This window comes from Stomoxys calcitrans, chromosome 5, assembly GCF_963082655.1.
Source record: "Stomoxys calcitrans chromosome 5, idStoCalc2.1, whole genome shotgun sequence".
Classification (NCBI taxonomy): domain Eukaryota; kingdom Metazoa; phylum Arthropoda; class Insecta; order Diptera; family Muscidae; genus Stomoxys; species Stomoxys calcitrans.
The window spans coordinates 113,592,583-113,736,761 of NC_081556.1; the positions used below are offsets into that span (position 1 = coordinate 113,592,583).

At 41.1% G+C, this 144,179-nt stretch overlaps 1 protein-coding gene across 4 annotated transcripts; it reads left to right on the forward strand.

Moving 5' to 3' along the window:
• Positions 1–21,049: 21,049 nt before the first annotated feature.
• Positions 21,050–114,141, forward strand: LOC106092980 (5-hydroxytryptamine receptor 2B). Of its 4 annotated transcripts, none has more exons than XM_013259940.2 (9): positions 21,052–21,864; positions 50,926–51,041; positions 58,048–58,157; positions 69,539–69,728; positions 69,936–70,079; positions 88,446–88,673; positions 88,946–89,514; positions 103,185–103,917; positions 113,936–114,141. In XM_013259940.2, exons 1-7 carry the CDS (start codon positions 21,384–21,386, stop codon positions 89,435–89,437), a joined length of 1,761 nt encoding a protein of 586 aa, XP_013115394.2. In that variant the 5' UTR covers positions 21,052–21,383; the 3' UTR covers positions 89,438–89,514; positions 103,185–103,917; positions 113,936–114,141. The 4 variants fall into 4 exon arrangements, with proteins under 4 accessions (XP_013115395.2, XP_013115394.2, XP_059225273.1 ...); XM_059369290.1 differs by having other exon boundaries at positions 21,054–21,864; positions 50,908–51,041; XM_013259938.2 differs by having other exon boundaries at positions 21,054–21,864; positions 50,908–51,041; positions 103,185–103,231.
• The last annotated feature ends 30,038 nt before the right edge of the window (positions 114,142–144,179 follow it).

Here is a 144,179-nt window from a genome sequence, read left to right on the forward strand (position 1 = left end):
ACAGTTGTCAAAGACTTGTCAGGAGAATTTCGTTAACACTCTCTCTGATTCTTTTTGAAGGGGCGTTTTGGCTTGTCTTCAAAATGTCCTCTGGTCTGTCACAGTGTCGGGGAATGTAATTTATTTCACATTCAAGGGCTGAGGCACAGGCCAAAGACATAAAAGTGAACAGCGAAAAAACAAAAGACAAACCCAAAGTTTTGATAAGGTTTCGGCATGGCATTGTCTGTGTGGTAATGTAGAAGGGATATGTAAGAAAACCAATCATGTGGTTCGTCATAAAGGATTACAACTGGGCCATGAACAAATTGAGGACAGTTGTAAAGAGATGTCAGCATTACTCTCGGTACGCTACACTTGATGGCATGGTCTTTTGGTAACGCATCATTTGAACTTGAAAATATATTTACGACGCCACATTAATGTATGTGTGTGTGTGTTTGGGCGTCAAAAACAAACAAAAGGATGTTACTAACACAAATAAATGGCCTTGCATACACACACACACACACACATGCATAGCCTTACGCACATTCAACGAAAATTTTGGGTATACACTTTACCATTGGAAGGTGGCATATTCGCTTTATCAAACGGAATTTTTTAAAGATTTTTTACAGACTGCCAGTATAACCTAACCTGAGGTACGACTATTTAGCCATGTAAAATTTAACTAAGTGGCTAACACTTTCAACGGACTGCATTCATTGATATGAGAGAAGTATCCCCTGTTCTTCAATGGAATATTCGTAAGATAGTTTTTTTAAAATTAGTTGCATTTTGTTGTGTGCTGACCAACTCTCCGCCCATCTTTCTTACATCCCAGTTTTTAGCCATACATTATGATTGACTTCATTCTATATACATAACTCTCAAAAAGCGTCTTTGACATAAACTAAGTGCATAGCTCTACATTTCATTTCTGGCAATACTAAAAGGACCTTTGTTTAACAACTTGGAGTAGCGTAGCTTAAGTTTCAACTTGACTCGGCCAATATTCTGTTTTATTTGTTTTTCTATTGCGGAAACATCCACACTTGACTGGAATGTTTTGCAAACACATGTGTCTTCGTTTTGCTGTTACAGCATAGAGGGGTGTTGCTTTGCAGGATATAATGTTTGGACCACATCGAAATTAAGAAAATTGCCGGCAAAAGAGAAACGCCAAAGCAACAAATTAATGATATTATTTGGACCAACCACATAATAGGACCAGCGAAGACATTGCAGCAGCAAATCCAATGTCTCATGCTTAGAAAATTAATGTACACTGAGGAAAAATTAAATAAGTAAAAACTGGTTAAGTTTGGACCGGTTGTTGAAAGTCGCCCTAAAAGTCATTGTGCAAAATGTCAGCCAAATAATAAGGCGATTTAAGGATTCAAGAAGCCAAATGGAGGGATCGGGATTATTGGGGATCGATTTGGCCCTTCAAAAATCTCAAACTACCGACATCAGTATTTGTGCAAAATTTTAACAAAAAGATGGACAGACAGACGGACGGACATAAAGCGAAAGGATGGAAAACCCGATAGAGAGACGGACGGACGGGTTGATGGACCGACAGACAGGCAAAAAACAGACAGATAAGCCGAGAGAAACCCCGACAACCAAACGGACGACCGATTTAAAATGGCGTGGCGATCAAGAATTTCTATACTATACTAGAATGAACAGACGGACGGACATAAAGCGGAATGATGGAAATCCCGATAGAGAGACGGACGGACGGGTTGATGGACCGACAGACAGGCAAAAAACAGACAGATTAGCTGAGAGAAACCCCGACAGACAAACGGACGACCGATTTAAAATGGCGTGGCGATCAAGAATTTCTATACTTCCGGACAGACGAATGGACAAACGGACGGACATAAAGCGGAATGATGGAAAACCCGAAAGAGAGACGGACGGTCGGGTTGATGGACCGACAGACAGATAAGCTGAGAGAAAAACCGACAGATAAGAATTTCCATACTTTACCCACATAAGAATTTGGGGAAAATTTTAAGGAACGGATAGATGCATGGACATACGGACAGACGGACATAAAGCGAAATGATGGAAAACCCGATAGAGAGACGGACGGACGGGTTGATGGAACGACAGCCAGGCAAAAAACAGACAGATAAGCCGAGAGAAACCCCGTCAGACAAACGGACGACCGATTTAAAATGGCGTGGCGATGAAGAATTTCTATACTTCCGGACAGACGAATGGACAAACGGACGGACATAAAGCGGAATGATAGAAAACCCGAAAGAGAGACGGACGGACGGGTTGATGGGCTGACAGACAGACAGATAAGCCGAGAGAAAGCCCGACTGACAAACGGACGACCGATTTAAAATGGCGTGGCGATCAAGAATTTCTATACTTCCGGACAGACGGACAGACGAATGGACAGACGGACGGACATAAAGCGGAATGATGGAAAACCCTACAGAGAGACGGACGGACGGGTTGATGGACCGACAGACAGACATAAAAACAGACAGATAAGCTGAGAGAAGAACCGATAGATAAGCTCAGAGAAAAATGGTGTGGCGATCCAAAATTTCCATACTTTACCCACATAAGAATTTGTGCAAAATTCTAAGGAACAGATAGACAGATGGACATACGGACGGACGGATATATGGCGGAAGGATGGAAACCACGATAGAGAGACAGACGGGCGGGTTGATGGGCTGACAGACAGATAAGCTGAGAGAAAAACCGACAGCCAAATAGACAGACGGACGACTTAAAATGGCGTTTCGATCAAGAATTTCTATACTTTACCCTCATAAAAATTTGGGGAAAATTTTAAGGAATGGATAGACGGATATATGGCGGACGGATATATGGCGGAAGGATGGAAACCACGATAGAGAGACAGACGGACGGATTCATGGACCGTCAGGCAAGCATAAAAACAGACAGATGAGCTGAGAGAAAAACCGACAGACAAACAGACAGACGGACGACCGACTTAAAATGGCGTGGCGATCAAGAATTTCTATGCTTTACCCACATAAAAATTTGTGCAAAAAGTTTAGGGAACGGATAGACGGATGGACATACGGACGGACGGTTATATGGCTGAAGGATGGAAAAATAGATAGAGAGACGGATGCGTTGATGGATCGACATGCAGACAAACAAACATACAAACATATTTAAAATCAGACAGATGAGCAGAAAGAATAAGTAAAAGCGTGCTAAGTTCCGCTGGACCGAATCTTGGGCACCCACAATAAATTTAGTTGAAGGGCATAAATTTATTCCACTTTCCAAACTTCTGTCAAACCAGCAAAAATTAAAGCTTCTAGGAACCAAACAAACATGATGGAGAGACCGGTTTATATGGGAGCTATGTTTGCTTATAGACCGGTTTGCTTATAGACACGGTTATTGGAAGTCCTAACAGAACACTATATGCAAAATGTCAGCCAAATTGGATGAAAATCGCGGCTTATAAGAGCTCAAGAAGTCAAATCGGGAGATCGGTTTATATGGGAGCTATATCATGTTCTTGACCGACGAGGACCGTACTTCAAAAAATTGTTGCAAGTCATGACGGAAAACTGTGTGCAAAATTGCAGCCAAATCGGTTAAAATGTGCTGCTTCCAGAGGCTCAAGAAGTTAACTCGGGAGATCGGTTTATATGGGAGCTATATCAGGTTATGGACCGATTAAGACCGTATTTCGCACAGTTATTGGACGTCATGACGGAATACTATGTGCAAAATTTCAGGCAAATCCGACAAAAATTGCGACTACCATGGGCACAAGAAGTCAAATCGGGAGATTGGTTTATATAGGAGCTATACCAGGTTTTGAACCGATTCTGGTCTTTATTGGCACAATTTTTGAAAGTCATAACAAAACACTATGTGCAAAATTTCAGGCAAATCCGACAAAAATTGCGACTACCAAGGGCTCAAGAAGTCAAATCGGGAGATCGGTTTATATGGGAGCTATATACAAATCTGAACCGACGTGGCCCATTTGCAATCCCCAACGACCTACATCGATATAAAATATATGTGCAAAATTTCAAGCGGTTTGCTTTACGCGTTCGACCGCTATCTGGATTTCGACAGACGAACGGACGGACATGGCGGTATTGACTCAGGATGTCGAGACGATCAAGAATATATATACTTTATGGGGTTCTAGATCAATATTTCGAGGTGTTACAAACTGAATGACTAGATTAGTAAACCCCTATCCTACGGTGGGGTGGGTATTAAAAGAGACAGACAAACAGGTTGATGGTTTTTAGTCAAAACTGCAGATGGTTTTTAGTCAAAACTGCGAGATAAATCAAACTGGTTAACGAGAACGACCATAGGTTGGGAGGCATACCCCAACCTATGGTCGTGGGTATAGAGGAACTCATATTGGGTTGGGGCGAAACTTCAACAGCTACCTTTTAGATGATCAAATTGGCTTTTGAAAACCATTGGGACGGTTTTTATAATCACTACAGAAGGAAGGGGGTATATTCATTTTGTCATTCCGTTTGCAACTCATCGAAATATCCATTTCCGACCCTATAAATTATATATATTCTTTATCGCCGTAAAAATCATAGACGATCCAGCCATGTCCGTCCGTCTGTCCGCCAGCCTGTCTGTCTATTGAAATCACATTACAGTCTTTAAAAATAGGGATATTGAGCTGAACCTTTGCACAGATTCTTTTTTTGTCTATAAGCAGGTTAAGTTCGAAAATGGAATAGATCGGAGTATATCTTGATCTGGGAGACCACCGTGGCGCAGGGATAAGCCCTTCTGCCTATGACGCTGAACGACTAGGTTCGAATCCTGGCAAGACCATCAGAAAAACTTTTCAGCGGTGGTTTTCCCCTTTTAATGCTGGCAACATTTATGAGGTACTAGGCCGTGTAAAACTTCCCTCCATAGCGGTGTCGCACTGCGGCACGCCGTTCAGACTCGGCTAAAAAGAGGAGGCTCCTTATCATTTAACTTAAACTTGAATCGGACAGAACTCATTTATATAAAAGAAGTTTGCCCCTGTTCCTTAGTGGAATGCTCATGGGCAAAATTTGCATATTTTGATATAGCCCCCATATAGACCGATCCGCCGATTAAAGGTCATTGGCCCATAAAAGCCACATTTATTATCCGATTTTTTTTTTTAAATTTGAGACAGTGAGTTGTGATAGGCCACTCGACATCCTTCCTTAATTTGGCTCAGATCGGTCCAGATTTTGATATAGCTGTCATTTCGCATTTCTTGTCCGATGTCGCCGAAATTTGGGTCAAAGAGTAATGTTGGGCTAGTCCCTGAAACATTTCCTCTTACCTGCTAAAAATGAACATCCCAAAATGTCCTTATCACAATGGGCCATAGTGTAGCTTCATTCAGACGTGAACTTAAACGTAAACAATAGACGTAATTTCTGTTTTATTATTATTATTACATTTTCTGTTTGTTGGCATTTTTCAAATCGTTTCTTTATGTCCAGCATGCATTAGTACAACAATAGGATGTGTGTCTACTTGTGTGTGGCTGGCTCTGTGTGTGTGTGTGTGAGAAAACTTGGGTGAGGAGTTTGTGTACATTACCGGCAGTTTCCTTGTATTAAAGAGAATATGTTATGGTTTGAGTTGAATGAGGCTGAAGCCTGGTATGGCCTGGCCTGTATTGGCTTGAGTTTGTGGTAAAAAATGCGATTTTTCTCTAAAACATTCCCTTTGTATGTTATAATCCAAAGAGATTTATTGAATGGATGTTCTCGCTTGTATGAGTATGAATGGTTATGTGTATACATGTCATATTTCTAAGGGATGGGGGGGTCGGAAACGTGAGAGAGTGTTTTCATGTGTGTTACATAGAAAGCATGCTCTCAATGTCACAACCAGCAGGAAAATTTACGCTAACCGTTCGCGTTATGTGACTGTGCGTGTGTGTGGCTGTGTGGGTAAGATTGTGCGTTGCAAGCGAATGTCATTGAGTGAATGCCATGACATTGAGGCCATCAACGCATATTTCTTAATGCTTGGCCATCCCTACACAGTGGATGTGCTATAAAGTTACCAGCTGCCCCACCACATACATGTGTACACATAGTGTATACCATTTTTAGCACTAATTCTTATTACACTACCGGGTAAAATTGAGCGCAAGCAATCAGGTAAAGAATTTTTATGTGTTTTTTCAGGACAGGTAGATTTTGGAGAATTGTGGCAAAATGTCTTTTTTCGCCTTTTGGCGAATTACTCCGAAAATCTTAATGGGCCATAACGAATGAAGAAAACAACTAAAAGGCGTTGTAAGACTATTATAGTGAATGCCAATATTTGTTCAGAATTGTGTTTTTGTAGTTTCATGAAAATTTATGAATGAGTTGCATACCATAGAAAATGATTAAGGCGAATTGTTGGTAATTGACTAGGACAACGAATTTTTTTTAATAATGATATTGACATTGTTGTTATTCGTTAGTTTCGAAGATATGAAAATATTGGCTTGGTCGTCGCTTATAAAACCTGAAAGTATCGTTCTGGTGGATGGGAAATTCTGAGCTAGGGTGATAGTATTACGGCAGTAGAGCAAACTAAAGAAGAAAGGCATAGTTGTACTTTAGGTATAAAATTTTTACCAGGCAAAAACTAAAGCTTCTAAAAATAAAAATTCATGCCCACGAAACCTAGTCGGAAGGCCATTTTTTATGGGAGCTAATGTACGCGACACTCCTGCCAGCGGCCTCGAGTTTCCTCAAGGTTCATCTCGGGTATCCGTTTGGAAACCTCTTCCCTTCCTTTCAAGTCTCCTATTGTAGCCTTATTTGTACCGCGATGGTATGAGCTGCTTCCATTCTCATACCATTCTCCCATCGTCGTGGTCCTCATCGCTCCGCCTATGCCGGACCACGCCCACTAGCGCACTGGTATCTGACCCATTGACATACAGATGAAGTGTGAGGCAGCCACTGCGGCTATGAGACTTAAGGCGATGGGAGAATGGATTGAGGATGGGAACAGATCATACCACCGCGGTATAATCGAAGCGACGATCGGAAACCTGGAAGGAAGGGAAGAGGTCTCCGATTGGATACCTGAAATGAACTTTGAGGTCGAGTGAGAGGCACTGTTGCCAGCGGCCAGTCTTGGATTGATGGAATCCTATTATTGCCATCTGGAAGAACATGTAACACGGATGGATCAAAGCTAGAGGACAGAGTGGGCCTGGCGATTTACATTGAGAACCCAGAGACTGAGATCTATTTGAGACTGCCTGACCATAATACGGTCTGGTAGGCGGAGACCTTGGCGATCACGGAATGCGTGAGGTAGTGTGGTGCTAACGCGAGGACGTCGAGTGTGAACATCTTTACGGACAGACAAATTGCCATAAGGGCAATAACAACTAGGAAGGTAAGATCACGAACAGTATTGCAGTGTAACAGAGAGATCTGGAGGATCATCTTACACGGATGTATCAAAGTGGGCCTGGGGTTCTGCATTGAGAACCCAGGGACTGAGAGCTATTTTAGACTGTCTGACCATAATACGGTCCTGCAGGCAGAGATCCGGGCGTGAGGTGGGGTGGTACCAACGCGAGGACGTCGAGTGTGAACATCTTTACGGACAGTATACGGGCCATAAATGCAACAACAACCATAAGGGTATGGTCACGAACAGCTTTGCAGTGTAAGAAGGAGATTAACGCCTTCTCTGAGATGGAGAAAATCCGCAACGTTTGGGTACCGGGCCATAACGGAGCAAGGGGGAATGAAAGGGCGGATGATTTGGCGGTGAAGGCCAGAGGACTGCCGTCAATGAACTTGGTTAACCTGAAGCCTTCCGGGTCGACCCAGCCCGAGTTAAGGGTGTGGGCGACGAATGCGCATGCAATCCTGTGAAACAGCGAAACGGTCGGTAGGACGGCGAAAAGCCTATAGGGGAATCCAGATCGTGAGAAGACTAGGCTATTACTGAAAGGCAACAAGAAGGAGGTCAGTATAGCTGTTGGTATTATAACGGGAAACATAGGACTACGAGCTCAATTATGCTAAAACGGTGCGGCAGATGATAACATATGTAGGGCATGCGGGGAAGATGATGAGACGTTGGAGCATTTCCTTTGTCATTGCCTTTAGTCTATTTTTTATAGGGCTATGTTCAAGCTCATGTCTATATAGACAAGCCCGCTTCAATTGACGCATTTGAAGACAATATTGAAGAATTTATTTGTGAGATACCGGCTGAAATTATGGAAATAGTAGGCCAAAACTGGACTAAGCGGATGGACCATTTGAGGCGCAGTCACGGTCAACATTTGCATGAAATAATCTTCAAACATTAAATTATATGGACCGTACTATCGAATTTCATATATTGTCTTTTTTTTTTGAAAAACTTTCCTATAGCTCTTAAAAAAACACAATTTTTAAGGTTTTTAGGCACCTGAACCTAATATGGTTAACATCGGCTAGTATTTACATATAAATAAGCCGAACCGGGCCCGCTCCATTGCGCCTTCTTTACCTATCTAATATTTTTTAGGGTGGGGACACTTTGCACTGAATGTGGATATCGAATTCGTTCCATTGTAGCCTATGACGCTGAACGGCGTTCGAATCCTGGCGAGAACATCGGACAAAACGGTGGTTAACCCCTCTTAATGCTGGCGACATTTTCGTGGTACAATGCCATGCATGGTCATATAAAACATTTTGCCCAGAGAGGTGACTCACTGCGGGACGCCGTTCGGACTCGGCTATAAAAAATAGTCCCTTGTCATTGAGTTTAAACTTGAATCGGAAAGCACTCATTGGTGTATGAGAAGTTTGCCCCTGCTCCGTTGCTGGTGTTTTTAAATATTACGGTAATGAGAAGTGCTTTTTAGGGGAGGGATGTCACCTCAGACATTTCGACTCAAATATGGATATCAAATTCGTGCTGCACTTTTCAATCACTGAAAATTGATATCAAATTTGTTCTTTATTCCCAAATACCGGAAAGATCTCCATATTGCTATAGTTGGAAATTAATCTCAGTTTAGGGGGTCCTTTAGGGCGTACCCCAAAACATTTGGCTCCAAAATTGGATATTAAATTCATTTTTCACTCTCAAATACCTTTAATTTGAGTCCCATATTGTCATGGTCGGCTAATATGCACATTTGGTGTATTTGGAGGTGAGCGACCTCCAATTACTTGAACCCAATTTTGTATGCCATATTTGTAATCTACTGCCTAATACTTTTCATTTGAGTCCCATATTGACATGAACTTCGATTATATCTGTTTAGGGGAGTTTTGAGGTTGGAAGGGCCTGCTGGGTACTTGGACCCAAATTGTAATACCATATTCGATTTCTGGTCTCCAAAACCTTTCATTTGATACCCTTATTGTGCTCATCGGACCACTTTCGGATATGGGTGCCGTTTTTGGGTTAAGGGGGAGGGTCCGCCTCCATCCGATTTCTAAAAATTATTTAGCCTTTGTTTCCTTCCAGACAAACGTACACAATCTATGAAAATTTTAAGAAAATCGGTTCATCCAAGTCTCATATTGTCATAATGGGTCTAATAGCGTTTTCAAGGGGTGGCGTAACCCCCTATACTTCGATATGATTTTGTATGCCAGATTCGAAATCTATTCCCGAATACCTTTCATTTGAGCCCCATATTGAAATGAACGTCCAATATGTTTGTTTGGGAGAGTTTTGGGTTTGGGGCGGCCCGTTGGGTACCTAGACTCAAATTTTAATACCATATTCGTATTCTACTCTCCAATACCTTTAATTTGATACCTATATTGTCTCGATCGGTCCACTTTTGATTTTGGGTTATGTTTATGGCATAAGGGGGAGGGTCCGTCCCCCTTCCGATATCGAATAATTATATAGCCTATGTTTCCTTCAAGACCAACCTACACAATATGCGAACATTTGGAGAAAATCGGTCCTTCCCTTTTTGGAGTCTATACGGAAACCAACAAACCGAGTCCCATATGTCCGTGGTTGGCTAATGTGCAAATTTTGAGCGTTTTTATGGGGGTGGGGTGACCCCCTATACTTCGACATAAATTTGTATGCCAGATTCGTTATCTACTCCTGCATACTTTTTATTTGATACCCATATTGTCCTTATCGTTCCACTTTTGACTTAGGGTGGGTTTTTGGGGTAACGGCGGAGGGTCCGCCCCTTTTCGTTATCAATAAATTATAAAGCCTATTCTTACTTTCTGATCATATTCGTAATCTACTCCCGAATACCTTTCATTTGAGTCCGATATTGTCATGATCGTTACAAAAACCAATTTTAAGGGGTTTTGGGGCTGGGGTGGCCCCCCAGGTACTTAGACCCAACCTTTATTACGAAATTCGTACTCTACTCTTGAATTCCTTTCATTTGAATCCCATATTATCCCGATTTGATTCACTTTTATTTTTGGGTAGTACTTTTGTGGTTAGGGGGAGGGTCCGCCCCCCCTCCCGATATCAAAAAATTATATAGCCTATGTTTTCTTCCAAACAAACGATGTTTGTTTGTGTATTCCTTATTGACTCAGAAACGGCTGAACCGATTTTCTTGAAATTTTCACAGATGGTGCATAATGATCCCTTGGTGAAACTAGGGTACTACATTTTTTGATATCTGAAGGGATGCGGACCCTCCCCTTTACCACAATTTTCAGAAACGCCAGATCTCGGAGATGGGTGGTGCGATTTAAGCAAAATTTTGTGTGCACTCTTATAGTAACCTACAAACAAAAATTTTATATCTAATTTTCGGATGGGGTACCCTGGGGGGCGCCCCTCCCTCAAAACCTACCAAATATACATATACACCAATCTCGACAATATGGGACTCAAATGAAAGGTATGTAGGATAAGAAAACGTATCTGATATCCAATTGTCGGACCAAGTGCTAGGGGGACCACCCCAAACCCCAAAACACCCCTAAATTGGACATATTTACCGACCATGGCAATATGGGACTCAAATGAAAGGTATTTGCGAGTAGAATACGAATCTGATATCCAAATGTGGGACCACGTTTCTGGGGGTCCACCCTTTCCCAAAACACCCCCCAAACAGGACTAATTTACTTACCATGGGAATATGGGGCTTAAATAAAAGGTATTTGGGTGTAGAACATGAATCTGATATCCAGATGTGGGACCAAGTCTTTGGGGTGCCACCTCTCACCAAAAACATCCCCCAAAGGGGACAAATTTACGTCCAAAGGAATATGGGGCTCAAATGAATGGTCTTTGGGAGTAAAGCACGAATTTGATATTAATATTCGGGAAAAGTGTCTATGGGGCCACGCCACACCCAAAACACCACCCAAATAGTAAGTATTTTCTGACTATTACAATATGAGGCTCATATGAGAGAGTTTTTAGAGTAGATCACGAATCCGATATATATTTTCAAGGCCAAATCACTGAGTGGCCGCCCATCTCCCAAAACACCCCCCAAACCGGTCATGTTTGCCGACTATGGAAATATGGGGCTCAAATTAAAGATATTTTGGAGTAGACAACGTATCTGATATCAACATTAGGGACCAACTGTCAAGGGACGTCCCACCACCATAACAACCTCACCACGACAATTTGGGTCTTAAAGAGAGTGGAACTAAATATTCATAGTTTTTAGGGCCAATACCACAAATTGGACATATTTGCCGACTTTGATATTGAATTTGATATCCAATTTTGAAGACAATGGCAATATGGGGTTCAAATAAATCACATATAGATATATGAGAATAGAGCACGTTCCTGATATATTTTTAGGTCTTAGTGTTTGGGGGACCACCCCACTCTCCAAAACACCCCTAAATCGGGCATATTTACCGACTATGACAATGTGTGGCTTAAATGAAAAGTATTGGGGGGTAGACCTAGAATTGATACCCATTTTCGGGACCAATTTTCTGGGGGTCTACCCCTTTCCCAAAATACCCCGCAAACAGCAATTTTTTAGTGACCATCGCAATATGGGACTCAAACAAAGGTATTTGGGATAGAATACAAATTTGATATCCAAATGTAGGACCATGTATTTAGGGCATCATCCCTTCCCCAAAACACTGCCCAAAGGGAAAATATTTTTCGACCATGCCAATATGTGGCTCAAATGAAAGGTATTTGAGATTAGAAAACGAACTTGATAACCTATTTTGGGGCCGCCTCATCCTGTAAACTCCTCTTAAGCCAATTGCATTATGGGGTTTAAATAAATGGTATTTGAGAGAAGAGCACAATGCTGAAATTTTTTCAGGGCCAAGTATCTGGGGGACCACCTCTCCCCCGAAAACACCACTTAATCAACCAGCATGAGAATATCAGGCTGAAATGAGGTATTGGGTTGCCCAAAAAGTAATTGCGGATTTTTCATATAGTCGGCGTTGACAAATTTTTTCACAGCTTGCGACTCTGTAATTGCATTCTTTATTCTGTCAGTTATCAGCTGTTACTTTTACCTTGCTTTAGAAAAAATGATTAAAATTCATTCTAAGTTTTATTAAATATGCATTTACTTTCTTTTAAAAAATCCGCAATTACTTTTTGGGCAACCCAATATTTTAAGAATGGAGTACACCTTATATCCAAACTTAAATTCGTTGACCAATTAAGATCATATGGGATTCAGGCTTAAGGCACTTATATTGTTAAACTGTCAGTCAAGTGAAATATTATTTTCGTAACATGGCATTTCACTAAAAGATCTTTAATTGTCGAAAATAAATATTCCAAGGAAACTTTTGTTCCATATAAAGTTAAAGAAGGCACAGCGGAGCGGGCCCGGGTCAGCTAGTTTGTGTATAAAGTACAAGTCGCAATTTACACTCGATCGATTTCAAAGCCACCCTTTCTTGTTTTGTTTTGTATTAGACCCATCCTAAACTTCAATATACTTTTAAATTGATTCTATTGTAGTTTAAGCTTGAAATCATTTTGTATAGCTCAGTAGAAATGTTTAATCCTCTCTCACAAATATGGCGTCCATTTGAAATTGTGAACGATATAAATCACATTTGTTGTTAGCTCATACAAATGCTGGCATGCTTTCAAGTGAATAGTCAGTTACTACTCAATGCACATTCCCTTGCATCCTGTTGCAATATTTCGAAATCCACATACGCAATTGAAATTCCCTTAAACCAAGCGTCAGAGTAGTAGCTGCGCACATACACACACACACACATTCTCGTCAAAAACTATTTCATTGCTATTTGCGACATATGGCCTTGGCCATGCTCGCGCGTGTGTGTTTGTGTGTATGTGTAATTTGGCGTTCGTCTGCAATTGTGGGTGTGGCACAGGCGTGTTTGTTTGCGTGCTGGAGTGTTTGTGATAAATGTCAATTATATGTGACTGTGTTCCATTCCATTTCTATTTATTAGACCATGAAATGGTCTTCAGCAGCAGCAACTTAAATGACAATAACAGCAACAACTACAACAACATCGGTAGTTCTCTGCTAATCACAGTCATAACAACAAAAACAATATGTATTTAGATAGCATTTTTGTGTGGTGGAAACGTGTTCGCCATGCATCACAACTAAGGAAGGTCATTTCTCCCATGGTTTTAGTCAACAATATTATTTCACAGATTGCATACACGTTATTCGCTCAATTAAGTGTGTGCGTGCGTGTGCGTGTTTTTGGGAAGAGGATGTGTCTGCACGAGTGTCCTTTGTTCAGTTTGACTTATTTCGGTATTTATGAGACAAACGAATAACGCGATTTATTATTTTCCACGTGCATAGAATTTCCTGCAGTGTCTGAGAGCCAAGCAGTAGGGATAGCCAAATTTATGTGCCTACGTCAGTTATTGATTAGCCATTATCAAATTAAGACATACGTTCTCTTGTATTGAGTAGCACAAACAGCTTGTGTCATAAAATATTTACTACCTTTTTATACAGACAAATTATATGTTTACAATAATCATTGAGATAAAATAAACCAGCTTCAATGGCTGTTAACGTACACCTGCTTCCTTACGTTCAATAAATTTTATTTATTGGGGTCAATGATTCATTTGTTTTGGCGTTTTACTTTCTGCGTTGTTTGCAATTTGGACTTGTACCAGAACTTTTATAAATGTCTAAGCAGCCAGCAGTGGGGCAGAAAAAAAAGTTGATTTGCACTCGCAATTTAGCAGAAAAAGGATTTTTTGTAGAAAAATGTATCTAAAAACGTTATGCTTGCCTAACTTTTGAAGTGTTTTCATTGCAATGCTAGTCTTATAATGAAAGCAATGGGCTTAATGGTCTACACCTGGGCAATATCTTGTCGAAATCCCAAAAAGATGTTAATCTTCTTATATATAACATGTAAAAATGTGCCAAGTTCGGCCGGGCCGACTCTTATGAGGGTATATAAGATGAATTGCATTTCTCATTGCCACGGTATCTCTTCTTGGGCAAACAAAGGATAAACGAAAAGAATTGCTATGTTATTGGAACAATCGCAAGTTATGGTTCATTTCGAGCCATAATTGAACTGAATATTGGAGACCATAGTAGAAGTCATTGTGTAAAATTTTAGTCAAATCTAGTAAGAATGGCGCGCTATAGGGGCTGAAGAAGTTAAATACGGAGATCGGTTTATAGGAGAGCTGCATTAGGCTATTAACCGGCTCATGCCATATTCGACTGGTATGTTAAAGGTCATAAGAGAAGCCGTTGTACAAAATTTCAGCCAAATCGGATAATAATTGCGCCCTCCAGAGGCTCAAGAAGTCAAGACCCCAGATCGGTTTATATGGCAGCTATATCAGGTTATGGACCGATTTGAACTATTCTTAGCACAGTTGTTTAAAGTAATAACAAGACCCTTCATGCAAAATTTCAGCCAAATCGTATAGGAATTGCGTCCTCTAGTGGCTCAAGAAGTCAAGACCCCAGATCGGTTTATAAGGCAGCTATATCAGGTTATAGACCGATTTGAACTATTCTTAGCACAGTTGTTTAAAGTAATAATAAACCCCTTCATGCAAAATTTCAGCCAGATCGGATAATAATTGCGCCCTCTAGTGGCTCAAGAAGTCAAGACCCCAGATCGGTTTATATGGCAGCTATATCAGGTTGTGAACCGATTTGAACTATTCTTAGCACAGTTGTTGAAAGTCATACCAAAACACCTCACATAAAATTTCAGCCAGATCGGATAGTAATTGCTTCCTGTATTGGCTCAAGAAGTCAAGACCCCAGATCGGTTTACATGGCAGATATATCAGGTTATAGACCGATTTGAACTATTCTTAGCTCAGTTGCTTAAAGTAATAACAAACCCCTTCATGCAAAATTTCAGCTAAATCGGATAATAATTGCGGCCTCTAGTGGCTCAAAAAGTCAAGACCCCAGATCGGTTTACATGGCAGGTATATCAGGTTATAGACCGATTTGAACTATTCTTAGCACAGTTGTTTAAAGTAATAACAAGACCCTTCATGCAAAATTTCAGCCAGATCGGATAGTAATTGCGTCCTCTAGTGGCTCAAGAAGTCAAGACCCGAGATCGGTTTATATAGCAGCTATATCAGGTTATGGACCGAGTTGAACTATTCTTAGCACATTTGTTGAAAGTCATAACAAAACACCTCATGATAAATGTCAGCCAAATCGGATAATAATTGTGTCCTCTAGCGGCTCAAGAAGTCAAGATCCCAGATCGGTTTATATGGCAGCTATTTCAAAACGTGGACCGATATAGCCAATTTACAATACCATCCGACCTACACTAATAAGAAGTATATGTGCAAAATTTCTAGCAGCTAGCTTTACTTCTTCGAAAGTTAGCGTGATTTCGACAGACAGGCGGACGGACGGTCGAACGAACGGACAGACGGACGGACATGGCTAGTTCGACTTAAAATGTCATGACGATCAAGAATATATATACTTTAGGGGGTCTTAGACGAATATTTCGAGGTGTTACAAACAGAATGACGAAATTAGAATACCCCCATCCTATGGTGGAGAGTATAAAAATCAATTTGTGTTTGTTTGTTTGTGCGTTCCTTATAGACTCAAAAACGGCTAAACCGATTTTCTTGAAATTTTCACAGATGGTGCAAAAAGTGGTGAAAATAGGGTACTACCTTTTTTGACATCTGAAGGAGGGTGGGGGACCCTCCCTTACCCTAATTTTCTGAAATACCAGATCTCGGAGGTGGGTGGTTCGATTTTTGTGTGCTCTCTCTTGGTAACCTAAAAACAAAAATTCGGTATCCAAATTTCGGATAGGGTACCTAGGGGGACCGCCCCACCCCCCAAACATTCTAAATGTATATATAAACCAATCACAACAATATGGGACTCAAATGAAAGGTATTTAAGATAAGAAAATATATCTCATATCCAAGTGTCGGACCGGGTGTTTGGGGGACCACCCCAACACCCACAACATCCCTAAATCGGGCATATTTACCGACCACGGCAATATGGGACTCAAATGAAAGGTATTTGCGAGTATAATACGAATCAGATATCCAAATGTGAGACCAAGTTTCTGGGGGTCCACCCCTTCCCCAAAACACCCCCCAAACTTGACATATTTACTGACCATGACAATATGGGGCTTAATTAAAAGCTATTTGAGTGTAGAATACGAATCTGATATCCAAATGTGCGACCAAGTGTTTTGGGGGCCGTCCCTCCTCAGATATATGCCCCAAAGAGGACAAATTTACGACCCTATCAATATGGGGCTCAAATGAAAGGTCTTTGGGAGTTTATGACGAATCTTATATCAATATTCGGGGGAAGGTGTCTATGGGGCCACCCCACTCGCATAACACCACTTAAATAGGAAGTATTTACTGACCATTGCAATATGGGGCTCAAATAAGAAGTATTTTAGAGTAGGACACGAATCTGATATATATTTTCAAGGCCGAGTCAATGAGTGGCCGACCCATTCCACAAAACACCCTCCAAAACGGACACGTTTGCCGACTATGGAAATACGGGACTCAAATGAAAAGTATTTGGGAGTAGACCATGAATGTGATTTCAACATTCGGGACCAACTGTCTTAAGGACCTCCCTCAAAGGATAATTTTGTTCCATATAAAGTAAAAGAAGGCGCAGAGAAGCGGGCCTGTTCAGCTAGTATCATACAAAAAGAATTTGTCTCTAGAAAAAAAATTCACTAAAATATTGTCTTTAGCGTTTTTTTTTATTGTCTTTAGCGTTTTTTTCGGTTCTGTGTTGTCAAAGTGGCGCTGAGGCTAAAGCAGCTAGGCATGCTGAAGGAAGACGGGTAGGACCATAGATCTACTCATGATACGGTACAAGGCGAGGATTGATTGAAGAAGTTCCCAGACTGAAGAAGTTCCTAGCGTCTTTTTGGTTTGAAATCGCATGCAGTCCATTGAAGTCTTTTTTCGGCTCTGTGTTGTCAAAGTGGCACTCTGGCTGAAGGAGCTCGGCATGATGAAGGAGCACGGGTAGGGCCATAAATCAATTCATGGTACTATACAAAGCGGAGGATTGATTGAAGAACTTCCTGTAGACTGTAGAACTTCCCAGACTATGTGGCACCGAGACCGCTTCGTGATAACACTTTTAGGATCACCTTTCCAAAAAGTGGTGATTGAAGGCGAATGCTATGTTTGAGGACGATGCGACTTCTTTCTTTGTTGATGGCTCTTTGCTACAGTCAGGGATGGGATTAGGGGCTTAAAAGCGAATATAGTCCATTGAGGACTTTTTTGGTTTTGTGTTCAAATTGACATTCACGCTGAAGGAGGCATTCTGAAGGAGGACGGGTAGGGCCACAGATCCATTCAAGATACCATACAAGCTTAGGATCAACTGAATAAGTTACCAGACTACGTGGCATCAAGACCGCTTCACGACAACTTCTTCAGACCATCCCCTTTCCTGAAAGAGGGGATTGGAAGACGGATGCTATGTTTGAAGCATCGTCTTCGTCTTTCCACTTCATTGATAACTCCTTGACAGAATCAGGGAAGGGATTGGGGGTCTCCTCCAAACCACTCAATATATGATGCTATGTCGCAGCGTCTACCAGACGAGTGTTGGGACTTTCGATTTTTAGGCAAAAATTTGTCCAATTGTGACAGCGGTTTGGTTTTTGTGTTGTTAAATTGACATTCAGGCTGAAGGAGGCATTCTGAAGGAGGACGACAACTCTTTCAGACCAGCCCCTTTCCTGAAAGAGGGGATTGGAAGACGGATGCTATGTTTAAAGCATCGTTTTCGAAATCCTGCTTTATTGATGACTCCTTGACAGAGTGAAGGACGGGATTGGGGGTTTCCTCTAAACCACTCTATATATGTCGCTATGTCGCTGCGACTATCGGACGAATGTTGAGACTTTCGACTTTCACGCAGAAATCTGTGCCATTGTGGCAGCGGTTTCGGTTTTGTGTTGTCAAATTGACATTCAGGCTGAAGGAGATCGGCATGCTTAAGAAGGACGGGTAGGGCCATAGATCCATTCAATATACTATACAAGCTGAGGAGTAAGTGAAAATTAAGTGTGTAGGGTATCAAAAGACCAGCTTTGTCCGACTTTAGTCCGGCCTTACCTATTATGTACCACAGTGGTGGTTTAGGGCATAAAAACAAGGAGTTTACCACCCTGTGAACTTTTTATACCCTCCACCATAGAATGGGGGGTATACTAATTTCGTCATTCTGTTTGTAACTACTCGAAATATTCGTCTGAGACCCCATAAGGTCTGAGACCCCAAATGTCGATCTAGCCATGTCCATCCGTCCGTCTGTCTGTCAAAAGCACGCTAACTTTCGAAGGAGTAAAGCTAGCCGCTTGAAATATTGCACAAATACTTTTTATTAGTGCAGGTCGGTTGGTTTTGTAAATGGGCCATATCGGTACATGTTTTGATATAGCTGCCATATAAACCGATCTTGGGTCTTGACTTCTTGAGCCTCTAGAGGGCGCGATTCTTATCCGATTTGAATGAAATTTTGCACGAAGTATTTCATTATGATATCCAGCAAGTGTGCCAAGTATGGTTCAAATCGGTCTATGTTCTCATATAGCTGCCATATAAACCGATCTTGGGTCTTGACTTCTTGAGCCTCTAGAGTGCGCAGTTCTTATCCGATTGTAATGAAATTTTGCACGTCGAGTTTTGTTATGATACCAAATAACTGTGCCAAATATGGTTCAAATTGGTCCATAACCTGATATAGCTGCCATATAAACCGATCTTGGGTCTTGACTTCTTGAGCCTATAGGGGGCGCAATTCTTATCCGATTTGAATGAATTTTTGCACGACGTGTTTTGTTATGATATCCAACAAATGTGCCAAGTATAGTTAAAATCGGTCCATAACCTGATATAGCTGTCATGTAAACCGATCTTGGGTCTTGACTTCTTGAGACTCTAGAGGGCGCAATTCCTATTCGATTTGGCTGAAATTTTGTATGACGTATTTTATTTCTACTTTCAAAAACTGTGTTAAATAAGGTTCAAATCGGTCCATAACCTGATATACTGCCATATAAACCGATCTTGGGTCTAGACTTCTTGAGCTTCTAGAGGGCGCAATTCCTATCCGATTTGAATGAATTTTTGCACGAAGTATTCTGTTATGATATCAAACAATTGTGCCAAGTATGGTTCAAATCGGTCCATAACCTGATATAGCTGTCATATAAACCGATCTTGGGTCTTGACTTCTTGAGCCGCTAGAGGGCGCAATTCTGATCCGATTTGACTGAAATTTTGCACGACGTGTTTTGTTATGATATCCAACAACAGTATGGTTCAAATCGGTCTATAACCTGATATAGCTGTCACATAAACCGATCCTGGGTCTTGACTTCTTGAGCCTCTATAGGGCGCAATTCTTATCCGATTGGAATGAAATTTTGCACGTCGTGTTCTGTTATGATATCTAACAACTGTGCCAAGTATGGTTCAAATCGGTCCATAACCTGAAATAGCTGCCATATAAACCGATCTTGGGTCTTGACTTCTTGAGCTTTTAGAGGGCGCAATTCACATCCGATTGGAATGAAATTTTGCACGACGTGTTTTGTTATGACTTCCAACAACTGTACTGAGTATGGTTTAAATCGGTTCATTACCCGATATAGCTGTCATATAAACCGATCATGGGTCTTGACTTCTTGAGCCACCAGAGGGCGCAATTCCTATCCGATTTGCCTGAAATTTTGTACGAGGTATTCCATTATGATATCCAACAACTGTGCCAAGTACGGTTCAAATGGGTTTATAACTCGATATAGCTGTCATATAAACCGATCTTGGGTCTTGACTTCTTGAGCCACTAGAGGGCGCAATTCCTATTCGATTATAATGAATTTTTGCACGAAGTATTCTCTTATGATATCAAACATCTGTGCCAAGTATGGTTCAAATCGGTTCATAACCCAATGTAGCTGCCATATAAACCGATCTGGGATCTTGACATCTTGAGCCTTTAGAGGTCGCAATTATTATCCGATTTGCCTGAAATTTTGTACGACGGTTCCTCTCATGACCATCAACATACGTGTTTATTATGGTCTGAATCGGTCTATAGCCCGATACAGCTCCCATATAAATCGATCTCTCTATTTTACTTCTTGAGCCTCTAGAGGGCGCAATTCTTATCCGATTTGGCTGAAATTTTACACACGTCTCCAACATATATTTAATTGTGGTCCAAACCGGACCATATCTTGTTTGTTTTATTTCCCTTGCCTTACATTATGCCTAATGGTCAGATTGAGGCTGATTAGGTACAATTTTATGACTTCAAAATGGCAATTTCTAAAAAAAGAAATTCATTTAACAAAACCGCACAGACATTTTATTTATTAATGACCATTTCCCTTATACACACACAAAAACTTTTTTTCTACCAAAATTTAAAATACTAATCTGGAAAATTTATTTGTCTTTTTCTCTTTGCAGGATATTTAATGACAACGATAATTACAAAACGCTTAATGTAGACTGTTATTTCGATATACCTACAACATACCTAATAACAAACATATTAAACATCTATACATATATATACATATATATGAATATATGTATTGTAACTAAAAATTATATACTTTTGTACATACATTTGTATCAAAACAACAACAAAGAAGACAAAAACGACACAAAACTTCCTTTTAATAATTCCTAAAACTTTATATACCTCAAAAATCCCTCAAAACACCACAACAATAACAAAAACAAACGTTAGCCCAAATTTAAGCCAAGGCTGAGAACAATTGAGAATTTCTTGAAGAAAAAAAAAATCAAAAAATATAACAAGTTCTACAACAGCAATCTAAATACCCCCCAGTCCAGCAGGTACTGGTCATCTGGGGGCCGCCATCACCGAGTGTTGTGGCCCAGTCCACCCCCCGTCATTTAAATTAAAAATTATGCTGGGCAACGACATTGACGACGTTAACATTAAACCCACCGCGGGCATTTTGGGTACGGCAGCATTTCTGGATGTCAGACAATATTTCAACACTGAACGTGACCTTGTCGGCCTGCGCACTTATGGCTTTGTCATCAATGACACATTTCTTTTGGCTGATTATGAGGAGACCACCATCAATGCGAAGGATGCCGCCGCTGCAGCAGCAGCTGCTGCCACCTCCAATGGTGGCCTAAGCGGATTTGATTTGAATAACAATAATTTGATAATCTTCAATCGAAGTGGTCTGCTCATGAACGAGAGCAACAATGACAGCAACACATTCCTAATTAGCACCTATAATGGAGTACCGGGAATTCTTGGCGGTTTGGATGCCAATGCCAGTCTTGGCCTGCCACTGCCCGAGGATGTGGTGGTGCTATTGAAAATGATCACCATGTCTGTTGTATTGGGTCTTATGATACTTATCACCATCATCGGTAAGTAGTGTAGCATTTTAAGTGATTGTAGGTGCATAACGAAGAGAAGTGGAATGAAAGTGGTATTAGTTATTGCTATGAATATTAATGTCAGGCTTAACCCTAAATACCTATCATAGTTTCTAATTGTAAGCTATTACAGAAGTCAGCAGTTTCAAATTTTAAAGAAAACAAGTAAGCGAACTAACAAACCTTTTAAAGAACTTTTTAGATGAAACCAACAGATCGTTTACTATCAAACTAGACCTATTTCGGGACCTATAGAAGCTAAGCTTGTGGGTATTGGGGGGCACGACTCTTCATCGCATATTAAAATTGAAGTCTATCAGTCTAATATTCATAATTCCAAGGAGTAAGTAGTCAAATCGGATGATTGGTTTATATAGGGTCCTTATGGTCCCGCTAGATCCATTGGAAGATCTCTTTGGACCATATTTTGTCAGAGTTTTCAAAGGCATAACTGTGCCTTAGTATACCCCTCCACCATAGGAGGGAGGTATACTAATTTTGTCATTCTCTTTGTAACTCCTCGAAATATTTGTCTAAGACCAAAAAGTTTATATATTCTTGATAGTCAAGACATTTTTAGTCGATCTAGCCTTGTCCGTCTGTCCGTCCGTCTGTCCGTCCATCTGTCCGTCCGTCTGTCCGTCCGTCTGTCCGTCCGTCTGTCCTCCGTCTGTCCTCCGTCTGTCCTCCGTCTGTCCTCCGTCTGTCCGTCCGTCTGTCCGTCCGTCTGTCTATCCGTCCGTCTGTCCTTCCGCCTGTCCGTCCGTCTGTCTGTCCGTCCGTCCGCCTGTCTGTCCATCCGTCTGTCCATCCGTCCGTCCGTCCGTCTGTCCGTCCGTGCGTCTGTCTGTTTGTTCGTCCATCTGTCCGTCCGTCTGTCCGTCCTTCCGTCTGCCTGTCCTTCCGCCTGTCTGTACGCCTGTCTGTCCGTCCGTCCGTCTGTCCGTTCGTCTGTCTGTCCGTCCGTCCTCCATCTATTCGTCCGTCCGCCTGTCCGTCCGTCTGTCAGTCCGTCTGTTCGTCCGTCTCTCCGGCCGTTTGTCTGTTCGTCCATCTTTCCGTTCGTCTGTCCGTCTTCCCGTCAGTCTGTCCGTCCATCGTCTCTCCGTCCGTTTGTCTGTTGGTCCATCTGTCCGATCATCTGTCCGTCTTCCAGTCAGTCTGTCCGGCTGTCTGTCTGCCTGTCCTTCCGTCTGTCCGTCCGTCTGTCTGTCTGTCCCTCCGTTCGTCTGTCCGTCCGTCCGTCCGTCCGTGTGTGTGTTCGATTATCCGTCCGTGTGTTCATTTGTCCGCTTGTCCGTCTGTCCGCTTGTCCGTCTGTACGTCCGTCTGTTCGTCCGTCTATCCGTCCATCCATCTGTCCGTCCGTGTGTCCGTCCGTGTGTCCGTCCGTGTGTCTGTCCGTCTGTCCGTCCGGCTGTCCGTCCGCCCGTGTGTCTGTCGAAAGCACGCTAACTTTCGAAGCGGTAAAGCTAGCCGCTTGAAATTTTGCACAAATAATTCTTACTAGTGTAGGTCGATTGGGATTTTAAATGAGCCATATCGGTCCATGTTTTGATATAGCTGCCATACAAACCAATCTGGGATCTTGACTTCTTGAGCTTCTAGAGGGCGCAATTTTTATCCGATTGAGCTGAAATTTTGCACATATCGTTTTAGTATGACACCCAACAACTATGCTAATTTTGGTTGCAATTGGTTCATAATCTGGTATGGCTGTCATATAAACCGATCTGGGGTCTTCATTTCTGGAGCATCTAGAGGGCGCAATCCCCATTCGATTTAGCTGAAATTTTGCATGACGTGTTTCGCTATGACTTCCAACAACTGTGCTTAGTATGGTTCAAATCGGTCCATAACCTGATATAGTTGCCGTAAAAACCGATCTTGTGTCTTGACTTCTTGAGCCACTAGAGGGCGCAGTTCTTATCCGATTAGGCTGAAATTTTGCATGACTTGTGTCGTTATGACTTCCAATAACTGTGGCAAATATGGTTCTCATTGGTCTATAACCTGATAAAGCTGCCATATAAACCGATCGGTATAAACCGATCTTGAGTCTTGACTTCTTGAGCCACTAGAGGGCGCAATCCCCATTCGATTTGGCTGAAATTTTGCATGACGTGTTTCGTTATGACTTCCAACAACTGTGGCAAATATGGTTCTAATCGGTCCATAACCCGATATAGGTGCCATAAATACCGATCTGGTATATTTTCTTCTTCAGCCTCTAGGGGGCGCAATTATTTTACGATTTGGCTGAAATTTTGCATGAGGTGTTTTGTTATGACTTCAAATTACTGTGGAAAATATGGTTCAAATCGGTCCATAACTTGATATAGTTGCCATATAAATCGATCTGGGATCTTGACTTCTTCAGCCTCTAGGGGGCTCAATTATATTTCGATTTAAGTGAAATTTTGTACAACTGCTTCTCCCATGACTTTCAACATGGGTGTCAAATATGGTCTGAATCGGTTATAGCCTGATACACCTCCCCTATAAACCAATCTCACTGTTTTAGTTCTTGAGCCCCTAAAGGGCGCAAATTCCAAAAAAAAAAAAATTTAAAAATTTTCACATTTTTTAATTTCCGAGGATAGGATCTTCCTAAGCCGAGAGACCTCTGATATATCCTCCACGGAGCTGCCTTTCTCAGCTCGTCCTTGTATTTTCTTAGCTCAACCTTATGGACTCTCGAAACGTGTGGTGCCCTTATTGCTTGCTCCCTGTTAAAGAGTTTTCTGTAGTCGTTTCTTAGACCAACCAGTTCTGAGGTCTACTCGATCTTAGGATCTTTCGCACCAAGCCTCTCATTAAACCTGAGAGCCGGCTAGTAAAGGTCTGTGTTATGCTATTTTGTTATCTGGATTTAACAACATTTACTGTGATTCGTTTCAGTGAGCCCACCCGACAGACAACTTTATGATTCACATATTTATTGATTGCAATATGGAACGTCTGGCCTACATCAAAGTTAATTATGGGTTAAATCAGGTTGACACGCCACAATCATTCCTATACGAGGTGTATTCCTGCCTTACCAATTAATTTTTGAATATTAAATAATAGCACTTTAATGCTAACTTGCCTTCTAAACGGGTTTTCCCCACCAATTGTTGGTCGTCGTTGCCAGCTATCATGTGATTGTTTCAACATTCAATAGGTTGGAGGACACTTGATTATACTAAAGGGTGATTTTTTTGAGGTTAGGATTTTCATGCATTAGTATTTGACAGATCACGTGGGATTTTAGACATGGTGTCAAAGAGAAAGATGCTCAGTATGCTTTGACATTTCATCATGAATAGACTTACTAACGAGCAACGCTTGCAAATCATTTTCAGTGAATGGGCCCTAGAAAAGTTGGCAGAAAATCCGCTTTTTTATCGACAAATTTTGTTCAGCGATGAGGCTCATTTCTGGTTGAATGGCTACGTAAATAAGCAAAATTGCCGCAATTGGAGTGAAGAGCAACCAGAAGCCGTTCAAGAACTGCCCATGCATCCCGAAAAATGCACTGTTTGGTGTGGTTTGTACGCTGGTGGAATCATTGGACCGTATTTTTTCAAAGATGCTGTTGGACGCAACGTTACGGTGAATGAACACATTTCGAACCGAACACTGATTTTGGTAATAAAATTCAATGATTTGCAAGCGTTGCTCGTTAGTAAGTCTATTCATGATGAAATGTCAAAGCATACTGAGCATCTTTCTCTTTGACACCATGTCTGAAATCCCACGTGATCTGTCAAATACTAATGCATGAAAATCCTAACCTCAAAAAAATCACCCTTTAAAAGCTCTACTCGTACATTGTAGCTGCCCAAGTGTCATATGAAAAAGATTACAGTTGGTGCTTAGGAAGAATGACACAGTGATTTCAAATGGTTTGATTGATGGTTCAGGGGTTTGGGGGCATATCTAAATGCAAAATGTGGGTTTAGGGGAAGGGGTGATGCCCGAAATACATGGTCCTAAATTTGGATATCAAATTCGTATTCAATTCCCAAATACCTTTATTTGAGCCCCATATTGCGATGGTCACTAAACAATTGCTGTTTGTAGGGTATGTTGGGAAAGAGGTAGACCCCCAAAAAATTGGTCCCAAAAATGGGTATCACTTCTTGCTCTACCCCCCAATGCCTTTCATTTAAGCTCCACTTTGACATGGTCGGTAAATATAGGGGTGGTCTCCCAAACACTAAGCCCGGAAAATATATCAGCAACATGCTCTATTCTCATATATCTGTATATCATTTATTTGAACCCCACATTGCCATTGCCCTCAAAATTGGATATCAAATTCGTTTTCTAATCTCATTTAAACTCCTTATTGCAAAAGTCAGCAAATATGTGCGGTTTGGGGTATTGGCCCTAAAAACTATGAATATTTAGTTCCACTCTCTTTAAGACCCAAATTGTCTTGGTAAGCAAATACGTCCTATTTGAGGGTTGTTATGGTGGTGGAACGTCCGTTAGACAGTTGGCCCCTAATGATGATATCAGATACATGGTCTACTCCAAAATAACTTTAATTTGATAGTCGGCAAACATGACCAGCTTGGGGGGTGTTTTGGGGAATGGGCGGCCACTCAGTGATTTGGCCTTGATAATATACATCGGAATTGTGTTGCACTCTAATAGCGCTCTTATTTGAGCCTCATATTGCAATTGTCAGAAAATACTTACTATTTGGGTGGTGTTTTGGGTGTGGCGTGGCCCCATAGACACTTTTCCCGAATATTGATATCAAATTCGTGCTTTACTCCCAAAGACCTTTCATTTGGGTCCCATATTGCTATGGTCGTAAATTTGTCCCCTTTGGGGGATGTTTTAGGGGAGAGACGGGCGGCCCCCCAAACACTTGATCCCATATTTGTATATCAGATTCGTATTCTACATTCAAATACCTTTTATTTAAGCCCCATATTCCCATGGTCACTAAATAAGTCCTGTTTGGGGGGTGTTTTGGCAAAGGGGTGGACCCCCAAAAACATTCTCCCATATTTGGATATCAGATTCGTATTCTACTCGCAAATACCTTTCATTTGAGTCCCATATTGCCATAGTCGGTAAATATGTCCGATTTAGGGGTGTTTTGGGGCTTGGGGTGGTCCCCCTAGCACTTGGTCCAACAATTGGATATCAGATACGTTTTCTTATTCTAAATACCTTTCATTTGAGTCCCATATTGTCGTGATTGGTCTAAATATATGTTTGGTAGGTTTTAGGGAGGGGCAGCCCCCTAGGGACCCTATCCGAGGGCACACAAAATTTAGCTTAAATCGCAACACCAATCTCCGAGATCTGTCGTTTCTGAAAATTAGGATAAGGGGGAGGGTCCGCCCCTCCCTTCAGATATCAAAAAATGTAGTACTCTATTTTCACCATGGGGTCTTTATGCACCATCTGTAGACAGACAGACAGACGGACACAGCTAAATCGAATCAGAAAGTGATTCTAAGTCGATCGGTATGGGTCTATCTCTCTTCCGTTTGGGTGTTGCAAACAAATTCACCAAGTGTGGTACAGGGTATTGTACCACAGTAGTGGTGTAGGGTATAAATATGCCATGTGAGAACGGGTGGAGATAACTTGGGTTAGGTTAAAGTGGCAGTCTGCCATCAGACTCACTTAGACTGTTTCGTCCATTGTGATACCACAGTAACAGGAGAAAAAAAAAATGCTCTCTAGTTCCTACCGTTGAACTCTTCAGAACGCTTTAAAAACCCAAATTTGCTATAACAGACAAGTTCTCAAAGAAGTAAGAACCTAAAGTGATACTCCTTTTGACTGACAGTGCGAGTTACACACACAACAGATGTTCCAAATTTCTACTTCCTCAATGTCCTCTCAGCTTCAGCAAAAGTCGTTACTGGCAACCTTAAGTCTGCCAGCATGATTTCCAATCTACTTCCTCGATGTCCTCTCAGCTTCAGCAAAAGTCGTTACTGGCAACCTTTAGTCTGCCAGCATGATTTCCAATCTACTTCCTCGATGTCCTCTCAGCTTCAGCAAAAGTCGTTACTGGCAACCTTTAGTCTGCCAGCATGTTTTCCGATCAGTGCGAGTCACACACACAGCAGATGTTCCAAATGTCTACTTCCTCGATGTCCTCTCAGCTTCAGCAAAAGTCGTTACTGGGAAGCTTTAGTCTGCCAGCATGTTTTCCGATCGACTTCCTCGATGTCCTCTCAGCTTTAACAAAAGTCGTTACTGGCAATCTTTAGTCTGCCAGCATGTTTTCCGATCGACTTCCTCGATGTCCTCTCAGCTTCAGCTAAATTCGTTACTGGCAACCTTTAGTCTGCCAGCATGTTTTCCAATCACGCAGTGACCTGTCATGACGGCCACAATGACTGAGACGTCTGTTCCCGCCAGTGATCTGCGACATTCAAGGGCAGTTTTTGAATTCAGAAATACGTTCTCCTTGAATTTAATGGCTGCCTGGCTATCAGAGGCGATATTTATGCCAATCGTCGTTATGACGTTATATCTTAGCCATGCCAGCACTTTTTTAATCGCAAGTATCTCCGCTTGATACACACTGCAGTGGTCGGGTAGCCTTTTCTATATGACCACTTCTAGTTTTTTTTTTCAAAGCCCACCTGGTCGTCTAGTTTGGAACCATCCGTATGGAAGTCTATGTAACTTCTATTGCCAGGAATATCGTAGTTCCAATCAGTTCTATCTATGCTTAGGATCCGATTGAGTATTGAACAGCAAGTGGACTTTTGAAGCGCCGTCCACCAGCCTGCAACACCATATAGCATTATAGTCTGACGACTGCAGTATATACCCAGTGCATGGCAAGCGGTCTAAACCCCCAACTTTTGCCATTGGCTCTCTTGCAGGTGTATAGGTCAAGAGTTGCCTTTTTTACCAGGTATTTTGCGCTTTCAGTAAATGGAGCATTCTCTGCTCCCAAGAAAACAGGTGTTACTGTAGCCAACTTGTATCTCCTGCTGAAAAGATCTGCCACCTTCGAGACCACTTACGGCAGCTCACTTTGCTCTGGTACGTAGAGCTTCCTGAAGTATATCTCTGAGAGTACTGGTAGACATATCTCTTAAAATTTGGAATGGTTAGAGCTGAAGTGTTAGCGAGATCGTGTGCAAAATTTTAAGTCCCTAGGTTGTCCGGACGCTTTTTGGCAGGCCCCTAAAATTGGTCTCCCCGGTTTTTCGAAAAATTATTTGAGCTGCCAAATCTTTGTTTGTGGTCTTTTTTTTTTTCTTTAAAAAAACGTACTCTCAGTTCCCACCCAGTCCATTTTGAATTTAATTATTGCCCCCATAACCACTGTTTTTGTGCGCGTGTTCCTGAAAGAACGATAACTGTTTTGGAGGGTGCTTAGACCTTTTAATTTGCTTTCATTTTCAGTCTATAGCGTCTGACTGATGACATTTGAAAATCACAACGACATCAGCAGCAGCAGCGGCAAGAACAACAACAACAACTACACCTTCAATTTCCCTTTGTTTGTCATTTCTCACATTTATAACGCTCTTAAAGTTCGTTTTTTTATTTCACATCTCACTTCACACCGATGACAATAGAAGAGGAACGATTCGCAAGCGGGAAATAGAAAAACAAATACTAACAGCACTCAAAAGAACGTCAATGTGTATTCGTTCTAATTGTTTCCGTTTAAGTTACGTTTGAGTGCACGAATTGCCACCATTACCCACCTTTCATTTGAACGAAATGAAATTTTAACACAAAGAGGAGGCGACAACTTTAAAGGGAATATTTTTTTAAGGGAATTTTAAATCATCTGCTTGCGTTTTTTTGTTTTTATGGTCTTAAAATAAATTTGTGTTGCAGAGCAAAAAAATGAAAAATTATTTTTACAGGAGAGTAAATGGAAATTTGTCTATAAACAGTCCATTTTTAATGCTGCTCAATTCAAGTTTAAGCTCAACGACAAGGGGCCCCTTTTTTGAAGCCCAATCCGAATGGTGTGCCGCAGTGTAACACCTCTTTGGGGTGAAGTTTTTACATGGCTGCTTTACCAAATGGTACAGTGCCTCACAAATGTCGCCAGCATTAGGAAACGATAACTATGGCCGACATGTTTTTTTTTTGGATGTTTTCGCCAAGATTCGAATCTAGGCGTTCAGCGTCATAGGCCGACATGCTATCCTCTGCGCTACGGTAGCCCCCAGGAGGGAGGGTTTGTTCATTTATTATAAGCAAACTCAACTTCAGTTCTTCAATGAGGAGATTGGAACATTTATGGTAATAGCTGCTGTATAGGGCGAGCTACTACTGAAGATCCCGATTGAGGGTTCTAAAGCTTGTAGGATGGTTTTAAACCAATATTCTACCCAGACGATGTTATAATACTTCTAAGAGGTGCGAGACCAAATCATTTATGTACAAGGGCCTTAAGGGTCTTGTAGATGACATATGACAATGCTAGATCTAAGGGTCTGAATGTAAATCAAGAGAGGACCGATATATGGCTGTTTATGAGGAGGGCAAAGGTGGACCAATATGAGGAGCAACATTTCCTTAACAGAACGATTTCAATATCCAACAAGGTCAAATACTTGCGAGTCATTTTGGATAGGAAATTGAAATGGAAGTGTCACATCGATAGGAGTGAGCTGAAAAAGCGCACATATGTTGAGCACTATGAAGATGGGATGTAGGCTACAAATGCGGTCTGAATCCGAGGCTCTTCAGGAGCGTGATTAGACCAATGCTAACTTACGGCTCTCCTGGCGTAACATGAGCGGTCGTTATCCCCTCCAAATGCTGGCGACATTTGTGAGTTACTATGCCATGTAAAAACTGTTACCCAAAGAGGCATTGCACTGCGGTACGCCGTTCGGACTCGACTTTAAAAAGGAGGTCCTATTTTCCTTTGATTCTCTTTCGAGCCGAGCTCAATGATGGGAGATTTTTTTGCAATGGAAAAGGAAAGCCAGAGATCACCACGCACACCAACCAATATGGGATGCGTTTCGTCATTTGGTTAGAATAACTCATCGGCCATATCGACTTGAAGGGTTGTACGTTGGTATGTTGTACTAGTATCGTTTTTAATGCGAAAATGCTTCTATGACATAAATACCGTATTACCCACTCTAGAAAGGAAAACCATAGATCCCCACACACACCAACCACTATGGGACGCGTTTCGTCATTTGGTAAGAATAACTCATAGAATAACTAACTTCATTAGGTGTGAAGGCTTGAAGGGTTGTCTGTTTGTGTACGTTGTACTTGTATCGTTTTTTTTTGCAAAAACGCCTCAATAACATAAATATCGCACTACCTAAGCTCGATAACTCTGTCTGCCAGCTGCTTCTAGCGGTATTGTCTTGAATTGATTAATTAATGAATCTCTGGTATTGCCATCTGGAGTTCATGCTACAAGAATGGATCAAAGCTAGAGGGAAGAGTAGGCTTGGTGGCCCACATTGATAACCCATGTACTGAGATCGGTTCCCGACTGCCGAACCATTAACGTGAGGTGGTATGGTGTAAACGCGTTGACGCCGATTGTGAACATCTTTCGAATAGTAAACATGCCATCGGAGCTATAAAAGCCAGGACGGTAAGGTCATGTACATTCTTGGAATGTTAGACGGAGGTTTACGCCTTCTCTAAGGATGGCCGATGGCATTAAAGCAGATTGGTCCATATATTTAACGAAGGGTTTTTTTTCATTTGTGGCATGTGGCGAGAATGTGTAAGAGCTGTCAAATGTGACGCCAAGTATTTTGGGATACTTGATGGTCAGAATCATTTCTCCATCGACCATCGCAGTCACCTCAGTATTCACATCACGCGTATTTGTAGTGAACAATGTGGCTGAGGATTTGGTGGCAAATATCTTCAGTTTTCTTGCGGCGAAATATGAGGCAAGTTCGTTAAGGTAGACGTTCAACCTACCGCAGATGTCAACAATGGGTGGGGGGCCTGATGCCATGATCGTACCATCGTCCGCATATGATACGATCTCTATGCCATCTGGAGTGGGTGGAATGGAGGATAGGTAGAGGTTGAACAGTTCCGGAGATATCACATCACCTTGGGGAACTCCCTGTTTCACTATACGGTGCTGCGACTTCTTATCCCTAAATTCCACAAATGACTGGCGACCACATAGATAATTCGCAAACCAGCGTTTCAAAGGTTTTGCTTGGCTGGCCTTGTCGAATGCCTTCGATAGGTCCAGCGCCACGAGCACCGCCCTATCACATGGCCTGGGCTGATTGAAGCCACGGCAAATGTGTGCGGTGATGGCATGCAAAGCTGTTGTTGTTCTTTGCAGTCTTCGAAATCCATGTTGATGCTCGGCGAACGGAAATTATCCTACGAGGCTCAGGAGGAGTAATGCCTCAAGCGTCCTTGCCACTGGTGATAAAAGGGAGAAGTAGCGGGATCACTCTGCCCATTTTCCAGACATCGGGAACTATAAGAGCGTTCAATGACAGGTTGAGGACAGTGGTAAGGTACTCAACTCCAGGTGAATCCAGATTCTTCAACATCAATGTAGAGATTCCGTCGGGGCTCAACGCCTTAGATGATTTGGCGCCACGGATGGCATTGGTAACTTCGCCCATGGTAAATTGTGATGGCTTTTCATCGGCTCGGTGACCACGCATTTACGGTAAATGGCTCTCCTCCTTGCCCTGTCTCTCTCGGGATGCACAATTAATTGACGGTTGAACAACCTGGCGCATCTCTTCGGATCAGTCACGGTTATTTCGCCAAAAGTGACTAAGGGTCCTGTCATCCCGTCTACCAAGTGTTCCAGCCACAAATTCCGCTTATGTTCGTTGACTACACTGTTCATTTCCAGATTAAGCTCGCTGATTCTGGGGTTAGTGGAGTCCATACCACGAATCCCATCACGCTCGTCTGCTAGTACCACTGCTTGCGCCGGGAAATTGGGCCGCACTTGGGGTATTCGACGGGCTGGTATAAAGCGAGCGGCTGGGCTGCTGCCGTTGCGTATATTGCCATACAGGAGAGGTCGGGCGGGGTCACATAGTCCGACGACGAGGTCGCAGAAGGCGACGAAGACGACGCTTGTGACCCACTGCTGGTTATGTTCGCACAGCACCTTTGCGACATAACCAGTATGACTATACTCTCGTAGTGAAGTGAGGCTAGAGCAAGATGTACCCACTCCATGCACCGGTTACACCTCACCGACACCGACCGAACATCCTATGGCAGACGAGGATATAACTGAGAGTTAGCAGAAAGGAGGCCAGTATTGCCTTTGGCATCAAAACGGGCCACATAGAGCTTAGGTCGCATTTATGCAGAATAGGTGCGGCAGGAGACAACTTGTGTAGGACCTGTGGAGAAGATGATGGAACATTTCCCATGTCAATGACATCGAAAATGTTTCGCATTTAACAGGTTCCGTCACTTGAGTGCGTATATGATACCAGACTTGAATCAGCTTTGTAGCCTAGAATAGCAAACTATTAAAGATTTTGTGAGCAGCATGGAATGCAAATGCAAATTGCAAAAATTGCAAATTTTTTGCCCATGAACATTCCACTAAGGAAAAGGGGCAACCCTCTCACATATCAATCAGTGCACTCCGATTCAAGTTTAAGCTCAATGATAAGGGACCTCCTTTTTATAGCCGAGTCCGAACAGCGTGCCACAGTGCGACACCTCTTTGGAGAGAAGTTTTACATGGCATAGTACCTCACAAATGTTGCCAGCATTAGGAGGGGAAAACCACCTCGCCAGGATTCGAACCCATGCGTTTCACGTTATAGGTGGACATGCTAACCTCTGCGATACGGTGACCTCCAGGTGGAGCAGCATGGAATTCCTTACATAAAAAGATCTGGGGACAGCTTTTGGCTTAAGAGAGCACAACAAGACGTTAACTGGTTGTTGTTGTAGCAACATTTGCCTGTGGAGGTAGCGATCCTAGTCAAACACCTATGGGTGAGCAAGCTCGTTCCGATGCATAGGAACGATAGCCGCAAGAACATGATTGCCACTGATTATTTCAAGGGGCCAAAAACTCTCCTTGTTATATCTAGCATCTTAGGCACTCAGTATTTAAGCAAGAGCCTGTGGCGCTGGGACTCTCATTGAGACTCTCCACTCCATGCCGCTGATTGTCCGCGGACGCTACTCCTCTCCACTTTCCACTCCATACCGCTGATTGTCCGCGGACGCTACTCCTCTCAACTCCATACCGCTGATTGTCCGCGGACGCTATTGCAGCTACTCCGTAAGAAGCATTCCTCTATCAGCCTCCTTGTCATATCAAGCACCCTAGGCAATCAATATTTAAGCAAAAGCCTGTGGTGCCGGGACTCTCATTGAGACTCTCCACTCCATACCGCTGATTGTCCGCGGACGCTATTGCAGCTACTCCGTAAGGAGCATTCCTCTATCAGCCTCCTTGTCATATCAAGCATCCTAGGCACTCAGTATTTAAGCAAGAGCCTGTGGCGCCGGGACTCTCATTGAGACTCTCCACTCCATACCGCTGATTGTCCGCGGACGCTACTCCTCTCAACTCCATACCGCTGATTGTCCGCGGACGCTATTGCAGCTACTCCGTAAGAAGCATTCCTCTATCAGCCTCCTTGTCATATCAAGCACCCTAGGCAATCAATATTTAAGCAAAAGCCTGTGGCGCCGGGACTCTCATTGAGACTCTCCACTCCATACCGCTGATTGTCTGCGGACGCTAATGCAGCTATTCCTTAAGGAGCATTCCTCTATTAGCCACCCGATAGCTCTCTGTTGAGCTTTTCACGATAACGATGATCACCACAAAGATCGGAACTCATTATCGGCCGACGAGTTGTACTGGTACAGATCATTGATTAGAGTGGAACCAGTCGCACTGGTGGCTGGGAGAGGCAGACTTCTGCAGGCAATGCGATGACAAGAAGTTGTTTGAGACAACGATGTAGGTTACTAGTCTTGCAAGCTCGTTTATTCTACTATTCCCTGGTATATCTCTGTGGCCCAGCAGCCAGAACAGGAGACCATAACTACAATAGCAAAAATAAAACTCTGTGGTACTTAACCATAACTGGGACTTGATCATCTTTGACCACCTCAACGTTAAAAAAAATAAGATAATCTCAAATTCTTCATTGAAAAATAGAGAAAAGATGATTTATGCATATAACACAGCGTATCTGCATGACAAGGATTAAGGAAGACCCAGAGCAAAAACACATCTGGTGATGATCTTTGGCAACCTACACATGTAATCTACACATTTGTCTTATTTCGTTTTGCTTTCGGTCCAACAGCTTTAAAATGCAACAAAAAGACTTCACTGGAACAAGTGCCAGCATGCAAGGTTGCCAGCATGCTGTATGACTTTTTATCTTTCTGTGTCCAAAACGAAGCAGAGAGTAGAAGAAAAAACGAAACAAAACAGACAAATAGTCATTTTTGTCGCAAGTGCTACCTTATGTTAGCCCGGATGAGTTCTCGTGCAACTACTAAAGTGAAAATTCTCCGGCATCAAAGGGGGGGCAAAAAGTCCTGCACAGTTTCAGCTTCTTGGGCATCATGTGCAGTAATATTATTTTTTTTCTTGGCTTTTGTTTGTTCTTTTTCCCCAGCTACCGTTTTAGGGGGCTTTTCTGTTTTACGTTTTGTTTTCCTTTGACATAATGCCCTTTAAGTGCATCTTTACTTTAAGGATTCATGGTGTATTCGTGCAAAAGTGTCTGTTTTGGTTCGTTAGTACCATGGCACTTGTTGTGCAAATATTTTGCTATTTTTGCTGCAGTACATGAGAGACACAAATGAACTGCAGCAAATCGTTTTGTAATTTCCCAAATGATGTACTGACATGTGAGTGTTTTCTTTGGTTTTTTTGGGGGAATTTCGTTGTTTTGTTTTACTTTCTTCTTCAAAATCTCTTCAATTATGAGGATTGTTCATGGAACACTTGTTGGCATTTTTGACGAAATCCATCCGGTTCATTAGGGCGTATGACAAATGGCGCTGCAGCACATAAAGTATACCACCCGGTGGTTGCGGTAGTCTTATATTCGGCTGGGCCGAATCTTATATACCCTCCATCATGGATCGCATTTATCAAGTTCTTTGCCCGGTATCTCTTTCTAGGCAAACAAAGGATAATGGACAAGAATTGCTTTGCTTTTGGAGCAAAGGTTATGAAGTTCAGGTTGTTAGATGCCATTGGGCAAAATCTCAACCAAATCGAATATGAATTGCGCTCTACACGGATTGGCTCAGAACATATTCGAGACGCATGTTAGAGAAGAAGAGTTACGCCCTCTAGAGGCTCAAGAAGTATAATCAAGAGATCGCCCTCTAGAGGCTCAAAAAGTATAATCAAGAGATCGGTTTAGATGGGAGCTTTATATGAGGTTATCCCGACCGACCACACAGACTGGAACTTTGAGCTCCGACTTGTGTGGTGTCCATCGTTATCACGGGAAGCTTACATGAAAACTACCAGGCCCATCCACAGGTTGCGGTTGGTGGAAAGCTCCGTTTTCATGCGAAGAAGCTGCAAATTCGGCCGCGGGCAGTCAACGATTTTCGAGAGGAGAGTCTCAGTGAGGAGTCAGCTGCCACTGGCTCTTAATTAAATACTGAGTGCCAATGATACTCGAGATGGCAAGGCGAGTTATTGGCGCCTTCAAATAACCAATGGTCAACATCAGCGTCTGTTGCCAGGTTAAAGGCGGCTGGAGGCTAGCGTCAGATCTTGGAGCAAGCGGCTTGCCACAACGAGGGATACATGTGAAATCCCACAAAACCAATGTGGTTGTGGCGCTGGGCCAGTAACCCACCCCGGGAAAACTATGAGAACTACTATGAGAAACAAAGGAATTGTAAAAACGGACCCCCCCCCAACGTTGACGACTCACGCAAACGAAAAAAGGACCATGATTTGCGGATCTGCATCTGGAATGTCCACGAGGCCACCGCAGCGAAGAGGTTAGCATGTCAGCCTATAACGCTGAACGCCTGGGTTCGAATCCTGGTGAGACCATCAGAAAATATTTTCAGCGGTGATTTTCCCCTCCTAATGCTGGCAACATTTGTGAGGTACTATGCCATGTAAAACTTCTCTCCAAAGAGGTGTCGCACTGCGGCACGCCGTTCGGACTCGGCTATAAAAAGGAGGTCCCTTATCATTGAGCTTAAACTTGAATCGGACTGTGAGGTACTATGCCATGTAAAACTTCTCTCCAAAGTGGTGTTGCACTGCGGCACGCCGTTCGGACTCGGCTATAAAAAGGAGGTCCCTTATCATTGAGCTTAAACTTGAATCGGACTGCACTTGTTGATATGTGAGAAGTTTGCCCTTGTTCCTAAGTGGAATGTTCATGGGCAAAATTTGCATTTGCACCTGGAATGTCCGCACTTTTTATAGGGAAGGTGCAGTATACGCGCTGGTGGATGTACTAGAGAAGTACAAAGCAGATATTACCGCCTTACATTAAGTTCGATGGACTGGGAATGGCGTCACTACAACACCAAACGGTGACGAACTACAGAATGGCTGCCATAACAGGAGGCATGAATTTGGCTGCGGATTTATGGTTAGTCGGAGACTGAAACACCTTGTCTCCAGCTTTACTCCGTCGGATGAGAGGCTAGCCACTATCCGCATAAAAGAAAAATTCTTCAACGTCAGCTTTATTTGTGCCCATGACCCGACGAAAGACAAAGACGAGCAGACCAAGGTTATTTTGTACGAGCGCCTAGAGAGAGAATATGACCGCTGCCCCGCCCATCATATTAAAATCGTTCTGGGAGATTTTAATGCTAAGATAGGGAAGGAAGACATCTTTGGTCCAACAGTAGGAAAGTTTAGCCACCACGAGATAACGCCCGGTAATGGGATGAGTATAATAAATTTCGCCGAGGCAAAAAACATGGTGCTCTTAGAGAGAGAGTTTGACCGCTTCCCCGCCCATGATAATAAAATCTTTCTGGGAGATTTTAATGCGAAAATAGGGAAGGAAGACATTTGTGGTCCAACAGTCGGAAAGTTTAGCCGCCACGTGATAACGTCCATTAATGGATTGAGGCTCATAGATTTCGCCGCTGCAAAAAACATGGTACTCTTAGAGAGAGAATTTGACCGCTGCCCCGCCTATGAAATTAAAATCGTTCTGGGAGATTTTAATGCGAAGATAGGGAAGGACGACTCTTTTGGTCCAACTGTCGGAAAGTTTAGCCTCCACAAGATAACGTCTAGTAATGGTTTGAGGCTGATAGATTTCGCCGCGGCAAAAACCATGGTAGTTAGTAGCACCATATTTCAACATAAAAATATTCACAAAGCCATATGGCTGTCACCCTATCAAAACACAAGGAACCAAATTGATCACGTTGTGATAGATGGAAGGCATTCATCCAGCGTGTTAGATGTACGATCGATGCGTGGAGCGAATATTGATTCGGATCATGACCTTGTTGCAGCAAAGGTTCGCACCCGTTTGAACATGGCGAGGAAAGTACGATCTGACACTGCACCGAAGCTGGACATTGAAAAGCTGTAAACACAACAAATGGCAGCGGCATACTCCACTCGACTGACCCAACTGCTTGATGAAAGCATTCCTTGTTCGGATGATATAATGACCCATTGGCAAACTATTGCCCACTCCATGGAAAATGCCGCGAAATCCGTACTTGGGTACCGGAAGCCTCCTCCAAGAAACCCATGACGACCAAGAGTGTCGAGGTGCTACTGAAGCCAAGAATGCGGCATATAGAACAACCCTTCAATCAGTAGCAACGCACCAGATGATGGAGAGTTATCGGGAGAAAAGGAGAGACGAGAAATGTCTGTTCCGCAGAAAGAAAAAGGAAATGGAAATACATGAGTGTGAGCGAATTGAGATATACAGGAGCCAGAATGAAGTCCGGAAATTCTACCAAAGAATTAAATGTGCCTAAACCGTTTGCTTTGGTTTAGGCACATCCTCCTGCAGAGACAAAGAAGGACATCTGGTAACTGACACAGATAACATGCTGAGGATATGGAAAGAACATATTACCCAACAGCTAGTGTCCGACGTTGGCGGCGAAGAGGATACCACAGAACCAATCCCTGATGATGGTAAAGAATGTTTACTTCCTATTCAGAAGGAGGTCCAAGTAGCAGTGACCCGACTAAAGAACAACAAGGCAGCAGGAGCCGATGGGTTACCCATTAAACTATTTAAGACCGGAGTCGGCACACTGATAAGGCGTATGCATCAGCTTATCTGAGCAATCTGGCTAGAAGAACGCATACCAGATGATTGGAACCTTAGCATACCATGTACCGTACACAAGAAAGGAGACAAGAAGGAATGTGCCAACTGCAGAGGAATAAGTCTCCTCCCCATCGCATACAAGATACTCTCGAGCGTACTGTGTGAAAGATTAAAACCTAAAGTCAATGAGATAATTGGGCCCTATCCATGCGGCTTTAGACCTGGTAAATCCACCCTGGACCAAATCACATTGCGCCAAATCCTGGAAAAGACCCGAGAAGGACAAATCAACACCTACCATCTCTTTGTTGACTACAAAGCCGCCTTCGATATTCCTTTACGCTCAAAGGTATTTCAATCCATGTCTGAGTTTGGTATTCCTGCAAAATTAATAAGAATCTGCAGGATGACACTTGCTGATACGCGTTCCTCAGTAAGAATAGGAAAGAATCTCTCCGAGCCATTTAATACCAAACGAGGTTTCAGACAAGGAGACAGCATATCGTTTGACCTCCCTATATCCTGTTGGAGAAGATTATACGAGATGCAGATGTGAATAGATATGGCACACTAATCACAAGAGAACACATGCTACTCGCCTATGCCGGCGACTTCGATATCATAGGTCGGTCACCAGAGGTAGTAAACAAAGCCTTAGAAAGAATCGAAAGAGAGTCAGTGAAAATGGATCTGGCAGTAAATAGAGATAAGGCGAAATGAATGGTTTCAACTCCCAAAAAGCCTTGCACAACCGAGAAGATAAAGAAAATGGAGAAAGTTGGAAACCACAACTTTGGGCCAGTAACTTTATCTACCTCGGCACCGCCGTAACCGAAACAAATGACAGCACTTTTAAGATTAAGCGAAGAATAATACTGGCAAACAGATGCTACTTCGGACTAAGTAGGCAGTTTAAGAACAAGGCCACCTCTTGACAGACGAAGATTACACTATACAAGACACTGATCTACCCGTGCTGTTATATGGTTCTGAAGCATGGGTACTTGTGAAAGCAGATGAGGCAGTACTTTGAGTATTTGAGAGAAAGTTTCTACGTAAAATATATGGACCAGTTTGCGTCAGCGGAGAATATAGGCAACCTATGAACCACGAACTGTATGACGACGATAGCATAGTTATACGCATCAAAATACAACGGCTGCGTTGGCTACGTCATGTTGTCAGAATGGATGAAGAAGCTCCTCAGAATGAATGAAGAAGTCCTTTGAAGGCAAACACGGTAGTACACGCAAACCGGAAAGACCAAAAGCCCGATGGAAAGATCAATAGGTGGGAGACACCTCGAAACTTGGTGTCCGAGATTTTAGAATGAGCGCAGAAAATAAAGGCGCTTGGAACGCTATACTACGTTCGGCCAGTGGAACAAATATTCTGTCATAGCCAATTATAGTAAAAGTTAGTAAGATTCGTGAACATTGTGGAAGATCGTTTTATACCCTCCACCATAGGATGGGGGTATACTAATTTCGTCATTCTGTTTGTAACTCCTCGAAATATTCGACTAAGACTCCATAGAGTATATATGTTCTTGTTCGTCGTTACACTTTAAGTCGATTTGGCCATGTCCGTCCGTCCGTACGTCTGTCCGTCCGTTCGTCCGTCTGGCTGTCTGTCGAAAGCACGCTAACTTTCGAAGGAGTAAAGCAAGCCGCTTGAAATTTCCCACAAATACTTCTTATTTGTGTAGGTCGGTTGGGATTGTAAATGGGCTATATCGGTTCATGTTTTGATATAGCTGCCATATAAACCGATATTGTGTCTTGACTTCTTGAGCCTCTATAGGGCGCAATTTTCGTTCGATTTGACAAAAATTGCTTCGTCTAGTTCAACAGACAAAGTTGAATATATTTTTGCCGAACTTCACTGTTTGCGTAGAAAAGTTCTGGTTGGGGTTGTATACCGTCCGAACAAAAGAGTGCAATATGATGACTTGGTGAAGAGACTTGAGGATATAAATTGTCATTATAATGATATTATAGTCACTGGTGACTTTAATAGTAATGTGCTTGAAGAAACACATTTGACGGGGAGCATGCAATCAATAGGGTTGCATGTTGTTAATTCCAATACTGCCACACACTATACAATGACAACAGAGACTCTTATTGACTTGTTCTTCGTAAGTTCCAAGACTGATGTTAAGTTATATGATCAATTATCGGCACCCCTATTTTCAAAACATGATTTATGTTTTTTGACTTATGGCGTTCCAATGGAATATACAAGTATAACATATACGTACAGAGACTATAGAAACATTGATTATAACTCACTACTTTGTGAAATTGGCACCGTTGAGTGGCAGAAACTTTATGGCATGTCTTGCGTAGATGAACAGATTGCACTTCTTCAACATAATGTGAGTCAGATTTTCGACAAATGTGTTCCGATGAAGACCCGAACTGTTTTTTCGAATGGGAATCAGTGGTTTGATAATGATGTTAAAGTATTGATACGTAAAAGAGATTGTGCGTACTCTCGATGGAAGCGTTTTAGAACACCTGAACTCTTTAATGATTACAAGCGTGCGAGGAATCAGACCACTTCTTGTATAAAGACGAAGAAAATAGCTTATTTTAGTCGTAAATTTCAAGAGGCATTGAACACGAAAGATACTTGGAGACATATAAAGTCAATTGGAATAGGAAGTGATAATGCATCAATTGATAGACATGTTGATTTAGATGAGATTAATAGGAGTTTCTTGAACATATCTTTTCCTGAGCCAAACGTACATTTCTACGACAGTGAATTTAGTAACGTAAACCATAGTAGTAACAACACCTCACCAGACCTACGTTTTGGTCTTGAGCGTTTTGAACAAAGCGATATCGTTAGCGCTGTAGAATCAATTAAGTCTAATGCCATTGGTTCTGATGGTATTGACCCAAGATTTTTTAGGATAATTCTACCCTTTATTCTTCCGTATATGTGCCATCTTTTTAACAATATTATTTTAAGGAGTTGCTATCCACAGTCTTGGAAACGGGCAAGGATAGTCCCAATACCAAAGAATAACCAGGAATTTAGGCCAATAGCAATACTTCCATTCGTCTCTAAGATATTTGAGACTCTAGTCAACCGGAAAATATCTGAATATATTGCGAATAATTCGCTGCTAACAGATTTTCAATCTGGTTTCCGGCCAAAGCACAGTTGCACTACTGCACTGTTGAAAGTAGTTGAAGATGTAAGGAGTGATATTGACAGCGATAAAGTTGCCTTTCTTGTTCTTTTAGATCATTCGAAAGCTTTTGATTCCGTTGATCCCAATATACTTTGCCTTAAACTGAAACATTTATTTAAATTTTCTGAAAGAACAACGGATCTTATATATTCCTATCTTACGAATAGAAGCCAATCGGTATGTGTTGATAGCCGCTGTTCTAGTTATCTTCCAGTCTCAAGAGGTGTTCCACAGGGGTCTGTGTTGGGCCCACTCCTTTTTTCCTTATATAGCAATGACCTTCCTGGACAGTTGCGCAACTGTGGTATTCATATGTATGCCGACGACGTACAGCTGTATATGAGCTCCTCGCCGGGGAGGTTGATCGATGGCGTACTTCGACTAAATAATGACTTGGATAGGATAAACACATGGGCAAACGCCAACGGACTTCTTTTAAATCCAATAAAGTCAAAGTGCCTTGTAATTGGTAGGAATCGGGTGACAATGCCGCCCAATCTTGATGTGGCAATTGCTGGAGCCCCAATTGAGATTGTTTCATCTGCAAGAAACCTTGGTTTGGAGTTTGATGATAGACTTTCATGGAAGAATCATGTCAGAATGACAGTGGGCAGGACCTACGGCGTTTTACGAAACTTATATATGAGTCGACAGTATACCCCTTTGTCAATAAGAATGCTTTTGGCTAGGACATTTATTCTGCCGAAACTATTATACTCTTGCGAGGTTTTTTACGGTAGTGATGTAACTCATAGGAATAAATTGCACGTGGCCTTTAACGATGTCGTTAGATACATTTTTGGTTTGCGTAGAAGAGACCGGGTATCTGACTTTGCCAGACAAGTATATGGTGTCTCTTTTAACTCGTTCCTTAAGATACGCTTGTTGCAAATGATCCACAAGATAATTTATACCAATGAACCGTCATATTTGGCTTCTGTTTTGCGTTTTGCTAACTCTACAAGAGGTAAACAAGTAATACAAATACGCCATCAATATCGTGTATCTGAACAACAGTTCTTTGTTAATGCTATACGTCTCTGGAATAATCTTCCCAATAGTATTCAAATTATAAGTAATGAACGACAGTTCAAATCTTTGATTTATAATCATTTTAATTAATTATTTGTTTTGTTTTTTTTATAACTATTTTTTTAATTTATTTTATTAGTAACTTTGATTAAATTGTTAAATTTTCTTTAAAGTTTCTTTTTCTTTTTTTTGTTTTGTTTAAACCTTTTTTTAACTTAAATATTGCATCAGTAACTTTGCTTAAATTGTTAAATATTTTGTACCAATTATTGTTCTATTTAAATGAAAACTTGTTGAACTCATTGTATTTATCAATTTACTAACCCATGCTTTATATAAGACACTGTCTTTTGTATGGGTTTTATCATAATAAAAATACAAATACAATACAATACAATACAAAATTTTGCACGAAGTGTTTTACCATGACTTCCAACAACTGGGCTGAGTACGGTTGAAATCAGTCTATGACCTGATATAGCTGCCATATAAACCGAACTCGGGTCTTGACTTCTTGAGCCACTAGAGGGCGCACGTATTATCCGATTTGGCTAAAATTTTGCCCGAGGTGTTTTACCATGACTTCCAACAACTGTGCTAATTATGGTTGAAATCGGTACATAACCTGATATAGCTGTCATATAAACCGATCTGGGGTCTTGACTTCTTCAGCCACTAGAGTGCGCAAGTCTTATCCGATTGGAATGAAGTTTTGCACGGCGTGTTTTGTTAAGATATTCAATAACTGTGCCAAGTATGGTGGAAATCGGTCCATAACCTGATAAAGCTGTCATATAAACCGATCTGGGGACTTGACTTCTTGAGCTCCTAGAGGGCGCTATTCCTATCCGATTTGGCTGAAATTTTGATTGGCGTATTTTATTATAATTTTCAACAACTAAGCCAAATGAGGTTCAAATCGGTATATAACCTGTTGCAGCTGCCATTTAAACCGATCTGCGATCTTGACTTCTTGAGTCTCTATAGGTCGCAATTATTATCCGATTTGCCTGAAATTTTGTACGACAGATCCTCTCATGACCATCAAAATGCGTGTTTATTATGGTCTGAATCGGTCTATAGCCTGATACAGCTCCCATATAAATCGATCTTTCTATTTTTTTTTTTTTTAAGCTTCTAGAGGGCGCAATTCTTATTCGATTTGGCGGACATTTTACTCAGGTCTCCAACATATAATTGAATTGTGGTCCGAACTGGACCATATCTTTATATCGCTCTAATAGCAGAGCAATTCTTTTCTTTTATCCTTTGTTTTCCTGAAAAGAGATATCGGGAAAAGAACTCGACAAATGCGATCCATGGTGGAGGGTATATAAGATTCGGCCCGGCCGAACTAAGCACGCTTTTACTTGTTACTATGCTTTTGTTTCTCAGAGTTATTCTTATAGTTTTCCGAGGGCGAGTTAGTGTCCCAGCGCTCCTATCGCATGGGTTATGTGAGACCGCACGTGTATTCCTCGATGTCGCGAGCCGCTTGCAGTAAGATCCGTATTGGGATAAGAGTCAGTCCCATTAGACTCCTCGCTGACTGCCCGCGGCCGCATTTGCAGCTACTCCGCAAAAATATGAAGCTTTTTACCATCCGCAATATGTCGAGGAGCCCGGTAGCTTTCAGCTAAGTCGGAGTGCAAATTTCCAGCAAATTTTGCGCATGAACATTCTACTAAGGAACAGGGGCAAACTTCTTACATATCAATGAGTTCAGTCCGATTCAAGATTAAGCTCAATGATAAGGGGCCTCCCTTTTATAGCCGAGTCCGAACGGCGTGCCGCAGTGCGACACCTCTTTGGAGAGAAGATTTACATGGCATAGTACCTCACAAATGTTGCCAGCATTAGGAGGGGAAAACCACCGCTGAAATTTTTTTCTGATGGTCTCGTCAGGATTCGAACCCGGACATGCTAACCTCTGCGCTTCGGTGGCCTCCTTAGCCAGCCCGTGTAGTACTCGTAGTTATACCTTGTCAGCCGGATATATCTTTAATATGCAAATTCAGTGCAAATTTGCCCATGAACATTCGATTAGGGTGCTGGGGCAAACTTCTCACAAATCAATGAGTGCTGTGCGATTCAATTTTAAGCTCAATGACAAGGGAACTCCTTTTTATACCCGAGTCCGAACGGCGTGCCGCACCTTTTTGGAGAGAAGTTTTTACATGGCAAAGTACCTCACAAATGTCGCTAGCATTAGGAGGCAATAACTACCGCTGCTTGCTTCTGTTCAGCGTCATAGGCGGACATACTAACCTCTACGCTACGGTGGCCTCCAATCTTTTTCATATTATTTTCATAATATCCTCATGGGTCAGCATGTTCGCCTTAGGGTTGTTTGTTGTGTATCTTCCTCCCGAGTACTAGGTTAATGTTTTGATGTATGGTTCGATATCGATATTTGTTCGGGGCCTAACTGAGTAAAGCGATTTTAAATTTAATTTACAGCAATTTGACATCTATATGGTGTGATTTTGATGATGAGTGATGACGAGTGTGTTACAGTTATGATGGTAAACAAAATCATTATTTGTTGATTTTTATTTACTCGCATGTTTTACTTCCATTGACCTTTGTGAGATGTAATTAGTATCAATTAAATATTCCATGAATTTGTAATGTAACATTAACCGAATCATTCTTCAATATTCAAGGAAATAGTGAACATTGTGATATTGTGTACTGTATAAAATGTGAACATTGAGACCATTATAATGAATTTAATGAGAAAGATGAGAAATACATACCGTAATCGAACTACCAAATAAGAAATCAACATGACCACAACAAGTTGTGCTTTCGAATTCACGGAATTCACTAATTATGGCGTTTGAAATTTTCAATTCTTGGAAATGAGTTTGACAGCCATGCACCATGTGTGTGCAGGCATTAAATTCCAGGTAACCTGTTTGTTGCTCATTTGGCATCCTTTGGTATAATTGCATATCTGCTGGAGCATTTCAACTAAGTATTATTAAAAACAACAATAGAATTGTGTATAGCAATTCTGTTCAAAGCCTGCAAGTTCAACGCTTAATAAACAGATGGTGGATTTTAAAAGCCTTCATCATCAATCATTAGAATGCTAAGAAATTTTAATTTACCACTTAAAAAAAAATCACCAAAGATTTTAGCACGGTTGAAGCTTAAAAATTTAAGTACAAAACAACAAATGTTTCCCATGGACATTCCACTAAGGAATAGGGGCAAACGTCTCAAATATCAAAGAGTGCAGTCCTAATTAAGTTTAGGTTCAATGATAAGGGGCCTCCTTTTTATAGCCGAGTCCGAACGGCGTGCCGCAGTGCGACACCTCTTTGGAGAGAACTTTTTACATGGCCTAGTACCTCACAAATGTTGGCAGCATTAGGAGGGGAAAAACCACCGCTGACAATTTGTTATACCCTACACCACTACTTTGGTATAGAGTATTATAACTTAGTACATTTGTTTGTAACACCCAACAGGAAGAGACAAAGACCCTTTGATAAATATACCGATCGACTCAGAATCACTTTTTGAATCGATATAGCTATGTCCCTCTGTCTGTCTGTCCATGTTAATTTGTGTACAAACTACAGCTCGCAATTTTCATCCGATCGTCTCAAATTTTGGTATGGGCATGGTTTTTGGCCTAGAGACGAAACCCATTTAAATTGAAAACAAGTAAAAAGGCGTTAGGTTTGGCCGGGCCGAACTTTGGATACCCATCACTTTGGGTGTATAGGTAAACCATCTTTCGTCAAAATACGGTGAAAATGCATCTTTTAAGTAGCTATATCTAAAAATAAACCGATCGAAGAATGTCGAAGGGCCAAGCACAACTCACTGTCCCTAATTTCGCCGACATCGGACAATAAATGCTCCTTTTATGGGCTCAAGACCTTCAATCAAGAGATCTGTTTATATATCAGCTGTATTAATCATCAGCTGTATTTTGGCATTCTTCTTAAATTTGGCCCAGCTCGGTCCACAGCTGGGCCAAATTTAAGAAGAATGCCAAAAGGCCCAGCACAACTCACTGTCCCCAATTTCGGCGACATCCGACGATTAATGCGCCATTTATGGTCCCAGAATCGAGAGATCGGTCTGTATGCCACCTATATCCAAATCTGGACCGATCTGTGCCATATTGCAGAAGTACGTCGAGGGGTTTAACCTAACTCACTGTCCCAAATTTCGACGACATCGGACAATAAATGCTCCTTTTATGGGCCCAAAACCTCAAATCGAGGGATCGGTCTATATGGCAGCTATATCCAAATCTGAACCGATCTGTGCCATATTGCAGAATTATGTCGAGGGGTTTAACCTAACTCACTGTCCCATATTTCGACGACATCGGACAATAAATGCGACTTTTATGGGCCCAAAACCTCAAATCGAGAGATCGGTATATATAGCAGCTATATCCAAATCTGGACCGATCTAGGCCAAATTGAAGATGAATGTCGAAGGGCCTTACACAACTCACTGTCCCAAATTGTGGCAAAATCGGACAATAAATGTGGCTTTTATGGGCCTAAGACCCTAAATCGGAGGATCGGTCTATATGGCAGCTATATCCAAATCTGGACCGATCTGACCCAAATTGAAGAAGGATCTCGAAAGGTCTAACATAACTAACTGAAGGGAATTTCAGTAAAATCGGATAATAAATGTAACTTTTATAGGCCTAAGACCCTAAATCGGAGGATCGGTATATATGTGGGCTATATCAAGATACAGTCCGATGTAGCCCATCTTCGAACTTAATCTGATAATGAACAAAAAAAAAAAGAATCTGACTGTGGCGTGATTTCAACAGGCAGACGAGCATGGTTAGATCGTCCTAGATTTTTACGCTGATCAACCTTCGGTGGTGGGTATAACAATCGGTTCAGATTTGGATATAGCTTCCATATATATGTTCGTCCGATTTGCAGTAATAATGCAACCGATTCTCTCGAAATTTGTTAGGAAGGCTTTTTATATGACTCTCGATATTACAGGTAAATTTCATAGAAATCGGTTCAGATTTGGATATAGCTCCCATATATATGTTCGTCCGATTTGCAGTAATACATCAATTAAATGGTCATTTGTTAACCGATTCTTACAAATTTGGCGGAAAATATTTTCTTATGACTTTCGATATTACTTGTAAATTTCATAGAAATCATTGGTAGAGTTTGGACCCCCAGTGAAGCGCACTACATTTTTTGATATCCCAAGGGGGGACGGACCCACCCCTTTACCCTAATTTTCAAAAACGCCAGATCTCGGAGATGCGTTCACCGATTTAAGCGAAATTTTGTATGCCACCTTATGGTACCCCATAATCACCAAATTGGTAAAAAATTTTGGCGTCAAATAATTTGGGGGGACGCCCCATCTCAAAACCCACCCGGGCGGACATGTTTACCGATTGCGACAATATGGGTATCAAACGAAAGGTATTTAAGAGTAGAGTACGAACTTGATATACAAATTTCGCCCAAAGTGTTCGGGGGGGTCCCCATCCCCAAAAAACCCCCAAACAGAACTCTTTCAGCACTTTGGGCAATATGAGTATCAAATGAAAGGTATTTAAAAGTAGAGTACAAATCTGATATACAAATTCATTCCTAGGTGTCTGAGGGGCCTCCCCACCCCTCAAAAACCCGACGCCTCAAGGACATGTTTACCGATTGCGATGTTCGTCCGATTTGCAGTAATAAAGCAATGAAAAGGTCATTTGTTAACCGATTCTTGCGAAATTCTTCAAGAAAGATTTTCTTATGACTTTCGATATTACTGGTAAATTTCATAGAAATCGATGGTGGAGTTTAGACCCCCAGTGAAAATAGCGCACTACATTTTTTGATATCCCAAGGGGGGGGCGGACCCTCCCCCTTACCCTAATTTTCAAAAACGCCAGACCTTAGAGATGCGTGCACCGATTTAAGCGAAATTTTGTATGCCACCTTATGGTACCCCATAAACACGAAATTGGTAAAAAATTTAGGGGTCAATTAATCTGGGGGGACGCCCCATCTCAAAACCCACCCGGGCGGACATGTTTACCGATTGCGACAATATGGGCATCAAATGAAAGATATTTAAGAGTAGAGTACGATTTTGATATACAAATTTCGCCCAAAGTGTTCGGGGGGATCCCCAACCCCAAAAAACCCCCCAACAGGACTCTTTCAGCACTTTGGGCAATATGACTATCAAATGAAAGGTATTTAAAAGTAGAGTACAAATCTGACACACAAATTTTTTCCTAGGTGTCTGAGGGGCCTCCCCACCCCTCAAAAACCCGACGCCTCACGGACATGTTTACCGATTGGTTTTAAAGGTTTTAAAGAGTAGAGTGCGAACTTAATATACAAATTTCGTACGAAGTATTCAGGGGTCCCCCACCCCCAAATATACAAATTTCGCCCAAAGTATTCGGGTGTCCCCCAACCCCGAAAAACGCCTCAATAGGACTCTTTCACCGCTTTGGGCAATATGAGTATCAAATGAAAGGTATTTAAAAGTAGAGTACAAATCTGACATACAAATTTATTCCTAGGTGTCTGAGAGGCCTTCCCACCCCCCAAGACCACCCCATGGACATGTTTACCGATTGGGACAATGTGGGTATCAAACGAAAGGTATTGAAGAGTAGAGTGCGAACTTGATTTACAAATTTCGCCCAAAGTATTCGGGGTCCCCCACAACCAAAACACCCCCAAAACCGCTTTGGACAATATGGGTGTAGAGTACAAATCTGACATAAAAATGTATTCCTTGGTACCTGAGAGGCCTCCCCACACCCCAAATTTGGCTCACTTATAAGCTCAACTGACAAACATCATTTAAAGTATTTGTGCAATATAAGACAAGATGTTGTTAAATAGAGAATGTGTTTCTCCTCTTCTGCGGGTTGAAGAAACTCCTCAAAAACTTCTTCATATGCGTACAAATCTTACATCACTGCATGTTAGAAACTACAATAATTGTCCTTTACGAAATATCCTAAACTTAAGGCCATATAAATAGACTTTTATAAATATTTAAGTTTGAAAAGAAAACTAAAAGCTTATCATTTCCACTTTTTTTTTGCGAAATGACTAATATAAGCCACAACTCATCCCATAATACCACATGAAGAATTCCACTTCTGGCATCGCACAATACAATCTATATACAAAGTATTCCTGCAGTTTTACTATTCTTTATTAGTTTTATTTCATTTTTTTTTCTTCAATACTTTCGAGAATTGTAAGCGAAATACTGATGATTGTTTTTTTCTTCTTTCTCCTCTTTTTTTTCTCTCCATTTCCCACATGCCTCCTTGGGGTACTTTTCGGCATGTCTGTTTATGATGCCATGCAATTTTGGCCATAATGTTCATAAAACTGTTTTGGTCGTGGGTTGACTGGGTGCATGCAACAACTTAACATTGATAATGAACAAACAATTCAATGTGGCTGCGGCAACTGCAACACCAATGGGTATCCAACAAACAAAAACTCTTTGCGAAATTGAAATCCCCTCCAAAAAACAATAAAAACCCCACCAACAAATTGAAAATGGAAAAAATGTATTCAGGAAATGTTTTTGTTATAGCGGCAATCATATTGGAGCGCAACTTGCAGAATGTGGCTAATTACTTGGTTGTATCATTGGCTGTGGCGGACTTGTTTGTTGCCTGTCTAGTAATGCCACTGGGTGCTGTATACGAGGTAAGTTGGGAAGGAAGGAAGGATACTTAAAGGGGGGACTGGTAGCACTTATTAAATTAGTTTCTATTAAAATGCAACAAATGATAACGAATGGAGTGGCGAGGAATAATTTTCTTGGTCGTGATAGTAAAGGCAAATAAATGGCGCCGGAGATGAATGTAATAAAAAAAGACAAAAAATTCCAAAAAGGCAGATTTGCGTAAAATAAAGAATTAAAGGCAAAATTAGCATGAAATTTTCCCCTTAAACAAAATTTTTCAACTAAAAACAAAATTTCTTTGAAATTTTCTAAAACTTCCGTAAAATTTTCTCAAAAAAAAATTCGATGAAATTTTCGCTAAAGACAAAAATCTTGTTTGTATCTCTTTCGAGACGAGTTAAATGATTCTGCCGAGCCCCGCCAGGATTCGAACCTGGGCACACAGAGCAACAGCGAGAGCCATTGCCGTTGTCTTAGCGTTCGAAGCCATCAATACAACTTCCAACAGATGAATAAAATGATGCGAAGTACGGAAGAAGTGTAATTTGACACAGATAGAATGTCTGTCATTACACAAAAATACATGCATTGGAAAAAGTACGGCTAATAAGCAGGGTTGTCGAGCTTGATTAATGTGGTAATGTGGAATTATCTTAAATGTGCCGGGAGGACTTGGGGTGCAGAAAGGGAACCCTTGTGGATCGATGCACAAAGCATCGAGTGGCAAGTTATGAAGCGCCAGTTGGTCTCGTCAGCTTTGTGACACGCAGCGGAATAATATTCAGATCTGTCAGAGTGCCGCTTTCCGAACAGCGACGGGCTGCCTCCTCAGTTCTCATGTGGACCACCTTCATCAGGAGATAATCATCCAACCAGTGCGAAGACAATACCTTTTGGACTGTTATCGCAGAGACCATCCAAATCATCATCTTCTGGATAGAAATGTACCGCCCAGAAGCCTTAAGCCTTAAGATCTACATGAGCGTAAGGTTCAGCGCTACAAGAGAGAACCTCTAGATCTAGCGGCGTATCAAGCGGCTCTAGACAACATTCATTCATGTGGACGTGGTGGCAGATGTGGTAAATAGCTATCGGGTGAATGTCGTCTATGGAGAACGACCGTCTCCCATTGTACCTAAAGAAATTGACCTCCCCCGGCAAACCATAGTAGTTCTGGCTCAACTACGTTCCGACATATGCAACCGCCTCAACTCCTACAGAGCAAGGATTAATGCTGTCGTGCAAGATGTATGTCCCGATTGTGACCAGGCACCATACGATACACGTCAGTTGTTTAACTGCTCAGCCAGACCCACTCGACTCAGACCCAGATCCCTGTGGACGCACACCATCTTAGTCGCAGGGTTCCTGGATCTGGACACTCAACAGAATCAACAACAATATAACACGAGGCATGAATTTGGCTGTGGATATGGGGATCGTCGAAGACTAAAACACCTTGTCTCCAGCTTAACTCCGGCAGATGAGAGGCTAGCCACAATCCGCATAAAAGCCAAATTCTTCATTATCAGCCTTATTTGTGCCCATGCCCCGACGGAAGACAAAGACGAGCAGACCAAGGATATTTCCTACGAGCGCCTAGAGAGGATATGACCGCTGCCCCACCCATGATATGAAAATCGTTCTGGGAGATTTTGATGCGAAGATAGGGAAGGAAGACATTTTTGGCACCAGATTTCAACATAAAAATATTCACAAAGCCCCATGGCTGTCACCCGATCAAAACACGAGAAACTAAATTGATCACGTTGTGATAGATGGAAGCCATTCATCTAGCGTGTAAGATGTACGATCGATCCTCGGAGCGAATATAGATTCGGATCATTACCTTGTTGCAGCAAAGGTTCGCAACCGTTCGAGCATGACGAGGAAAGTACGATCTGACACTGCACGGAAGCTGGACATTGAAAAGCTGCAAACGAGGAATAAAGAATAAAGAACACAAGGCAGCAGGAGCCGACGGGTCACCCACTGAACTATATAAGACCGGAGGCGACAAGCTGATAAGTCGTATGCATCAGTTTATCCGCACAATCTGGCTAGAAGAGTGCATTCCCGATGATTGGAACCTCAGCATGCTATGTACATGAAAGGAGACAACACGGAATGTGCCAACTACAGAGGAATAAGTCTCCTTCCCCCCATCGCATACAAGATACTCTCGAGCGTACTGTGTGTAAGTTTGAAACCTAAAGTCAATGAGAAAATTGGGCCCTATCAATGCGGCCTTAGACCAGGTAACTTCACCCTAGACCAGATATTCACGCTGCGCCAAATCCTAGAAAAGACCCGAGAAGGACAAATTAACACCTACCATCTCTTTGTTGACTACAAAGCCGCCTTCGATACTCCTTTACGGTCAAAGGTATTTCAAGCCTTGTCTGAGTTTGGTATCCCTGCAAAATTAATAAGACTCGACAGGATGACACTTGCTGATACGCGTTCCTCAGTAAGAATAGCAAAGAATCTCTCCGAACCATTTAATACCAAACGAGGTTTCAGACAAGGAGACAGCCTGTGATCGTGTGATCTCTTTAATATCCTACTGGAGAAGATTATACGAGATGCAGATGTGAACAGATATGGCACACTAATCACAAGAGAACACATGCTACTCGCCTATGCCGACGACATCGATATCATAGGGCGGTCACCGGAAGTAGTAACTGCAGCCTTTGAAAGAATCGAAAGAGATTCAGTGAAAATGGGTTTGGCAGTAAATGGAGATAAGACGAAATGGATGGTCTCAACTCCCAAAAAGCCTTGCACAACCGAGCAGATAAAGAAAATGGAGAAAGTTGAGAACCATAGCATTGAGACAGTCAGTAACTTTATCAACCTCGGCACCGCCGTAGCCGAAACAAATGACACCAGTTTTAAGATTAAGCGAAGAATGATACTGGCAAACAGTTGCTTCTTTGGACTAAGTAAGCAGTTTAGAAACAAGGCCACCTCTCGACAGACGAAAATCACACTATACAAGACACTGATACTACCCGTGCTGTTATATGGTTCTGAAGCATGGGTACTTGTGAAAGCAGATGAGGCAGTGCTTGGAGTATTTGAGAGAAAGATTGTTCGTAAAATATATGGACCAGTTTGCGATAATGGAGAATATAGGCGTCGTATGAACCACGAGCTGTATGAGCTGTATGACGACGATAGCATAGTTACACGCATCAAAATACAACGGCTGCATTGGCTAGGTTATGTTGTCAGAATGGATGAAGAAGCTCCAGCAAAGAAGTCTTTTGAAGGCAAACACGGTGGTTCACGCAGAACGGGAAGACCGAAAGCCCGATGGAGAGATCAAGTTGTGGGAGACACCTCGAAACTTGTTGTCAGAGATTTTAGAATGAGCGCAGAAGATCGAGGCACTTGGAACGATATTCTACGTTCGGCTTGTCGAACAAATATTCTGTCATAGCCAATTAAAGTAAGTAAGATCGCCAAGGATAAAAGTTCCATAAAATTGGCTCTAGAAACAAAATTTCCAAAAAATTTTCTCTGGAGACAACAATTCTATAAAATTTTCTCTAAAAACAAAATTTTCATAAAACTTTCTTTAGAGAAAATATTATCCCAAAAAAATTAGATTTTCATGAAATTTTCTCTAAAGACAAAATTTCCATGAAATCTTCTAAGAGACAAAATTTTCAAAAAATTTTCTTTACAAAACAAATTTCAATTAGACTTTTCTTAAAGACCAATTTTCCACAAAATTTTCTCCAAAGACAAAATTTCCATAAAAATTTTTCTTAAGACAAAATTTCCATGAAGTTCTCTCTTAAGTCGAAATTTGCATGCAATTTTTTCTTAAGACAAAATTTCAATGAAATATTTTCTAGGTAAAGTTAGGTTAGGTTTAAGTGTCAGTCTGCCATCAGACTCACATAGACGTTTTCGTCCATTGTGATACCACAGGTACAGAAGAAGGAAGATGCCGTCTAGTTCCTACCATTGAACCATTCAGAACGCTTTAAAAAGCCCAACAAATTGCGAATGTTCACATCCACAGGTTCTCAAATGAGAACCTACAGTGGAACTCCCTCTGACTAGAGACCGATTGGCTCAATATGGGACTCGAATGATTTGGGAATAGAATACGAATCTGATATCAAGATATTGCGCCACTTCTTCATGAGGGAAATCCAAAGTATATATATTCTTGATCGTCATAACATTTTAAGTCGATCTAGCCATGTCCGTCCGTCTGTACGTCCGTCCGTCCGTCAGTTTACCTGTCTGTCGAAAACATGCTAACTTTCGCAGGAGTAAAGCTAGCCGCTTGAAATGTTGCACAAATACTTCTTATGAATGTAGGTTGGCTGGGTTTGTAAATGGGCCATATCGTCCCATGTTTTGATGCAGCTACCATATAAACTGAACTTGGGTCTTGACTTCTTGAGCCGCTAGAGGGGGAATTTATTATCCGATTTTGCTGAAATTTTGCGTAACATGTTTTGTTATGACTTCTTATAACTATGCTGCGTATGGTTGAAATAGGCCCATAACCTAATAAAGCTGTCATATAAACCGATCTGGGGTTTTGACTTTTTAAGCTTCTAGAGGCCCCAATTCTAATTCGATTTGGCTGAAATTTAGCATGAGGTGTTTTGTTATGAATTCCAACAACTTTGAAGAATATGGTTCAAATTGGTCCATACCCTGATATAGGTGCCATATAAACCGATCTGGGGTCTTGACTTTTAAAGCCTTTAGAGGGCGCATTTCCTATCCGATTTAGCTGAAATTTTGCATGAGGTGTTTTGTTTTGATTTCCAACAACTTTGAAGAATATGGTTCAAATCGGTCCAAAACCTGATATAGGTGCCATATAAACCGATCTGGGATCTTGACTTGTAAAGCCTTTAGAGGGCGCATTTCCTATCCGATTTAGCCGAAACTTTGCATGAGGTGTTTTGTTTTAATTTCCAACAATTTTGGAAAATATGGTTCAAATCGCTATATAACCTGATATAGCTGCCATATAAATCGATCTGGGATCTTGACTTTTAAAGCCTCTAGAGGGTGCATTTTCTATACGATTTAGCTGAAATTTTGCATGAGGTGTTTTGTTATGATTTCCAACAATTTTGAAAAATATGGTTTAAATCGGTATATAACCTGATATAGCTGCCATATAAATCGATCTGGGATCTTGACTTCTTGAGCCTCTAGAGGGCGCAATTATTATCCGATTTGGCTGAAATTTTGCATGACATATTTTCTTTAACTTTCTTTCAATAACTGTGCTAAGTATGGTTCAAATCGGTCCATTACCTGATATAGCTGCCATATAAACCGATCTGGCATCTTGGTTTTTAAAGCCTCTAGAGGGCGCATTTTCTATCCGATTTGCCTGAAATTTTGTACGACGGATCCTCTAATAACCATTTATCCGATTTCGCTGAAATTTGGAATAGTGCGCAGTTTTAAGCATCTCAACATCCGACCCAAATATGGTACAGATCGGACTATTTTTAGATATAGCTGCTATATAGACCGATCTCCAGATAAAGGGTCTAAAGCCCATTGAAGCTTTATTTTTTAACCGATTTCGCTGAAATTTGAAACAGTGAGTTGCTTTTCGCCTCCCAACATAGGATCCAAATATGGTTCAGATCGGATTATTTTTAGATATATCTGCCATATAGACCGATCTCCAGATAAAGGGTCTGAAGCCCATAAAAGCTTTATTTTTTATCCGATTTCGCTGAAATTTGGAATACAAAATTCAACAGTGACTTATAAAGGGTGATTTTTTTGAGGTTAGGATTTTCATGCATTAGTATTTGACAGATCACGTGGGATTTCAGTCATGGTGTCAAAGAGAAAGATGCTCAGTATGCTTTGACATTTCATCATGAATAGACTTACTAACGAGCAACGCTTGCAAATCATTGAATTGTATTACCAAAATCAGTGTTCGGTTCGAAATGTGTTCAAATTTTGACAAATTTTGTTCAGCGATGAGGCTCATTTCTGGTTGAATGGCTACGTAAATAAGCAAAATTGCCGCATTTGGAGTGAAGAGCAACCAGAAGCTGTTCAAGAACTGCCCATGCATCCCGAAAAATGCACTGTTTGGTGTGGTTTGTACGCTGGTGGAATCATTGGACCGTATTTTTTCAAAGATGCTGTTGGACGCAACGTTACGGTGAATGAACACATTTCGAACCGAACACTGATTTTGGTAATAAAATTCAATGATTTGCAAGCGTTGCTCGTTAGTAAGTCTATTCATGATGAAATGTCAAAGCATACTGAGCATCTTTCTCTTTGACACCATGTCTGAAATCCCACGTGATCTGTCAAATACTAATGCATGAAAATCCTAACCTCAAAAAAATCACCCTTTATTTATTAGACCACTCAATATTTGTGCCGAATTTGGGAGCATAAGTTATCCAATTTTCACGCCATATTGTGGCGAAAGGGGGTTTACATATACACCCGAGGTGTTGGGTATCCAATGTTCGGCTCGGCCGAACTTACTCCCTTTTTACTTGTTTAACTTTTTACTTTTTTTATTGGTTTTTTCGATTGTATTCCACAGTGTTATGATCAAAAATATATACCTTCTCGGATATTAGACGATTAATTCGAGGTGTAACAAACAGAATAACGATACTAGTATACCCCCATCCTATTGGTAGGGTATAGAAATCTGAAAACTAAAACGCACATGGCTGCATACTCACTTGTGGACTTTGTTATGCTGTCCAAGTGTGTGTGTATGTGTGCGTGTGTGACTTCCAACCCCAATGGTTTTTCTAATTAAAAAAACTAATTAAGAAGGAAAAATGGCCTAGCTATGGCATTTCTGTTCCTCGCCAACTTCATTCGATGTTAATTTATCTTAATTTGTAGTCCAACAATAACAAGGCTTATCCATTACTTAAACTGTCATTGGTACGTGCGTGCAGATGTGTGTGCTCTACTTTTCTTTCTTTGAGATTTTTCTTAATATTTTCTCCCTTTTCTCTGTGTTGTGTCATTTAGATTAGCGAGGGCTGGATATTGGGTCCGGAATTATGTGATATTTGGACTTCCTGTGATGTTCTATGCTGCACGGCATCCATACTACATTTAGTCGCAATTGCAACCGATAGGTGAGTAACAAATATTTAACGATTTTTTAAAGTTAAGTGATAAAGAGCAGCTATTGTACGCTTAAGTGATGTATTTCCGGAGATAAGTATATGACAACAGAAAAAAAAATCAACGACAGAAAATTTGCAGGAAATTTTCTTCAAAGACGAAATTTCCAAAAATTTTTAAACATTTTTTTCAAATTTTCTCTCTAGACCATAATTCCATGGAAAATTCCGAAAAATAAGATTTCCCTGAAATTTTCTTTAAACAAAAATTTTCTAAAAATCAGCTAAATTTTCATTAAAAACAAAAATTCATTTGAAAATCTCAATTCTCTCAGACAACATTTTTAAAAATATTTTCCCGAAATTTTCACTAAAAATTAAAAAAAAAAATCCTACAATTTTTTTTTATTAAAATAAGGCCTCTGTGAATTTTTCTCCCAAAACAAAACTTAAATAAAATCTTCACTAAATAAAAATATTTCAGTCATTTCGTAATTGCCTTAATATTCACATCATCAACAAGTCAGCATCATAAGCAACAGATGTACATGGGAACATTAAAACTGAAATTTTTATTAACAATACGATATGGACCTTTGTGCCTTGCCTTAGAACTTTGACCTTTATTTCTTCGATATAAAACATTTGACTACACTTTGTGCACTAGAATTACTCTATTTGAATGAAGCCAAGCGAGAGACCATTGGAACGTGTATACAACCGAAAATAAAGGAAAAACAAAAAATCCAAATTGTCTGCCTTGGTGGCGGGTGGGCTAAACTACATCTCCATGCCTTGGATTCAGGCCAAACAAGTTAAATTAAAGCATTTCTCTTTAGCAACAAATTGAACTGTTGAAACTTTTTTTTTGTGCTCCTAACATCAGCATCCTTCGGCGTCGACAACAAATCATTTTTTTTTTTTTGCTTCTAATTTTTGGAGAGCACGTGTGCAGGACATACTTTGGAATTTGGTTTTTACTTTCGAAAGGAAACTGCCTGACGGCAGTACAGCAGCATAGCATAAGGTTATGTTTGGGTTAGACCCAGTTTTGTCAGCCAGGAATACATGTGAGAGCATTTTGCATTAATGTTCGTTGTTGTGTCTGTGAAGAGTTTTGCACAAACAAGTGCAGTTGGTAAAAACACCAAAAAAAAGGGCATGAAGAGCTTTTCAAAGGGCCTTAGAACGATAAAATCAAGTTAGATAGTTGTCCTCTTCGGGAAAGGAAATCAGCCCAAGAAAAACCCTGGATGACAGGGGAGATACGCAGTATTGGGAAAAATGTCCACAGACTTCTTAACAGACCACGTCGTAAAAAAGTGGAAGTTTATTGGGATGTGTATTACACATGGCTCAAGACCAGAGTGGCAAAACGGGCCTACTGAAAGCTTTTCTGCGAACAGGTCGATAGCGTTAATGACGACGCCAAGATAAAAAAGTTTCTCTCAAAAACCCATATCCAAACTGAAACTTTAGTAGACGACATGGCAGTGAGAGCAGACCAGAGACAACGGATGACATGTTGGGGCTTTTGATCAAAACCCATTTTCCACAGAATACAAAGGGACTCACGGAGACACCGGAATCTTGGAATAATGACATTGATCGAAGGTCTACATTACGGAATTTTTGGTGAAGGAATCCGGACTGGACAAAATTCGGAAGACAACTCAGAATAAGACTTGGGCAAGATAATTTAAATTGTCCAAACATAGAAGACATTGACGAAAATGTCAACAGGATTACGACTGCACTGGTGGGGTCCTTCGAAGATGGTTGTTCTCTTCGGGAAAGGAAATCAGCCCAAGAAAATCCTGGATGACCGGGGAGATTCGCAATATTGGGAAAGAAGTCCGTGGACTTTTGAACAGAGCACGTCGTAAAAAAGTGGAAGTTTATTGGGATGTGTATTACACACGGCTCAAGAGCGGCAAAACAAGCCTCCTGGAAGCTTTTCTGCGAACAGGTCGATAGGTCGATAATGACGACGCCAAGATAAAAAAGTTTCTCTCAAAAACCCAAGTCGAAACTGAAACTTTAGTAAACGACATGGGAGCAGAGACAACGGAGGACATGTTGAGGCTTTTGATCGAAACCCATTTTCCACGAAGGGACTCACGGAGACACCGGAATCATGGAATAATGACGTTGATCGAAGGTTTATAATAACGGAATTTATGGTGAAGGAATCCTTGAGGAGCTTCAAACCATTTAAGTCACCCGAACTTGAAGGAATATTTCCGGCGTTACTGCAGAAAGAGGCAGACTAACTGGCGCCTCGTCTGGCCAAAATTTGGACAGTATGCATAGGACTTGCATATACTCCGAGACCCTAGCAGGAGGCAAGGTTAGCATTTATACCCAAGCCCTGCAAGGCAAGTTATGCAACACCAAAAGCCTACAGACCCATAAGCCTTACGTCCTTTCTACTCAAAACCATGAAACGTATTGTGGACACCATGATAAAAATATGACATCCAGCGAACTGCTCAAATACAAAGAGCATGCCTATGTCAAGGGAAGGTTGGTGGGGACTACCCTGCACGAGGTTGTGCTTAAAATAGAGGAATCTTTCAATGCCAAAACGTACACGCTAGCGGTATGCATTGACATCGAGGGGGCTTTTAACAATTTGCCGAGCGACAATCCTTAGACCAGTACCGGGTGGACCCAGTCCTTGGAGACTGGAAAAACCATATGGTAAGGAACAGGTGGATAAATTGTGTGTCCCATGGCATAAATATAAGGGTAAAAGTGGCACAGGGTACGCCACAGGGGGGCATTTTATCGGCACTCCTATGGGTGATCACCATAAATGCGGATGCTGACTGAGGACGGATTTGAACCCGTCTGCTACGCAGACAATGTTACAAAACTTCTAAGGGGTAAGGATCCGAAGGAGCTAGGCAAAAGAGCCGAAAGGGTCTAGCATATGACATATGACTGGGCTAGACCCAGAGGTCTCAATGTTAACCCAGAGAATACCACTCCTATGGGTGACCACCATAAATGCGGATGCTGACTGAGGACGGATTTGAACCCGTCTGCCACGCAGACAATGTTACAAAACTTCTAAGGGGTAAGGATACGGACGAGCTAGGCAGAAGAGCCGAAAGGGTCTTGCATATGGAATATGTCTGGGCTAGACCCAGAGGTCTCAATGTTAAGCCATAGAAGACTGAAATATGCCTGTTCACGAAGAAGACGAAGGTGGGCCAATTTTACGCACCACGTTTCCTCAATAAGACGATTTCGATAACTGACAAGGTCAAATACTTCGGAGTGATCTTGGACAGGAAACTGAATTGAAAGTATCACATTCAGGAGCCTACTGAGAAGGCTCACAGATGTTGGGCACTATGTAGACGGGCCATAGGCTCGAAATGGTACCTGAATCCTAGGATAGTCCACTGGCTCTACAGGAGCGTGAATAGACCAATACTTACTTACGCCTCATCAGTTTGGTGGACTGCTATGAAGGCCACCTTAGCGCAGAGGTTAGCATGTCCGCCTATGACGCTAAACGCCTGGGTTCGAATCCTGGCGAGACCATCAGAAATATTTTTCAGCGGTGGATTTCCCCTCCTAATTCTGGCAACATTTGTGAGGTACTATGCCATGTAAAACTTCTCTCCAAAGAGGTGTCGCATTGCGGCACGCCGTTCGGAATCATCTATAAAAGGAGGCCCCTTATCATTGAGCTTAAACTTGAATCGGACTGCACTCATTGACATGTCAAAATTTTGCCCCTGTTCCTTAGTGGAATATTCATGGGTAAGATTTGCATTTGCTATGGAGAAAAGGTGCAACAGGTTCAGAGAACATGTTGTCTTGGCATAGGCAGTGGGCGATGAGGATCACGCTCACTAGGACACCGGAGACTATTCTAGATATCCGACTCATTGACACAGCCGCTGCGTCTATAAGACTTAAGGCGATGGGAGAATGAATTGAGGATGGGAGCAGCTCATACCGGTACAATCGAAGCGACGATAGGAAACCTGGAAGGAAGGGAAGAGGTTTTCAATCGGATATCTGAGATGAACCTTGAAGTCGAGTGCGAGACATTGCTGCCATCGGCACAGTGTCGAACTGACGGAACCCTATTATTGCCATCTGGAAGACCATTTTACACGGATGGATCAACGCTAGTGGACAGAGTGGGCCTGGGGGTTTACAGTGAGAACCCAGGGACTGAGATCTGTTTTAGACTGCCTGACCATAATACGGTCCTGATAGCTGCCTTCAATACACTTGGTTAACCCGAAACCTTTCGGGTCGACGAGGTCCGCGTAGTGGGTGCGTGGGCGACTAATGCTCATGAAACCCTGTGAAACAGCGTAAGGGACGGTAGGACGGTGAAAATCCTATGGGGGGTCCAGATCGTGCGAAGACGAGGCAATTACTAAAAGGAAGTAAGAAGGGGGTCAGTATAGCTTTCGGTATCATAACGGGTCACATAGAATTTCAAGCTCAGTTATGTAAAATCGGTGCGGCAAGTGATAGCATGTGTAGGGCATGCGGGGAGATGATGAGACGTTGGAGCATTTTCTATGTCATTGCCCGGCTTACGCGTCTAACAGATACTGGCGTTTAAGAAGCGACACAATACAAGGATTTTGTAATAAGCACGGAATTCCTAAAATTAAATTTTCTATTTAGAGGTTACTTTATAGTTTTTTAGAGCGCACAACAAGCCGATTACTGGTTTAGGTGTATCTCCATAGTGGCATGTGCGGATTAATATCTGCACCTTCTTTTCAAGCTAACTTAACCTAACCAACTATTCATTTGATTGTCCGAGTAATCCTTATAGTGCTCCGGATGAGAAATAACCTGGAAATAAATGCTGATTTTTGCCATTGGTGCCACCTGACCTCCTTACTCACACATTTTTTACTCGATTTCGTTGAACTATGGAATCATTCGCTCGGTGGAGCTGTATAGTTATGGAAAAGTGGTCTGAGGCGAGGTTGACAATCGTTTGACTTGTCGTGAAGATTGTCAGACCTGCGGCGTGCGTGCTGCTGTGGTTGTAGGGGAAATGTAGAAGGTGAATGAACTGATGTGGAGCATATGTTGGGCACATAGGCGTGGGGTGTCAGATTTCGATGTTGAGTCAGGTTTCTCGATGACAGGGCAGTAAGCTGCATTTGTTGGATTAGTTGAGATAGTGTTAGGCAGATTATTTCTCAATTTTTCTAAAGGTAATGAAGTTAAGGAATAGGATCACATGAAAGACAGTCTCGTTGTTTGGAACTGAATTGTTCAGAAACTTTCTTCTCCATTTTTGCTGATGATCAAAGGCCAGATAATGTCACACTGCAAAGTGTGTAAATCGGTTAAAATACGGTTGAGACAAGTAACACCACGCACATGCATTACCCAATTTTCATTTATTGAACCGTATCAAGCCCATTTATCAACAAATATTTCAGAAAACTGCACTTCATTTAATTTAATTTGGACATTTCTTCACTTTGGTTAGGTTTTCCAAGAGTTACGATCGTCCGACTTGGTTAGTAGTTTGTATTCTTTCGTAAGGTGTTGAAAAATCATTGTCGGACTATTTTTTGAGAAAACATCTTTCTTGTGCGACTTTTTATACCCACCACCGAAGGCTGGGGGTTTATTCATTTTGTCATGCCATTTACAACACAACGAAATATCTATTTCCGACCCTATAAAGTAAATATATTCTTAATCAGCGTAGAAATCTAAAACGATCTAACCATGACCGTTCATCTGTCTGTTGAAATCGCTACAGTCTTTAAAAATAGAGATATTGAGTTGAAACTTTGCACAGATTCTTTTTTTTTTTTTTTGTTCATAAGCTGGTTAAGTTAGAAGATGGGCTATATCGGACTATATCTTGATATAGCTCCATATAGACTGATGCGCCGATTTAGGGTCTTAGACCCATAAAAACCATATTCATTCTGCGATTTTGCCATAATTTGGGACAGTGAGTTGTGTTAGGCTCATCGACATTATTCTTCAACTTAGCGCAGATCGGTTCATATTTGGATATAGCTGCCATATAGACCGATCTCTTGATTGAAGTTCTTGGGCCCATAAAAGGCGCATTTATTGTCCAACTTCGCTGAAATTTGGGACATTAAGTTGTGTTAGGCTTTTCGACATCTTTCTGTAGTTTGGCTCAGATCGGTTCAGATTTAGATATAGCTGCCATATAGATCGATCTCTCTATTTAAAGTTTTACGCCCATAAAAGGCGCATTTATAGGTCGATGACGTCGAAATTTCGTGAGTTAAGTTAGGCCTCTTGACATCCTTCTGCAATATGTCCCATATCGGTCAAGTTTTGGATATAGGTGCCATATGGACGGATCTCTCGATCGGTCTTGATCGTCTCAACATTCTGAATCGAACTAGCCATGTCGGTCCGTCTATCAAAATTACGGTAGCGGTCGAACGCTTAAAGCTAGCAGCTTGAAATTTTGCACAGATACTAGACATTGATGTCGGTCGTTGGGGATTGCAAATAGGTCATATCGGTTCAGATTTGGATATAGCTCCCATATAAACCGATCTCCCGATTTGGCTTCTTGAGCGCCTGGAAGCCGCAATTTTCATCCGATTTGGCTGAAATTTTGCACATAGTGTTCTGTTATGACTTCCAACAACTGTGCCAAGTACGATCCGATTCGATTTATAACCTGATATAGCTCCAATATAAACCGATCCCTCGATTTGACTTCTTGAGGCCCTAGAAGCCGCAATTTTTGTTCGATTTGATTTGACTTTGTACAGAGTAGTCTATTGTGACTTCCAACATTTGCGCAAAGTGCGGCTTAAATCGGTCATAAACATGATATAGCTCCCATTTGAGCCGATTTGACTTCTTGAGCGCCTGGAAGCCGCAATTTTTATCCGATTTGCCTGAAATTTTACACATATTGATCTGTTATGACTTTCAACAACTGTGCCGAGCACAGTCCGGATCGGTTTTTAACCTGATATAGCTTCCATATAAACCCATCTCCCGGTTTGACTTCTTGAGCGCCTGAAAGCCGCAATTTTGTCCGATTTGGCTGAAATTTTCCTCATAGTATTCCATGATGATTTTCAACAACTGTATAGAGTACAATTCACATCGATCTATAACCTGATATAGCTACCATGTAAACCGATCTCCCGATTTGACTTCTTGAGAATCTGGAAGCCGAAATTTTCTTCAGACTTGGCTGAAATTTTGCGCATAGTGTTCTGTTATGAATTTCAACGACTGTGCTAAGTATGGTCCAAATTGGTCAAGAACCTGATATAGCTCCCATTTAAACCGATCTCTGGATTTGACTTCTTGAGCACCTGGAAGGCGCAACTTTTGTTCTATTTGAATGAAGTTTTGCATATAATGTTCTTTTATGACTCTCAACAACTGTGCCAAGTACGGTCAAAATCGGTCTATAACCAGATATAGCTTCCATATTTTAGCAGAAAACATGGTGGTGGGTTGCCAAGATTCGACCCGGCATGCTTTTACTTGATTTTAGTTTTTTTTCAAATTCTTAAAAATGTTCACTGCGCCACAAAATTATGAAAGAATTCATGATGGGGATAATTGATTGGGCCTGCACTGTTCCTTCTATTGGGTTTTAGCGATTTTGGATCACTCGTGTGCTACATGCACAATAGGGAAAAATGTTACGGCCCAAAAACGTTTACTTCGTTGAGGTTCCCATTTACTGTGTGTGTGTTTTTTTTTTTTTGTTATTTTGGCTGTGAACTGGTTTGTTTGGGAACTTCCTACCCTCGTCGCTGGCAGGAAGTTCACATACACATGCACTAATCATCGAATATTGCATCGCCCAACCACCCTGGAGCGCAGTTGTGTATTCGTACGTTGGTATTTTATGTATGGCTATGTGCAGTAACCTTTGCCATTTTACATGATACCAATGATGCTATTGTTGTTTTGCTGCCGTTGTGTTGGGTTGGGTTGTTTCATTGTACATTGTAACAAGTTAAACAACCGTAAGCATAAATTATACAAAAGAGAAACTGTTTTTTATTACTCTCATTTTGAAACGAGTGACTTGTGTGTGTGTGTATGAGTGATTGTCATGCCTCAATGCGATGTACTTATGTGAGATTTTATACTCTTTCTCTCCCAACAGGCAGCAGTAGCAGCAGCAGCAGCAGCAGCATATGTTTGGTGCATGTGTGAGAGTGCAGTAATGCTTTATTTGCCAAAACGAACAATGCTTTTGCTGTTACATGTTTTCGTAAAAGCATGCCTCGATTGAGATGTTTTTATGGTGTTGTGCTGGTTGTGTGTGTGTGAAAGAAATTTTTAAATTATGCTGATTTCAATGCTTCTCAGCATTAATGGCATTGAATGCCACATGGCATTCTTTTGGTTTTATTGATTTTTAAATGTACACAAAATGTATTTTTATAACTGAAACACATACACACACATGTATGAACCTATATTAACATCGTATACCATTGTTATATTAAATCACTTGCATATGTATATGTTGCGTGTGTCGGCATGAGTAAATTGTTTTATATTCTGAGGCATTTTGTGATGTATTGCCTTACGCAAAATTTCTTTTACATCAATTGATTGATGACGAAAATAAATTATAATTCCATAAATAAATACCGAGCCACGCCACAAAGCCTGTCATTATTGTGGAAAAAATTACACTTTAATGGAGAGCTCGCCACAAGCAGAATGAGTAGGCGGCATTGAAGCCAGACAATATGTCGCCCAACTTCGGAAGGGAAAGTGTTTTAAAGCAGTTTTTGTTTTTAAATTACAATCTTGCCTTGAGAGAGATATACAAGGAAAGTTTTTTTTTTTTTGGGAAAAGAAAACATGTGAAATATTCTTTGGGCCATTGTCCTAGAGGATAACTAAAGTAAGTCTATGGACAATATCGCTTAATATAAAAGTTAAATAGAAATGCTAATAATAACAAGTAACATAGAGCTAAGTTCGGTCGTGCCAAATCTTATATACCCTACACCATGGATCGCATTTGTCAACTTCTTCTTTCGAAGAATAATGGATAAGAATTGTTAAGCTATTGAAGCTATATCAAGTTATAGTCCGATTCGGACAAGAAATATTGGGTTGCCCAAAAAGTAATTGCGGATTTTATAAAAGAAAGTAAATGAATTTTTAATAAAACTTAGAATGAACTTTAATCAAATATATTTTTTTACACTTTTTTTCTAAAGCAAGCTAAAAGTAACAGCTGATAACTGACAGAAGAAAGAATGCAATTACAGAGTCACAAGCTGTGAAAAAATTTGTCAACGCCACCTATATGAAAAATCCGCAATTACTTTTTGGGCAACCCAATAAATTGAATGGTGAAGACCTAATAGAAGTCATTGTGTAATATTTCAGTCCATTCGGATAAGAATTGCGCCTTGTAGAGGCTCAAGAAACTTAATCGGAAGATCGGTTTATATGGGAGCAGCATCAGGATATAAATCAATTCAGACCATAATGGACATGTACGTTGAAGGTCATGGGAGAGGACGTTGTACAAAATTTCAACCAATTCGGATGAGAATTGCGCCCTCTAGTGCTTCAAGAAGTCAAGATCCCAGATCGGTTAATATGGCAGCTATATCAGGTTATGGAACGATTTGAACCGTACTTAGCTCAGTTGTTAGAAGTAACAGCAAAACACCTCACGCAAAATTTCATTCAAATCGGATGAGAATTGCGCCCTCTAGTGGCTCAAGAAGTCAAGATCCAAGTTAGGTTTATATGGCAGCTATATCAGGTTACGTACCGATTTGAACCATACTTACCACAGTTGTTGGATGTTATAACAAAACCCTTCATGCAAAATTTCTGGCAAATCGGACGAGAATTGCGCCCACTAGTCCAAGATCCAAGATCGGTTTATATGGCATCGATATCAGGTTATGGAACGATTTGAACCATACTTAGCACAGATGTTGATAGTTATAACAAAAAACTTTATGCAAAATTTCAGCCAAATCGGATGTGAATTGCATCCTCTAGTGGCTCAAGAAGTCAAGATCCAAGATCGGTTTATATGGCAGCTATATCAGGTTATGGACCGATTTGAACCATACAGAGCACAGTTGTAGGATATCATAACAAAATACGTCGTGCAAAATTTGTGCCAAATCGGACGAGAATTGCGCTCTCTAGTGGCTTAAGAAGTCTAGATCCAAGTTAGGTTTATATGGCAGCTATATCAGGTTATGTACCGATTTGAACCATACTTACCACAGTTGTTGGATGTTATAACAAAACCCTTCATGCAAAATTTCTGCGGAAGTTAGGAAGTTAGCGTGCTTTCGACAGACAGACGGACGTACGGACGGACGGACAGACGGACGGACATGGCTAGATTGACATAAAATGTCGCGACGATCAAGAATATCTATACTTTATGGACGAATATTTCGAGTAGTTACAAACAGATTGACGAAATTAGTGTACCCCCATCCTATGGTGGAGGGTATAAAAATTAGGTCCAAGTAACTGGGGGGCCGCCCCAACCCCCCTAAAATAGGTTTTTTGGACGATCATGACAACGAGGGACTCAAATGAAAGATATTCGGGAGTAGATTGCGAATATGGTCAGGAAGGAGAAATAGGTTTTAGAATTTGTTGATTTCGCAAGGGGGGCGGACCCTCCCCTGTTACCCAAAAACACCACCCAAAATCAAAAGTGGACCGATCGGGCAATATGGGTATCAAATGAAAGGTATTGGAAAATAAAATTCAAGTTTGATATTAAAATTTGGGCCTAAGTACCCATCGGGCCGCCCCCACCCCAAAGTTCCCCCAAACAGACATATTGGACGTTCCTGTCAATATGGGCCTCAAATAAAAGGTATTCGGGAGTAGATTGCGAATCTGGCATACAAATATAGATCGAAGTATAGGGGGTCACCCTACCCCCCAAAAACGCCTTAAATGGGCATATGACCCATCATGACTATATGAGGCTCGGTTTTTTGTTTGTTCCGTTGAATCAAAAACGGCTGAACTGATTTTCTTAAAATTGTTAGAGATGGTGTAAGTTTGTATGGAAGGAAACATAGCCTTTATATATTTTAGATATCGGATGGGGCGGTCTCTTCCCCTTACACCAAAAACGCTATCCAAAACCAAATGTGGACCGAAAGCAATTCCAAGTATGAATCATATCGGTACTATGTTCGACTAGTATTGCGCCTAACCCAATCAAATATTTTTCTTTGCCTCCCAGTTTTCACAGAACACCTTATTATACAATACAATGTCATACAAATGTACACCCTCTAACAAAGCTCAACACTTTCCTCAACTCTATGAAAGCAAAGAAATCACAAAAAAAAGACACCACCCACTTAACGCGTTATAATTTTCTACATTTGCAGATACTGGACGGTGACAGATATCGATTATCACAATTTGCGAACACCACGTCGCATATTTTGCATGATATTTACAGTGTGGTTTTTTGCCGTCATTGTTTCGTTGGCGCCCCAATTTGGCTGGAAGGACCCCGAATACATGGAGCGCATTGAACAGCAAAAGTGTATGGTATCGCAGGATGTCATCTATCAGGTAAGAATGCTCAGCAGCCCCAGGCAATTAGCCATTAATTATGCATGGACACATTCACATCATTTGTTGTTTAACAAGCCACCTTTTGAGTTAATTGTATGCTCATGTATCATGCGCGGCCATGATGTGCCATTTTTCAAGTATACACATTTTTACCACACAACTGATTTTTTTTTTTTTGGGGGTCTTGTGGTTTTTTCTCTACAGATTTTCGCCACTTGTTGCTCCTTCTATGTTCCATTATTAATGATTCTGGTGCTGTACTGGAAAATCTATAAAATTGCCCGCAAACGTATCCAAAGGCGAACAAAGCGTTTACATTATTCCCAGAGCACAACAAAGGATGTGGTGGTAAGTTGGAGTAATCAATCAATCATAATGTTAACTACCTACCTTCGTTCGTTGGTTGATAATGTTGAAGTATTTTACATGCTTATTTGGGTTTGACAGGGTAAACCGAGGAATTATCAAGGTTGTCTGATGTGTGCCAGCATCATCACACCCTTGGATATGTTGATATAAAACCACAGCATAGTATTGAATACAGTTGTGTGGGTATGGAAGGGACTGACACTAGAAGTTTTTTTTTCGAACACATGCTGCAAAATGTCGAATACATTTTGTATTTAAGTGTTTTTTATACTCTCCATCGAAGAACGGAGGTTTATTTCGTTTCTCTTTCCCTTTGCAACACTTGGCAATATTCATTTCCCACCCAAGAAAGTATATTTGTTCCTAGGTTAAAGTGGCAGTCTATTTTCTAACTATACTCACGTAGAATAGTTTAGTCCACTGCGATACCAAAGTAGCAACCGAGCAGGCCTATAGTATTAGGTTAGGTTAGGTGGCAAGAGGTTGGCGCCAAGATTTGTGTCTAAGCATCCGCGTAAGCCATCATGTGACCCATTGTGATTCCTCACGAAATATTCCACTTCTTTCGGCAGAAAGACCTGCCTGGAAGATAGGTTTCAATGAAGTCCTCGTATTTGACTGGGTTAATGCCTCTGAGTTTATCTAGTGCCTGAAAGAAAAAACAAGTAAACAAGTAAAAGCGTGCTAAGTTCGGCCGGGCCGAATCTTATATACCCTCCACCATGGATCGCATTTGTCGAGTTCTCTTCCCGGCATCTCTTCTTAGGCAAAACAGGATATAAGAAAAGATTTGCTCTGCTATTAGAGCGACATCAAGATATGGTCCTGTTTGGACCACAATTAAATTATATGTTGGAGACCTGTGTAAAATGTCAGCCAATTCGAATAAGAATTGCGCTCTTTGTGAGCTCAAAAAGTAAAATAGAGAGATCGATTTATATGGGAGCTGTATCGGGCTATGGTCCGATTCAGATCATAATAAACACGTATGTTGATGGTCATGAGAGAATCCGTCGTACAAAATTTCAGGCAAATCGGATAATAATTGCGACCTCTAGAGGCTCAAGAAGTCAAGATCCCAGATCGGTTTATATGGCAGCTATATCAGGTTATGAACCGACTTGTACTTTATTTGCCATAGTTGTTGAAAGTAACAATAAAAAACGTCTTGCGACATTTCAGCCAAATCGGATAGGAATTGCGCCCTCTAGAAGCTCAAGAAGTCAAGTCCCCAGATCTGTTTATATGACAGCTATATCAGGTTATGAACCGATTTGAACCATATTTGGCACAGTTGTTGGATATCATAACAAAATACTACGTGCCAAAATTCATTCAAATTGGATAAGAATTGCGCCCTCTAGAGGCTCAAGAAGTCAAGACCCAAGATCGGTTTATATGACAGCTATATAAGGTTATAGATCGATTTGAACCATACTTGGCACAGTTGTTGGATATCGTAACAAAACATGTCATGCTAAATTTCATTCCAATCGGATAAGAATTGCGCCTTCTAGAGGCTCAAGAAGTCAAGACCCAAGATCGGTTTATATGGCAGCTATATCAGGTTATGAACCGATTTGAACCATACTTGGCACAGTTATTGGATATCAATACAAAACACGTCGTGCAAAATTTCATCCCAATCGGATAAGAATTGGGCACTCTAGAGGCTCAAGAAGTCAAGACCCATGATCGGTTTATATGGCAGCTATATCAGGTTATGAACCGATTTGAACCATACTTGGCACAGTTGTTGGATATCATAACAAAACACGTCGTGCAAAATTTCATCCCAATCGGATAAGAATTGCGCACTCTAGAGGCTCAAGAAGTCAAGACCCAAGATCGGTTTATATGGCAGCTATATCAAAACATAGACCGATATGGCCCATTTACAATACCAACCGACCTACACTAATAAAAAGTATTTGTGCAAAATTTCAAGCGGCTAGCTTTACTCCTTCGGAAGTTAGCGTGCTTTCGACAGACAGACGGACGGACGGACGGACGGACGGACGGACGGACATGGCTAGATCGACATAAAATGTCGCGACGATCAAGAATATATATACTTTATGGGGTCTCAGACGAATATTTCGAGTAGTTACAAACAGAATGACGAAATTAGTATACCCCCCATCTTATGGTGGAGGGTATAAAAAGCGTTTAGTTCGGCCGGGCCGAACTTTGGATAACCACCACCTCGGACATATAGGTAAACCACCTTTCGTCAAAATTGATATATCGGCCTATATGGAAGCTATATTCAAATCTAGACCGATTTGGGCCAAGTTGCAGAAAAATGTCAAAGAGGCTAACACAACTCACTGTCCCGAATTTCGGCGACATCGGACAATAAATACGCCTTTTATGGTCCCAAAACCTTAAACCGAGAGATCGGTCTATATAACAGCTATATTCAAATCTGAAGCGATCTCGGCCAAATTGAAGAAGTGTGCGAGGGGCTTAACTCAACTCGATGTCCCAAATTTCGGCGAAATCGGACAATAAATGCGCCTTTTAGAAGCTCAAAGCCTTAAATCGAGAGATCGGTCTATATAGAAGCTATATCCGAATCTGAACCGATCTGAGCCAAATTGAAGAAAGATGTCGAAGAGCCTAACAAAACTCACTGCCCCAAATTTCAGCAAAATCGGATAATAAATGTGGCTTTTATGGGCCCAAGACCCTCAATCGGCAAATCGGTCTATATGACAGCTATATGCAAATCTGCACCGATCTCGGCCAAATTGAAGAAGTATGTCGAGGGGCTTAACTGTTCCAAATTTCGGCGAAATCGGACAATAAATGCGCCCTTCATGAGCCCAAAGCCTTAAATCGAGAGATCGGTCTATATGGCTGCTATATCTGAATCTGAACCGATCTGGGCCAAATTGAGGAAAGATGTCCAAGGGGTTAAGACAACTCACTTTCCCAAATTTCAGTAAAATCGGATAATAAATGTGGCTGTTATCGGCCCAAAACCTTCAATCGGCGAATCGGTCTATATGACAGCTATATGCAAATCTTAACCGATCTGAGCCAAATTAAAGAAGGATATCGAAGGGCCCAAGACAACTCACTGTCCCAAATTTCAGCAAAATCGGATAATAAATGTGGCTTTTATGGGGGCAAGACCCTCAATCGGCGAATCGGTCTATATGACAGCTATATGCAAATCTGGACCGATCTAGGCCAAATTGAAGAAGGATGTCGAAGGGCCTAAGACAACTCACTGTCCCAAATTTCAGCAAAATCGAATAATAAATGTGGGTTTGATGGGCGCAAGACTTTTAATCGAGAGATCGGTCTATATGGCAGCTATATCCAAATCTGAACCAATCTGGGCCAAATTGAGGAAAGATGTCGAAAGGCCGAACACAACTCACTGTCCCAAATTTCAGCAAAATCGGATAATAAATGTGGCTTTTATTGGCCCAAGACCCTCAATCGGCGGATCAATCTATATGACAGCTATATGCAAATCTGGACCGATATAGTCCAAATTGAAGGAAGATGTCGAAGGGATTAAGACTACTCACTGTCCCAAATTTCAGCAAAATCGGATAATAAATGTGGCTTTTATGGGCCCAAGACCCTAAATCGACGGATCAGTCTATATGGGGGAGATATCAAGATATAGTCCGATGTAGCCCATCTTCGAACTTATACTGCCTATGGACTAAAAAATAATCTGTGCTAAGTTACAGCTCAATATCTCAATTTTTAAAGACTGTAGCGTGATTTCAACAGACAGAAGGACGGCACCTTTCATAGGGTCATAGGAATGTGTGACATTCCTGTAGAAGCATCCGTAACTCCCAATAGCGGCTTAGGACCTTGGATCTCGTACATGTGCTGTTTAACGCCTTTAACATCGCTTGACTGTCTCTGAAAATATGAATTTCTGGTCGCCCGATATTCACAGACAACACAAGTTCCGCTGCTACAGCCAACGCATACACCTCTGCTTGAAAGCTGTTGCAGACATCCCTCATCCGCAAGAAGACATTGATATAGAGTTCACTGCAATATTGTAACGACGAGTTTACCTCTGGTTGCTGGGGTACAGCTCACCGGGAGCAGCGTCAGTCCTAGAAATTTATTTGTGTCAGTGACAGAGAGATAAAAGGCGGTTTATATTTATTTCAATGGGTTTTATTTGGTAAATAGTACTTAATCTAGGTGTTATCGATTATGGCTTAAGTTTCAGACGGAGATCTGCGCCCTGGCTATGTTAATCCCGGAGACGTGATTCTCCGGATCACGGCGTGGATATGACACCAAGTCATGGTGTGATGCTCGCAGGCCGATGGCAAGAGTGTGCGTTCGAGGGCTCAGCGGCTCTGATGCCTGAAGAACAAAAGTGAGGTGCTGGCTACAGGTTTCTCGGAGACGTGGCTCACCCACGACGTGGGTGTGACACGAATTCACGGGGCGGTGGTTGTGGACTTTTGACACGAATGGGTGCTCGAGGGCTCAGCGGCTCTTATGTCGGAAGGACGAAGGCGAGGTTCTGGCCGTGTTTGTCTCGGAGACGTGATTCACTCACGCAGGGATACGGCACTAAATCACGGGGTAATGGCCGTGGACAAATGTCACGTGGGTGTATTTGCGGGCTCAGCGGCTCTTATAGCTGAAGGACAAAGGCGAAGTGATTCACTCATGGCGTGAATACGGCACAAAATCACGGGGGGATGTTCTAAGGCAGAAGACACGTGACAGTATTCGCGGGCTCAGCGGCTTTTACGTCTGAAGTACAAAGACGAGGTGCTGGCTATGTTGGTTTCGAAGACGTGGTTCACCCACGGCGTGAATACGGCACTAAATCACGGGGTGATGGCCTAAGGCAAAAATCGCGTAATCCTATTCGCGGGCTCAGCGGCTCATATGTTGGAAGGACAAAGGCGAATTGCTGGCTATTTTGGTTTCGGAGACGTGGTTCACTCACGGAGTGAATATGGCACTAAATCATGGGGTAGTGGTTGTGGACAGAAAGCACGTGACAGTATTCGCGGACTCAGCGGCTTTTACGTCTGAAGTACAAAGGCGAGGTGCTGGCTATGTTGGTTTCGGAGACGTGGTACACTCACGGCGTGGGTCGGCTCTAGATCATGGTGTGGTGAATTGCGTGTTCACTGGCTCAGGGGCTCCTATGTCTAATGGACCCCAGGCAAAACGCTAGCGATTATGTTAATCTACAGGCTCTGACACTCAGGCTCTGCACACTAAAGTTCTTCACTCTACTTACTTGGATACTGCCACTGTTCCACATCACACTTGACAGTTCCTTTTCAAGCTGGCCTTTCCCTTCGTATACCATTCGGGATAACGGTAACTTGTTTACCACAATAATTCACTCTGTTGCAAGGCCTGTGTTTAGTTGTTGTCTTCGTTGAGCACTGCTGAAACCCACTCTTGTATGGTGTTGTTGACTACAATCCCATTGACAAAACACCAGTGGTTTGTAAAGGGTCGATGCTTTGACAAAATACAAAATAGACTAACTACGCTAAATTAAGCTTCGCGGCTTAATTTAGCGTAAGTTCCATAATTCAATAGAATTTCATGGTAATTCAATTGACAATTAAAATGCAATAATTCAAGCAATACTTCATACTTAAAAATTGACGGCACCACATGCGTTGTACTGACACTGAGTATATGGGAAGGAAAATGAGCTTACCAACTTTTCACGTCACAATACATACCACACCTTCTTCCATTTTCGATCCATCTGTAAAAACGTTATTGCCTGATAACCTATCCCGCCTTTCTGCCGCTCTGCCAGTGTAGGTAACTTTATCCGCACTCCTTTATCCACCACGTCCATTCCCATCTGGAAGTCAGTCTGAGAGACCGCCATAGTACTATCCAAAATGCGTATATGTCTCGCTGTTGACCCACGAATCAAGTCAAGCTGTGACAATCTGCGAAGAGTCCTCTCCGCTATCTCCCTTATAAACAAGTCCGAAGGCTGAATTCCCAACATAACCTCTAATGACCCAGTTGCAGTGATTCTCATAGTCCCAGAAACAAATCTTAGTGCTACTCTATTCACCCTGTTAAGGTTACGGGTATGTGATACAAAATCCGTCACCGTCCAGCAGACGTGGCAGCCATATGCGAGGACTGGCTGCACCACCACCAAGAACAACCAGTGCATAAGCCTGAGCCCCACTTACTCCCTGCATGTTTTCTGACATGAATACCATGCCGCAAAGGCCTTTCTAATACCCCATGTTCAGTCTTCAATCCAATTTGCTGTCTAGAATCACTCCCAAAAATGTCGCCGATTGCGATAACTGTAAAGTCAACCTCTGCAGCGGGGGTAGCCTAAAGACCGGTATCCTCCTTCTCATCGTAACAGGACCAATTCCATCTTTTTTGTGTGTCTAGAATCACCAAAAAAAAATGTCGCCGACTGCGATAAATGTTAAGTCACCCCCTGCAGCGGGGGTAGCCTATAGACCGGTATCCTCCTCCTCATCGTAACAGGACCAATTCCATCTTACCCATATTCACACCCAGGCCGCATCCCTCGGCCCATGTAGCAAAGCAGCCAAGTGCACCATCCAAAATCCCTGAAACCGTGTCCAAAAACTTCCCTGTGGCGGGAAAAACCAGATCGTATCCCATCTCATCCTTTCCCGTCTTCTAAGAAGACCGTCCATCACGATGATCCAGAGCAAAGGTGATATCACCCCTCCCTGAGGTATTCCCCCAGTGACATTCACGTTCAATGTGAATTCACCAATAGTAGCCGCTATCTACCTGCCCCATAGCATATTCATTATCCAAGCCGCATCTATGGCAGATGGGCTTACTTTGGCCCCTTCAATATCCAGAAATGCCGCCAAGGTTTTCCTTCTTATAATCGATATGTCTTTCAAGATGTTGTATTGGTTTGCCCAAAAAGTAATTGCGGATTTTTCATATAGTCGGCGTTGACAAATTTTTTCACAGCTTGTGACTCTGTAATTGCATTCTTTCTTCTGTCAGTTATCAGCTGTTACTTTTAGCTTGCTTTAGAAAAAAGTGTAAAAAAGTATATTTGCTTAAAGTTCATTCTAAGTTTTATTAAAAATGCATTTACTTTCTTTTAAAAAATCCGCAATTACTTTTTGGGCAACCCAATACTACATGATGTAATGCAGAATCCACGGATCTGCCCTTAATACAGGCTGGCAACATGAGAAATAAGACGTCCCCAACTTCTTCTGATGTGAAGGTCCAAAATCTTCTCCAGCATTTTAAAAAGAAAAGAGAGGAGACTCAACGGTCTAAAATCCTTCATTGAACTGTGTTGCAGCTTTCCTGTCTTCGGTAATTAAAAACCACCTTAACCCTCCTCCAAGACTTGAGAACATAGGCAAATCCTGTACACGCCCAGAATACTTGTACGTATGTGTGACACAAATGGTCAAAAACCTCCTGCAGCATTTTTGTATAAATGTCGTCCGGCCCCAGGAATTTAAATGGTCCAAATGTGTAAAGTTCCCAATGTACGCTTGCCTGAGTCACCAGTATGTCGGCAACGTTCTCCCCATCCATATATCCCATGGATGAATTCCTTGTTCAGTGAGTTTGCAATCTGGAAAATGTGTCTCAAGCAAATGTGATAGGGTGTCCCGAGGAGAGACAATCTACTCACCATTTGGCCTCTGTAAGTTCCCCATGTACGGGCTATGCTTCGCCACCAGCTTCCGCAATCAATCAATCGAACGAAATTCCACTTTTGGATTTTCTGAACTCCTTCTTGTAAGTCATCAGTTTTTCCTTATACAAGTCTCACAATGCAATGTTGCCACCACCCCTAGCTGCATTAAATGCCCGTCTAACATCTTTTCCTACAGCGTTAATCGAACCCATCCGTGCACGCCACCTGCTCGACTACCCAGGCGATGTTTATTCTTGGTTGTCATAAAAATCTGACCATGGCCATGCGTTCATCTGTCTGTTGATATTGAGCTAAGCTTTGCCCAAATTATTTTTTTGTTCGTACGCAGGTTAAGTTCGAAGATGGGCTATATCGGACAATATATTGCCATGGCCCCCATTGGTTGGTCTATGGAGTGGAGCAGACGTGTTTAAAGTTTGTAAAGAATATCTCTAAACCTTGTAATAGGTATTATGTGCCCAAGAAGTTGTTTGAAGATAAGCACGATGGTGTTGTCCACTAGCTAGTTGATGTTCTGCGTCGGTTTCGAGTGGAGCGGTAGATGTTAAAGCTCGGGAGTTGGCTCAGAATGGCCTCCAAAGACCCAACAGCTGCGGTGATTGTATCAGACCGATAGTATCTAACGGCCATTGGCCGTTATTGGCAAACGAGCATCGCTCTTAGGTTTATTGAGAACTTGGAACAAAGGGACATAAGACTCTCACCGATAAGGAGAGGCTTCGGGATTTGATGCACGTTTACCCCAAAAACCCCAAGTTCGGGTTAGGAAGTCTCACTGCAGTCATGCAAAAGACTGTGTCACCTGGCGGGCGTCCCATCTCAAAGAGATCTAAGAAAAGGTCTAGAAATGTTCCTAATATCGCTAAAAGCACTACCGGCCCTTATCGTCAATGGAGAAGAGAGAGTTGCATACCTCGACAGATGGACGGACATGGCCTCCACCATGGATCACATTCGACCCGATCCTTGAATGACTTTTTCTTATACGTAGAAGATACATCTAAAGCTGCTGATGGGCAATACTTGTTATGATTATTACAAGTCGTTTAAAAGTAGGTCTAAAATTTTAGCCAAATAATTGCACCCTCTAGAGGCTCAAGAAGTCAAAACAGGCCATCGGCTTATATGGGAGTTAAATCATGTTATGAACCAATTGAAACTATTCTTGGCACAGCTATTGAAACAAAACACCTCATGCGCTATTTCAGCCAAATCGAATAAGAATTGTGCCTTCTAGGGACTCAAGAAGTTAATATCCGGTAGTTAGTATCAAAACATGGACCGATATGGCCCATTTAAAATCCCATCCGAACTACACTAATAGGAAGTATTTGTGCTGAATTTAAAGCTCTCAGCTTTAATCCTCCGAAAGTTTGCGTTCTTTCGACAGACAGACGGACGGACGTCACGGACAGAGGGACGGACCTACATGTCAGCCAAATCGGATAAGAATTGCGAGGAGGAAGTATAATCGGGAGCTCGGTATTGAACGGATTCGAATAATACTTGGCACATCTGTACAAGTCATAGTACAAAATGTCAGCCAAAACGGATAAGAATTGGGCCTCCTTAAGGATCAAGAAGACTAGATCCGAGATCGGTTAATATGGGAGCTATATCAAAGCAAGGATCGATTTGGGCCATTTACAATCCCAACCGACCTATTCTAATAGGAAGTCTTAGATTAAAATCTCAAGCGACTAGCTTTACTCCTTCGAAAGTTTGCGTGCTTTTAACAGACAGACCGACGGACAGACAAAGGGATATGGCTAGATCGACTTAAATGTCACGACGACCAAGAGTGTATATACTTTGTGGAGTCTTAGACCAATATATCGATATGTAACAAACGGAATTACGAACCCCAATCATATGGTAGGGGGTATAAAAATTAAATGAAAATTGGTTTTTAGCATTTTTATGGTTTTGAAGTAATTTTTAAAGGATTTTTTTGAACTTCTTTACAAACTCTGAATTAAAAAATACTTCATTGCCCCTAATAACAGCTTCTTAAAAATTTCGTTTCAACTTGTGACAACCTACAAATATAAACATATTGGCTTGCCCAAAAAGTAATTGCGGATTTTTCATATAGTCGGCGTTGAGAAATTTTTCTACAGCTTGTGACTCTGTAATTGCATTCTTTCTTCTATCAGTTATCAGCTGTTACTTTTAGCTTGCTTTAGAAAAAAAGTGTAAAAAAAATATATTTGATTAAAGTTCATTCTAGGCTTTATTAAAAATGCATTTACTTTCTTTTAAAAAAATCCGCAATTACTTTTTGGGCAAGACAATATAATCACCATTTGCATTAGAAGTGAGAAATGTTAAACATGTTATCTTTCTCAGTGCTGAATATTGTTTTAGCTGCCAAAAAAATCTTCTTCGCACTCCGTCAATTTAAATGTATATGCCTTGTGTGATACCCCACTGTTTTGGTTTTGCTTCCATGCATGCTGTCTGCACATTTCCCAGTGGCAACAGCCCCAAGTTTTGTTAATTAAGAGAGGATGCTTTCATGCAGACATGCATGCAAATGCATCATTATCTATTCATAAATAATGAATTCGTTACCTATCCCTCACAATGCACACTTCCCATAGACCCATAGAATTCAATTTTATTTCATGCAAATATTTCCTGAATGAGTTTGTGAGGCCTGAAGGAAGTCAACAGCAAAACTGCAGAAATTAAATAATTCTTTAATTCACATGCTAAATGTACACAATTTGCCACAATTGTATAACTGACAGCCGTTGAAGTGATGTTTCATAAAAAATAAAAATTAATTTCAAATACTCTAGAGTAGAGAACTTTGGAAAATTATATGACAGTGGTGCATTAGGTGTAGTTGGTTTTAAACCCTTAACGTTAAATGTGTAGAGAATACCCTAAAGTAGGTCCTGGCCTGGAGTTAGAAAAGAAGTCTCCCAATGTGGTTATTGGCATGAAGTGTGTGAATTAAACATCTTTTCTTGTGAACTCTTGTAATAAGTATGTTGAGGTTCCCACCACACAGGCTGGAACTTTGAGCTCCGACTTGTGTGGTGTCCATCGTTATCACGGGAAGCTTAGCTGAAAGCTAACGGACGCGTCCACAGGTTGCGGATGGTAAAATGCACCGTTTTTATGCGGATTAGCTGTAAATGCGGCCGCGGGCAGTCAGCGATTTCGGGGGGAGAGTCTCAGTGAGGGGTCAGGTGGCACTGGCTTTAAATTATGGGTTGCCCGAAAAGTAATTGCGGATTTTTTAAAAGAAAGTAAATGCATTTTTAATGAAACTTAGAATGAACTTTAATCAAATATACTTTTTTACACTTTTTTTCTAAAGCAAGCTAAAATTAACAGCTGATAACTGACAGAAGAAAGAATGCAATTACAGAGTCACAAGTTGTGAAAAAATTTGTCAACGCCGACTATATAAAAAATCCGCAATTACTTTTTGGGCAACCCAATAAATACTGAGTGCCAATGACACTCGAGATGAAAAGGCGAGTTATTGACGCCTTCAAATAACCAATGCCCAACATCAGCGTCTGTTCCTAAGTTAGGGATGGCTGGAGGCCAGCGTCGGATCTTGGAGCAAGCGACTCTGGGGTTACATGTGTGATCCCACAAAACCCATACGGTTGGGGCGGTGAGCCAGTAAACCGCCTACGGACAACTACAAGAATCACATTGAGAATCAAACGAATAGTAAAAATGGACTTAACGTTGACGAATAGTAAAATGGACCTAACGTGGACGACGCACGCAAGTGGAACAAGTAAAAGCGTGCTAAGTTCGGCAAGGCCGAATTTTATATACCCTCCACCATGGAGCGCATTTGTCGAGTTCTTTTCCCGGCATCTCTTCTTAGGCAAAAAATAATATAAGAAAAGATTTGCTCTGCTATTAGAGCAATATCAAGATATGATCCGGTTTCGAGCACAATTAAATCATATGTTGGAGACCTGTGTAAAATGTCAGCCATTCATTTATGTCATTCGAATAAAAACTGCGCCTTTTGGGGGCTCAAAAAGTAAAATAGAGAGATCGATTTATATGGGAGCTGTATTGGGCTATAGACCGATTCAGACCATAATAAACACGCATGTTGATGGTCATGAGAGGATCCGTCGTACAAAATTTCAGGCAAATCGGATAAGAATTGGGCTCTCTAGAGGCTTAAGAAGTCAAGTCCCAAGATCGGTTTATATGGCAGCTATATCAGGTTATGGACCGATGTGAACAATACTTGGCACAGTTGTTGGATATCATAACAAAACACATCTTGCAAAATTTCATCCCAATCGGATAAGAATTGCGCACTCTAGAGGCTCAAGAAGTCAAGACCCAAGATCGGTTTATATGACAGCTATACCAGGTAATGGACCGATTTGAACCATACTTGGCACAGTTGTTTGAAGTGATACTAAAACACTATGTGCAAAATTTCATTCCAATCGGATAAGAATTGCGCACTCTAGAGACTTAAGAAGTCAAGACCCAAGATCGGTTTATAAGGCAGCTATATCAGATTATGGACCGATTTGAACCATACTTGGCACAGTTCTTGTATATCATAACAAAACACGTCGTGGAAAATTTCATTCCAATCGGATAAGAATTGGGCTCTCTAGAGGCTTAAGAAGTCAAGACCCAAGATCGGTTTATATGGTAGCTACATCAGGTTATGGACCGATTTGAACCATACTTGGCACAGTTGCTGGATATCATAACAAAACACGTCGTGGAAAATTTTATTCTAATCGGATAAGAATTGCGCACTCTAGAGGCTCAAGAAGTCAAGACCCAAGATCGGTTTATATGACAGCAATACCAGGTAATGGACCGATTTTAACCATACTTGGCACAGTTGTTTGAAGTGATACTAAAACACTATGTGCAAAATTTCAGTCAAATTGGATGAGAATTGCGCCCCCTAGAGACTCAAGAAGTCAAGACCCCAGATCGGTTTATATGGCAGCTACATCAGGTTATGGACCGATTTGAACCATACTTGGCACAGTTCTTGTATATCATAACAAAACACGTCGTGCAAATTTTCATTCCAATCGGATAAGAATTGCGCCCTCTAGAAACTCAAGAAGTCAAGACCCAAGATCGGTTTATATGGCAGCTATATCAGGTTATTGACCGATTTGAACCACACTTGACACAGTTATTGGATATCATAACAAAACACGTCGTGCAAAATTTCATTCCACTCAGATAAGAATTGCGCACTCTAGAGGCTCAAGAAATCAAGACCCCAGATCGGTGTATATGGCAGCTATATCAGGTTATGGACCGATGTGAACAATACTTGGCACAGTTGTTGGATATCATAACAAAACACGTCTTGCAAAATTTCATCCCAATCGGATAAGAATTGCGCACTCTAGAGGCTCAAGAAGTCAAGACCCAAGATCGGTTTATATGGCAGCTATATCAGGTTATGGACCGATGTGAACAATACTTGGCACAGTTGTTGGATATCATAACAAAACACGTCTTGCAAAATTTCATCCCAATCGGATAAGAATTGCGCACTCTAGAGGCTCAAGAAGTCAAGACCCAAGATCGGTTTATATGGCAGCTATATCAAAATATGGACCGATATTGCCCATTTACAATACCAACCGACCTACACTAATAGGAAGTATTTGTGCAAAATTTCAAGCGGCTAGCTTTACTCTTTCGGAAGTTAGCGTGCTTTCGACAGACAGACGGACGGACGGACGCACAGACGGACGGACGTACGGACGGACAGACGGACGGACGGACGGACAGACGGAGGATATAAAAAAGGGCCATGATTTGCTGATCTGCACCTGAAATGTCTGCACTTTTAATAGAGAAGGTGCAGTATACCCGCTGGCGGATGTATTGGAGAAGTACAAGGCAGATATTAACGCCTTACAGGAATTATTGTACGATGGATCGAGAATGACGTTACAACAACACCAAACGGTGATGAACTTTAACATAGCTGCCTAACACGAAGCATGAATTCGGCTGTGTATTTCTGGTTAGTTGGAGACTGAAACACCTTGTCTCAAGTTTTGTTCCGGTGGGTGAGAGGCTAGCCATAATCTGCATTAAAGCATGCCCCGACGGAAAAGCAGGACGTGTAGACCAAAGATATTTTCTATGAGCGGCTAGAGAAAGAGAGTATGACCGCTGCCCCGCCTATGATACTAAAATTGTTCTGGGAGATCTTAACGCTAATATAGGGAAGAAAGGTATCTTTGGTCCAAAAGGCGGAAAGTTTAGCCTCCACTAAATAACGTCCAAAAATGTTTTGAGGCTAATAGATGTCGTCGCAGCGGAAAACATGGTAGTCAGCAGCACCAGATTTCTATAAAACAAGTAAAAAAGCGTTAATTTCGGTCGGGCCGAACTTTGGATACCCACCACCTCGGGTATATATGTAAACCACCTTTCGTCATAATCCGGTGAAAAACGCATAATTTTTGCTCCTATAGCTGCTATATCGAAATATGGTCCGATGTGGATCAAATTCGGGACGGAAATTGAGTGTTCTAATAAGTACAAGTCATTATTCAATTTCGTAGAACAAAATATTAGACTTTTTGGTAGCTATAACCAAAAATATCCCGATCTGAACCATATACGACACGGGTGGAATAGCCTAACATAATTCGATGTGTCAAACTTCACCGAAATGGGATTATAAATGCGCCTTTTATGGGACCAAAATCTTAAATCGGAAGGTCGGTCAATATGACAGCTTTATGCAAATCTGAACCGATCTTGGCTAAATTACAGAAAGATGTAGAAGAGCCTTACACCACTCACTGTCCCAAATTTTGGCGAAATCGAGTAATAAATGCGTCTTTTATGGGCCCAAGAACTAAAATCGAAAGATCGGTCTATATGGCAGCTATATCCAAATATGAACCAATGGGAGCCTAATTAAATAAGGATATCGTAGGCCTTAAAACAACTCACTGTCCCGAATCTCTGCGAAATCGGACAGTATATATATGGGGGCTTTATCAAGATATAGTCCGATATAGCCCATCTTATAGAAAAAAAAGAATCTATGCAAAGTTCAGCTTAATATCTCCATTTTTAAAGACTGTAGCGTGTTTTCCACAGACAGACGGACGAACATGGCTACATCGTTTTAGATTTTTACGCTGATCAATAATATATACTTTATAGGGTCGGAAATGGATATTTCGATGTGTTGTGGATATAAAAAGGACCATGATTAGGGGATCTGCACCTGAAATGTCCGGACTTTTTAGAGGAGGTGCATTATACGCATTGACGGATGTATTGGAGAAGTACAAGACAAATATTATCGCCTTATTGGAAGTGCTATGGACTTGGAATGGCGTCTCAGCAACAACAAACTTTGACGAACTATAATATAGCTGCCATGTCACGAGGCATGAATTTGGCTGTGGATTTGTGATTAGTCGGAGAATGAAACACTTTATCTCCAGCTTAATTCCAGTGGATGAGAGGCTAGCCACAATCCGCATAAAAGCCAAGTTTTTTAACATCAGCCTCATTTGTGTCCATGCTCCAGCGGAATGCAAGGACGCGGCAGTTAGCGATTTTGAAAGGAGAATCGCAGTGAGGGATTAGGTGCCTCTGGCTCTTAATTAACTACAGATTGCCAGTGATACTCGAGATGACATGGCGAGTTATTGGCGCTTTCAAATAACCAATGGCCAACATCAGCGTCTATTCCTTGGCTAGAGGCGGCCTACGCAAACGAAAAAAGGACCACGATTTGCGGAACTGCACCTGGAATGTCCGCAGTCTTTATAGAGAAGATGCATACAAGGCAGATTTAACCGCCTTACACTAAGTGTGATGGAACGGAAATGGTGTCACAACAACACCAAACGGTGATGACCTATACTACAACTGCCATAACACGAGGCATGAGTTTGGTTGTGGATTTATGGCTAGTCTGAGACTGAAACACCTTGTCTCCATCTTTTCTCCGGTGGATGAGAGGCTAACCACAATCCGCACAAAAGCCAAATTCTTCAACATCAGCCTTATTTGTGACCATCTCCCGACGGAAGACAAGGACGAGCAGACCAATGATATTATCTACGAGCGGCTAGAGAACGAGTATGACAGCTGCCCCGCCCATGATATTAAAATCATTCTGGGGGATTCTAATGGTAAGATATGGAAGAAAGGCATCTTTGGTCCAACAGTCGGAAATTTTAGCCTTCACGAGATAACGTCCGATAATGGATTGAGACTGATAGATTTCGCCGCAGCAAAATCCATGGTAGTAAGCAGAGCCAGATTTAAAAAAAAAAAAAAAACAAGTTATGGTTCATTTCGGACCATAATTGAATTGAATATTGGAGACCATAGTAGAAGTCATTGCTTAAAATTTAGTAAGAATTGCGTCGTTTAGCGGCTGAAGAAGTAAAAAAAGGGAGAACGGGTAATAGGAGAGCTGTATTAGGCTATAAACCGATGCAGACCGATTCAGACACGTATGCTAAAGGCCATGGGAAAAGCCTTTGTACAAAATTCCAGCCAAATCGAACTTTATTCGCCCTTTAGAGGCTCCAAAAGTCAACACCCCTGATCGATTTATATGGCAGCTATACCATTATATGAACCGATGTGAGTCGTACTTAACACATCTATTGAAAGTTATAACAAAACACCTCATGCTAAATTTCAGCTAAATCGGATAAGAATTGAGCATTCTTGTGGGTCAAGAAGTCAAGCTTCAAGATCGATTTATATGACAGATATATCAGGTTATGGACAGATTTGACTTATACTTAGCACAGTTGTTGGAAGTCATAACAAAACACATCATGCAAAATTTCAGCTAAATCGGATAAGAATTGGCAATTCTAGTGGCTCAAGAAGTCAAGATCCAAGATCGGTTTATATGGCAGCTATATCAAAACATGGACCGATATAGCCCATTTACAATCCCAACCGACCTACACTAGTTAGAAGTATTTGTTGAAATTTTCTAGCTGCTACCTTTACTCCTTCGGAAGTAGGCGTGCTTTCGACAGACAGACGGACGGACGGACAGACAGACGAATGGACGGACGGACAGACAGACATGGCTAGATCAACATAAAATGTCATGACGACCAAGAACATAAATACTTTATGAGGTATAAGACGCATATTTCGATGTGTTACAAACAGAACGACGAAATAAGTATACCGCCATCCTATGGGAGCTATATATAAATCTGAACGGATTTCTATGAAATTCACCAGTAATGTCGAGTCTTATAACAGAAACCCTCGTGCAAAGTTTCGTGAGAGTTGGTTTACAAATTACGCTATAAATGCACACATATTAATATGGACTGACGGATAGACAGATGGACATAGCTATATAGAATCAGAAAGCGATTCTAAGTCGATGGGCGTACTTATCAATGGGTCTATCTCTCTTCCTTCTGGGTGTTACAAACAAATTCACTTAGTATAGAAATCCCTAATATGAAGGAAAATATTTTTCACCAAAGGTAATGTTTCCTTAAAACGTTGAAAAGTGCTCATCTTTAAACTAAGTTTGCTAGTCTTTGGGTCGAATCTTTAAAATTAGGACAAACATTCTTTTAGTGCAAAAGAAATTATCTCTAAAGACAAAATTTGATTGAAATTTTTTTTCAAAACACAAAATTTTAATGACATATTCTCCAGGGACGTTATATTTTCCCTTAAAATAAAAGTCAATGGATTATTCTTAAAACACTACAAATCGATGTGCTAACATTACATTCTGGCAAAACTTTCTATGACATACAATTTATGCCAATTTGTTTGGATTATTAAAATTGAGGAATATTTTATTTGAATTTCTTGTTTAGTGAAAAATTTCTATGAATGAAAATATGTTTCATCCTTCGACTTTAATGAAAGCCATTAGAAGAGCCACCATCTCCATTTACTATCCTAATGGTGTTTTCCAAGAAGCCATTATTTCCCTTTTTTTTGTGGCAACAGCTCGTTTATTTCCGCAAATTCATGTTATTAAGAAGAAACACACACACATATGTTAAACTAGCAACAGTGAGTCAGTCAGTCGTGTGTGTGTGTGTGTGCGTTGTGTGAAGGTCGGTTGGCCAAAAGCTGGCGAGAGAGTTTCTGTCCCAAGGTAAAGTTTGTTATTTATCAATCATTTTTATTTTGATTTGATTGACAAGTTGTGTAATCTACGATAGGTATCATGTCAGAGACCATCATCATACTCATACGCATGTGTGTTTACCTGCTGTCGCAATATAAGCTGGTACACAATGGTGGTGGTGCGGGATGGCGGCATATGATGAGGGATATTTTGATGTATGGGCTGATAAGTGATTTCGATATGGAATAGAATTCCTAAGAAAACTTACATACATAAAAATTTAAGTTGAGGTTTTTTGTTTGGTTTAGATTAAGTAATAGTAGCTGTATAGTGCCAGATGGGAAACGAAACCATGAGCCTCGCACTGAGGGCTTAAGAAGATAACTTCACTTAAAAATAGGTTTGGCGTTTTAAAAAGCCCTTGTTTGGATCTCTTAAAGCCTTAAGCAGCACTTTCCATTGCAAACACTCTCTAAGTGACATTGGCAAATATTTTGATTCAATTTCCCTTGCATTTCATCCAAATCCTTCATTTATGCTGCCATTTCATTTCATTTTACAGGATTATCAGGACAAAGTGAAGAAGAGACGCATCAAAATATGCTTCAGCAAAGATATCTCGTCGGATAAAGGTTTCAGCTCATCGGCGGGTGACAATTATGCGAGTGGGTCCAATGCCAACATCCGCGAAGAGACAGAGTTCAGCACCAGCAACATTGAGGACAAGAGTCATGCGGGCACGGAGCTGACCAATGTCTCCGATGAGATGACAACAACGAATGCCGATGAAGTAAGCACCACTTAAAGCTCTTAGTGTTGGCAGCATTAGTTAAGCTGCTTGTAAATCTCCTAGGATATGAAAATTCCATTAGGCTTTGCTTTTTTTTTTTGCCCATTTAAACTCAAAAATAAATTTAAAGTTTTTCCCTCAAATGACATATTTCCTTCATTTTCTTTTTTGTTGCTGTTTGTCTTTTGTGTGTGCCTTTGGAATCGATGGTGGCTTAACCTCTCATCCTGGTCATTGGTATGGTGTGGTATGGTATGGTATGGGCATGACAGCGCATACCCTTGCCTCTGGAGATTTCAACTGTGTCGCAGCAGGTCGCTGCCACAACGTCAACATTTCAACAGCATGTCACGGCAATTGTGCTGACCTCCGCCTCGCCAAGGCTAATGTCGTGTCCAAACAGCAAACAACAGCAGCAGAACTTCCTTGGTACAAATCCCCACCAAAAGTTGGCCAAGCGACGTCAGCAAATCGAGGCGAAGCGCGAACGCAAGGCAGCCCAGACGCTGGCCATCATAACGGGCGCCTTTGTTGTCTGTTGGCTGCCCTTCTTTGTGATGGCTCTGACACTGTCGCTGTGTAAAAACTGTGAAATTCATGCAGCCGTTGCCTCGCTCTTCCTATGGCTGGGCTATTTTAATTCCACCCTAAATCCCATCATTTACACCATCTTCAATCCGGAATTTCGGCGTGCCTTTCAGCGTTTGCTGTTTGGCAAGAACTATGTGGCCCAGCGCTGCAAACGACGCAGTGCGAACATATGATCTTAGCAGAAAAAGGCCCCAGAGCCTAGTGTTGCAATTGCCGCCGAATACACAAGCTGTGCGTGATGTTAAATGAGGTAAGTGTTTTCTTTTTGAAAGGAGGCAGATTGAAGTTTTAAACGGACGGACAGTGTGAAAAAAAAAAACAAAGGAACCCAGCAATGAGAAGACAGTGAAAGAACATTGGGCAAACCCTTTAAAAACATTTACACAAGAAACCAAATCAAAATTTGGGAGCACTTTTTATAACCACCACTATAGGTTGTGGGTATACCAATCTAGTCATTCCGTTTGCAACACCTCGAAATGTTCGTCCAAGACACCATAAAGTAGATCTATTCTTCATCGTTGTTGTTGTTGTTGTTGTGGCAGTTTATTGTGTTCTATATTTCATCTGCTTGATTCTGTTGAATGTCAAGACCCAGGAACTCTGCGACTAAGATGGTGTGCGTCCACAGGGATCTGGGTCTGAGTCGAGTGGGTCTGGCCGGACAGTTAAACAGGTGACGTGCATCGTGCGGTTCCTGGTTACAATCGGGACATACATCCTGCATGTCGGCATCAATCCTAGCTCTGTGGGAATTGAGGCGGCAGCATCTGCCGGAACGTAATTGAGCCTACTTGAGAATTGAGAACTACTCTGGTATGCCGGGGGAGGTCCATTTCTTCAGGTGCAAAGGGGAAGCGGTCGTTCTCCAAGGACTACATTCACCCGGTAGCCAATTACCATTCACCCGGTAGCCAATTACCGCATCTGCTTCCGTGTCTCCATGAATGTTGTCTAGACCTGCTTGATATGCCGCCTGATCTAGAGGTTCTCTTTTGTAGCGCTGAACCTCACGCTCTGGATCATGTAGATCTACCTAAAGGCTTCAGGGCGGTGGATATCTATCCACAAGAGGATGATTTAAGTGGTCTCTGCGATAACAGCCCCAAAAGGTATTGCTTAGACATCATGTAGTTATGTCTTCGCACTGGTAGGATCTTTGTCTCCTGATGGAAGTGGTCCACATGAGAACTGAGGAGACAGCCCGTCGCAGTTTGGTGGGCGGCATTCTGACAGATCTGAATATTATTCCACTGCGTGTCACAAAGTTGACGAGACCACACTGGCGCTGCATAACTTACCACAGACCGGCCAATTGCTTTGTACGTGGTCAACAAGGTTTCTTTGTCTGCACCCCAAGTGCTGCCGGCAAGTGACTTGAGGGCCTAGTTACTACTTTTACTCTATCGCAGATTGTTGTGGCGTGAAAGAGCTCTCAAATGTGACGCCAAGTATTTTGGGACACTTGATGGTCGGAATCATTTCTCCATCGACCATCATCACAGTCAGCTCAGTATTCACCTCACGCGTATTTGTAGTGAACAATGTGGCTAAAGATTTGGTGGCAGATATCTTCAGATTTCTTGCAGCGAAATATGAGGCAAGCTTGTTGAGGTTCAACCTATCGCAGATGTCAACAATGGGGCCTGATGCCATGATCATACAATCATCCGCATATGAAACAATCTCTATGCCGTCTGGAGGGGGTGGAATGGAGGATAGGTAGAGGTTGAACAGTGCCAGAGATATCACCCCAACTTGGGGAACTCCCGGTTTCACTCTACAGTGCTTCGACTTCTTATCCCAAAATTCCACAAATGACTGGCGACCACACAGATAATTCGCGACCCAGCGTTTCAAGCCTGGCTGGAGAGAGATGTGTCGGCGATGTCCTCAAATAATTTGGCATGGCTGACCGTGTCGATTGCCTTCGATAGGTCCATGAGGACCGTCCTATCACATGGCCTGAGCTGATTGAAGCCACGGCAAATGTGTGCGGTGTTGGCATGCAAAGCTGTTGTTATGCTGTGCAGTCTTCGAAATCCATGTGGATGCTCGGCGAATGGAAATTATCCTACGAGGCTCGGGAGGAGTAATGCCTCAAGCGTCTTTGCCACTGGTGAGAGAAGGGAGATCGGTCTGTACGACTCCCCCAAACTCGGGTCTTTTCCAGGCTTCAGTAGCGGGATCACTCTGCCCATTTTCCAGACATCGGGAACGATAAGAGTGTTCAATGACAGGTTGAGGACAGTGGTAAGGTACTCAACTTCAGGTGAATCCAGATTATTCAACATCAATGTAGAGATTTCGTCGGCGGCCAACGCCTTAGATGATTTGGCGCCACGGATGACATTCGTAACTTCGCCCACGGTAAATTGTGGTGGCTTTGCATCGGCTGGGAGACCACGCATATACGGTGAATGGCTCTCCTCCTTGCCCTGTCTCTCTCGGGATGCACAATAAATTGACGGTTGAACAACCAGGCGCATCTCTTTGGATCAGTCGTGGTTATATCGCCAAAAGTGACTGAGGTATTGTTATCCCGTCTACCGGCGTTCGAGAGTGACTTAAGAGTGGCCCACAGTTTGCCTACACCGGTGCCTAAGTTACATTGCTCCAAGTGTTCCAGCCACAAATTTCGCTTATGTTCGTTGACTACCCTGTTTATTTCCAGATTCAGCTCGCTGATTCTGTGGTTAGTGGGTTCCATAGCACGAATCCCATCAAGCTCGTTTGCGACTACCACTGCTTGCGCCGGGAAATTGGGCCGCACTTGGGGTATTCGACCGGCTGGTATAAAGCGAGCGGCTGCTGCGTTAAAGATGTCTCGGAATTTCCTCTCGGCCACTGGCACATCCGAGGGGGGTGGCAGTTCACTGAAGCGGCGATTGGTATACTCTCTGAAGCCAGTCCAATCGGTCTTCTTATGATTGATAAACGTCCGGTGTTCAGAGGTTATGAAGTCGGGTGGTCGGTCGATGGTGAGAATTATGGGAAGGTGGTCTGACCCCAACGTCACTCAGAAGATCAGGGGATGCAATGGAGATGTCTGGCGAGCTACTGCACCTCCTCGTAATCCTAGTGGGGGCATCCTCAGTCACCGCGCAAGACGTGGAGTTTTCAGTCTGCTCTGCCAAAGCTATGCCACGCTGGTCGTTACCTAGGGGAGAATGCCATGACGTGTGATGCGCATTTAAGTATCCAAGAACCAGACGATTATGGCCAGATAGCAACCCACATATGTCTGGGTTGTAAGCCTGGCCATTAATCGGCACACAGCTGCCAACCGGCGGTATGTTCACGTTGTATAGCTCTATATCGGCAGTACCAGACCTGACTGCTATCCCCATACATTCCATGTAGGGGTCACTAGCGCCATGCGCAGACGAGATGGGTCTATATTTCACGGAATGGTGTATTACGAAGGCCAATCCCCCACCTCCATTCCTTGAGCGATTCTTACGTAGCACATTGTAACCGTGACAACTGTTCGAGCTGCAGGTGTTGGTCAGCTTTGTCTCCTGGATCGCTGCGACCAATAGGCTCTTCCGACTCATAAAGTGCACAATCACATCGATCTTGTCACGAAGTCCGTTGCAGTTTAACTGCAAGAACGATACCGGCACTGGCCTGGCAATATTTGGGCAGGGATGCTGCCGTTGCGTAAATTGCCGTATGGGCGAGGTCGGGAGTGGTCACATAGTCCGACGACGAGGACGCGGAAGGCGACGACGAAGACGCTTGTGACCCATTGCTGGCTATGTTCGCACAGCACCTTGCGACATAGCTAGTATGCCTATACTCCCGTAGTGAAGTGAGGCCAGAGCGATATCGGCAATGTACCCACTCCATGAAGGCGGTTCTGGCAAACCGAACAGAACCAGGGTCCGGGGTTCTTTTCAATCCCGGCACGGACCAGAATCATGCGGAGAAAGCACTCCGCGATGTGCCTCTGCCATGACGAAAAAAGACGAAAACGTACACTGAGGCGGCAGCCCTTGCCGATGAGGATTCCTTAGGGTCAAACCGCTGCCATGGGATTGAATTTTTCATCGTCTTGACGCACAGTGGGATAAGGAAAAAAAAAATAAGTCAAAATAAATCTGCCATTTTGGAACGGATTGAGATATCTTCATGAAATTTTTCATGGTTATAGCTGAGGTATTATCCAGTTGTCTTGGCATAGGCAAAGCGATGAGAACCACGCCCGCTAGGACACTGAAGACCATTCTAGATATCCGACCCATTGACATATAGATTAAGTGTGAGGCAACCACTTCGGCTATGAGACTTAAGGCGATGGGAGAATGGATTGAGGATGGGAGCAGCTCATACCATCGCGGTATAATCGAGGCGTCGATAGGAAGCCTGGAGGGAAGGGAAGATGTTTCCGAGGTCGAGTGCGAGGCACTGCCTTGAACTGATGGAACCCTAGTATTGCCTTCAGGAATACCATGTTACACGGATGGATAAAAGCTAGAGGACAGAGTGGGCCTGGGGATCTACATTGAGAACCGAGGGATTAAGATCTGTTTTAGACTGCCTGACCATAATACAGTCCTGCAGGAGAAGATCCGGGCGATCACGGAATGCGTTAAATGGTGTGGTGCTAACGCGAGGACATCGAGGGTGAACATCTTTACCGACAATAAAATTGCCATAAGGGCAATAACAACCATGACGGTAAGGTCACGAACAGTCTTAGAGTGTAAGAATGAGAATAACGCCTTGTCTGAGGATGACACAATCCGCATCGTTTGGGTGCCGGGCCATAACGTAGTAAGGGGAAATGAAAGGGCAGTCGATCTGGCGGTGAAGGACTGCCGTCAATAAACTTGGTTAACCCAAAGCCTTTTGGATTGTCGCAGTCCAAGTTAAGGGAGTGGGCGATGAAGGCGCATGCAACATTGTGGAACAGCGAAACGGTCGATAGGGAGGCAAAAATTCTATGGATCTATGGATTCTAAGGATCCAGATCGTGAGTAGACGAAGCTTTTACTGAAAGGAAGTAAGAAGGAGGTCAGTAAAGCTATTGGTAGCATAACGGGACGCATAGGACTACAAACTCACTTATGGAAAATCGGTGCGGCAAGTGATACCATGTGTAAGGCATTCGGGAAAGATGATGAGACGGTGAAGCATTTCCTTTGTCATTGCCCGGCTTTCGCGTCTAACAGATACCGACACTTTGGTGGGGACACAATACCACACTTGAACCAACTTAGGGGCGTGGCATGGAAAACAATTAGGGGTTTTGTAGGTAGCACAGCTTTACTCCTTCGAAAGTTAGCGTGCTTTCGACAGACAGACGGACGGACGGTCGGTCATGGCTAGATCGACCTTAAATGACATGACGATCAAGAATATATTTACTTAATGCGGTCTCAGACTCATATTTCGAGGTGTTACAAACAGAATGACGAAATTAGTATACCCCCATCCTATGGTGGAGGGTATAACAAACATATCAACATTGCCAAACTCTTTTTTTGTGCACTTGAACATTCTTTGAATGTCACTGCAAGTGCTTTTTTGTGCTCAGGCCGCATTGACCTGCAGCACAGCGACGGGCCAGTTCGTTTGGTTTGACTTTTTGCGCTCTTTTATTGCTGCACGAAGGAGATTTAGAGAAAAAATATTCTAAGAAAATATTTTATGAAAATATTGGGTTGCCCAAAAAGTAATTGCGGATTTTTTAAAAGAAAGTAAATGCATTTTTAATAAAACTTAGAATGAACTTTAATCAAATATACTATTTTTACACTTTTTTTTCTAAAGCAAGCTAAAAGTAACAGCTGATAACTGACAGAAGAAAGAATGCAATTACAAAGTCACAAGCTGTGAAAAAATTTTGGCAACGCCGACTATATGAAAAATCCGCAATTACTTTTTGGGCAACCATAGAATTTTTTAATTTTTTGTAAAAGAGTCATCTGACTATCTTCTCAGCGATTGTTTAGCATTTTCTTCGCTTGTGTTGTTGAAAAATTGATTTGGAACATAATGAAAAAGTTTTCCCATTGTGTGATAGTTATCCACACTCTCATATGTTGAAAGTGCATTGTCATTCCGTTCTTCCCAGTGGCATATTCAATTTCGCAAAAAAAAAAAAAAAACGAAGCAAAGTGGAAGTGCAATGGGAAGGACCAAAGTGTCTTAAGAGCATTGTCAATATTTAATGCTTACAAACAAAATGGGGAGCACTGAAAAGGACATTATCAGAAGTTCTCTGCTGCTTATATCCTTTCCATTCTCCTTTGCTCGTCATTTCCAATTTAGTGTTATGTTAGTTTTATGGACACCAATGGTGAGTATCAATCCACCAACAAAAAAAAAAATCAATCCATTGGCTATGGCCCCAAACACATTGCAAATGAAGTGCTTGGAGTTTTTGGACAACAAAATCTGTTCGCTGTTGTTATATCATGGATGGTGGAGAAGTCTTTGGGGCATCATTTCATTTTATGGACAATATTTTATTGATTGTATCTTGAAGAAATGTAGATGTATTTTGGCAAAGTTTTTTTGTCGTCTTTTAAAGGCGATTACGGCAAAGAGTAAAGGTATTGTTAAGGGGACACAACTAACTTATACACAACAAAATATGAAATACCTTAACCATATTTATAAAGGGTGATTTTTTTGAGGTTAGGATTTTCATGCATTAGTATTTGACAGATCACGTGGGATTTCAGACATGGTGTCAAAGAGAAAGATGCTCAGTATGCTTTGACATTTCATCATGAATAGACTTACTAACGAGCAACGCTTGCAAATCATTGAATTTTATTACCAATATCAGTGTTCGGTTCGAAATGTGTTTAAATTTTGACAAATTTTGTTCAGCGATGAGGCTCATTTCTGGTTGAATGGCTACGTAAATAAGCAAAATTGCCGCATTTGGAGTGAAGAGCAACCAGAAGCCGTTCAAGAACTGCCCATGCATCCCGAAAAATGCACTGTTTGGTGTGGTTTGTACGCTGGTGGAATCATTGGACCGTATTTTTTCAAAGATGCTGTTGGACGCAACGTTACGGTGAATGAACACATTTCGAACCGAACACTGATTTTGGTAATAAAATTCAATGATTTGCAAGCGTTGCTCGTTAGTAAGTCTATTCATGATGAAATGTCAAAGCATACTGAGCATCTTTCTCTTTGACACCATGTCTGAAATCCCACGTGATCTGTCAAATACTAATGCATGAAAATCCTAACCTCAAAAAAATCACCCTTTATATCAGGTTATGGACCGAATTGAACCATACTTGGCACAGTTGTTTGGTATCATAACAAAACACATTGTGCAAAATTTCATTTCAATCGAATAAGAATTGCGTACTCTAGAGGTTCAAGAATTCAAGATCCAAGATCGGCTTATATGGCAGACGGACGGACGGATGGACGGATCAAGAATATATATACTTTATGGGGTCTCAGACGAATATTTCGAGTTAACAAACGGAATGACGAAATTAGTATACCCCCATTCTATGGTGGAGGGTATAAAAATAAATATTCCTCATCGCTGAACGGTGAATGAACACATTTCGAACCGAACACTGATTTTGGTAATAAAACTCAATGATTTGCAAGCGTTGCTCGTTAGTAAGTCTATTCATGATGAAATGTCAAAGCATACTGAGCATCTTTCTCTTTGACACCATGTCTTAAATCCCACGTGATCTGTCAAATACTAATGCATGAAAATCCTAACCTCAAAAAAATCACCCTTTAGCTGCCATACAAACCGATCTGGGGTCTTGATTTCTTGAGCCTCTAGAGTTCGCTATTCTTATTCGATTGGAATGAAATTTTGCACCACGTGTTTTGTTATGATATCCAACAACTGTGCCAAGTATGGTTCAAATCGGTCTATAACCTGATATAGCTGTCATATAAACCGATCTTGGGTCTTGACTTTTGAGATTGTAGAGAGCGCAATTCTTATCCGATTTGGCTGAAATTTTGCGTGACGTATTTTATTCTTACTTTCAACAACTCTGTCAAATAAGGTTAAAATCGGTTCATAACCTGATATAGCTGCCACATAAACCGATATGGGATCTTGACTTCTTTAGTCTCAGAGGTCGATTTGCCTGAAATTTTGTACGACGGATCCTCTCATAACCATTAACATGCGTGTTTATTATGGTCTGAATCTGTCTATAGCCCGATACAGCTTCCATATAAATCTATCTCTCTATTTTACTTCTTGAGCCCCCAACGGGCGCAATGATGATTCGAATTGGCTGACATTTTACACAGGTCTCCAACATATAATTTAATTGTGGTCCAAACCGGACCATATCTTGATATCGCTCTAATAACAGAGCAAATCTTTTTTTATATCCTTTTTTGCCTAAGAAGAGATGTCGGGAAAAGAACTCGACAAATGCGATCCATGGTGGAGGGTATATAAAATTCGGCCCTGCCGAACTTAGCACGGTTTTACTTGTTTTTATACCCACCACCGAAGGATGGGGGTATATTAATTTTGCCATTCCGTTTGCAACACATCGAAATATCCATTTCCGACCCTACAAAGTATATATTGGGTTGCCCAAAAAGTAATTGCGGATTTTTCATATAATCGACGTTGATAAATTTTTTCACAGCTTGTGACTCTGTAATTGCATTCTTTCTTCAGTCAGTTATCAGCTGTTACTTTTAGCGTGCTTTAGAAAAAAAGTGTAAAAAAAGTATATTTGATTAAAGTTCATTCTAAGTTGTATTAAAAATGCATTTACTTTCTTTTAAAAAATCCGCAATTACTTTTGGGGCAACCCAATATATTCTTGATCAGCGTAAAAGTCTACGACGATCTGGACATGTCCGTCCGTCTGTCTTTTGAAATCACGCTACAGTCTTTAAAAAAAGAAATATTGAGCTGAAACTTTGCACAGATTCTTTTTTTTGTCCATAAGCAGGTTAAGTTCGAAGATGGGCTATATCGGACTATACCTTGTTATAGCCCCCCAGGATCGGTCTATATCCTCCGATTTAGGGTCTTAGGCCCATAAAAGCTACATTTATTATCCGATTTTGCTGAAATTTGGGACAATGACATCCTTCGACGTCCTTCGTCAATTTGGCTCTGATCGGTCCTGATTTGGATATAACTGCCATGTAGACCGCTCTGCCGATTTAGGGTCTTAGGTCCATAAAACATAGATTTTTTATCCGATTTTGCTGAAATTTGGGACAGTGAATTGTGTTAGGTTCTATGAGATCCTTCGTCAATTTGGCTCAGATCGGTCCAGATTTGGATATAGCTGCCATATAGACCGCTCCACCGATTTAGGGTCTTAGGTTCATAAAAGCTACAATTATTTTTCCATTTTGCTGAAATTTGGGACCATGGGTTGTGTTAAGCCCTTCGAGATCCTTCGTCAATTTGGCTCAGATCGGTCCAGATTTGGATATAGCTACCATATAGACCGATCCGCCGATTTATGGTATTAGGTCCATAAATGCTACATTTATTATCCGATTTTGCAGAAATTTGGGACCATGGGTTGTGTTAGACCCTTTGACATCCTTCGTCAATTTGGCTCAGATCGGTCCAGATTTGGATATAGCTATCATATAGACCGATCCGCCGACTTTGGTTCTTAGGTCCACAAAAGCCACTTTTATTATCCGATTTTGCTGAATTTTGGGACAGAGAGTTGCGTTGGACCCCTCGACATCCTTCGTTAGTTTGGTCCAGATCGGTCCAGATTTGGATATAGCTGCCGTATAGACCGATCCTCCGATTTAGGGTCTTAGGCCCATAAAAGCCACATTTATTATCTGATTTTGCTGAAATTTTGGACAGTGGGTTGTATTAGAACCTTCGACATCCTTCTTCAATTTATCCCAGATCGGTGCAGATTTGAATATAGCTGCCTCTCGATTTAAAGTTTTGGGCCCATAAAACTCGCATTTATTATCCGATTTCGTCAAGATTTGGGACAGTTCATTGTGTTAGGCTTTTCGATATCCGTGTCGCATATGGTTCAGATCGGTTTATTTTTAGTTATAGCTTCTAAAAAGACCAAAATTTGGTATACACAATTGAGCAATGACTTGTACCGAATAGTATTTGGTCCAAATCGGAATATATTTCGATATAACTGCTATGGGACATATAGTATGCAATTTACACCGGATTTTGATGAAAGGTGGTTTACATATATACCCGGGGTGGTGGGGATCCAAAGTTCGGCCCGGCCGAACCTAACGTCTTTTTACTTGTTTTTTTTTTTTTTTTGGATGCTCTCCCACTGTGCGACGGTCAGATACAAGCAGAGTATATCTTCCTTAGATGTATGTTCATATTGGCATGAATGGATTAATATCCGTACCTTTTTTCAACCTAACCTTACTAAATCTTCCTAAGCCAATTGAGTACACAGCTTGTAATCTTGAGTCCTTATAAAGCTTATCCTGAGTTGGCTACAATTAATTAAGACAGACCCTTGAGCATCCTATCTGTTGTCTGGCAATTTCTTTTCTGTAATCAATTAAATCTTTAAGTTTTTGGCGATATTCATTCTCATGTTCATTAGCTCGACTCACCTCCCTTTGGGAGAAATAGAGTTAAAACTGGCTTAATTAGTTACAAAATGCAAATAAAAATTTTGCACATGAACATTCCACTAAGGAACAGGGGCAAATTTTTTACACATCAATGAGGGCAGTCCAATTCAAGTTTAAGGTCAATGATAAGGGGCCTTTGTGTCCGAACGGCGTGCCGCAGTGCGACACCTCTTTGGAGAGAAGTTTTACACGGCATAGTACCTCACAAATGTTGCCAGCATTAGGAGGGGAAAACCACCATTGAAAATTTTTTCTGATAATCTCGCCAGGATTCAAACACAGGCGTTTAGCATCATAAGCGGACATGCTAACCTCTGCGCTACGGTGGTCTCCTCTTAATTAGCTACATTCTTAGCAGAATCCATGATTATGAGTTCCCAACATGCGTTCCAGCCGTTTTTACTTATTGCCTATGTAAAATTAATAAAAACACCAGTAAGGCAAGGCAAAATTCGGGCGGTGCCGACTATATAAAACCCTACACCACCTAGTGTCTGTAGTACTTTTTATATGTAGAACTCATCTCGAAATCAAGTCAGACTTTATTTTGGATACAAATCGAAATAACAATTTAGAACTTTGTAAGATTTTCCTACCATAGAACATTAGATTTGGATTTCCACATCTTTAAAAGGCCATATCGGATAGAAGATTATATGGGAGTTATATCGAAACCTAATGTTTGACGTATGAGAGTTTGACGTACATACTGGGGCGTCAGTCAGAGTTTGACGTCCCTGTATGCGTCATTAAGATGTGACCAAAATTGTGGTTTTTACTGACATAAAAGTCCATATCGGATGAAATATACACATTGAAGCTATATCTAAATTAGGACTGATTTTAATGAAATTTTGTGCACGTATTGGAACGTCAATTGGATATCGGATGAGCGATATTTATGGTAGCTATATTTAAATCTAAACCGATTTTTTATGAAATTTTGCACACATAGGGAGACGACAAATAAAGCACCTTATGCAAAATTTTGTAAAGATCGGACCAAAATTGTGGCTTCTACAATCTTAAAAGGCCAAATCGGATGAAAGACATATATGGGAGCTTTATGTAAATCTGAACCGATTTTTATGAAATTTTGCACATACAATGAGACTTCCCAAAAATGAGGTAAAGATCGGACCAAAATTGTGGCTTATACAGCTCTAATAGTTCAAATCGGATGAAAGATATATATCTAAATCTGAACCGATTTTTATGAAATTTTCCAGATATATTAAGATCACTAACAAAACAGTTCGTGCCAAATTTTGTGCAGAACGTTTGAAAATTGTAGCTACTACGGTCATTTAAGTGCAAATCGGGCGATACATATATATGGGAGCTATATCTAAATCTGGAGCGATTTTTATGAAATTAACCGGTAATGTCGGAAGTCATAAGAAAATCCTTGCTGCCAAATTTCGAGAGAATCGGTTAACATATCAACCGATTTAACCATTTTATTGCAGTATTACTGCAAATCGGACAAATATATGGTTGCCCAAAAAGTAATTGCGGATTTTTTAAAAGAAAGTAAATGCATTTTTAATAAAACTTAGAATGAACTTTAATCAAATATATAATTGCCATTTTGTTCGATAACCTTTTGCCATCTTCCTGGCAAATTTAGTATTCCACGCTCATAGAACTTCTGGCCTTTATCTGCTAAAAACTGAACCAAGTGCGATTTTATAGTCTCATCATTGCCGAAAGTTTTACCATTTAAGGAGTGCTGCAAAGATCGATATAAATGGTAGTCTGATGGTGCAAGGTCAAGGCTATATGGTGGATGCATCAAAAGTTCCCAGCCAAGCTCACTCAGTTTTTGGCAAGTGACCAAAGATGTGTGCGGTCTAGCGTTGTCCTGGTGGAATATGACACCTTTACGATTGACCAATTCTGGTCGCTTCTCCTTGATGGCTGTATTCAATTTGTCCAATTGTTGACAGTAAACATCCGAATTAATCGTTTGGTTCCTTGGAAGCAGCTCAAAATATACCACACCCTTCCAATCCCACCAAACAGACAGCATAACCTTCTTTTGGTGGATATCAGCCTTTGAAGTGGTTTGAGCTGGTTCACCATGCTTGGACCATGATCGTTTTCGACTAACGTTGTTGTAAACAATCCATTTTTCATCTCCAGTAATGATTCGTTTTAAAAACGGATCGAATTCATTGCGTTTAAGGTGCATATCACTAGCGTTGATTCGGTTTGTTCAATTAATTTCTTTCAATACATGTGGTACCCAAATATCAAGCTTTTACACCAGTCCAAGACTTTTTATGTGATACTGAACGGTTGATTTTGGTATATTTAACTTCTCTCCTATCTGACGCTTAGTTACATGACGATCCAATTCGATTAATGCTTTGATTTGGTCATCATCAACTTCATTTGGCCGACCTGAACGTGGCTCATCTTTAAGTGAAAAATCTCCAGAATGGAATTTGCGAAACCAATTTTGACACTGTCTTCCTTTTAAGGCTCTATCACCATACACATCTCGTAAATTTTTAACAACCTGCTCCGCGTTTTTTCCTTTACGGAAATAATAAAGTAAAATATGATGAAAATGCTCCTTTGTGGGCTCCATATTAAAATTGACGCCAAACAAACAAATGTAAACAAAATTTCGCGCACTTTTTTTCTAAAGCAAGCTAAAAGTAACAGCTGATAACTGACAGAAGAAAGAATGCAATTACAGAGTCACAAGCCGTTGAAAAAATTTGTCAACGACGACTATATGAAAAATCCGCAATTACTTTTTGGGCAACCATATAAATGGGAGCTATATCCAAATCTGTACCGATTTCTATGAAATTAACCGGTACTGTAGGAAGTCATAAGAAAATCCTTTCTGCCACATTTCGAGAGAATCGATTAACAAATGACCATTTTATTGCAGTATTACTGCAAATCAGACAAACATATATATGGCAGCTATATCCAAATCTGAACCGATTTTTTCCAATTTCTATAGGCTTCGTCTCCAGGCCAAAGAACATGTCCATACAAAATTTTAAGACGATCGAATGAAAATTGCGACCTGTAGTTTGTACACAAATAAACATGGACACACAGACGGACGGACGGACAGACGGACATGGCTAAATCAAATCAGAGAGTGATTCTGAGTCTATCGGTATTCTTATCAATGGGTCTAGCTCTTCTCCTTCTTATCGTTGCAAACAAATGCACAAATCTATAATACCCTGTACCACAGTGGTGGTGCAGGGTATATCCAACAATAACAATAACTCGCTATCCAAAGCCTTTATGCTTACTTTTCACTGTATGAATAACAATTTGACTTTCTTTAATGTTTCTTTGCAGAGCAATAATGAATTTCTATTCTAAAAAGCATTTCAATAATAATTCTGGTAAGAAGCAAAAAAACTAGCAGTAAATCTATGAACAATGTATGAATAATAAAAGGCGCCCAAGGCTGAATAACTAAATAAAAAAAAGGACAATCTCTTTAAAATTCCCCAAAAACAAATAACAAAGAAACAAACAAACAAACCAAACTAACTAAGAAATTTATAGAAATCCAACAATAATGCCTTTATTCATTTCAATTAAATATGTTACTATGTACATGCATACATACAAACATACATACAAGTGTATGTGTGCAATCCAAAGAAGAAAAACAAACAACTACAACAACCAATTTGTATGTGTAACACCTCAACTAGATTAAAATTTTGTGAAGAGAGAAGAAAGAACAAAACAGAAAACACACAAAAACCTAAACCCTTATAAACATAGTTTTAAACATAACTTTTTGAACGTGATTTTAATAAATAAGTAATCCAAGAGCTCCTTACAAATTAAATATTAAAAGAAATCAACAAACACAAAAAAAAACCATTAAATCAATAAGCATCAACACTTTAAGCAAACAAAAGAAAAGAATCAAATCAAATCAAAGAAAGCCATTTCAACTAGCAACTAAGGAAAAAACTACAAAGAAACCGAAACCAAGGAAGAATAAATGAAAACAGAAAAACACAAGAAACCCTAAAAAATCAACATCTAACAATAAATGCCCTCAATTTAGCCCGTAAGTGATATGTGTGTGTAAGAGTTTAGAAATCATTTCTAAAATGATTGTACAAAAAGTCAAACTACAAACTACTCGCCTACTACCCTCAAAGCCCCGCCCCTCCCCCTCCTACTAAAAATAAAGAAAACAAAAACAAACATCTAATTGAATATCCCTGAAATCCCTTGAGAGATAAATACAAACCTGTACTTAGATATTTATTTACTTATACAACTGTAGTTATGTATCCAATATAAGCGTGTGCGTGTGCGTGTGTATTTGTAGCGATCACAAATCGATTGAAGCATTTCCATTTTAGTGAAATTCATTTGTGTTAGTTTTATTACATGGATCTACCCAACCAATATACACACAAACGAACCTTTGTATAAGGGAGAATTTCATTTGAAATATTTAGACGAATATATGTGAGTTGTTGTTTTTTTTTTCAATTTTAGATTTATATGTATATATGCATTTTCATTAGCATTGCATCGAGAGAATTTCCATTCAATTTTCTCCATATTTATTTTGCTAATATTTATTGTTGTAATCCTTAGCCTTTACAATTGTATCTATGGTTTCATTACCATGACCTGGCAAATATTGCTCACTTTGTATTTTTAGGTATTTTTAAGCTTCAAAGCATTTTGATTTTCAAAAATAGCCATCCTTTAAAGCATACCAAAGATACATCGAGAGAATGCTATTTTAGAAAGCTATTCACTTTGCAGCCACTCAAGGAGGAAAATGACAGAGTATGAAGTATGTTTTCTCCCACATGAGCTTAAACAAAGAAAAACGCCTACCACCGTGGATTTTATTTTAATTCAACATAGAATTTTACTTACAAATACATTCAATTTGGGATGTATTTATACCCTACACTGCTACTGTGGTACAGGGTATTATAACTTAGTGAATTATGTAGTAACACCCAGAAGGAAGAGAGACAGACCCATTGATAAGCATACCGATAGACTCAGAATCACTTTCTGATTCGATTTAGCTATGTCCGTCTGTCTGTATGTCTGTCCGTCTGTTCATGTTTATTTGTGTACAAAGTACAGGTCGCAGTTTTCATTCGATCGTCTTCAAATTTTATATGGGCATGTTCTTCGGCCTGGAGACGAAGCCTATTGAAATTGGAAAAAATCAGTTCAGATTTGCATATAGCTGCCATATAAAGGGTGATTTTTTTGAGGTTAGGATTTTCATGCATTAGTATTTGACAGATCACGTGGGATTTCAGACATGGTGTCAAAGAGAAAGATGCTCAGTATGCTTTGACATTTCATCATGAATAGACTTACTAACGAGCAACGCTTGCAAATCATTGAATTTTATTACCAAAATCAGTGTTCGGTTCGAAATGTGTTCATTCACCGTAACGTTGCGTCCAACAGCATCTTTGAAAAAATACGGTCCAATGATTCCACCAGCGTACAAACCACACCAAACAGTGCATTTTTCGGGATGCATGGGCAGTTCTTGAACGGCTTCTGGTTGCTCTTCACTCCAAATGCGGCAATTTTGCTTATTTACGTAGCCATTCAACCAGAAATGAGCCTCATCGCTGAACAAAATTTGTCAAAATTTGAACACATTTCGAACCGAACACTGATTATGGTAATGAAATTCAATGATTTGCAAGCGTTGCTCGTTAGTAAGTCTATTCATGATGAAATGTCAAAGCATACTGAGCATCTTTCTCTTTGACACCATGTCTGAAATCCCACGTGATCTGTCAAATACTAATGCATGAAAATCCTAACCTCAAAAAAATCACCCTTTATATGTTTGTCTGATTTGCAGTAATACTGCAATAAAATGGTCATTTGTTAACCGATTCTCTCGAAATTTGGCAGAAAGGATTTTCTTATGACTTCCTACAGTACCGGTTAATTTCATAGAAATCAATACAGATTTGGATATAGCTCCCATATATATGGTTGCCCAAAAAGTAATTGCGGATTTTTCATATAGTCGTCGTTGACAAATTTTTTCAACGGCTTGTGACTCTGTAATTGCATTCTTTCTTCTGTCAGTTATCAGCTGTTACTTTTAGCTTGCTTTGGAAAAAAAGTGCGCGAAATTTTGTTTCCATTTGTTTGTTTGGCGTCAATTTTAATATGGAGCCCACAAAGGAGCATTTTCGTCATATTTTACTTTATTATTTCCGTAAAGGAAAAAACGCGGAGAAGGTTGTTAAAAAGTTACCAGATGTGTATGGTGATGGAGCCTTAAAAGGAAGACAGTGTCAAAATTGGTTTCGCAAATTCCATTCTGGAGATTTTTCACTTAAAGATGAGCCACGTTCAGGTCGGCCAAATGAAGTTGATGATGACCAAATCAAAGCATTAATCGAATTGGATCGTCATGTAACTAAGCGTCAGATAGGAGAGAAGTTAAATATACCAAAATCAACCGTTCAGTATCACATAAAAAGTCTTGGACTGAAAGAAAGAAAGAAATTGAAAGAAATTCATTTAACAAACCGAATCAACGCCAGTGATATGCACCTTAAACGCAATGAATTCGATCCGTTTTTCAAAACGAATCATAACTGGAGATGAAAAATGGATTGTTTACAACAACGTTAGTCGAAAACGATCAAGGGTTCAAGCATGGTGAACCATCTCAAACCACTTCAAAGGCTGATATCCACCAAAAGAAGGTTATGCTGTCTGTTTGGTGGGATTGGAAGGGTGTGGTATATTTTGAGCTGCTTCCAAGGAACCAAACGATTAATTCGGATGTTTACTGTCAACAATTGGACAAATTGAATACAGCCATCAAGGAGAAACGACCAGATTTGGTCAATCGTAAAGGTGTCATATTCCACCAGGACAACGCTTGACCGCACGCATCTTTGGTCACTCGCCAAGAACTGAGTGAGCTTGGCTGGGAACTTTAGATGCATCCACCATATAGCCCTGACCTTGCACCATCAGACTACCATTTATTTCGATCTTTGCAGAACTCCTTAAATGGTAAAACTTTCGGCAATGATGAGGCTATAAAATCGCACTTGGTTCAGTTTTTTGCAGATAAAGGCCAGAAGTTCTATGAGCGTGGAATACTAAACTTGCCAGGAAGATGGCAAAAGGTTATCGAACAAAATGGCAATTATATATTTGATTAAAGTTCATTCGAAGTTTTATTAAAAATGCATTTACTTTCTTTTAAAAAATCCGCAATTACTTTTTGGGCAACCATATATTTGTCCGATTTGCAGTAATACTGCAATAAAATGGTTAAATCGGTTGATATGTTAACCGATTCTCTCGAAATTTGGCAGCAAGGATTTTCTTATGACTTCCGACATTACCGGTTAATTTCATAGAAATCGGTTGAGATTTGGATATAGCTCCCATATATATGTGCGTCCGATAAAATGGTCATTTGTTAACCGATTCTCTTGAAATTCGGCGGGAAGGATTTTCTCTTGACTCTCGACATTACTGGAAAATTTCATGGAAATCGGTTCAGATTTATATACAGCTCTCATATATATAATGTCCGATTTTAATTCCTAAAGCCACTGCATGCACATTTATTGACCAATCTTCCCAAAATTTCGTACAAGGCTTTCTTCGAGGACTGTGACAGTATCTGAGAAGGTTGCTCGAAATCGGTTCTGATTTAGATATAGCTCCCATATATATGTTCGTCCGATTTGCAGTTATATTGCAATGAAATGGTCTTTTGTTAACCCATTCTCTCGAAATTCGGCAGAAAGGATTTTCTTATGACTCTCGATATTACTGGCGAGTTTCATAGAAATCGGCTTAGATTTAGATATAGCTGTCATATATGTATATCGCCAGATTTTCACCCCAAGAGCCGCTGCAAGCGCATTATTTGACCAATCTTTCCAAATATTTGCACCACGCTTTCCTCGACGACTACCACATTATCTGAAAAGTTTGCTGGAAATCGATTCAGAATTTGGTACAGCTCCCACATATATGTTCGTCAGATTTTGGGTCATTTGCAAAAATATTGTCATTTGTCAACCGTAGTTATTACGGTTTGACCATATTTGATCGCCAAGGTCTATCAAAATTGGATCAGAATTGGATATTGGAATTGTAGGGTATTATAAAGTCGGCTCCGCCCGACTTTTAGCCCGTATTAGTAAGGAGAGAGTTAGGTTAGTTATGAGTTGCAGTCCCTCCTAACTAGACCTCTGGCGGGAATCGAACCCACGACCGCCACAATGTAAATCCAAGTACGCTACCAACTCGGCTGCTAGGGCGCCTAAGTAAGGGGTTAATCACCGCTGAAAATTTATCCGATATTCATGCCGGGGTTTGAACTCAGGCGTTCGGCGTCATAGGCGGACATGCTAACCCTTGCGCCACAGTGGCTTCTGCCGAAGTCGACGTGGGTCTATTATGCTACCATTCAACAAAAAAGTTCTACCATATCAAGTTTTTCACCAATGTTTCCTTAAAAAATTCCGGACTTTATGAGAAACACCTGCTCGCTTTATAGCAGAATGTCAATGCCCCGGCCTAGACAGTGCAATTAAGAGAAGAGCGTGATGGGATTCATTGAAATTATATTCCAACAATGGGGCAACGACAAAGGATATGCTTCAACGTCTCTTCATCTTCTCCGCATGCCCTATACATGCTATCACTTGCCGCACCGATTTTACATAAGTGAGCTCGTAGTCCTATGTGTCCCGTTATGATACCAATAGCTATACTGACCTCCTTCTTACTTCCTTTCAGTAATAACCCGTCTTCTCATGATCCGGATCTCCCTTTAGGATTTTCGATGTCCTACTGACCGTTTCGTTGTTCCATACGTGTTCGTCGCCCATGCCCTTAACTTGTTCTGTGTCGACCCCAAGTTCATTGACTTGTCAGTCCCCCGGCACGGAATAGCTGTGAGTACCTCACAGGCTGGAACATTGAGGTCCAATCTCTGTGATGTTCATTGCAGTCACGATAAGCTTAGCTGCGAGCTACTGGGCATATCCACTGGTTGCGGATAGTGGAATGCTTCATACAGAGCAGCTGCTAGGGCAGTCTCAGTGAGAGGCCGGGCGGCACTGACTCTTGCCCAAATACTGAGTGCCTATGATGCTCGATATGACAAGGCGAGTTATATTCCGTGAGGGCCCGTATCTCCGTCTACAGGACCGTATTAGGGTGAGGCAGTTAGGAACAGATCTCAGTCCATGGGTTCTCAATGTTGACTTTAGGCTCACTCCTTCCTCTAGCTTTGATCCATTCGTGTACAGTGACATGAATTTCCAGATCGCAATACCAGAGCTCCGTCAATCCAAGACTGTACCGATGTCTGCATTGCATCGCACTCTACCTCAAGTGTCTTCTCAGGCATCTGATAGGAAACTTTTTCCATCCCATTCCATCCTGGTTTCCTATCGTCGCCTCGATTATACCGTGATGATGTGGTCTGCTCTTATACTCTATCCATTCTCCCATCGCAAAAAAAAAAACTAGTAAAAACTATGCCGTGTGAGAACGGATAGGGGATATTTCGAATGGTTGGAGCAGAGGTGTTAACGAGACTGTATGCAAATTTTCAAGGCAATCGGTTTTGGAAATCTGACCACAAACGAAGTTTGGGCAGTCCCAACAAATTTTCGAAATGCCGAGGTTACCAAATTTAGGGGCTGCCAAAAGGTGTCCGGACAACCACGGTCTTTGAAATTTTTGCTCAAGATCTCGCTTACATCACAGCTCTAACCATTCCAAATTTCAAGGAGTTATCCCTACCCTTTCTCACAAGGCAATATGCTTAGTTTTTTTTCGATTTTCTCCCACTGTGCATCGCCTTGGAGGCCATTGTAGCGCAGTGGTTAACAAGTCCACCTATGACGCTGAACGCCTGGGTTCGAATCCTGGCGAGACCATCAGAACAAATTTTCATCGGTGGTTTTCTCTTCCTAATGCTGGCAACTTACGTGAGGTACTATGCCATGTAGAAACTTTTGTCAAAAGAACGCCGTCACGCCGTTCGGACTCGGCTATAAAAAGGAAGCCCTTTATCATTGAGCTTAAACTTGAATCCGACTTCACTCATTGATATGTGAGAAGCTTGCCTCAGTTTCAATACGTCCCCTCCGGCCAGATCTGAAGCGCTGGGTCGCAGATTATCTATGTGGTCGTCGGTTATTTGTGGAAGTTAGCAATAATAAATTGAAACACTGACACTGTTTAACCTCTACGTCAGATCCCGCGCTACCAGAGAGAACCTCTAGATCAAGCCGTTCATCAAGCGGGTCTAGACAACATTCATGTAAACACGGTAGCAGATGCGGTGAATAGCTACCGGGTGAATGTGGTCCTTGTACCTCCCCCGGCAAACCAGAGTAGTTCTGGCTCAATTACAATCCGATAGATGCAGCCGACTTAATTCCTACAGAGCAAGGATTGATGCCAACGTGCAGGCTGTATGTCTCGATTGTGAACAGGGACCACACGTCATCTGTTTAATTGCCAAGCCAGACACACTCGACTCAGACCCAGATCCCTCTGGAATGACCCCATCTTAGGCGCAGAGTTTCTGGATGTGGACACGCAAAAGAATCAAACAGACGAAATATAGAAAACATAAAACTGCTACAACAATAACAACCGAAGAGGTCTTGGAGCTATAGTCTGATTAAAATCCCTACTCAGTCAGTATCCGTAATAGGTTATTTATGATGGTCACCCATAGTAGTGGCGATAAAAATGAGCACCTGTGGCGTGTTCTGTGTCACTTTCTCTCTTTTCTTTATGTCATGGGACCCACAATTTATCCACCGGTTCCATACCACTAAATTCCCATGAACATTCCATTAAGGAACAGGGGATACTTCTCCCAAATCAATGAGTGCAGTCCGATTAAAGTTTTAAAGTGAATGATAAGGACCTCCTTCTAAATGTGGAGTCCGAATAAAGTGCCGCATAGTGACACCACTTGATAGAGAAGTTTAAAAATGGCAGCATACCTCACAAATGCATTGGTAAACCAACGCTGCAAAATTGTTTCTGATGTTCACGCCAGGACTTGAACCCAGGCGTACGGCGTCCTCTGTGCCACTTTGGCCTTCACTTGTTCTTTAACATATTATGTATCCAGTCTCTTAGTACCCGGTCCACTTGGTATTTGACTAAGTATTAGATGAGTGTGTCGATCCGCACATTATTAAACGACATCGCAAGGTCCAGGGATACCGCCAATGTGTAAGTCTTGGCATCGAAGAATTCTTTTATTTCATGTACAACATCGTGCAGGTCAATCTTATCCGATCTTCCCTTGGCATATGCATGCTGTTTGTTTCTGAGCAGTTCGCTAGGTGGCCTATTCATTATCATGGTATCCACAATACTTTCGCTGATTTGAAGTAAAATGGGCATAAGGCTTGCTTCCTGCCAGGCTTTTGGAATGTATGGAAGTTCTAGGCAGGCTGTTGGCATCAGATAGTCAACATTCGTCTGTAGTAAGGATGTTGACTCCGTGAGTCCCGAAGTATCCTGTGGAAAATGGGTTTTCATCAGACGCCATATAGTATATATATTCTTGATCGTCTTGACATTCTTAGTCGATTAAGCTAAGTCCGTCGGCTGTCGAAATCATGGTAACGGTCGAACAAATAAAGATTATCAGCTTGAAATTTTGAACATATATTGGGTTGCCCAAAAAGTAATTGCGAATTTTTCATATAGTCGGCGTTGACAAATTTTTTCAACGGCTTGGGACTCTGTAATTGCATTCTTTCTTCTGTCAGTTATCAGTTGTTACTTTTAGCTTGCTTTAGAAAAAAAGTGTAAAAAAAGTATATTTGATTAAAGTTCATTCTAAGCTTTATTAAAAATGCATTTACTTTCTTTTAAAAATCCACAATTACTTTTTGGGCAAGCCAATACTTCTAAAGTGTGATTTTTTAAGAGCCATTTGAAAGTTTTTCAAATTTTGACAGCAATTACTTTTTGGGCAACCCAATACTTCTGAAGTGTGATTTTTTAAGAGCTATTGGAAAGTTTTTCAAGTTTTGACCGTGACTGCGTCTTAATTGGTCCATCCGCTTAGTCCAATTTTGGCATATTCTTTCCAACATTTCAGCCGGTATCTAACGAATAAATACTTCAATGTTGTCTTCAAATACGTCAATTAAAGCGGGCTTGTCTGTATAGACATGAGCTTTAATCTAGGCGGTAATTTTACCGGTCCCGAACATGAAACAAAATGTTCACCGCACTCGCCTCTCAATAAGTCCATTGTTACGCGTGCTGTATGGCATGTGGTACCGTCTTGTTGAAACCACAAGTCATGCATGTCAAGTTGTTGCATTTTGGGCAAAATTGGATATCATCTCATTGGACTGGATATCATCTCACGGTAGCCCTCACCATTCACAGTTACGTTACGATTCCCATCATCTTTGAAGAAGTACGGTCCAATGATACCAGCAGCCCATAAACCACACCAAACTGTGACTTTTTTCTGTATGCATTGGTAGCTTTTGCTATGCTTCTAGCTGATCTTCACTCCAAAATCGACAATTAAACTTATTTAGGTACCCATTGAGTCAAAAATTCACTTCGTCGTAAAATAAAAATTCAATGATTTGCAAGCGTTGTTCATTTGTAAGACGATTCATGCTTAAATTATAGACCAAAGTGAAGATGTTTGAAAGTGAAACCAAACACGAAACGTGTGTGAACTGTTTCAACCAGTGTTGCCAAAAATATAAAAGCTAAAAAATCAACCTCTAATTGAAGTAGATCGGGGCCCAGTGGGAAAACTAGTAAGGCCTATTCAGATCAGGCCTGAGAGCAGCACTTCAAATCATTTTAATAGATGGACCGTAAGCCTTTTAAAATGAATTTTCCAAGAGAACTACCTTGCAGCTACAAACATTTTGAAAATGATTGCCTCTACCGTCTTTAGGTATTCCTTCTGAAGTACCCCATTAAATATATGAGACCCATGTGAGAGTTTATTGAACTTCTGATGTTTTAAAGCAGTAATTCGCTCCTTTTTAAGGTTATGTATTTATTGTGAAAAGCAAATACTAATCTGGCAATGCCACTCAGTGTTAAAAAGATATAAACGTGGAATTCCATGGAAACATGGAGTCCCGGCCTCGTGGATGCAAAACGAGCATTGATATTAGGCCTCGCAGACGCCGTCTTTTCCCCCTGGGGTAGTTTATTAAGGGACCATAATGGTTCAGATTTGGATATAGCTTTCATCTAAACCGATCTTCCAAGTTTGTATCTTGAGCTCCTGGAAGCCGCAATTTTATTGCGATTTGGATGAAATTTCACCGATTTACATCGTATTTTGTTGTTAATCGTTAAAAAATATGATATTGCTTCTCATATAAAACGATCTTCCGATATGAGATCTTGAGTACCCTGCAACAAAGTTCGTTTATGTAAAAACTATGGTGATAGGTTCCCAAGTTTCATCCCGGTCGAACTTAGCACATTTACTTGTTTTTCTTCTTATTTTGTATTTCTAATTCTTCTTATTTTTTTATTCTTTAGAATTTCAAAAAAGTTACAAGATATGAGCCCATCATGTAACTATTTTGAAAACTTTCCACTCCAATAAGAGCAATATTTCCAAAGGTATATAAAAATAAAAAAATGTAGTCTCTTTTTATAGACATAATAATATCGCTTAAGTTATTTCTCATTATTTCTTAAGATTTAATTTCTCAAGACATACACTCATAAAAAATTATAAATACATATAAAAATAAAGTGAAGGAATTGAGATTCGTATTTACTTGTTTTTTCAACTTAAGGATAACACTCATTAAAATGATCGATAATCGATGCTATGGACCACACATCTCTGTTTTTGTATCAACTGTAGTAACATTGATATAATATATCAATTATTGTTAGTATATTGTGTTAATTTTCTCTCGGTGTATGTTTAAATTTATTATCAACACAATTTGTTTCTCAGTTAAAAGAAAAAGTGAATATGTAAATAAAAAAAAATCATTCATTTGAATAAAATCTTAAGGAAACGCCTCTCTGTTTTTTTCTAGGCAAGGCAATTCAAGTATTAATAATGGTAAGAAGAGGATGGTTTTTACAGCGATCTGGATTGTACAACGTTAGGAACTAGAAGGCATCTTCCGTCTTCTGTTCCTGTGGCATCACAATGGACGAAAACGTCTAAGTGAGTCTGATGACAGACGGCCACTTAAACCTAACCTAACCTAAGAAGAGGAATGTCTTTGGGATAGAAAATCAGTTTAATTGGGTAAGTAATATTTTTCAATCAACTGTTTAACATTTCCCTTCACTGTTGAATATTAGTGACCATATAACGACTTTTTGATCTAGAAGTCACTTCGTTTATAGTAAAACCTTTAGGAACTTCGGCTGTGGCAAAGAAAAGCTCTGTTGCTTGATCTGTTGTTTTGATTCAAAAATTGTATGTTTACATCAAAAGATGCTTCGTATCACGAACAGATGATTCGTTTGCTTTGTTTATCTTCTGTGTCCGTTCTATTGTATTGGGTTGCCCAAAAAGTAATTGCGGATTTTTCATATAGTCGGCGTTGACAAATTTTTTCACAGCTTGTGACTCTGTAATTGCATTCTTTCTTTTGTCAGTTATCAGCTGTTACTTTTAGCTTGCTTTAGAAAAAAGTGTAAAAAAAGTATATTTGATTAAAGTTCATTCTAAGTTTTATCAAAAATGCATTTACTTTCTTTTAAAAAATCCGCAATTACTTTTTGGGCAACCAATACTTCTAAGGGGGTAAGGATCCGAACGAGCTATGCATAAGGGCCGATGTGTGATCTTGGACTGGAAACTGAATTGGAAGTGTCACATTCGTACTGAGAAGGCTCACAGATGTTGGGCCTACGACCCGAAATGGGGCCTGAATCCGAGGATAGGCCATTGGCTCGACAGGAGCGTGATTAGACCAATACTTACTTACGCCTCAGTAGTTTGGTGGACTGCTATGGAGAAAAAGTGCAACATAAGGACCATACAACAGGTTCAGAGAGCATGTTGTCTTGGCATAGGCGGAGCGGTGAGGACCACGCCCACTAGGGCACTGGAGACTATTCTAGATATCCGACCCATTGACATACAGATGAAGTGTGAAGCAGCCACTGCGGCTATGAGGCTTAAGGCGATGAGACAGTGCATTGGGGATGGGAACAGCTCATACCATCGTGGTATAATTGAGGCAACGATACGATAAAAGGACCATACAACAGGTTCAGAGAGCATGTTCTCTTGGCATCGGCGGAGCGGTAGGGATCACGCCCACTAGGGCACTGGAAACTATTCTAGATATCCGACCCATTGACATACAGATGAAGTGTGAAGCAGCCACTGCGGCTATGAGGCTTAAGGCGATGAGACAGTGCATTGGGGATGGGAACAGCTCATACCGTATCCTGGAAGGAAGGGAAGAGATGATTTCCGAACGTATATCAGAGATGAACCATGAAGTCGAGTGCGAGGCACTGCTGCCATCGGCACAATCTTGGATTTACGGAACTCTATTTAGTATTGCCATCTGGAAGATCATGTTACACGGATGGATCAAAGCTAGAGGATAGAGTGGGCCTGAGGGTCAACATTGAGAACCCAGGGACTGAGATCTGTTTTAGACTGCCTGACCATAATACGGTTCTGCAGGTGGAGATCCGGGCGATCACGGAATATGTGAAGTGGTGTAATGCTAACGCGAGGACTTCGAGTGTGAACATCTTTACCAACAGTAAAATTGCCATAAGGGCAATAACAACCAGCACAGTAAGGTCACGAACAGCCTTGCAGTGTGAGAAGGACATTAACGCCTTCTCTGAGGATGGCAAAATCCGCATCGCTTGGGTGCCGGGCCATAACGGAATAAGGGGAATGAGGGGGCAGACGATTTGGCAGTGAAGGCCATAGGACTGCCGTCAACATATACTTGGTTAACCCGAAACCTTTCGAGGCGATGCAGTTCGAGTTAAGGAAGTGGAACAGCGAAACGGTCGTTAGGACGGCGAAAATCCTATGGCTGTGATCCAGATCGTGAGAAAACGAGGCTATTACTGAAAGGAAGTAAGAAAGAGGTCAGTATAGCTTTTGGTATCATAACGGTACACATAGAACTACGAGCTCACTTATGTAAAATCGGTGCGACTAGTGATAGCATGTGTATGGCATGCTTGTAAGATGATGAAACGTTGGAGCATTTCCTTTGACATTGCCCGGCTTTCGCGTCTAACAGATACCAGCACTTAGGAGCAGACACAATACCAGACATGAACCAACTTAGAGAAGTGGTATTGAAAACTATTAAGGATTTTGTAAGTAGAACGGAATTCCTTGCTTAAATTTTTTTTAGAGGTTACTTTATAGTTTTTATAGCGCACAACAAGCCGATTACTGGCTTAGGTGTATGTCCATAGTGGCAGGGGGCGGATTAATATCTGCACCCTCTTTTCAACCTAACCTATCCTAACCTAAGTACTTGAATGGGCCAACTTTGACTATATTTGGATATAGCTGCCATATAGATCGGATTGGCGATTTAGGGTCTTTAGCCTCTAAAAGTCGCATTGTTGTCCGATTTTGCCCCAAATATCAAGCCGATTTTGGCGCATATCGCACCATATTTACTCATAAATGCCAATAGACCGATATGCCGGTTAAGGGTCTTAAGCCCTTAACAGGCGCATTTATTATGCGATTCCGCTTAAATTTGAAATGGTCAGTTCTTTTAAGCCTTCCGACATCCGACTTCAATATGGTTCAGATCGAACCGTATTTAGATATAGCTGTCATATAGAGCTATCTGCCGATTTAGGGTCTTAAGACCATAAAAGCTGCAACTATTATCCAATTTCGCTAAAATTTTAATAAGTGAGTTGATTACAGCCTGACAATATGTGACTCAAACATGATAGAGGTTCAGATACGTTTATGTTCAGATGTAGCTGCCATATAGAGCAATCTGCCTATAAAGGGTCTTGAGCCAATAAAAGCTGAATCTATAACCCGATTTCGCTGAAACTTGGAAAGGTGAGTTGCTTTAAGCCTTTAGTCATAATACAAAAGAATATGGCCCAAATTGGATAATATTTGGATAAAGCTGTCATATAGATCGATCTGCGAATTGAGGGTCTTAAGCCCATAAAAGCCGCAAATATTATCCGATTTTGCTATAATTTTAAATTGTGAGTTGTTTTAAGTCTTCCGACATTCGATTTAAATATGGTTCAAATCGGATCATATATAGATGTAGTTGCCATATACACCGATCTGCCGATTTAGGGTCTTAAGCCTGTAAAAGCCCCAATTATTATCCGATTTCGGTGGAATTTGACATAGAGACTTGTATTATCCCCTATTGTGTCGCCCACCTCCTCATTCCCACAAATCAAGCTTAAGTCCGCCATGTGACCAGCGCAAGGCCAAAGTCCTGACATTGCAATGTCTTTTCAGGACATTCAGTAGTGAGAGCGTTAGCTCCATCACATCTAGGAGAGGTCCCCTGAACACACCAAGTTGCCTAGTATTTTGGCAGCATACTATATGCACTCTGAACGGTCACACACCATGATGACAACGTCATCCACGTAGCCAACAAACGTTAACTGTCCTTTTCAGATGACCTGAAAATCCAACAGACATCCAAGAGCCAAAAAGGATTACAAAATCCCTCGTTGTGGTGATTGAGCTCTAATCCCAATCTTCCTCTTTGTTAGCATTCTCTTGGTAGCTATCTATCTTAAGAAAACTATTTAAACCTGCCATCTTGTTGGTTTTGTGGGTTGTTGTTATTGTAGCCACATTTTCATGTGAAGGTGGCGATCTTCGTCAGACTCCTATAGGTGAGCAAGCTCGTTCCGGTCCAAAGTACCGATCGTCGCAGGAACAGTAAGGCCATTGGCTATTTGAAGTCGCCAATAACTCGCCTTGTCATATCGACCATCATAGGCACTCAGTATTTATGCATGAGTCGGTGCCGCCCAGCCTTTTACTGAGACTCTCCGCTCGATAACGCTGATTGTCCGCGACTGCCGTTGCAGCTACTCCATTTAGGGCATTCCACTACCGCTACCTGTGGACACGCTCGCAGCTAAGCTTCTCGTGACAGCAATGAACACCACACAGATCGGACCTCAATGTTCCAGCCAGTTTTGTGGGTAAAGCCTACGGAGCCAATTGGTAATTTGAACATTTTTATACCCACCACCAAAGGATGTATTCATTTTGTCATTCCGATTGCAACACATCGAAATATCCATTTCTGACCCTGTAAAGTATATATATTCTTGATCGTCGTAAAAATCTAAGACGGTATAGTCATGTCCGTCCATATGTCCGTTTGACCGTCTCTCCGTCCGTCTGTAGATATCTCGTAACAGTCTTTAAAGGCGGTTTTAGGCCCATAAAAGCCACATTTATCATCCGATTTTACTGAAATTTGGAACAGTGAGTTGTGTTAGGCCACTTGAATATCTTCTTTATTTTGACCCCGATCAATCCAGATTTGGATATAGCTGCCAAATAGACCGATTTATCGATTTAAGGTTTTGGGCCCATAAAAGGCGCATTTATTGTCCGATTTCGTCGAAATTTGGCACAGTGAGGTGCGCAAGGCCCTTCAACTTTTTTCTTCTATTTGGCCCAGATTGACCCGGATTTAGATATAGCTGCCATATAGGCCGATCTCTCGATTTAAGGTATTGGGCCCATCAAAGGCGCATTAATTGTCCGATTTTGCCGAAATTTGGGACAGTGAGTTGTGTTAGGCCTTTCAACATTCTCCTTCAATTTGGCCTAGATCGGTACAGATTTGGATATAGCTACCATGGAGAGCGATCTCTCGATTTAAGGTCTCGGGACTATAAAAAACAATTTTTTTTCGATTTCGCCGAAATTTGAGACAGTAAGTTGTGTAAGGCCTTTCAACATTCTCCTTCAATTTGGCCTTGATCGGTACAGATTTGGATATAGCTACCATGGAGAGCGATCTCGCGATTTAAGGTCTCGGGCCCATAAAAGACTCATTTTTTCGATTTCCCCAAAATTTGAGACAGTGAGTTGTGTAAGGCCTTCAACCTCCTTCTTCAATTTGGCCCGATTCCGATTTGGATATAGCTGCCATATAAGCCGATCTCTCGATTTATGGTTTTGGGCCGATTAAAGGCACATTTATTGTCCGATTTCGCCTACATTTGGGACAGTAAGTTGTGTAAGGCCTTTCAACATTCTCCTTCAATTTGGCCCAGATCGATTCAGATTTGAATATAGCTGGCATATAGGCCGATCTCTCGATTTCAGGTTTTGGGCCCATCAAAGGCGCATTGATTGTCCGATTTCGCCGAAACTTGAGACTGTGAGTTGTGTAAGGCCTTTAACCTCCTTCTTCAATTTGGCCCGATTCAGATTTGGATATAGCTGCCATATAGGCCGATCTATCGATTTAAGGTCTCAGGCTCATAAAAGGCGCATTTATTGCCTAATTTCGCCAAAATTCGGCACAGTGAATTGCGTTCGGTCCTTCAACTTTTTTTTTCAATTTGGCCCCGATCGGTCCAGATTTTGATATAGGCTGAACTCTCTATTTAAGGTTTCAGGCCCATAAAAGGCGCATTTATTGTCCGATGTCGCCAAACTTCGGCACAGTGAATTGTGTTGAGCCTTCCAACATTCTTCTTCAGTGTGGCCCAGATAGGTCCAGATTTGGATATAGCTGCCATATAGGCCGACCTCTCGATTTAAGGTCTCGGGCCCATAAATGGCGCATTTATTGTCTGATTTCGCCAAAATTCGGCACAGTGAATTGCGTTCGGCCCTTCAACTTTCTTTTTCAATTTGGCGCAGATCGGTCCAGATTTGGATATCGCTGCCGTATAAGCCGATCTTTCGATTTAAGGTCTTGGGCCCATAAAAGGCGCATTAATTGTCCGATGTCGCCGAATTTGGGACAGTGAGTTGTGTTGGGCCTTCCAACATTCTTCTTCAATGTGGCCCAGATCGGTCCAGATTGGAATATAGCTGTCATATAGACCGATCTCTCGATTTAAGGTCTCGGGCCCATAAAAGTGGCATTTATTGCCTGATGTGGCCAAAATTCGGCACAGTGAATTGCGTTCGGCCCTTCAACTTTCTTTTGCAATTTGGCTCAGATTGATTCAGATTTGGATATAGCTGCCATATAGGCTGATTTCTCGATTTAAGGTTTTGGGCCGATTAAAAGCGCATTAATTGTCCGATGTCGCCGAATTTGGGACAGTGAGTTGTGTAAGACCAATATTTTGTTCCACAAAATCGAACATTGACTTTTACTTGTAAGACCACTCAATATTCGTGTCGAATAGGATCCAAATCGGATGATATTTCGATATAGCTGCTAGGGGGGTATAATAAATAAATAATGCATTTTTCACTGGATTATGACGGAACGTGGTTTACCTATACACCCAAGGTGGTGGGTTAACCAAAGTTCGGCCCGGCCGAACTTAAAGCCTTTTTACTTGTTTAGTTTTTGCCTATAAAGAGAAATCGGGCAAACAGCCTGAAAATTGCGATTCCTGGTGGACAGTGTATAAGTCTTGGCTCAGCCAGGTTTAATATGCCCTTGCTTGTTTCATCCTTGTTCCTTACCCATTGTGCGATGATAAAGGGTGATTTTTTTGAGGTTAGGATTTTCATGCATTAGTATTTGACAGATCACGTGGGATTTCAGACATGGTGTCAAAGAGAAAGATGCTCAGTATGCTTTGACATTTCATCATGAATAGACTTACTAACGAGCAACGCTTGCAAATCATTGAATTTTATTACCAAAATCAGTGTTCGGTTCGAAATGTGTTCAAATTTTGACAAATTTTGTTCAGCGATGAGGCTCATTTCTGGTTGAATGGCTACGTAAATAAGCAAAATTGCCGCATTTGGAGTGAAGAGCAACCAGAAGCCGTTCAAGAACTGCCCATGCATCCCGAAAAATGCACTGTTTGGTGTGGTTTGTACGCTGGTGGAATCATTGGACCGTATTTTTTCAAAGATGCTGTTGGACGCAACGTTACGGTGAATGAACACATTTCGAACCGAACACTGATTTTGGTAATAAAATTCAATGATTTGCAAGCGTTGCTCGTTAGTAAGTCTATTCATGATGAAATGTCAAAGCATACTGAGCATCTTTCTCTTTGACACCATGTCTGAAATCCCACGTGATCTGTCAAATACTAATGCATGAAAATCCTAACCTCAAAAAAATCACCCTTTATATGGCACTAGCCCACTGTGTCTTGCCACCGAGCAATTTTTGCTTCCTTGTTACCAACCCATTCTATTTTATTCTCGCCTGGTATTTCCTAAATTAATTAATTTCTAATTACCATTATTTATGTTTCCAATTGACGCTAATAATTTTTGATATCTCAACCAATTATTCATAAACCCTCAAAAATCAATTACAGGAATTAATATCCAAGAATAACAAAGAAAAAAACGACAGGTGGCTAACGAAAAACAGTTGAAAAGTCACAGTTGGAGTCCAACGAACCTTGGTATATATTGGGTTGCCCTAAAAGTAATTGCGGATTTTTTAAAAGAAAGTAAATGCGTTTTTAATAAAACTTAGAATGAACTTTAATCAAATATACATTTTTTCTAAAGCAAGCTAAAAGTAACAGCTGATAACTGACAGAAGAAAAAATGCAATTACAGAGTCACAAGCTGTGAAAAAATTTGTCAACACCGACTATATGAAAAATCCGCAATTACTTTTTGGGCAACCCAATACAACGGTGTCAATCAATACATTAAACTTTGTTCTTTGCTCCTCCTTGTTCTTCTTCTTCTATTCCCTCATCTAAAAATAAATAAAAGGACTATAATTAATAGTTAGTCAAATTAAGTGAATTCCATTGATACTTAGCTCAGCCTTAGTTAATGCTTCATTTGATGATTACCCCCAATTGTTAACTTGTGATTAACTTTTCCACTCAAGACTGTGCGAATTTGCAAAACTTTTGCCATTATTTGTGGCAAATGAAAAAAAAAAACGTTTTTTGCTACTCCACCAACTCCGACACCTTTGGCCCAACCAAGTTCTGAGTTCCATGGTTAGGCCAATTCAAGGGTCACCAACTTTATTGGCGAATTAAAGAGAATTGGAAAATAAAAGACTTTTGGTCTGATGTTTTCTCACCATACCATGTCTATCAAAATACTGGGCAAAACTTCCTCATCGTCCTCATTGTACAGAAAAAAGAGACCAAAAATTGCATGAATTTGTTGTGTAAATTGTTTACTCAAAGGCATGGCACTAAAATAGGGCGAAAAAAGTTGCAGGTCTCATTCTTAGCAGGGAAATTAACCTTGAAGTTCTGATAGCAAAATTAAATACAACTTGCTTGATGGTTGTTGTAGTTGTTGCCATTGATGATGTATTTGCAATTATTTAGCAATTCGTACAACCTAAAACATTCAGTCATGCAATTTGAAGATATTTTAATTAACTTTAATTGCCCAAAAGACCTGTCAAGTGTGAAAATGAGTGCTGTGCTCTCAGCTCGTTTATTATCTTTGACATTTTGTTCAAATTATTTGAAATATGGAAATTAAATTCCTCAAAAACGCAATTCTGACAGAAATTTAGTTCAATGTCATTGAGGATAACACTCTTATCTTGTAAATATTCAAGGTTTTATGGATAGCAAAACTTTGGCAATGGCGAACAAGACTGGAGTTTGGGATGTGACCGTGACTAAGAGGAAATTTTACAAATACTTTGTCTTAAGAAAAATGTTCAGTGAAATGTTTGTCTTTAAAAAAAACTTGTCTTCAATTGTCTTTAGAGAATATTCCCTTGACCTTAGATCTTTAGAAAAACCTAATATGAAATTTTCATAAAATTTTTATTTTCATTGAAATTTTGTCTTTAAAAAAAAATTCATTGAAATTTTGTTTTCAGATATTTACCACTACTGTGGTACAGGGTATTATAAGTTAGTGAATTAGTTTGTAACACCCAAAAGGAAGAGAGATAGACCCATTGATAAGTATACCGATCGACTCAGAATCACATTCTGATTCGATTTAGCTATGTCCCACTGTCTGTCTGTCCGTCTGTCCATGTTAATTTGTGTACAAACTACAGGTCGCAATTTTAATCCGATCGTCTTGAAATTTGGTATGGGCATGTTTTTCGACATAGAGGCGAAGCCTATTGAAATTGGCAAAAATCGGTTCAGATTTGGATATAGCTTCCCTATATGTTCGTCTGATTTGCAGTAATAATGCAATAAAATGGCCATTTGTTAACCGTTTCTCTCGAAATTCAGCAGGAAGGATTTTCTCATGGCTCTCAATGTTTCTGGTGAATTTCATAGAAATTGGTTTAGATTTGGATACAGCTCCCATATATATGTTCGTCCGATGTGGAGTAATACAGCAATAAAATGATCATTTGTTACCCGATTCTCTCGAAATTTGACAGGGAGGATTTTCTTATGGCTCTCAATGTTACTGGTGAATTTCATAGAAATCGTTTCAGATTTGGATATAGCTCTCATATATATGTTCGCCCGATTTGGAGTAATACAGCAATAAATTGGTCATTAGTCAACCGATTCTCTCGAAATTGGACAGGAAATATTTTCTTATGACTCTCGATGGTACTGGTGAATTTCATAGAAATCGGTTCAGTTTTGGATATAGCTCCCATATATAGGTTCGTCCGATTTCCGGTAATATTGCAATAAAATGGTAATTCGTTAACCGATTCTCTCGAAATTTGGCAAGAAGGATTTTCTTATGGCTCTCAATGTTACAGAGGATTTTAATTAAAATCGGTTCAGATTTGGATATAGATCTCTTATAGATGTTCGCCCGATTTGCAGTAATACAGCAATAAAATGGTCATTTGTTAACCGATTCTCTCGAAATTCGATGGAAAGGATTTTCTTATGACTCTCGATGATACTGGAGAATTTCATAAAAATCGGTTCAGATTTGGATATAGCTCCCATTCGTCCGATTTAGAGTAATACAGCAATAAAATGGTAATTTGTTAACCGATTCTTTCGAAATTCAAGAGGAAGGATTTTCTTATGACTCTAGATAATAGTGGCGAATTTCATTAAAATCGGTTCAGATTTAGATATTGCTCCCATATATATGTTCATCCGATTTAGAGTAATACGGCTATAAAATGGTCATTTAGTAACCGATTCTCTCGAAATTTGGCAAGAAGGATTTTCTTATGACTCTCGATGTTACTGATGAATTTCATAGAAATCGGTTCAGATTTGGATATAGCTTCCATATATATGTTCGTCCGATTTGGAGTTATACAGCAATAAAATTGTCATTTGTTAACCGATTCTCTCGCAATTTGACAGGACTAATTTTCTTATAACTCTCAATGTTATCGGTGAATTTCATAGAAATCGGTTCAGATTTAGATATACCTCCCATATATATGTTCGTCCGATTTTGAGTAATAATGCAATAAAATGATCATTTGTTAACCGATTCTCTCGAAATTCGACAGGAAGGATTTTCTTATGGTTCTCAATGGTACTGGCGAATTTCATAGAAATCGGTTCATATTTGGATATAGCTTCTATATATAGGTTCGTCCGATTTCCGATAATATTGCAATAAAATGATCATTTGTTAACCGATTATCTCGAAATTCGATAGGAAGGATTTTTTTATGACTCTCGATGTTACTGGTGAATTTTATAGAAATCGGTTTAGATTTGGATATAGCTCCCATATATATGTTCGTCCGATTTGGAGTAATAATGCAATAAAATAGTCATTTGTTAACCGATTCTCTCGAAATTCGACAGAAAGGATTTTCCTATGACCTTCAATGTTACTGGAAAATTTCATAAAAATCAGTTCAGATTTGGATATAGCTCCCATATATATGTTCATCCGATTTGGAGTAATAATGCAATAAAATGGTCATTTGTTAACCGATTCTCTCGAAATTCAACATGAAGGATTTTCTTATGACTCTGGATGTTACTGGTGAATTTCATAGAAATCGGTTCAGATTTGGATATAGCTGCCATATATATGTTGTTCCGATTTGCAGTAATAATGCAATAAAATGGTCATTAGTTAACCGATTCTCCTGAAATTCAACATGAAGGATTTTCTTATAACTCTCAATGTTATCGGTGAATTTCATAGAAATCGGTTCAGATTCAGATATAGCTCTCATATATATGTTCGTCCGATTTGGAGTAATACTGCTATAAAATAGTCATTTGTTAACCGATTCTCTCGAAATTCGACAGGAAGTATTTTCTCATGGCTCTCAATGTTTCTGGTGAATTTCATAGAAATCGGTTCAGATTTGGATATAGCTCCTATATATATGTTCGTCCGATTTGCAGTAATACAGCAATAAAATGGTAATTTATTAACCGATTCTCGCGAAATTCAACAGGAAGGATTTTCTTATGACTCTTAAAGTTACTAAAAATCGGTTCAGATTAACATATAGCTCTCATATATATATATCGCCCGATTTTCACTCCTAGACCCACTGCAAGCGCATGTATTGATCAATCTTCCCAACATTTTGTACAACGCCTTCCTCGAAGACTTCCACAGTAACCGTAAAGTTTGGTCGAAATCGGTTCAGATTTAGATATAGCTCCCATGTATATATTCCTCAGATTTTGGGTAATTTGTTGTCATTTCCCAAACGTAGTTATTACATTTTAAAAATATTTGCTTTCCTTAAAATTTGATACAGGAATTTTAATAATCCATCTGAATACATCCGCCGAGGTCCATCAAAATTGGTTCAGAATTAGATGTAGCCCCCCTTTTGTATTTATAGGGTAGGTGTAGGGTATTACAAAGTCACCACCGCCAGACTTTTGCCTTTCCTTACTGTTTTTTTTTTGTAATTTTGTCCCAAGATAATATGTCTGCAATATTCTCCATGCATTTATGTTCTTGTTTCCATTTTCCAAGAAGAGAATTCTTTACAATTTGTCACACGTTTAGAACTTTTGTAGCCATATTGTATTTCTTTATGGCTCACACTTTAAACCAGTTCGTTGAGTGTTTCTTCTCGACTTCATGGAGGATAAGTTGAAACAAAACAAATTTAACTTCCGATTGAGTACACCTCAGGGGAGAATGGCAAAATTGTGAACATGTCCTTTTCAATTTTATGTTACCTGGTTGGCTTTAACCACACTTTGTACTGCGGCAACATGAAAAGTTTTTCCAAATATGATGCAGTAGATTGAATTACGCTCCCCAAGAGTGCAAGGTCACATAGCATGTGGCAGCATTCAATACAAACATATTAAAGTTTAAGAAGTTTATTCCATTGATGTTCGAATGATTGCAATGCAATAACATACAATATAATGCTTTTAAGACTTTCAAGGTAATAATGTTAGAGTTAGGTAGAGCAGACATTTCGATGGCAATACCCAAGAAGACACATTGCCAATTCAACTTCAAATGTTTTACAATGAGGTAAAAATTGGAAAATGCACTTGGATTCAAAAATATTGGCCAAATATGATGAAATGGAGAAAATGTTCATCATGGTGACATATCCACAGAACGAATAATTGCTCTGGCCTGAGTGGATATAGTGAATGGAGCTCTACGCCTACTGTACCTTTGATATACCGATAGCGAAGCAATCACCTCCTTCCATTCCCTTACAGCCAGGACAACAAACATTACCTCAACTAATTCAACAAATGCAGGTTACTACCCTGTCATTGAGAGCGCTGCTTCAACACTGAAGTCTGACACCCTACGCTGACGTGCCCAACTTATGCACCGAACAAACTCATTCACCTCCTCCATCTCCTCTACAGCAACACGCACGGCACAGTTCTAATATGCTTCAGTACATGGCGAACGATTGTCACTCTCACCTCAGACCACCTCCAATGCCGTGACAGTCGGTTGTATGCACCGGATTGGAATCCTTCATCGGCAAGGGCTGCCCCCTTAGTGTACGTTTTTGTTCTTTTACCCTGCGTGTATTTGCGAAGCGCTGCTGCCAGCGGCACAGTCTTGGACTGACGGAACCCTAGTATTGCCATCTGGAAGATCATATTACACGGATGGATCATAGCTAGAGGACAGAGTGGGTCTTGGGGTCTACATTCAGAGCCCAGAGACTTTGATCTGTTTTAGACTGTCTGACCGTAATACGATCCTGCAGGCGGAGATCTGGGCGATCACGGAATGCGTGAGGTGATGTGGTGCTAACGCGAGGACGTCGAGTGTCAACATCATTGCGGACAGTAAAATTGCCATAAGGGCTATAATAATAACCAGGACGGTAAGGTCGCGAACAGTCTTGCAGTGTAAGAAGGAGATTAACGCCTTGTCGGAGGCTGGCAAAATCCGCATTGTTTGGGTGCCGGGCCATAGCCGAGTATGGGGGAATGAAAAGGCAGTCGATTTGGCAGTGAAGGCCAGCGGACTGCCGTCAATAAACTTGGCTAACCCTAAGCCTTTCTGGTCGCTGCAGTCCGAGTTAAGGGTGTGGGCATGTAACGCTGTGGAATAGCGAAATGGTCTGTAGGACAACGAAAATCCTATGGGGAGATCCGGATCGTGAGGCGACAAGGCTATTACTAAAAGGAAGTAAAAATGAGGGCAGCATAGCTTTCGGTGTCATAAAAGGAGTCATAGGGCATGTGGGGTAGATGATGAGACGTTGGTGCATTTTCTATGTCATTGCCCGGCTTTCGCGTCCAACAGACACCGGTACTAAGGTGGGGACACAATGCTAGACATGAACCAACTAAGTGGTGTGGTATGGAAATCTAGGGATTTTGTAAGCAGCACGGATTTCCTTTCTTATAAAACATTAGCGATCCGAAAGTGAATGAATCCCAATCCCTTAATTATACCCTACACCACTACTGGGGTACAGGGTATTATAACTAAGTGTATTTGTTTGTAACACCCAGAAGGAAGAGAAAAATACCTATCGATGAGCATACCGATCGACTCAGAATCACCTTCAGATTCGATTTAGGTATGTCCGTCTGTCTGTCTGTCCGTCCGTCTGTCCATGTTAATTTGTGTGCAAAGTACAGTTCCAAGATTTCATCCAATCCTCTTAAACTTTGGTATAGGAATGTCTTTCGGCCAAGAGATGAGGCCTATTGAAATTGGAAAAAATCGGTTCAGATTTTGATATAGCTGTCATATATATGTTTGTCCGATTTGCAGTAATATTGCAATAAAACGGTCATTAGTTAACCGATTCTCTCGAAATTTGGCAGGAATGATTTTCTCTTGCATTTTGACATGACTAGCAAATTTCATGGAAATCGGTTCAGATTTAGATATGGCTCTCATACATATAAAGGGTGATTTTTTTGAGGTTAGGATTTTCATGCATTAGTATTTGACAGATCACGTGGGATTTCAGACATGGTGTCAAAGAGAAAGATGCTCAGTATGCTTTGACATTTCATCATGAATAGACTTACTAACGAGCAACGCTTGCAAATCATTGAATTTTATTACCAAAATCAGTGTTCGGTTCGAAATGTGTTCATTCACCGTAACGTTGCGTCCAACAGCATCTTTGAAAAAATACGGTCCAATGATTCCACCAGCGTACAAACCACACCAAACAGTGCATTTTTCGGGATGCATGGGCAGTTCTTGAACGGCTTCTGGTTGCTCTTCACTCCAAATGCGGCAATTTTGCTTATTTACGTAGCCGTTCAACCAGAAATGAGCCTCATCGCTGAACAAAATTTGTCGATAAAAAAGCGGATTTTCTGCCAACTTTTCTAGGGCCCATTCACTGAAAATGATTTGCAAGCGTTGCTCGTTAGTAAGTCTATTCATGATGAAATGTCAAAGCATACTGAGCATCTTTCTCTTTGACACCATGTCTGAAATCCCACGTGATCTGTCAAATACTAATGCATGAAAATCCTAACCTCAAAAAAATCACCCTTTATATCTCGACCGATTTTTACTCCTAGAGCCACTGCAAGCGCATTTATTCACCAACCTTCCTTAAACATCGTACAACGCTTTTCTTGACGACTTCCATAATGCCTATAAAGTTTCCTCGAAATCGGTTCAGATTAAGATATAGCTTCCATATATATCTTCGTCCGATTGGCAGTAATATTGCAATAAAATGGTCATTTGCTAACCCATTCTCTCGAAATTTGGCAGAAATGATTTTCTTATGACTCTAACCATTACTGGTGAATTTCATAGAAATCGGCTCAGATTTAGATATAGCTGTCATATATGTATATCGCCCGATTTTCAATCCAAGAGCCACTGCAAGCGCATTGTTTAACCAATCTTGCCAACATTTTGCCCAATAGTTTCCTTGACGACTACCACATTATCTGAGAAGTTTGCTCGAAATCAGTTTTGAATTAGATATAGCTCCCATATATATGTTCGTCAGATTTTGGGTAATTTGCAATAATGTTGTCAGTTGTCAACCGTAGTTATTACAGTTTGATCATATTTGCTCGAAATTTAATACGGATTGTTTAATAACCCATCTGAAAACATCCGCCTAGGCCCATCAAATTGGTTCAGAATTGTATTTATAGGGTAGGTGTAGGATATTTTACAGTCGGCACCGCCCGACTTTTGCCCTTCCTTAGTGGTTTAACCTAACCTAATGGCCAAGCTTACTAGCCGAAAATAAGTGTGCTACTATCTGGCTATAATCGCCTGGTTCTAGGATACTTTAATGCGCATCTTGTTCAATGGCATTCTCCCCTAGGTAACTACCAGCGGGTCATAGTTCTGGCAGAGCAGTTTGAACTCTACACGTTTTGCACGGTGAATGAGAATGCCCCCACTAGTATTGCGAGGAGGTTTAGCAGCTCGCCAGACATTTCCAATGCATTCCCAGATCTCCTGAGTGACGTAACATGGCAAGCCGTCGTTTCTTCTTTGACCACATGTCCATAATTCTCACCATCAACCGACCACCCGACTTTATAACCTCTGAGCGCCGAACGTTCATCAATCAAAAGAAAACCGATTGAGCCGGCTTCAGAGAGTACACCAATCACCATTTCAAGGAATGTGGTAGTTGCCGAGAGGAAATTCCGAGACATCATTACCGCAGCAGCCGCTAGCTTTAAACCAGTTGGTCGAATACCCTAAGAGCGGCCCAATTTCCCGGCGCAGGCAGTGGTACTTGCAGATGAGTGTGATAAAATTTGTTGTACGGACCCCACTAACACCAGAATCAGCGAGCTGAAGCTGGAAATAAACAGGGTAGTCAACGAACATAAGCGGATATGTGGCTGGAATACTTGGAGCAATATGGCATAGGCACCGGTTTAAGCTTAGGCTCCTAAGGCACTCTCGAACCTCGGTAGACGGGATGGCAGGACCTCTGTCACATTTGGCGACGTAACTGTAAATGATCCGAAGAGATGCGCTAGGTTGTTCAACCGTCAATTTATCCCGAGAGTGACAGGGCCAAGAGGAGAGCCATTCGGTGTATCCGTGGTCTCCGAACTGATGTACAGTCATTACAATTAACCGTGAATGAAGTTGTAAATGTCATCCATGACGGCAAATCGTCCAAGGTGTTGGGCCCCGAAGTAATCTCTACATTGATGCTGAAGAATCTGGCTCAACATGGAGTTGAGAACCTTACAACTGTCCTCAACCTGTCTTTGAACACTGTTAGAGTATCCGATGTCTGGAAAATGGGCAGAGTGATACCGCTAGTGAAGCCTGGAAAGGATCCGAGTAAGGGGGAGTCGTACAGACCGATCTCCCTTCTCTCGCCAGTAGCAAAGATACTTGAGGCATTACTCCTCCCAAGCCTCGTAGGAGAATTTTCATTCACCGAGCATCAACATGGTATTGAAGATTGCATAGCACAACAACTGCTTTGCATGCTATCAGTCCATGTGATAGGACGGTTCTCAAGGCACTCGACCTACCAAAGGCATTCGATACCGTCAACCATGCCAAACTATTTGACGACATCGTCAACACGTCCCTTCAGCCTGGGCTGAAACGCTGGGTCGCGAATTATCTGTGTGGTCACCAGTCATTTGTGGAATTTAGCTAAGAAAACGAAGCACCGTAGAGTGAAACAGGGAGTTCCCCCAAGCGAGGTGATATCCCCGGCACTGTTTAATCACTATCTACTCTCCATTCCTCCATCTCCACACGTCACAGAGATCGTATCATATGCGGACGATTGTACGTTCATGGCATCAGGCCGCCACCCATTGATGATATCTGCGATAGGTTGAACCTCAATGAACTTGGCTCTTATTTCGTTGCCAGATATATGAAGATATCTGCAACCAAATCTTCAGCCACATGGTTCACTACATACATGCATGGAGTGGGTAGGGAGCTTGATGTGATGGACGATGGAGTAACAATTCCCACCATCAAGTGTCCAAAATACTTTGTGCCACATTTGACAGTTTCTACAAATTCTCCCCATATGTAATGTGCGATAAATTCAAAAGTAGAACCAAAGTCCTCAAGTCACTTGCCGGCAGCACTTGGGGTGCTAACAAGGAAACCTTGTTGACCGCGTACAAAGCAATTGGCCGGTCTGTGGTAAGTTATGCCGTGCCAGTGTGTCACGTCAGCTCTTTGATACGCAGTGGAATAACATTCAGATTTGTCAGAATGCCACCCTCCGAACTGCGACGGGCTGTCTCCTCAGTTCTCATGTGGACCAACTGCATCAGGAGACAAAGAAGACATAACTTTAAGCTGTCTACGCAATACCTTCTGGGCTGTTATCGCAGAGACCATACAAATCATCATCTTGTTGATAGGTATCCAACGCCCAGAAGCCTTAAGGTAGATCTACATGATCTAGAGCGTGAGGTTAAGCGCTGCAAGAGAGAACCTTTTGATCAAGCGGCATATCAAGCAGGTCTAGACAACATTCATGCAGACACGGTAGCCGATGCGGTAAATAGCTACCGGGTGAATGTAGTGTTTGAAGAACGGCCACCTCCCATTGCACCTGAATAAATTGACCTCCCCCGGCAAACCAGAGTAGTTCCGGCTCAATTACGTTCGGGCAGATGTAGCCGCCTCAACTCCTAAAGAGCAAGGATTGATGCCGACGTGCAGGATGTATGTACCAATTGTGACCAGGTACCATATGAAACACGTCACCTGTTTAACTGCACAGCCAGACCCACTCGACTCAGACCCAAATCCCTCTAGACGCATCCCATTTTCCCGGATGTGGACACTCAACAGAATTAAGCAGTCGAATGATAAAACACAGCACACTGCTACAACAACAATCCGGCAGGGGATAGCTGTGACCACCACACAGGCTGGAATATTGAGGTCCGATTTGTGGGGTGTTCATTGCTGTCACGAGAAACTTAGCTGCGAGCTACGGGGCGCGTTCACAGGTTGCAGATAGTGGAATAGTCCATACGGAGTAGCTGTAACCGCAGTCGCGGACAATCAGCGGTATAAAGTGGAGAGTCTTAGTGAGAGGTCGGGTGTTCATTGCTGTCACGAGAAACTTAGCTGCGAGCTACCGAGCGAGTTCACAGTTTGTGGATAGAAGAATGCTTCATCCGGAGTAGCTGTAACTGCAGTCGCGGACAATCAGCGGTATCAAGTGGTGAGTCTTAGTGAGAGGTCGGGTGGCACCGGCTCCTGTACAAATACTGAGAGCCTATGATGCTCGATATGACAAGGCGAGTTATAGGCGCCTTTAAATCACCAATTGCCACCATGTTCTCCAGGCGATCGGTCATTTGGACCGGAAAGAGCTTGCTCATCTACAGGATCTTCACGAGGTTCGCCATCTCCACATGAAAATGAGATTACATCAACAATTTTTTTTTACTCTCTGATAGCTAAGTTTTCAGGACCGGACCCGAAGGACAACGAATGATAGATGGTCACAAAGAGGAGGCTGTGGGCATTCAAAAACTATGTGGCCTAATCTAGACTTGAAGAGATCTACCTTTTTGCTGTCATTGGCTAGCACAGTAGTCTCAGTCACTGTGTCCATCATGACAGGTCACTGTCTAATAAAAAAAACATGCTGAGCGACTGAAGGTTGCCAGCAACGACTTTTACAGAAGCTGTGAGGACATTGAGGAAAAAGAGGCTACAGAACACCTTCTGTGTATGTGGCCCGTAGTGGCTGTCAGAAAGAGTTCCACTTTAGGTTCTCATTTCTTTGAGAACCTGTTTGATGTAGCGCATGTGGGCTTTTTAAAGGGATCTGGTAGGAACTAGAAGGCATCTTCCTTCTTCTGTTCCTGTGGTGTCACAATGGATGACCCTCCCCCTTACGTATCTGATATCCAATTGTCGGACCAAGTGCTAGGGAGACCACCCCAACCCCCAAAACACCCCTAAATTGGACATATTTACCGACCATGGCTATATGGGCCTCAAATGAAAGGTATTTGCAAGTAGAATACGAATGTGATATCCAACTATGGGACCAAGTTTCTGGGGCTCCACCCCTTCCCCAAAATAGCTCCCAAATAGGACTTATTTACTGACCATGGGAATATGGGGCTTAAATAAAAGGTATTTGAATGTAGAATACGAATCTGAAATCCAAATATGGGACCAAGTGTTTGGGGGCCGCCTCTCACCAAAAACATCCCCCAAAGGGGACAAATTTTCGACCATAGCAATATGGGGCTAAAATGAAAGGTCTTTAGGAGTAAAGCACGAATCTGATATCAATATTCGGGGAAAGTGTCTACGAGGCCACAACACCACCCAAATTGGAAGTATTTTCTGACTATTGCAATATGAGGCTCAAATAAGAGGGTTTCTAGAGTAGGACACGAATCCGATATATATTTTCAAGGCCAACCCACTGAGTAGCCGTCTATCCCCCAAAAACACTCCTCAAGCCGGTCATTTTTGTCGAGTATGGAAATATGGGACTCAAATTAAAGATATTTGAAAGCAGACCACGCATCTGATATCAACATTAGGGACCAACTATCTAGGGGACGTCTCACCACCATAACAACCCCCAAATAGGACGTATTTGCTCACCACGACAATTTGGGGATGCTTTACCCCTGGGTTCGAATCCTGCCGAGCACATCAGAGACAGTTTTTCAGCAGTGCTTATCTACTTCCAATGGTGGCGACTTATGTGAAGAACTTTGCCACGTAAAAACTTCCTCCCAAAAAGGTTTCGCTCTGCGGCACTTCGTTCTGACTCGACTATAAAAGGTGGCACCTTATCATTGAGCTTAAACTTGAAACGGACAGCACTCATTGATATGTGAGAAGTTTACCCCTGTAAATATATGGCTGATATATTTTAGTTTAATTCAACTCACTGTAACAAACTCTGCTTGGGTTAAGCCACACCATTTGGCCTTTCTGTTACTTATTACATCCTTCTGTTATCATAACAATGTCAAAGTTTTCAATCTCTATTGCATACTGTTGCTCATACTGTTTCTTCCCCTCGCGTATTGAATATCCTCTTTCAGTGTTGTCTCATCCTTGTCGCCACGTTATTAATTGCAGTTTCCTTAAGGTATTTTCTTTACAAAGTTTACAATTTTATCCAATGTGTAAATACCTTTATCGACTCAAAGTGTTGTAGTGGCGTAGTGACAAGCTATCTCTCTCATATGAAAATTTCCTTAAGGAAAATTAAATTTTTCTTGTAAAATGCAACATCCTCTGTGGTTTTAATTTTCATTGATTGCTCGCCAAACTTTAGCCATTAAAGAACTCCAAAGATGCTGGTCTTGCTCGATATGACATTGTGTTGCTCAAGAAGATGAGGCGTTACCTTATCCAAAGTTCAGAGTTCTTTTCCACTTCGTCCCCATTTGAAGCTGTTCCCATACTGTTGGTGGTCTAGTCAAAAAAGGAAAAAAGTTATACAAACTTTGGCCGAAGTAGGTAGTAAGTAACAGTTTCAGAACTCTGGTTGCCTTCCACAGTCAAGCGTACTTCACCTTAAACGTGCTGGAGCTTCACCTTCACATTTACCCTTGTGCCTTCAGCGCCCCATGGCCGGATGATGACTTTCAGTCTGCCCCATCATCGTCATCATGGAAGTGTCTTCAAATTATTTGCATGTCAAACTTTTTGGGAACAATTTTTTTGGAGCGCAAAGTGTAAGAATTCGCCTCCATGAGTTTCGGAAATAGTTGCGAGTTAGGCTCAGTGTTGGCAGAACATGACAGAGACGGTAGATTTTCAACCAAAAAAAAAAAAAAAAAAAAAACAAATTTGAAAAGCCATTACATATATAAGCGCAGTAAGGTAAAGGAAAACTTTGACAGTTTTGATTTTTGTGAAAATGTTATTAATGAAAAGAAATTAGTGTCGACAAGTCTTGTAGGAAATCTAGGTGGGGGATTTTTAAAACTCGTAACAGGTTAACATTTTTAAGTGTTAGTGGAATTTAATTAAGAAATTTAAGTGGAATTTTATAAACTCATTAATGACGAATGATTCGAAAAATACCCAAATAGCCGTCTATCTCGAATTAGCCGAATTGTTAGCGTACTCGGCTAAATCGGAGGATCGGTCTATATGGCAGCTATATCCAAATCTGGACCGGTCCGGGCCAAATTAACGAAGGATGTCGAAGGGCCTTACACAACTCGCTGTCCCAAATTTCAGCAAAATCGGATAATTAATGTGGCTTTAATGAGCCTAGGACCCCAAATCGGAGGATCGGTCTATATGGCAGCCATATCCAGATCTGAACCGATCTAGGCCAAATTAATGAAGGATGTCGAAGGGCCTAACACAACTCACCGTCCTAAATTTTGACAAAATCGGATAATAAATGTGGTTTTTATGGGTCTAAAACCCTAAATCGACGGATCGGTCTATATGGGGGCTATATCAAGATGTAGTCCGATACAGCCCATCTTCGAACTCAACCCGTTAATGGACAAGAAAAGAATCTGTGCGACGTTTCAGCTCAATATCTCTATTTTTGAAGACTGTAGCGTGATTTCAACAGACAGACGGACGGACATGTCTAAATCGTCTTAGATTTTTACGCTGATCAAGAATATATGTACTTCATAGGGTCGGAAATGGATATTTCGATGTGTTGCCAACGGAATGACAAAATAAATATACCCCCATCCTTCGGTGGTGGGTATAATAACCTCGAAAAACAGAAACTAAATCAGGAATTCTATGCAACTAACAAAAATCCCGGAAGTCGACACATGTCTGGTATTAACGAATTTTTTCAAGTTTTTTTTTGTCTGTTAAGGCGAAGATCATAAAATTTTTAGAATTTTTGTTTTTTCTCTTTTTTCTCTCTCAATGATCGGAGATGCAAACGGAAAAGGAAAGCCAAAGATAGCAACACACACCAACCACTATGGGACGCGTTTCGTCTATGGTTGGTTTGGGAAATGCTTCAGCGCATCATCATCTTCCCCACATCTCCTACTCATGCTATCGCTTGCCACATCTTACTTACTTTAATTGGCTATGACAGAACATTGGTGCCACTAGCCGAATGTAGAAGAGCATTCCAAGCGCCTTCATCTTCTGCGCTCATTCTAAAATCTCTTACACCAAGTTTCGTGGTGTCTCCCACCACTTGATCTTTCCATCGGGATTTTGGTCTACCCGGTTTGCGTGTAGCACCGTGTTTGCCTTCAAAAGATTTCTTTGCTGGATCTTCTACATCCATTCTGACAACATGACTTAGCCAACGCCGCCGTTGTATTTTGATGCGTGTAACTATGCTATCATACAACTCGTACAGCTCTTGGCTTGGTTGTCACCTTTTTTTTGCATAAGTGAGCTCGTAGTCGTATGTGACCCGTTATGTTACCGAAAGCTATACTGAACTCCTTTTTACTTCCTTGCAGTAATAGCCTCGTCTTCTCACAATCTGTATCCCCCTATAGGATTTTCGTCGTCCTACCGATCGTTTCTCCGTTCCACAGTCCAAACACGGACAGGTTAAGTTCAAAGATGTGTAATATCAGATTATGTCTTGCTATAGCCCTTATATAAACTGATCTTCGGACTTATGGCCTTTTATCCTTAAAGGGAGAATTTATTAACCGATTTCTCTGAAATCTAGCACAGTGAGTATGTTCCGTACCGATTATGGTAAAGATCGGGCTATAATTGGATATAGCTGTCATAGAATTCTGATCTGACAAGTTAAGGTATTGAACCCATATTATGTTGACTCGTTAACCGATTTTGCTGAAATTTGACAGTTTGATTGACATCCGTTCCAGGTTGGGTCCAGATCGAACCATATTTCTATATAGCTGTTCTGAACTCATAAATAGCGCCGTTTTCACCGACTTTATACGAAACTAGCTGGACCGGGCCCGCTCCGCTGTGCCTTCTTTTACTTTATATGAAACAAAATTGTCCTTCGAATATTTATTTTCGGCAATTAAAGAGCTTTTAGTGAAATACCATGCTACGAAAATAGTATATCACTTGACTAAGAGTTTAACAATATAAGTGCCTTTATCTGAATCCCATATGATCTTTATTGGTCTACGAATTTAAGTTTGGATGTAAGGTGTACTCCATTCCTAAAATATTTTATTTCAGCCCGATATTGTCATGATTTCTGATTTAGGGATATTTTAGGGGTAAGGTGGTCCCCCAGAAACTTGGCCCTGAAAAAATATCAGCATCGTGCTCTTCTCTCAAATACCATTCATTTAAACCCCTTATTGCCATTGGTTTTGAGGGGGAGTTTACACGATGAGGCCTCCCCCAAACACATGGCCCCAAAATTGGTTATCAAATTCGTTTTCTAATCTCAAATACCTTTCATTGGAGCCACATATTGGCATGGTCGTAAATTGGGGGTGTTTTGGGAAAGGGGTGATACCCTAAATACATGGTCATACATTTGGATATCAAATTCGTATTCTACTCCTAAATACCTGTATTTGAACCCCATATTGCGATTGTTAGTAAAAAATTGCTGTTTGTGGGCTATTTTGCAAAATGGGTAGACCCCCAGAAAATTGGTCACGAAAGTGGACCCCAATTCCTTTCATTTAAGCCCCACATTGCCTCCACATAAATATGCCCGATTTAGGGGTGTTTTTGGGAGTGGGGGTCCCCCAAACACTAAGCCCTGAAAATATATCACCAACGTGCTCTCTTATCATACATATGAACCCCATATTACCATTGGCCTCCAAATTGGATATCAAATTCGTTTTCTAATCTCAAATACCTTTCCTTTGAGGCACATATTGGCATGGTCGGAAATTTTTTACCCTTTGGGGGCTGTTTTGGGGAAAGTGTGATGCCCTAAATACATGGTCCTACATTTGTATATCAAATTAATGTACTATTCCCAAATACCTTTATTTGAGCCCCATATTGCGATAGTCACTAAAAAATTGTTGTTTGTGGGTTACTTTGGGAAAGGGTTAGACCCCAGAAAATTGGTCCCGAAAGTGGGTATTAATTCTTGCTCTACCCCTCAATTCTTTTCATTTAAGCCCCACATTGACATGGTCTGTGAATATGCCCGATTAAGGGGTGTTTTGGGGAGTGGGGGTCCCCCAAACACTAAGCTCTGAAAATATATCAGCAACGTGCTCTATTCTCATATATTTGAACCCCATATTGCCATTGGCCTTAAAATTGGATATCAAACTCGTTTTCTAATCTCAAATACCATTCACTTAAGCCCCTTATTGAAAAAGCCAAGCACATATGTCCCGTTTGGGATATGGGCCCTAAAAACTAGGAATATCCAGCTCCACTGTCTTGAAAACCCAAATTGTCTTGGTGAGCAAATTCGTCCTACTTGGGTGTTGTTATGTTAGTGTGAAGTCCCCTAGATAGTTGGTTCCGAATGTTGTTGTCAGATTCACGGTCTACTCCCAAATACCCTTCATTTGAGCTCCATTTTCATATAGTGGGCAACCATGACCGGTTTGAGGGGTGTTTTGGGGGATAGGGCGGCCACATTTCATATATATCAGATTCGTATTCTACTCCAAAATACCTTTTATTTGAGCCTCATATTGCAATGGTCAGCAAAAACTTCCTATTTGGTTAGTGTTATAAGGGTGGAGTGGCCCCATAGACACTTTTCCCGAGCAATGATATCAGATTCGTGCTTTACTTCCAAAGACCTTTCATTTGAGTTCCATATTGCCATGGTCGTAAATTTGCCTTCTTTGGGGTATGTTTTCGAGTATGGGCGGCCCCCCAAACACTTGGTCCCACATTTGGATATCAGATTCGTATTCTACGCCTAAATACCATATATTTAAGCCACATATTGCCATGGTCAGTAAATAAGTCCTGTTTAGGGCGTGTTTTGGGGAAGGGATGGACCCCCAGTAACTTTGTCTCAAATTTGCATATCAGATTCCGAAATTTGATTACTAATTTTTTGTTTGTAGGTTACTAAAGAGAGCACACAAAATTTCTCTTAAATCACACCACCCATCTCCCAAATCTGACCTTTCTGAAAATTATGGTAAGGGGGGAGGGTCCGCTCCCCCTTCAGATTCAGATATCAAAAAATGTAGTACCCTATTTTCACCACGGGATCATTACGCACCATTAGTGAAAATTTCGAGTCCCATATTGTCGTGATTGGTGTATATATATATTTGGTAGGTTTGCGGTGGGGCGCCCTCCTTAGGTACCCCATCCGAAATTTGGTTACCAATTTTTTGTGTGTAGGTTACTATAAGAGAGCACACAAAATTTCGCTTAAATCACACCACCCATCTCCGAGATCTGACCTTTCTGAAAATTATGGTAAGGGGGAGGGTCCGCTCCCCCTTCAGATTCAGATAACAAAAAATATAGTACCCCATTTTCACCACGGAATCATCATGCACCATCAGTGAAAATTTCGAGTCCCATATTGTCGTGATTGGTGTATATATATATATATATATATATATATTTGGTAGGTTTGGGGGGGGGCGCCCACCCCCCCCCCCCCCCCCCCTTAGTACCCCATCCGAAATTTGATTACTAATTTTGTATTTGTAGGTTACTATTAGAGAGCACACAAAATTTCACTTAAATCACACCTCCCATCTCCGAGATCTGGCGTTTCCGAAAATTATGGTAAGGGGGGAGGGTCCGCTCCCCCTTTAGATTCAGATATCAAAAAATGTAGTATCCTATTTTCACCACGGGATCATTATGCACCATCAGTGAAAATTTCGAAAAAATAGTTTCGGTCGTTTCTGAGTCTATAAGAAGCACACAAACACAAATTGATTTTTATATATAAGAAGATACGGGAGCTATACCTAAATCTTAACCGATTTCTTAGAAATTCTCCAATGATCAAGAGAGACTTGAAAGGAGCCAATTTCGACAAATTTCGTGCGAGTCGGTAAACAAATGACCAAATTATTGCAATATTGGTCCATATCGGACGAACATATATATGGAAGCTATATCCACATCTAAACCTACTGTGACCGAAATCGGCACATTTTGTGGTGGTTATAAAGGAAAGAGTTATTCAAATCTTAGAGAAGACAGTTTGATAAATTCCAAGCGCTTTAGAAGTGAAAATCGGGCGATACATATATATGGGGGCTATGCCTACAACTGAACCGATTTCTATTCAATTCACCAGTGATGTCTATAGCCACAACAGAAGCCCTCGTGCAAAATTTCGTAAGAATCGGTTGACAAATTACGATATTATTGCAATATTAGTCCAAATCGGACGGACAAAAATAAGGGAGCTTTATCCAAATCTGAAACGATTTCTTTCAATATCGATAGCCTTTGTCTCTAGGACAAAAAAAAGATACCTTTACCAAATTTGAAGACAATCGGAAGAAAATTGTGTACTTTGTACACAAATTTATGGGTTGCCCAAAAAGTAATTGCGGATTTTTCATATAGTCGGCGTTGGCAAATTTTTTCACAACTTGTTACTCTGTAATTGCATTCTTTCTTCTGTCAGTTATCAGCTGCTACTTTTAGCTTGCTTTAGAAAAAAAGTGTAAAAAAAGTATATTTGATTAAAGTTCAATCTAAGTTTTGTTAAAAATGCATTTACTTCCTTTTAAAAAATCCGCAATTACTTTTTGGGCAACCCAAATCCATCGACAGACCGTTGGACAGACAGGCGGACATAGCTAAATCGCATTAGGAAGTGATTCTGAGTCGATTCGCGTGCTTATCAATGTGTCCAGCTCTCTTCCTTCGAGGTGTAACAAACAAATGCTCTAAGTTATAATACCATGTACCAAAGTAGTGGTCTGGGGTATAAAAATATCGGACATCCTTTAAGCATCATAAAGCTTTCCATTGTAAAAGAAACTTTTATCAAATATTACTGGGTACCAAAAACAAATGACATTCTGCTTCCATTCCTAAGGCGGATATAAAATAGGAAACTTTTGTTGTTTTTGGCCAACTGAAATTGTAATTTATTAAAATCTCTTCGATATGGACGGAATTGCCTCGTTTTGCCGGTTTATGGTCAGTAGGAAATAAAATTGAAAAATTTTAATTTTCTTAACAGCCACAAGACATTTTACTTTAATAAATAAAATCCCAACCTTATTGGTATCCCAAATCAATCATGGCTGTAAAATAAACAAATCTGTGTTTTAATGGCTGCCTTGGTGACTGCCTACAGTTCATTTGGCATTGGTGGTTATGACTTTAATGAATTCTTCTGTGATTAATACAAAATGGTTTCGTATTCCCACAAGGCTTCGGATATTTTGGGGAATGCCATGCCAACGGCGTTAATGAACGAATGTGTGGCGGCACACTCTCCAAAAATAAAGACATATGCTCCCGAATCGAAATTCCGGAAATTAAAAACTTTCATATAAAGCAAAGAATTTTCTTAATTTATTCGAGACTGAAACCATTTCTCACTTTGTGACCTATGCTAAAGGTTCGTTTGTTTACTTAACCACAAAATTGTGTGGCAAGTGGCGAATGGAAATGTGGGTATTATGACGTAAAAACAGCATCTCTATCATGGTTGGCTGAGGGGGGAATTTTTGTTAACTGTTTTGTGTAACGTTTCAATTAAGGGAGACCAATGTGAAAGTTCCTCAAATGGGGGAATATGTCATCATTTCAGGAAATCATGCCAAGGAGATTACTTTATTTTATTAAAATTATTTATTTTAATAGATTGGGTCAGTTTGAAAAGAGGGTGCGGATATTAATTCGCCTCATTCCACCATGGACATTTTAAATTTGCCCATGAACATGCCACTAAGGAAAGGGGGCAAACTTCTCACATAACAACGAATGCTATCTGATTCAAGTTCTAAGCTCAATGATAAGGGACCTCGTTTTTATAGCCGAGTCCGAACGGTCTAATGAAGTGTGACACCTCTTTGGGGAGAAGTTTTTACATTGCTGCCATACCAAATGGTACAGTACGTCACGAATGTTGCCAGCATCTATGGCCCGGCACCCAATAAATGGGAATCATGCTATCCTTAGAGAAGGCGTAAGTCTCCTTCTTACACTCCAAGACTGTTCGTGACCTTACCATTGTGATTGTTATTGCCTGATAGCCAGTCGGCCTGTAAAGATTTTCATACTTAACGTCTTCACGTTATTACCACACCACCTAACGCATTCCATGATCCCTCGGATCTCCGCCTGCAGGACCGTATTATGGCCAGGCAGTTGAAAGTAGACCTCAGTCCCCCGGTTCTCAATGCAGACCACCAGGTCCACTCTTTCCTCTAGCCTTGATCCAAGCCATCTATCAGACCCTTTCTTCCTTTCTGAATGGCTGACACTGATGCTTAGCCCTTAGAATTATAATAACTACTTCTGGTTGACAGGTTAAACTCCCTCTTCAGTCACCTAGTAGTAAGTGGTGTGGTTGTTATTGTAGCTATGTGTTGTGTTCTATTTTTCGTCTGCTTAATTATGTTGAGAGTCCAGCTCCAGTACCTGTGCGACTAAGATGGGGTGCGTCCTGATGGAGGTGGTCCACAAGATAACTAAGGAGACAGCCCGTCGCAATTCGAAGGACGGCATTCTGACAGATCTGAATGTTATTCCACTACTTGTCACAGAGCTGACGAGACCATACTGGCGCTGCATAACTTTCCACAGACCGGCCAATTGCTTTGTACGTGGTCAACAAGGTTTCTTTGTTAGCATCCTAAGTGCTGCCGGTAAGTGACTTGAGGACCTTGTTTCTACTTTTGTATCGTAAATTGCAGTGGCATGTGAGGAGAATTTGTGAGAGCTCTCAAATGTGACACCAAATATTTTGGGACACTTGATGGTCGGAATTGTTACTCCGTCCGCCTTCATTTTCAGCTCCCTACACATTTCATGAGGGTATATAGTGAACAATGTGGCTGAAGATTTGGTAGCAGATATCTTCATATCTCTTGCAGCGAAATAAGAGGCCGCAAATCTCTATCTGATAAATTGTTTGTAAAATCGTCTGCGAATGTTACGATCTCTATGCCGTCTGGAGGGGGTGGAATGGGTGATAGGTAGAGGAGACATCACCCCGCCTTGGGGAACTACCTGTTTCACTCAACGGTGTTTCGATTTTCTCCCCTTGAATTCCGTAAATGGCTGGCGACCACACAGATAATTCGCGACCCAGCGTTTCAAGCCTAGCTGAAGGGACATACTGGCAATGTCCTCTAATAGTTTGGTATGGCTGACCATGACAAATGATATCGATAGCTCCAATGCTACGAGGACCGTCACATCACATGTCCTGGACTAATTGAAGCCACGGCAAATATGTGCGGTGATGGAATGGTAAATCAGTTGTTGTGCTGTGCAGTCATTAAAATCCATGCTTATGCTCGGCAAATGGAAATTCTCCAACGAGGCTCGGGAGGGTAGACGCTCAAGCATCTTGGCTACTCCCCCTTACTCGGGTCCTTTCCAGGCCTCAACGTCAAATGCCTTCGATAGCTTCAGTGCCACGAGGTCCGTCGTATCACATGGCCTGGGCTGATCGAAGCCATTGCAAATTTGTGCGGTGATGTCATGCAAAGCAGTTATTGTGGCATGCAGTCTTCGATACTCATTCTGATGCTCGGCAAATGGAAACTCTCCCACCAGGTTCGGCAGGAGTAGTCCCTCAAGCGTCGTGGCTACTGGTGAGAGTAAGGGAGATCGGTCTGAACGACTCCCCCTTGTTCGGGTGCTTTCCAGGATTCAGTAGCGGGCTCACTCTGTCTACCTTCCAGACATCAGGTGCTTTAGGAGTGTTCAAAGACAGGTTGAGGATAGTTGTAAGTTACTTGACTCCAGGTGGATCCAGATTCTTCAGCATTAGTGTAGAAATTCAGTAGGAGCCCAACGCCTTG

Excerpts from the sequence above, each read along its gene's own strand:
- LOC106092980 (XM_059369290.1), top strand. The coding sequence starts at position 21,384 with ATGCTGGGCAACGACATTGACGACGTTAACATTAAACCCACCGCGGGC. Across the intron at positions 70,080-88,445 it reads GCACAACAAAGGATGTGGTG|GATTATCAGGACAAAGTGAA; the intron begins GTAAGTTGGAGT and ends TTCATTTTACAG. Across the intron at positions 88,674-88,945 it reads CAACAACGAATGCCGATGAA|CGCATACCCTTGCCTCTGGA; the intron begins GTAAGCACCACT and ends TGGGCATGACAG.